At 47.9% G+C, this 142,549-nt stretch overlaps 4 protein-coding genes across 15 annotated transcripts in view; 2 read left to right on the plus strand and 2 right to left on the minus strand.

The window, feature by feature from the left end:
- Positions 1–10,482: 10,482 nt before the first annotated feature.
- NLRP12 (NLR family pyrin domain containing 12) lies at positions 10,483–52,226 on the plus strand. 7 transcript variants are annotated; one of them, XM_060652282.3, is made up of 11 exons: positions 10,503–10,672; positions 17,179–17,570; positions 22,200–22,280; positions 25,768–27,469; positions 32,709–32,879; positions 33,788–33,958; positions 36,181–36,351; positions 38,796–38,966; positions 43,727–43,894; positions 45,575–45,745; positions 46,191–52,226. In XM_060652282.3, exons 1-11 carry the CDS (start codon positions 10,596–10,598, stop codon positions 46,276–46,278), a joined length of 3,363 nt encoding a protein of 1,120 aa, XP_060508265.2. In that variant the 5' UTR covers positions 10,503–10,595; the 3' UTR covers positions 46,279–52,226. The 7 variants fall into 7 exon arrangements, with proteins under 7 accessions (XP_060508270.2, XP_060508269.2, XP_060508268.2 ...); XM_060652281.3 differs by having other exon boundaries at positions 10,522–10,672; positions 43,727–43,897; positions 46,191–52,225; XM_060652286.3 differs by lacking the exon at positions 46,191–52,226 and having other exon boundaries at positions 10,487–10,672; positions 45,435–45,639.
- Positions 52,227–86,878: 34,652 nt separating this feature from the next.
- LOC132689969 (arginine-fifty homeobox-like) lies at positions 86,879–89,994 on the plus strand. The gene is made up of 3 exons (XM_078439237.1): positions 86,879–86,897; positions 88,430–88,602; positions 89,638–89,994. The coding sequence occupies exons 1-3, from the start codon at positions 86,879–86,881 to the stop codon at positions 89,992–89,994; spliced, it is 549 nt and encodes a 182-aa protein (XP_078295363.1).
- An 18,796-nt stretch (positions 89,995–108,790) lies between these two features.
- Positions 108,791–110,528, minus strand: DPRX (divergent-paired related homeobox). Its single transcript, XM_060652715.1, has 2 exons — positions 110,380–110,528; positions 108,791–109,273 (listed from the first exon to the last, which is right to left on the minus strand). Exons 1-2 carry the CDS (start codon positions 110,497–110,499, stop codon positions 108,884–108,886), a joined length of 510 nt encoding a protein of 169 aa, XP_060508698.1. The 5' UTR covers positions 110,500–110,528; the 3' UTR covers positions 108,791–108,883.
- Positions 110,529–136,903: 26,375 nt separating this feature from the next.
- The window catches only part of ZNF331 (zinc finger protein 331), a 14,312-nt gene continuing 8,666 nt past the window's right edge, over positions 136,904–142,549 (minus strand). For 5 of the 6 annotated variants that reach the window (XM_078439370.2, XM_078439369.2, XM_081791466.1 and 2 more), the window contains 2 exons: positions 141,586–141,712; positions 136,904–138,746 (listed from right to left, as the gene is read on the minus strand). In XM_078439370.2, the coding sequence (XP_078295496.1) occupies positions 137,410–138,746; positions 141,586–141,712 (1,464 nt within the window). In that variant the 3' untranslated portion in view covers positions 136,904–137,409. The remainder of the gene's footprint in view (positions 138,747–141,585; positions 141,713–142,549) is intronic. The other variant, XM_078439371.2, reaches the window with a different exon arrangement.

Genomic DNA, 142,549 nt, shown 5'->3' on the forward strand with positions numbered 1-142,549 from the left:
GAGGAGGAAGAAGGGCTCCTGTGGGGATATTCTGGGAAGGAAATGAATGCATCCAGGGGATCTGGGCTACGGTTTTCTGGGAAACAGATGAATCCCCTTGGGAGTCTGCCCTCCCACACTTGGAAGACTTGCTCATCCAGTGGTCATAGCTGATAGGATGATGATAAGAATGGTTTTACACACACACACACACACACACACACACACACACACCCTAAGATCTACATTCAGCAAACTGGAGACCCAGGAGACCTGATGGTGTACATCTGGTCTGAAGCCTGACAGATTCAGGGTCCAGAAAAGGACAAAGGCAGGAAAAAGAAATGAATTTCCCAGCTCAAAGGCAGTCAGCCAAAAAAGAATTTTTTGTTTTAGTCAAGTCTTCAACTGATTAGACGCGGCCCACCCACATCATACAAGGTGATCTGCTTGACCCAAATGTTAATCTCATCCAGAAACACCCTCACAGACACTCCTGCAATAACGTTTGACCAAATATCTGGATGCCTCCCTCTCTCTGACCCTTCCTTCGATTGCACTCTATCCCATGCATGCTGTCTCTCTTTCTCTCTCTCTCTCTCTCTCAAAAATACAAAATAAACATTAAAAAAAAGTGGTTGACACCAGTGAGTGAGTTGATTTAACTGGATTAGTCATTAACCTTTGTGTAAGTGGCTTACAAAAAAAGTTAGCAAACAGCTACAGTCCAAGGTCTTTAACATTAAAGTCAAAAGCATTTACTTGCCATCAGAAAAGACAATACTTTAAGAGCACCTATAGATTTTTAAAAATCGTTCCAAAGACTATCGACTTGAAACCTTGAAACCGTGGCTGTTAGGAATAGACAGTTATGTTTGTTGTGAAACATTCTGAGGGTCCAAGTTTACAAAAGGAAATGAGTTTGCTGAACAGACCTGTGATAATTACGGACGGCAATGGCACATGTGTGATCAGCACAGCATCGCGTATAAACTTGCAGAATCACTGTCTTGTGTGCCTGAAACCGGTGTGATATTGTGTGCAATTATACTGCTATTTTACTTTTTTTTAGTGTTTATTTTTGAGAGAAAGAGAGACAGAGCAGGAGCAGGAGAGGGGCAGAGAGAGAGGGAGACACAGAATCCCGAGCAGGCTCCAGGCTCTGAGCTGTCAGCAGAGAACCTGATGCAGGGCTTGAACCCATGAACTGTGAGATCATGACCTGAGCCGAAGTTGGATGCTCAGCCGACTGAGCCACCCAGGGGCCCTGACCTGCAACTTTTATAATAAACTAGTTCTCAAGCAAAGCACCTTCCAGAGTTCTATGAACCATTCTGGCAAATTCTCAACCCCGAGGAGGGGGTGGTGGGAACCTCTCTGGTTTACAGCCATTCGGTCAGAAACAAGGTGGCAAATTGGGACTTGCACCTGGCATCTGAAGTGGGGGGCAGTTTCGTGAGACTGAGCCTTAACTCACAGCGTCCGACACTATCTCCAGGTAGATGGTGCCAGGACCAACCTGAATCATGGGACAGTGTCCAGGAAGGTGGAGAACTGGTTGGGGGTTTGGGGATGCCCCATGCATTTGGGGTCCCAAGTGTCAGCAGTAGAAACAGCACAGCTACATTCCCACATCCCAAAAGGAGGGGGCAGGCCATGCTGTGGGGGCGGGGGAGGCGCACCAGGGTGAGGCAAGAGGCAGAGGGAGGGAAAAACGGGGGCGGAGCCTGATTGTGGGTGTCTGTGGGAAGGAACAGGTGAGGCCAAATGAAGAGATTTGTGTTGGGCTCTTGGCCATTAGGGGATGTCCCTGGTTGTCCGGTACCTGGCCCTGGCGATTAGGGCAGAGAATAGTGGCCCGGAGTGTGATAAAGGGGTGGTCGGAGGGGGGCCCTGGCTGGCTCACTCAAAGGAGCGGGAGGCTCTTGATCTCGGGGTTGTGAGTTCAAGCCCCACGCCGGGTGGAGAGACTACTTAAAAATAAAAACAGTCTAGGGGTGCCTGGGTGGCTCAGTCGGTTGAGCGTCCGACTTCGGCTCAGGTCACGATCTCGCGGTCCGTGGGTTCGAGCCCCGCGTCAGGCTCTGGACTGACAGCTCAGAGCCTGGAGCCTGCTTCCGATTCTGTGTCTCCCTCTCTCTCTGCCCCTCCGCAGCTTACACTCTGTCTCTCCCTCTCTCAAAAATAAATAAACGTTAATAAATAAATAAATAAACAAACAAATAAATAAATAAGTCTTAAAAAAAATAAAATAAGGGACTCCCGGGTGGCTCGGTCGGTTAAGCCTTCAAGTCTTGCTTTTGGTTCAGGTCACGATCTCGTGGTTTGTGAGATTGAGCCCCACGTGGGCCCTGTGCCAACAGCTCAGATCCTGCTTGGGATTCTCTCTCTGGCTGTCTCTCCACTGCTCCCCTACTGATGCTGTCTCTCCTCTCTCTCCCCAAATTAACCAACTTAAGAAAATAACAAATAGGGGTGCCTGGGTGGCTCAGTTGGTTAAACGTCCGACTTGAGCTCAGGTCATGATCTCACAGCTCGTGAGTTCGAGTCCCACGTCGGGCGCTGGGCTGACAGCTCGGAGCCTGGAGCCTGTTTCAGATTCTGTGTCTCCCTCTCTCTCTGCCCCTCCCCTCCCCATACTGTGTCTCCCTCTGTCTCAAAAATAAGTAAAACATTAATAATAAAATAAAATAATAAAATAAAAATAAAGGGGTGATCTGCATAGGAAGAGGCACACTCAAAGGCCAGCTGTTTGATGTTTCTAGGAATCAGCGAGCCCCGACCAGGGCTGCCCCTCCAGAGTCAGCCAGACCCCAACATGTCAGAGCATCAGCAACAGTCAGAGGAGATGACTAAGACACGCCTCCCCACCCGCCCCAGCGGCTTCGACGTCTGGAGACAGTTTGGGGCCCAGTTGCTGCACGTGCGCAGAACAGCTCCCTCCCCGCAACCCGCTGAAGAATGAGTCAGCTCCAAACTCCAGTTCTGCTGAGGCGGAGAAACCGTGCTTCAGGACGCAAGGAAAACCGTGACTGACTCCGCAGACCTCCCCCGAGGTCCCCTGTGCCCTGGACCTCGTGCTGGCGCATGGGGACAGGTCCGGCGGGTCCTGCCTTGGCGAGAGCCCTAACCCGCTATCACCCACCGCCTCAAAGACCCGGAGGTGCGGAAGGCCCTCGACGGAAGCCCGAGGAAGAGCGGAACGGAGAGTTCTCTGTGGCAACTGTTCATACTCCTCTTCCTGAGTGTTGGGTTTGAGGAAGAGACATGAGTAATTGTGTTGTTCTGCAATGCGGAGTGACATCTGGTACGTGTGGAGAGCTCCCTCCTGCGTCTAGGCTTCCGATTCGTGGCTGTCCCTGGAATCGTAGGTGTGCACCTGCGGACAGCTGGGAACGGTGGGTGTAGGAGTACTCTGGATGGGTGGCGGAAGGAGTGAATGAATGCACGGGAGCCACGGAACGATGAATACACGTAGAGAGAGGCAAGGAGGATCTGGCTTTCCATCTCGCGGATTCCTTCGTGAACAACAAACGGAACGCAACACCAGGAGAACAGGCGCAGCAGAGAAAAATACCCACGGGCAACATCCTCAGTAAAACTAGGCGGGCGAGGCTCCCGATGAAGTCTACGATGCAAGCAGATGGGCTCAACCCGATACAGACTTCTTGTTCTGAATCACAACATCCCGGCACAGAGACAATAGCAGTTATGTCGAGAGGCTCTGTAAACTCAGGAAATCTCAGAAAGGAGTTGGGGGCCGGGACGCTCGGAAAGAGGCAGTGACAAGGTCCAGGAAGGGACCAGGCATGAACAGGCCCACAGAAAACGTGGTGGGCCAAAGTGAGGAACAGAACAAAACAACCCAGATATAAATGAAGAGGTTAGAAACCGTTCACGAGAAAGTGGGAGGAAAAAGGAGAGACAAGGAAACAGCTAAAGAGGAAAACAAGGAAGGGAAACCAGAAATAAAAGCCAGGAACTAAAAAAAAAAAAAAAACAAAACAAAACCTGTCCCAAAATACGAGATTTGGGCCTTCAAATTGAAGGGCGCAGGATGAAACTAGGAAAACCGACCACAGGCCTCAGCATGAGGCATTCTAGAAAAAGTACCACTTGGTTTTATAATTTTAATTTTTTTCAAATTTATTTATTTATTTTGAGAGAGAGAGTGATTATGGGGAAGAGGCAGAGAGAGAGAGAGAGAGAGAGAGAGAGAGGGAGGGAGGAAATCCCAAGCAGACTCTAAGCTGTCACAGATCCCGGGGTGGGGCTCAAACTTACAAACTAAGAGGTTACACAACCTGAGCCGAAATCAAGAATCAGATACACAACAGACGGAGGCACCCAGGCGCCTCCATGTTTTTTTAAGAGGAAACCAATTATTTAGACAATTGAGCAATAGTTCAAATTAACTTAGAAGGGAAAGAAAATTGAATTAGCATCAAATTTTTTGACCACAGTGCTGTGTTCCAGGACAGACTGGTACCCAGCAGCATGTTAAAAAAACAAAAGCAAAAAACCATTTTGACTGAGTGGGGTTTCTTCTGGGGATGCAAGGATGGCCCAAATCAGGAAATCATTAATTTATCACCTTAACAGAGATAAGTAGAAAAAAAATCCTATGATCATCTCCAGATATGCGGAAGGGGCATTTGACAACATTTAATATCTATTCATGTTAACACACAGTTAAATAGAATGTGATGGTTCTTTAAAATATTAGCTAGAGGGGCGCCTGGGTGGCTCGGTCGGTTAAGCGTCTGACTTCGACTCGGGTCATGATCTCGAAGTTCATGGGTTCGAGACCCGCGTCCAGCTCTGTGCTGACAGCTCGGAGCCCGGAGCCTGCTTTGGATTCTGTGTCTCCCTCTCTGTCAGCCCCTTCCCCACTCACGCTCTGTCTCTCTCTCAAAAATAAATAACCCTTAAAAAAGATAAACAAATATATTAGGTATCTTAGCCTAAAGTTCGGGATCTCAGTGAGTAAATATTATAGGCTGTAATAAAAAATACCACCCGATGCTAACCCTAAGTCAGGGACAAGACGACAGCGCCCATCCCACTGTCTCCGTGACTATTGAATAGTGAAGAACATATCTTCCCTGGAGTCCTGGCAAGGACTTCCTTATCTGCCTGTCAGCATTTGGGAAAATCCATGGAGATCCCAGTGATGTGCTTCAGGTTTGCCTATGCTTCATGGAACCGACAGGTGAGAGGAATCCAGTTACAAATGACCCAGCAGGACCAGTTGCCAAACATTCTATGCCCTCCTGCACTTGTCAGGCACTCGGCTAGGGTGAGCCCGGACAGATCGGGACCCTGGGGGTCCTGGTGACAGTCGGCCACACGTTTTATCTTGGTTCCTTGAGGGGTTTTATCAGCACGCACAGCTGCTACTTTCTTCCCGAGGGACTCCAGATGGGATTGTGTGTATCTGGGAAAGCCGTCCAGGGGACTGCCCCCACTAACTCCTGGTGATTCGTCTCAGGGTGGCATTGTGTGCTGTTTGGGACTGCCCCCAACTAGTGGACAGAAGGGACACTTGCTTAGCTGGTGTTTTCTTCCTCTCTCTTTCTCCTTCCCTCCTTTGGTCTGTTCTGTCTCCCTCCCTCCCCCCCGCCTTGCTTTTTTTTTTTTTTTTGAAAGTTTTTCTTAATGTTTATTTTTATTTTTAAGAGAGAGGGAGACTGGATTTGAAGCAGGCTCTGTGTTACAGAGCCCAACACAGACCCAAACTCATGAACATGAGATCACAACCTGAGCTGAAGTCAGAGGCTTTAGGGGTTGGAGCCACCCAGGTGGCCCTCCCTTGCTTGCTTTTAAGGAAGTTAATTGCTTGTCCTGCCTTTAAATAACCATGTTGTCAGGACATCTGGGTGGCTCAGTCGGTTAAGCGTCTGAGGCTTAGGTGAGGATCTCACAGATCGTGGGTTCGAGCCCCAGGTCAGGCTCTTCGCTGACAGCTCAGAGCCTGGAGCCTGCTTCAGATTCTGTGTCTCCTTCTCTCTCTGCAACCCCCCCGCACCTCTCCCAGCCTCCCCCCTCCCCCCCCCCCGCCTCTCTTTTTCTTTCTCAAAAATAAATAAACATTTAAAAACTTAAATTAAAAAAAAAAAACAAAAACACAGTTACCTTACCCAGAGTTGAATCACTGAAAGCAATCACTTCTACAAATGGTTTCCTGAAGAAAGGTGTCTCTTCACCGCCCAAGATCCTTAGACATGTGACCACCCAGATTTTTTCCAACGAGAACAATGGCATCTTTCAACGCATTCCTTACGGTTTTATCCTGTTACGGGAACTTTGCCGCCTGGAGCACCGAGATCACTTCCCGGAGCGCTGCCTTAGGTTAGAGGCGGGGAGTCACTAGCAAGTGCACGGGCCGGCTCACCTGGCTGGCGCTCCTTCAGCGAGCCTGGCCGGGCTGGCACCTGCTGGGTCGGAGCGCCCTCTGCTGGCAGCGCGGGCCCTCTGCAGCCGCGGGCGGCCCCCAGGCCGAGGTCAGAGGTCAGCCTGCAAAACTGAGCAGGGGCGTGCTTCCTCGTCCCTTTAGGGAAATAATCCCCAATTTGATGGCCACTATCCTCCGGAGCTCCGGGTTTTTTGTTTGTTTGTTTGTTTTTTAACATTTATTTATTTTTGAGACAGAGACAGAGCATGAAGGGGGAGGGTCAGAGAGAGAGAGGGAGACACAGAATCTGAAACAGGCTCCAGGCTCCGAGCTGTCAGCACAGAGCCCGATGCGGGGCTTGAAGTCATGAACCCCGAGATCATGACCTGAGCCGAAGTCAGATGCTTAACCGACTGAGCCACCCAGGCGCCCTCCGGTTTTGTTTTTTTATAAGTGTGGTTTTTTTTCACGTATATTTATTTTTGAGAGACAGAGACAGAGACAGAGAGACAGAGCGAGAGCAGGGGAGGGAGAGAGAGGGAGGGAGACAGAATCCGAAGCGGGCTCCCGGCTGCAAGCTGTCAGCACAGAGCCCGACATGGGGCTAGAACTCACAAACCACGAGATCATGACCTGAGCATTAGTCAATTGACTGAGCCACCAAGGTGCCCAGCTGGTTTTTGGAGTTTTTTTTAACTTTTTTGGGGGGCGGGGATCCAGATTGATTGCTGGGCAATTTGTCTTAAGATAACATTATGTCTGAGGCTCCTGGGTGGCTCAGTCCAAAGGGCATGTGATTCTCCAACTCAGGGTCATGAGTTCCAGCCCCACCTGGGCCTAGCGATCACATGAATGAATGAATGAATGAATGGATGGATGGGTAAATAAGTAAATAAAATATGTGACGTTGTTTATGATTTTCAGTAACCATTAACTATGTAACTCGTGCCTTCTGTGCTCATCTGTAAGGAATGACTCCCACCTGCCCTGGGTTGTGTCCGCTGATTTCCTTGAATGCCTTCAGATTCGCGTGGCCCGGGACGGCTATCAGTACAAGTCAGCACGGGTCCTAATAGTTTTCCATACTAACTTTGACCAGGACAATTGCTCCTACAACTCTCTGGATCTATCCAGCGTTCATTCTGGGTAGAGTTAATTCTGTGGAAACGGGATCTCCAATCGGCCTGTCAAATGAGTGTGCTTTGTATCCGGGGCCTGAGTCAAGAGCACACTACATTTTGGATAAGATCATTTGATGCTTTTTAAAAGGCCTGGCATAGGGGCACCTGAGAGGCTCAGGTGGTTCAGCATCCAACTCTTGATTTTGCTCAGGCCATGATCTCACGGTTCATGAGATCAAGCCCCTAGTGGGGTTCTGCACTGAAAGTGTAGAGCCTGCTTGGGATTCTCTCTTTACCTCTGTCTCTCTGCCCCTCCCCTGCGTGCTCTCTCTCCCTCTCTCTCCTAAAATAAACAGACTTAAAAAAACAAATAAAAGGTCTGAAATATACATTTGTAGAATCAACTAATTTTTTTCCTATCCGTTGGGCTCCACTGATAGGGACCTTCATGTTTTTGTTGTTAAGCCACTTTGAGGGAGTTAGTGTGTGCCTTTTTTTCTTTTTTTTTAATTAATTAATTTATTTATTTTAGGGCACCTGGGTGGCTCAGTTGGTCAAGTGTCCGACTTCGGCTCAGGTCATGATCTCGCGGTTCGTGAGTTCCAGTGACTGGGCTCTGTGCTGACAGCTCAGAGCCTGGAGCCTGCTTCACATTCTGTGTCTCCCTCTCTCTCTGCCCCTCCCCTGCTCGTGCTCTGTCTCTCTCTCTCAAAAATAAAATAAACATGAAAAAAATAAAAATAAATAAATTTGTTTATTTATTTTGAGAGAGAGACAGCACCAGTGGGTGAGGGGCAGACAGAGGGGGAGATGCAGAATCCCAAGCAGGCTCCACACTGTCAGCACAGGGCCCAACATGGGGCTCAAACCCACGAACCGTGAGATCATGACCTGAGCCGAAATCAAGAGTTGGACACCTAACCGACTGAGCCACCCAGGTGCTCCTGAGTGTCAGCTCTTTCTTATAAATCACAATATCACAGACTTCTTGATTCACTGCTTCCCCAGACGCTGAGCCATCAATATTTGTTTACCTGCACATCCTCACCCTGCTAAGAAGGGCCGTATCACAGCGGTTATGTCCTCTGAGCAACCCTGAGAACAAAGGTACCTTTCTTTCAAGGCTTCTCATCAGGCTGGAGCCCTTCCTGGTGGTTTGTACATCCTTGTCAGGTGCACCAGGTGGCCGTGGCCAGCCTGTCCTCCAGCGGCGTCCTGAGTACTGTCCTGCACCTGCCTTCATCAGGGGGCCACTGGAAGTCCTCCTAGGCCCACCTCTCCCACACCCAGCGGTCTCCCTCAGCTACCGGAGCTGTCTCATTGCCTACCTGAACCCCACGCAGACCAGGAGGCTGGACCTCAACAGCGGGGCCGCCTTCTCCAACACCCCAATGTCACCCCCGTGAGCCCCTTTGGTCTGCTGCCTTAGCACTGAGCTGGTGCAGAGATTTGCTGATCAAGAAAGTTTTCTTCTAAGAAGCTCGGGGCATCAGCTTTGCAGATGACTGCTTGTTACTTGCTTTGCGTTTGTTTGGGGTTTTTTTTTTTTTGTTGTTTCCAGCGAAGGCAATTTTTTTTCCCCACATGAGTAGGGAGGAAAAAAAAATTGCTAGTTCAAGAGCTGACTGTGGTTATAGTCGTGCATTCCAGGGGAATGGAAGATGGAAAAAAATTGCTTGCTTGCCTTATTTATTTATTTATTTATTTAGAAAAACACGGGGCGCCTGGGTGGCTCAGTCGGTTAAGCAGCCGACTTCGGCTCAGGTCATGATCTCGCAGTCCGTGAGTTGGAGCCCCATGTCGGGCTCTGTGCTGACAGCTCAGAGCCTGGAGCCTGTTTCAGATTCTGTGTCTCCCTCTCTCTCTGACCCTCCCCCGTTCATGCTCTGTCTCTCTCTGTCTCAAAAATAAATAAATGTTATTTAAAAAAAATGAAAATTAGAATAAAATGAAGGAAAACCCCAAATTAAAAAAAAAAAAAAACAAAAAACCACAATCTTCTGGTGGTAATGCTGGAGGCTGTTCATCATCCGGCTTCCCCAATCTCTAGTTGGGTAATGGAACCCTTTGAAGTTTATCTGGGCACAGGATGGCCCAGTTTGGGGAGGCTTAGGGTAGACGGCGGATGAGCTGTGTAATTTATGGATCGTGGTTTCCTCAGAAAAGTGCTTGCTCTCCTTTTTTTTTTTTTTTTTCTCCCCCTCCCATCTTCCTGCTGCCTGGGTAGGGTGACAACAGCCGCGGAGGTGTGGAAGCAATCTGTTGAGTAGAGTGGAGGCATCCATCCACCAGCCTGGTCCCCAATGAGTCTGGAACAGACCCACCTGCTGGCCGTGCACCAACCTCATACTCCTCCCTCATGAGAACTAAAGGCCCGTCTTACGGAGCCATATGCCTTCTGGGATTCTCTGTTACATCAGCTTGGCGTGGCTTTCTCCTACTCCTTCGGCCACAAAAGAATGGGAAAGTCCAGGGGCAGGACTGCTGTACGTTGTGAAGTCAAAATGTGTCCACTGCAGAGTGGAGAGGGTGTTCTGGAGATTGTCACTGTTTGGGGATCCAGGACCGTGGGGAGAGGAGACAGGAGGTATCCGTTCTCCATTTCCAGAGTTCGAGCCCCACCCCAGTTCTTCTGGAGCAAACCTGCTTTGGTCAGCCCACCGGTTGGCTCCTGGTGGTCATAGGCTAACTACGCGAGGACGGCGTCTAACTCCAAACCATGCTAAGTTCCGTGGAGGACATGTCTGGCGTTCTAAGGGAGCTCGTAACGGCAAGACATGACCTGGTTTGAGATGTTGGGAGCATAGCAGATTTCTTTAGGTGCCTCGTGCTATGAAGTTTCCGTGTCATGAGCAAGTGGCCCTCTCTTCCTGGTCGCTCAGGGCAGGAACGGTGGGGTCCTGGAGGGCGAGGCTCGAGGTGACTGTCCCCAGCCCCGTGGGGGAGGGGCCGGCTGGGCTGGGCGCTTCCTGCCAGGGTCTGCGGTCAGAGACAGTGAGGACACAGCTCTGCAGGAAGTTTCACAACCCCTGTGCTTGGCCCCAACGAAGCTGTGACTGGGCAGTGGGGGCAGTGACCAGCTGAAGTTGACAGCTTCGGGGATGCTAAATGATGGTCTGCAGGGGACTTCACTTCTCTGGGCGTCAGTATCCCCCAAATTGGAGGAGTCGCCTGGTGGGTAAGTGTCAGTAAGGGTGTAAAAGCTGGAACTTGGAGCCAGACAGGTCTGAGTTTGGAACGCATGTCCCTCACTGTCTAGCTCTGCAATGGAGGTGCACGCTCCTCCGGGCCCCGGTTTCCCCATCTGCAGGCTGGAAGGGTGATTTGCGTCTTATGGCCAGTTGTCTGTGAGCTGGTGATGCTGGGGGTGCCAACAGCAGCCGTGGCACTCGACGTCCTCTCTCTCTCTGACAAGAGTAAATGTAAACCTCTGCTGTGACACCCCCCACCCCGGGGCAGCTCCTGGTCTTGTCCAGTGCTACCTAAGGACTCAGCACTTTGTCACATCTCTTGCAAAAGCAAATCCATTTCTGTCTCTCTCTCAAAAATTAATAAACATTAAAACATATATATATATATATATAAATAGAACTACCCTATGGCCCAGCAATGGCACTACTAGGTATTTATCCAAGGAATACAGGGGTGCTGTTTCGAAGGGACACATGCACCCCAATGTTTACAGCAGCACTACCAACAATAGCCAAAGTATGGAAAGAGCCCAAATGTCCATTGATGGATGAATGGATAAGGAAGATGTGGTATATATATATATACAATGGATTATTACTCGGCAATCAAAAAGAATGAAATCTTGCCATTTGCAACTACGTGGATGGAACTGGAAGCTATTATGCTAAGCGAAATTAGTCAGCAGAGGAAGAGAAACATCATATGACTTCACTCATAAGTGAGATTTAAGAAACAAAACAGATGAACATAAGGGAAGGGAAGCAAAAGTATAAAAACAGAGAGGGAGACAAACCATAAGAGTCTCTCTCTTTTTTTTAACATTTATTTATTTTTGAAAGAGAGGTGGGGAGAGGCAGAAAGAGAGGGAGACACAGAATCCCAAGCAGGCTCCAGACTCTGAGGGGTCAGCACAGAGCTGGATGTGGGGCTCGAACTCAGGAACCATGAGATCATGACCTGAACTGAAGTTGGATGCTTAACTGACTGAGCCACCCAGGTGCCCCCCGGAGACTCTTAAATACAGAAAACAAACTAAGGGTTGATGGAGGGAGGTGGGTGGGGGGGGATGGGCTAGATGTGTGATGAGTATTAAGGAGGGCATTTGTTGGGATGAGCACTGGGTATTATATGTAAATGACGAATTACTCAATTCTATTCCTGAAATCATTATTAACTATATGTTAACTAACTTGGATTTAAATTAAAATAAACAAATAAATAAATAAACAAACTAAAAATAAATAAAATACAGAATAATAATTTTTTTTTTTTTTTTTTTTTGAGAGAGAGGGAGAGGGACACACAGAATCCAAAGCAGGCTCCAGGCTCTGAGCTGTCAACACAGAACCTGAAGTGGGGCTCAAACTCAGGAGCTGTGAAATCATGACCTGAGCCAAAGTCAGACACTTAACCCACTGAGCCACACAGGCGCCCCAAAAGGGGACAATTTAATATACATATTATGTTCACATATTTATAAGTTATGATTTGTATGTAATTACAATTTCGTATATAGATATGAAATATTCACATTATGTATATTTGAAAACTTTGTGTGTGTGCATATATATATATATATATACACACACACATACGCATATATCTTATATATAATTTTTAAAAGTTCTCTGGGAGATCACAATGTTCACCACCAGCTGAGAACCAAGGTGGGGACTATCACCCCAGCTTTGAATGGGTTTAGACTTGATTCTGCCTTTTACTCTATTGGTCATGTGACATTGATCAAGTTACCTCTATGGATTTATTGTCTCCTACGTACTATGGGTAGGACAGTCCCTGCTTAAGGGTGGTGCAGATTCAGTGAGATAACAGTAATGCACTCCATGGTTGGAACAAACTCATTCATTCATTCACTTCCTCATCTATTTACGTAATTCATTTATTCAAACATTAAGAACATCTCTTTTTTTTAGTATTTATTTATTTATTTATTTATTATTTTCAGAGAGAGAGAGCATGCAAATGGGGGAGGGACAGAGGAAGAGAGAGAGAGAAATTTTTAAAAAAAATTTTTTTAAATGTTTATTTATTTTTGAGACAGAGAAAGACAGAGCACAAGCAGGGGAGGGTCAGAGAGAGAAGGAGACACAGAATCCAAAGCAGGCTCCAGGCTCGAAGCTGTCAGCACAGAGCCCGACACGGGGCTCGAACCCACAAACTGTGAGAACATTACCTGAGCCAAAGTTGGATGCTTAGCTGACTGAGCCACCCAGGTGCCCCTGTTTCTTTCCACTTATTAACACACTAGAATCTTGTATATTAAAGACATGACATTTTTGTAATCAGAGCAATCACATTTTCTTGGTGGGGGGGAAAAAAAGTCTGAGGAAACGTTTTCAGTGTCTCCTAAACTAACCGTCATAAAAAATCGTCTTTCCTTGTCTTTAGACCCTGAGGCCCTTGGACTCAGAGGCTGGGATGGATTCATTCCTGTGTTTGTAAAAATAGTGCTGAGCTACCCAAGTCCCCAGATATTGCCAATTGTCTTCCTTCCCATGAGAAGAAAGGACTTATTTGAAAGGAGATGTACGAAGTAGTTATAGACTCAGCTTTCCTCCGCCCTCCCCTCTGCATTCTTAGAAATCTTTTTCCTCCTGCGACAGTGGTGGGGAAGGAGGTCAGAGAGTGAGTCATTCAGGGAAGCTCATATGTAACTCATAAAGAACCCAGGTTAGGGGTGCCTGGGTGGCTCAGTTGGTTAAGCATCTGACTTTGGCTCAGGTCATGACCTCATAGTTTATGAGTTCAAGCCCCTGTGACGGGTGAACCTTCAAACATTTTACTAAGTGAAATAAGCCTGACATAGAAGGTCACATATTATATGGTTTCATTTTTTTTAGTTTATTTTTTTATTAAAAATTTTTTTAATGTTTTTATTTATTTTTGAGACAGAGACAGTCAGACAGAGTGCAAGCAGGGGAGGCGGAGAGAGAGGGAGACACAGAATCTGAAGCAGGCTCCAGTCTTCGAGCTGTCAGCACAGAGCCTGATGTGGGGCTTGAACCCATGAACCGTGAGATCATGACCTGAGTGGAAGTCAGATGCTTAACTGACTGAGGCACCTAGGTGCCCCTAAAAGAATTTTTTTTTAGGTTATTATTTATTTTTGAGAAAGAGAGAGAGACAGAGCATGAGCAGGGGAGGGGCAGAGAGAGAGGGAGACACAGAATCTGAAGCAGGCTCCAGGCTCTGAGCTGTCAGCACAGAGCCCGACACGAGGCTCGAACTCATGATTCAAGAGATCATGACCTGAGCCAAAGTCGGACGCTGAACCAACTGAGCCACCCAGGTGCCCCTGAACTGTACGTTTTAAAATAGGTAAAGTGGTAAATGTTATGCAGTGTGTATTTTTACCTCAATAATAAAAAAAAAAAAAATGCTCCATGGCTCCCTATTGCCCTCGGGATTGAGTCTAAGCATCACTCAAGGTGTTTCTGACGTGTCTTGGTACTCTCACCTACTTCATCTCCTGATGTTGTCCTGCTCTCCCTCTACCTGCCAGACCCCCCCGGCCCCTCAGCGTCCCCCCCCCCCCGCAACCTGCCCAGCTGTGGTTCCCTCCCCTGCTGAACCCTGCCCACCCTTCAAGACTCACTTCGCACACCATGTCCTGCAGAAGGCTTCCTGAACTCTCCAGTCTGCATTTTGTCCCCTTCATACCATCTTTCACACTCTGAAATCCACACGCTTGTGTATTTGTTTGTGTTCCTTTATTTTGTCTCCATTAGACAGGAAGTCCCACAGAGGCAGAGAATTTGCTCGTCTATCAGGGAGACTTCTGGCGGCCGCAGTACTTAGTGAAAGTAGGAAGATGGAAGTAGGTCATGTTTGAGGGTCAGAGCCCAATACCTCACCTCTGAGATTCCCATTTTACAAAAGTTATGTAAGGACTTGTCCTGCGACCTATTTCTCCATCCTTTGCTGGGCCTTCAGAGGTTTGGAGTCAAGGTAAGGTGACTCTCCCAGGGTCACTCTGCTGGTGCGGTGGAGAGGTGCGGGGCCCGGGAGAGGGGCCCCTGTGGGATCTCCATGTGGCACCACCGACCCTGGAAAGTCCGCAAGAACTCTCCCCAGCGTGCAAGTCAGGTGGTCGCTGGCTTGCACAGAAACACTTACGGACTCTCTGCTCCCTGTGGGGGCCGCTCATCTTTCTGAGTCCTGGCGGAATAACGTTCCTGACTCCCTGTCTCCTGCCTCATGTCAACTGTCTTATCCTCCTGATAAATCCAGACCAGTAATAATAATTTAAAAATTCCTGCACAACATTCCATGAAATTCCCCACCCTTCATCAAGCACTTCACCATTTCCATGTGAAAGTGAGGCAAGGGGGGCACCCTGGTGACTTCGGCTCAGGTCATGATCTCACGGTCCGTGAACTCGAGCCCCGCGTCGGGCCCCGCGTTGACAGCTCAGAGCCTGGAGCTGCTTCAGATTCTGTGTCTCCCTCTCTCTCTGCCCCTGCCCCACTCGCATTCCGTGTCTTTCTCTCTCAAAAATAAATTAACATTAAAAAGATTAAAGTCTTACTTTCCATTCCAGGTAGTTTAACAAAATATATTTATTTATCTATTTTCTCCAAACTGTGCCCTCCCTTAGATAATGTCTCCATCTTGGGTCACATAAAATGCTATATGCATGTGTAATTCATTCATTATACGGCTCATCAAATATAAGAGGGGCATTTACTGTATTCCAGGTGCTGTTCTAGCTGCTGGGAAGAAAACGGTGATCAGAATAGTTTGGACTATGGGGCAGCTAGTCAGTTAAGTCATGATCACACGGTTTATGGGTTCAAGCCCTACATCAGAGTCTCAGCTGTCAGCAGAGCCATGTAGGATTCTCTGTCTCCTCTCTCTCTGCCCCTTCCTCATTCGTGCTCTCTCTCAAAAATAAATACAATATTCAAAAAACAACAACAACAAAACCCTATTTGGGGCTCAGTTGAACCCCATTCCCAGGGTAACCGATATCTTTTTTTTTTTTTTTTTAAGGTTTATTCAGTTTTCAGAAACAGAGAGAGACAGAGCACGAGCAGGGGAGGGGCAGAGAGAGAGGGAGACACAGAATCTGAAGCAGCTCCAGGCTCCGAGCTGTCAGCACAGAGCCTGACGTGGGGCTCGAACTCGCAAACCATGAAGTCATGATCTGAGCCAAAGTTGGATGCTTAACGGATTGAGCCACCCACGTGCCCCTAGAACACACTTTTTAATATCTGGCTTCCCTTCCTTAACAGTATGCCCACAGGCTTTATCCATATTATTTCTTGCAGCTGTGGTTTGTTTCTCCTCCTTGTTTAAGGCATTGGAATTGGGAATCCTAGTTCCAGCCCACGGCATCCTAAGTGAAATAATGCTGCTTTGACTGTCTCCTAAAGTAATTATGTCCCTCTGCCAGTCAGTCTGGGCTAAGGTACTGACAGTAACCAATGAGCCCTCCACCTTCCTGACTTATGGCAACGTTGTTCACCTGCAAGGTCCCTATAGCAACATTGTTCACATACACAGGACCCATAGCAACATTGTTCACATACATGGTCCCCGGGAGCCTGTTAGCTGTGGCTTCATCTGTATCCTTTTCATTCGTCGCCCAAGGCAGAAAAAAGAGTCTGTATCAGTCCCTTGTGCTGCTATAACAAATCACATGTCCACTCTACATGTGGACTATTTTACAGTTTGGGAGGTCAGAAGTTTGAAACAGGGCTAAAATCGGGGTGTCAGCAGGCTGTTCTGTCGGAGGCTCTGGGTGAGAATGCGTTTCGTCTCCTTTTCCAGCCATCATCACATCACTCCTCCTTCTGCTCCCATCGCCCTTACCCTCTGACCCTGGTCCTCCTTGTGACTTTCCTGAGCCCATCTGAACCATCCAGGGTAATGTCCCCATCTCATGAGCCTGGCATTTAATCGCATCTGCAAAGTCTTTTTTGCTCTGTAAGGTAGCACATCACAGGCTCCGGGGATTGGGACACAGACACCTTTGGGGGACCATTGCTCTGCCTACTTACCACACAGTCCCCCTCTGGGATATGGCAGTCTTGTGGCTGAGAAAAGAGAAAATAGCAGACCCCTGCAGTCAGGTTTGTAACATTTCCACCTAGAAGAGAGGTTTGCCCACACGGGTTGACGTTTCACACTCACGCTTGCTCACGGACCATCTGCTCATGCAGGTGGCCTGTCCAAGCCTGATACCAGCAGAATGGGGGGGGGGGGGTCTAACCACAAGGAGGGCAGTGACTAGCTTGAGGATACTGCAAAGGCCCACAGGCAGGGAGAGGTAGGAAGGAGTGTGGGGAGCCGGGAAGAGGGAGCAGAAGTGAAATTCTTTCTCATGGTGGACAACTCCTGGGATTTCCTAATCTGCCCAGCTTCCTCTTCTTAGACGGGAACACCCGCCAGTGCGTGGGGCCCAGGCGGCACCTGCAGGGTGAGGAAGCTCTATTTCATCACAAGGACTGTCCTCTCTCGCTCCTCCAGTCTCGCCTGCGGCGGATCAGACGGTGGGCATGTTGGAATCGCACACCTCGTGTGGACACACTCCAGGCTCCGGCTGCTGTCCCTTGGGGTTCACGACGCCCCCATGCCCCGAGCCCCGCTTAGCGACAGCCTCTGTCGCCTCTCGGCCTACCTGGAAGAGCTGGAGGCCGTGGAGCTGAAGAAGTTCAAGCTGTACCTGGGCGCGATGCCAGAGGCTGAGGGGGTCAGGATCCCCTGGGGGAAGCTGGAGCCAGCGGGGCCCCTGGACACTGCACAGCTGCTGGTGGCTCACTGTGGGCCGGCCGAGGCCTGGCCACTGGCGCTGGGCCTTTTCCAGCGCATCAACCGGCGGGACCTGTGGGAGAGAGGACAGAGAGAGGACCCGGTGAGGGGTAAGGAGGCGCTGGGCGGTCAAGCCGCACCCTGACAGCTCCCTTCCTTGGCTTATCGCCTCTGCCCTTGGCCTTGCTGGGGCTGTGTTGGGTGCACAATGCCCAGGCTCCAAGGTCTTTGCCGGGAAAATTCCTACTTATCCGTAGAGCCCTGGAGGCAGTACCCTCTTTGTGAGTTCTTTCCTCTGCCCTGTCCCACCCCTCGTCCTTGAGGGGCGTGTCTTCTGTCCTAAGAGATAGTTGGGCTGCTGATCAGACGCTTCTGATTTCCTCCTATAACATGGCATGCATGTTGCGTAATGATACGTGCTGTGTTGTAAATGTTGTGTGATAGATATGATTATTATTACACCTATCATAGAGGTGGGAAAACTGAGGCTCAGACAACCACCAGTTGCCTCCAGATAAGAGCTGCCAAGATAAAACATACAATGCTTTTTTTTTTTTTTAATTAATGTTTATTCATTTTTAAGACAAAAAGAGAGGGGCACCTGGGTGGCTTAGTCGGTTGAGCGTCCGACTTTGGCTCAGGTCATGATCTCATGCCCTGTGAGTTCGAGCCCCGCATCGGGCTCTGTGCTGACAGCTCAGAGCCTGGAGCCTGTTTTGGATTCTGTGTCTCCCTCTCTCTGACCCTCCCCTGTTCATGCTCTGTCTCAAAAATAAATAAACGTTAAAAAAAATTAAAAAAAAAAAAAAGACAGAAAGAGAGAGGGAGAGAGCATGAGTGGAGGGAGGGCAGAGAGAGAGGGAGACACAGAATCTGAAGCAGGCTCCAGGCTCTGAGCGGTCAGCACAGAGCCCGACGCGGGGCTCGAACTCACGGACCGCGAGATCATGACCTGAGCTGAAGTCGGACGCTTAACCGACTGAGCCACCCAGGCGCCCCAAAAATAAACATTGAAAAAAAATTAAAGTAATCCCTAGAGATGACCAATGTTGGGCTCAAGTTCATCACCCTGAGATCAGGAGTCACATACTCTACGGACTGAGCCAGCCCGGTGCCTCCTTTGTTTCTAGCTTTTTTGTTTTGTTTTTTTTTTTATGTTCATTTGTTTATTTTGAGAGAGAGAGAGAGAAAGTGAGTACATGCAAATTGGGGAGGGGCACACAGAGACAGAAACCCAGGCAAGCTCCACACTGTCAGCCCAGAACCCGATGTGGGGCTCAAACCCATGAACCGTGAGATCATGACCTGGGCCGAAACCAAAAGTCAGACGCTTAACCGACTGAGCCACCCAGGCGCCCCTGTTTTGCTTCTTTAAAGTAGCCATCCGAGTAAGTCCAAAGTCTGATTCCTATCACTTTTGATTGGTTTTACTGGGGCATCATATCGGAGTCCTTGTTTCCCCAAACCTCACACATCCAGGCTTTGTAAATCCCAGCACTTACAGCTCTAAGCATTTCCCCCCACTTCTGCTGCCCAGCGCCCAGCGGGTGACCCACCTTGCACGTGGCTGACTGCCACCTGCTATGCTTGACCCTCACCCCTCACCTCTCCGTACAGGCTTTCCCCACTCAGCAGGCACAATAATCTTTACAACCATGGATTAAATCACCCCCTCCCTTGCTTTCAAGCCTCCAGTAGCCTCCTGTTGTGAGTAGATTGTAATCCAAATTGCTCAAGGTGTTCCTACAAGGCCCGCTGAGCCAGTCTTTCCAAACCCACCCAGCACTTACCCCGAAGCTCATTGCTGTTGTGTCATTGTGTTCTTCCCCAGGACCTTTACACTTGCTGCCTCAGGTTGTTTTGTTTTGGTTTTGTTTTGTTTTGTTTTTCTGCTTAGAATGGCCCTGCTCACATATCTGGCCCTTTGCCATTCAGATCTCAGATTAAGTACCTTATCCTCTGTTCTGATCACCCCCTATTCACCCCACTGGTGAAGGAGACATATCCCACCCTAAGTGGTTTCAGATGGCTGAACACAGACACCAAACACAGGACGGATGAGACTAACATTTGTCGCATACACTCACAGCTCAGAAGAGGAGACCCCATGCACCATGGGAGTCTCACTGGGTTGATTTCAGGAAGGTAGTGAACCTCAAGGGGCTGTAGGAGGCAGCCTTTGTAGACAGAGGAGTGTGGGGGCTTTGGGATTGTTGGAAGAGGACAATGTTGGCTTGTCTGGATAATTTCACGGGCCAGCAGAGAACTGGAACTCGGGAGAATGAGGACCAGTGAGGTGCAGTCGGTCTAGGAGGTGGGGATGAGGCAGCTGGTCCAATTCTAGTAGGAACACTAGCCAAGGGGGCAGGCTGTGTCACTAGGTGGGGACACACCTGGCCAGAGCACGGGAACTCACACTGAGGCTTACACTCCGGGGTCCTGTGAGATCAAAGATGTCCAGGAAGCACTTGGAATATTTGATCTTACAATACACCCACAGAAAAGCCATTCTTGTCCACCCAAACTAAAATACTACTCTTAATTACTCTGTCATGTACTCTTATTTCATTGTAAAGACAATTTCCATCATTATCTGAAGTTTTGTGAAGTGTTTACTTTTTTTTTCTTTTGAAAGAGAGAAAGAGAGAGGGAGAGAAGAATCTTAAGCAGGCTCCACACTCAGCACAGAGCCCGATGCACGGCTCAATCCCAGGATCCTGGGATCACAACCTGAGCCAAAATTAACAGATGCTCAACTAACTGAGCGACCCAGGCTCTCCTGAAAAGTTTGTTTTTTATGTGCTCAACTCTCCACACCATAGAGAGTAAGGTCCACGGGGTAGAGACCTTGTGTCTTGTTTATTGCTGTGTATCCAATGCTAGGAAAATGCATGGATAACACTGGTGCCCAAAATAGGTATATTTTTTGGGTGGCTGGATGAATGGATGGATGGGGTAGGTGGGTGGGTGGATGGATGGAATGGGAGAATGGGTGGGTGAATGGATGGGTGGGTGGGTGGATGGAGGGAGGGATGGGTGGAAGGATGGATGGATAGATGGATGGGTGGGTGGGTGGATGGAGGGAGGGATGGGTGGAAGGATGGATGGATGGATGGATGGGTGGGTGGGTGGATGGAGGGATGGGTGGATGGGTGGGTGGGTGGATGGAGGGATGGGTGGATGGGTGGGTGGGTGGATGGAGGGATGGGTGGATGGGTGGGTGGATGGATGGGTGGATGGATTGGTGGATGGATGGAGGGGTGGATGGATGGATGGGATGGGTGTATGGGTGGATTGATGGATGGATGGATGGATGGATGGGTGGACAGATGGGTGGATGGATGGATGGATGGATGGATGGATGAATGGAGGGATGGGTAGAGGGATGGAGGGGTGGATGGATGGGTGGATAGGTGGGTGGATGGATGGGTGGATAGGTGGGTGGATGGATGGATGGAGGGAGGGAGGGAAGGATGGAGGGAGGGATGAGTGTATGCATTGGATGGATGGATAGATGGGTCGCTGGATGGATGGAGATGGATGGATGGATGGATGGATGGATGGGTGATGGGTGGATGGATGGGTAGATGGGTGGATGGATGGATGGATGGATGGGTGGATGGATGTGTAGATGGATGGATGGAGATGGATGGATGAGTGGATGAATGGATAGATGGATGGGTGGGTGGATGGATGGGTGGATCGATGGATGGATGGGTGGGTGGGTGGATGGATGGCTGGATGGATGGGTGGATGGGTGGGTGGATGGATGGATGGATGGATGGGTGGATGGGTAGATGGATGGGTGGATGAATGGATGGAATGGTGGGTGGGTGGGTGGGTGGATGGATGGATGGATGGATGGGTGGGTGGATGGGTAGATGGATGGGTGGATGGATGGGTGGATGGGTAGATGGATGGGTGGATGGATGGATGGGTGGATGGGTAGATGGATGGGTGGATGAATGGATGGAATGGTGGGTGGGTGGGTGGGTGGATGGATGGATGGATGGATGGGTGGGTGGATGGGTAGATGGATGGGTGGATGGATGGGTGGATGGGTAGATGGATGGGTGGATGGATGGATGGGTGGATGGGTAGATGGATGGGTGGATGAATGGATGGAATGGTGGGTGGGTGGGTGGGTGGATGGATGGATGGATGGATGGGTGGGTGGATGGGTAGATGGATGGGTGGATTGGTGGATGGATGGGTGGGTGGGTGGATGGGTGGGTGGTGGATGGAGGGATGGAGGGATGGAGGAATGGATGGGTGGATGGGTAGATGTATGGGTAGATGGAGGATGGAGATGGATGGATGAATGGATGGATGGATGGATGGATGAATGGATGGATGGATGGATGGATGAATGGATGGATAGATGGATGAGGTGTGGGCAAGGACTGAAGGAGAGGGAGGAAATCCAAGCTGACTCATGACTTCCTGCCTGAAAGGATTTGTTGGATCGATGGAAGTGCTGATCCCCACAATGTGTACCCAGGAGGGAGAGTGGGTTATGGAGAGCAAGTGTTTTCAACAGTAATGCATGTGAGGTGAATGCCAAACATTCTGGGGTGTGGGTGGACAGAGAATTATCATGTAGACAGTCTGATGTAATAGTAACTAGTATTTTTTTAATTGACATATAAATTATATTAGCTTCAGGTGTTAAAAGTAGCTAATATTATTGAGAGCTAGCCAGATATATGCTAGCTGATCTTCCAAAATTTCTCTTCCAGATACTCCACCTGATGGCTCATCCTCACTGGAGAGCCAGTCAGTATGTTGTCTGGAAGTCTTTCCTGGAACTCCAAGGAAAGGTGAGTCATGAGCCATGTATCTGGTAGAATACACGAGGCTACACGTATCAGACTGTCCAATGGACTAGATCAAGCAAAAAAAAAAAAAAATTTAATGTTTGCATTAAAGAAAAGCATAACAAGAAATCTTGACATGGGTGGTTTCTGCACATAAACTCTACCTTATGTGGCCGGTTAGCAACACCATCAAATCCCCAACTTCCTGTTGTTACACTTGTCCTAAGATTTGTCACCTCATGGTTGCAAGATGGCAACCAAACCATTTCATGCAAGTGAATTCCAAGCAGGGAAAAAAAAGAGAGACAAAAGATTTTCCTCTTCATGAGAGTATCATTTTTTAAAATTTATTTTATTGAGAGAGAGAGAGAGAGAGAGAAAGAGACAGACAGACAGACAGACAGCAGGGGAGGGGCAGAGAGAAAAGGAAGGAGTGAGAATCTCAAGCAGGCTCCACACTGTCAGCACAGAGCCCAATGCAGGGCTCGAACTCATGAACTGTGAGATCGTGACCTGAGCCAAGATCAAGAGTCAGTTGCTCAACTGACTGAGCCACCCATCCACCCATCCATCCACCCATAAAATCTTTTCAACAAGCTTCCCCCTTCCCGGTGGTCATCCCTTCGTACCTCATTGGTCGGAACTGGGGCACATTCCCAGACCAGCCACTGCCAACAGGGAATGAGATTGTTCATGACTGGTTTAGCCAAACTGTGATTCATCCTCTGGGGCTTGTGAAGGGACAGCATATGGCTGGTATCAGGCATCAGCTCCCGGGGCATCTGGCTGGCTCAGTAGTGGAGCATGTGACTCTTGATCTCTGGGTTGTGAGTTAGAGCCCCACTTTCAGTGTAGAGATTACTTTAAAATAAAATATAAAAAGGGGCTCCTGGGTGGCTCAGTCGGTTAAGCGGCTGACTTCAGCTCAGGTCATGATCTTACAGTTTGTGAGTTCGAGCCCCGCGTCGGGCTCTGTGCTGACAGCTCAGAGCCTGGAGCCTGCTTCAGATTCTGTGTCTCTGTCTCTCTCTGTTCCTCCCCCACTCACACTATGTCTCTCTCTCTCAAAAATAAATAGAGATTAAAACATTTTTTTTTAAATCTAAAAAAGAAAAAAAGGAACAGCATCCATCACCTTAATAAAATTGGGACTGTTGGTGAAGAAGAAATGAGTATGGGCTGCTGGACAGAGAGTATCATTGTCAACAAGAACACAAATGATTCTGGACACCTTTCAAGGGTATCTTTATGCACTGGGCATAGCACATGGCCAATATGTGGTAACTCCATTTTCATTCTCATCATTATTTTAAACTTTTCTATTTTCCTAATATTCCCCATGTCTGAAAATAAGAGCCCTTTCTCTACAGGAAAAGATTAAGACTTCTACAAAATCCAAGCATTACTGTCACAATTATCTTTGTTCAATTAAAAAAAAAAAAATGTAGGGGTGCCTGGGTGGCTTAGTCGGTTAGGGGTCCGACTTCAGCTCAGGTCATGATCTCACGGTTCGTGGGTTCGAGCCCCACATCGTGCTCTATGCTGATGGCTCAGAGCCTGGAGCCTGCTTCAGATTCTGTGTCTCCCTCTCTCTCTGTCTCTCCCCACTAGTGCTCTCTCTCTCTCTCTCAAAAATAAAATATTAAAAAAAAATACAATAAATTAAAAAAAAACCTTTCTACACGAAATAGAATCACCATTGATGAAAGAGAAGTGCAACTGGTATATTTATAAACTCAGAAGTATTGATATTTATCAATACACATTAAGGGAGGAATAAGATAACTTTATCAGAGGATGAATGGATCAACAAAATATGGTATATATACATACAATGGAATATTATTCAGACTTAAAATGGAATGAAATTTTGATACTTGCTACAGCATAGATGTACTTCAAAAACATTATGCTAAGTCAGGGGCGCCTGGGTGGCTCAGCTGGTTAAGCTTCCATCCATCCACCCATAAAATCTTTTCAATAAGCTTCCCCCTTCCTGGTGGTCTCTTGGTCTCAGCTTGAGACTCTCCCCCTTGAGACTCTTGGTCTCAGCTCAGGTCTTGATCTCAGGGTTCAAGACCTGCATTGGATTGTAAGAAAAAAGAAAACATTTTGTTAAGTCAAATGAGCCAACACAATAGGACAAATATCGTGTGATTCCACTTATATGAGGTACTTAAGTAAGTCACACTGGAGACAGAGAGTGGACCGGGGGCTGGGGGTGGGGGAGGAATGGGGAGTTAGTGTTTAATAGGCACAGAGTTTCTGTTGAGGACGAACGAAAATTTCTGGAAATGGACCGTGCTGATGATTGCACAACGTTGTGAATGCGCTTAATATCATTGAGTCAGTCTTACCCTTAAAAACGGTTAAAATGCTACATTTTATGTTATGTGTATTTTCCTAGAATTCAAAATAAAAGAGTACATGCATTCCTTTTGAGAGAGTCCCAGGATCAAATTTAGATTTCTTTTTTAACCTTCCTTTAGGCAGGAACCATTCCTTTAGGTCCAATATTATGGACCTCTGGGGACATTCAAATGCAAAAGGATGCTTGCTTTTTTTTTTTTTTTTTTTTTTTGAGAGGGAGAGATAGCAGGGGAGGGGCAGAGAGAGAGAATCCCAAACAGGTTCTGCACTGTCAGTGCAGAGCCCAATGTGGGGCTCAAACTCACAAACTGTGAGTGAGACACGACCTGAGCCGAAATCAAGAGTCAGATGCTTAACTGACTTAGCCACCCAGCCACCCTGGCCTCCACCCACAGGATGGTCGTAGCTGGTGCCCCACCCCTCAGTTGCTAGGGCCCAAAATATCTCCAGACCTTGCTAGAAACCCCCTAGGGGAGGACGCAGTCATCCTGGTGAGCACCACTGTTCTAGATTGTGCATTCACATCTATACCAAGTAGATTTCCCCAAAGAGACATTTAGCAAGGGGCTTATAGAGCGGACAAGTTCTCCAGTGCCCACGCACAGCGGCCGTTTTTCAAAGGCAGAAACCTTGGGAGCGCTGCCTTCTCAAACTTCAGCGTGCAGGCAACTCAGACAGCAGTCCTGGTACGGATGCAGTTGGTGGTTCTGCAGCTGGGGAGTGGGGCTCACTTTCCCATTTGCGACCAGCTCCTTGTGGGCCCATGTGGGATTTCAGTGTCTTCCCCGGGAGGACCCGAGTGAACCCGTGGCTGAGGCTGACAGCCTCCTCTAGGGGCCCTTGCTGTGTTCCATCAGCAGGTGCTGGAGGTGCTCTAGGGTGTGGACACCCCGTTTGAGTCGCCAGGATAGACTCCTGTGCCCGAGGACAGTTTCCCTGTTAGTGCCTTTGCTTCCCATGAGAACAGTACCAAGCCCCCCAGGCTCCACCCAGAAAAGCATCCCAAGGATATCGCAGAACAAACAGGCACCAAGAGACCGTGGTTTGCTCTCACCCGCCGATCCACGAACAGTGGCTGATGAGTCTCCCATGGACCCCCCTCCTCACTCCCCTCCCTTAGATCCCCGGGAAACCTACAAGGACTACGTCCGCAGGAAGTTTCGGCTGATGCAAGACCGAAATGCGCGCCTCGGGGAATGCGTCAACCTCAGCCGCAGGTACACCCGCCTCCTCCTGGTGAAGGAGCACTCAACTCCCATGTGGGCCCAGCAGAAGCTTTTGGACACAGGCTGGGGACAGGCAAGAGCCGTGGGGCACCAGGCCAGCCTCATCCAGATGGAGACCCTCTTTGAGCCGGACGAGGAGCGCCCCGAGCCCCCGCGCACTGTGGTCCTGCAGGGAGCGGCCGGGATGGGCAAGTCCATGCTGGCCCACAAGGTGATGCTCGACTGGGCCGACGGGAAGCTCTTCCAAGGCAGGTTTGATTATCTCTTCTACATCAACTGCAGGGAGATGAACCAGAGCACCTCGGAGCAGAGCGCCCGGGACCTCATCTCCAGCTGCTGGCCGGAGCCCAGCGTGCCCCTCCAGGAGCTTGTCCGAGTCCCCGAGCGCCTCCTGTTCATCATTGATGGCTTCGACGAGCTAAAACCCTCTTTCCACCACCCTCAGGGCCCCTGGTGCCTCTGCTGGGAGGAGAAACGGCCCACGGAGCTTCTCCTCGGCAGCCTGCTTGGGAAGAAGCTGCTGCCTGAGCTGTCCATGATCATCACCACCAGGCCCACGGCTCTGGACAAGCTCCAGCGCTTGCTGGAGCATCCCAGGCACGTGGAGATCCTGGGCTTCTCGGAGGCCGAGAGGCGGGAGTACTGCTACAAGTATTTCCACAATGCAGAGCAGGCCGCTCAAGTCTTCAGCTTCATGAGGGACAACGAGCCCCTGTTCACTCTGTGCTTTGTCCCCATGGTGTGCTGGGTCGTGTGCACCTGCCTCAAGCAGCAGCTGGAGGACGGGGGGCTCCTACGACAGACGTCCAGGACCACCACGGCCGTGTACCTGCTCTACCTCCTGAGTCTGATGCAGCCCAAGCCGGGGAGCCCCACGCTGCACCCCCCGGCCAACCAGAGGGCGCTGTGCTCTCTGGCGGCGGACGGCGTCTGGAACCAGAAGATCCTCTTCGAGGAGCAGGACCTCCGGAAGCATGGCCTCGATGGGGCAGATGTCTCCTCCTTCCTCAACATGAACATCTTCCAGAAGGACATCAACTGTGAAAAGTTCTACAGCTTCATCCACCTCAGCTTCCAGGAATTCTTTGCCGCCATGTACTACATCCTGGGCGCCGGGGAGACCGGGTCCAGCCCAGAGCAGAGCGTGACGAGGCTGTTGGCGGAGTACGGGTTTTCGGGAAGGAGCTTCTTGGGGCTCACCGTGCGCTTCCTGTTTGGCCTCCTGAACGAGGAGACGAGGAGCTACCTGGAGAAGAGTCTCTGCTGGGAGGTCTCGCCTCACGTCAAGCTGGAGCTGCTGGCCTGGATCCAAAGCAAAGCTCGGAGCGAGGGCTCCACCCTCCAGCAGGGCTCCCTGGAGCTCTTCAGCTGCCTGTACGAGATCCAGGAGGAGGAGTTTATCCAGCAAGCCCTGAGCCACTTTCGAGTGCTCGTCGTCGGCAACATCACCACCAAGATGGAGCACGTGATTGCCTCCCTGTGCGTGAAAAACTGCAGGAACGTCCTGACCGTGCGCCTGCAGGGGGCTGCCTACAGCCCGGAAGAGCACGATGGCGGGAAATGGACTTCCGGGCCCCAGGCGCTACCCGCACCGTCGTAAGTACCCGGTGGGGCTCGCTCTCCGAGTTCATGATCTCGGCTGGGGATGATTTTTGCCCCCACCCCAGGAGACACTTGGCAATATCCGGAGAAGGGTTGGGTGGTCACCACTAGAGGAGGTGGGGGGAGGGGAGGTTGCTATGGTATCTGGAAGGAAGAGGCCAGGGATGCTACAAAGATATCCCACCGGGGGCTCCTGGGTGGCTCAGTTGGTTAAACGTCTGACTTTGGCTCAGGTCATGATCTCGCGGTTTGTGGGTTGGAGCCCCATGTAGGGCTCTGTGCTGACAGCTCGGAGCCTGGAGCCAGCTTCACATTCTGTGTCTCCCTCTCTCTCTGCCCCTCCCCCGTTCATGCTCTCTGTCTCTGTCTCTCAAAAATAAATAAACATTAAAAAAAAAAAAAAAAAAAAAAAAAAAAGACATCCCACCGTGCCCAGGACGGGCCCCCACAACACAGGATGGTCTGGTCCTCACGTTGTCAACAGTGTCCAGGTTAGTGTCCTGCTCCTAAACAGGACTCTGTTAGGACTAAATTGGGGCCCCTGTCAAGGACAGTGTTTCCAGCCAACAAATGTTATCACGGGCACTTTCCTACAGAGTCCAGACAGCGGTGAACACGCCAGTGGTGCCCCCTGCCAGGACTAACATCCTCATGGGAAGGGAGAGAGCCAAGGGCAGTAAATAAGTCAACAGGCAAACGAGCAAACAAGACTTGATCATTAGGGTAGTTTCAGATAGAGAGAACTGCTATGTGGAAAATAAAACAGGGCGGGGTGATAGGCGGCGACAGGGAGGGCTGGGCGATGTGAAGGGGGTGGATGAAGGAAGGAAGATCTCAGGAAGTGACTCTTTGAGCTTTTTGGCTAAGATTTTTTTTTTTTAATTAAGAAATTTTTTAATTTTTTTTTTTACTTAAAAATTTTTTTAATGTGACTTGTCAGCACAGAGCCTGATGCAGGGCTTGAACCCACGGACCGTGAGATTGTGACCTGAGCCGAAGTCAGATGCTTAACGAAGTGAGTCAGATGCTTAACGAAGTGAGCTTAACGAAGTGAGCCCCACTAAGACTTTGTTTTGGTTTGGGTTCCCCAAGGAGTAACCCTTAGACAAAAGGATTTGAATGTAAGTAGAATAAGAGAGGAAAGTCATCCTTTTTCCTTCCTTCCACCCTCTTAGGTGCAGAACAGAGGCCTGTAAATTAAACTCACAAAAGACAGATTCACAGAGAAAAACAAAGAGAAGTTCATTAGGTGTCTACTAATTCCGGGGCACCTGGCTAGCTCAGTTGGTAGAACATGTGACTTCTGATCTTGGGGTCATGAGTTCAAGCCCCAGGTTGGGCACACACACACAAAAAAGGTTTATTAGTTCATCTGCACTTATATGGGGGAGTACCCAGAGATTAGTAACTCAAAGGGCTGGCTAGAACCTGGGCTTTTATAGCATCCTAACACAAGAACAATACATTTTTAGAGATATGGCAAGACAAAGGAAAAGGACAATGAGCTTCTCTGGAGGTTAACTGTGGGAAGGCAAAAATACGGGGGAAACAGATGGGGTAAGGTGTATTTGTACAGGTCCATCTTAGAGCTCTAGGAGGGGAAAATTCTCCTTCTCCCTCTTTGGGTCTCTGGCTGGGCCTGAGAATTAAACTGACATATGACAGATTCACAGGAGGAAAGCAGACACGTTTTAATGAATTTTTACATGTGCTTGAAAGCCTGCATCAGTGCCGGAAGCTCTCATACATTCAGATAAAAAAAACAATCAACTTGCAAAGAATTGACAAGCCATCTGAGGACATGTCAAGCTGAATTTTGAATCAGCTTTATAAATGTCATTACATAGAGAGAGCTACCTTAAAAGATCTCTGGGGGAGCCTGGGTGGCTCAGTCGGTTAAGCATCTAACTTTGGCTCAGGTCTTGATCTTGCGGTTCGTGAGTTCAAGCCCCACTTCAGGCTCTGTGCTGACAGCACTCCGGATCCTCTGTCTCCTTATCTCTCTGCCCCTCCCCTACTCACGCTCTCTGTGTGTCTCAAAATAAGTCAATAAAAACTTCAACAAAAAAAAAATCTGTGAAATTAGGGGCGCCCAGCTGGCTCAGTCAGTGGAGTATGTGACTGTTGATCTTGGGGTTGTGAGTTCGAGCCCCACATTGGGCGTAGAGTTTACTTAAAAAAAAAAAAAAAGAATTGATAAGACAAAGCACTCTGGGCTGGGGGCAGTCAATAGTGAAGAAGTAATAAGGTTTGTTTATTTAGGCTTCTTGGTCCTGAATTCACTCTCTGGTGATCAGGATCCCTCCCTTCATTCTGGTGGAGGGAGGAGATTCTTCACACGGGAGACTGATCTGCTCTCAGAGAAGAGCCAGATGGTGGTGGGGTAGGGCATCAGGGACCCTTCTCAGACTCCTTCAGCTCGAGGTTTTTCCATCTTCGTGGCCATAAAACTTCCCCAGGAGAGGGGCCCTATGGGAGTCGTCACTTTCACAAGTGGTCGGAATGGGAAGATTTCTTTCTGCATCTCGTTTGCCTCAAACTCAAAATAATCCTTATGCCAAAGTGGCATATTTGGGGGTGGCATATTCTGGTCCCCTAGAGGACTTTCTTTGGGAAGTGGTCCCAGTAAGTCGAGAAGACAAGGAAGGGAGGCAGCCAACAAAGGGAACCCCATCCAGCTCGTCACCAATGGGATTCAGACGTACCTCCCACCCCTCCTCGAGGCAGGGGGGCAGGGGTCTTGAGCTGTGCATGAATCACGTGTAAGTGGGTGGGGGCCGGCTCACAGGGTCTCCCAGTCGGCTTGACAGACATCTGCTTCTGACTTAAGCCGTGTGACAATCCAGGAAGGAGAGGTGTCTAGGACCAGGGGATACAGATAATAGGGTCGATGTGCTGACGTCTCCCTCCGACTGGAGGCTTACTTCCAGTGACCGTGCTGCCTGGCTCTTCACAAATCTTCATCCCATGTGGAATCACAGTTCTGCGAACCAGCTTCCGCACTGACCTAGATGCCATAAATGCACACTAAATGCTTTTCTGTGGGGCCATGTGCCCAGGACTTTACGTTATTGTGCTCAGGGACGCAAGAAGGTCATGGTGGCCAATAGCCCGGGGTCTGGAGTCACGCGCACGTGGCTTAGAATCCCAGCTCCACTGCTCCCTAGCTGTGCGGCTTTGCGCAAGTCACTTCTGCTTGTCAAGCCTCGGTCTTTCTATGCGGGAAATGGGATTTCAATGCCTGCCTTTTTGGGTTCGTGTAAAGGCTCAACAGTGGGTGGGTTGCGTACAGGGTCAGAAATCAACAGGTGCTGATGTCACTTTTACACCGTGATGTTTTCGTAACAGTGTGGACACTCTGTGTGCAATGATTTGTTAAACCCACCGGTACATATAACTCTGTCATAGTTAAGGCCTCTAGGGTTTTGGGGGGTCACACAATTTTACATATTTATTTATATTATATATTTACATTATATATGTATTTATATATATTTACATAAAATATATAAATATATATATAATTGCATATATGAGTATAACCTTATATGTAATAATTATAAATATGTTATAAACATACTTTAAAAAAAATTTTTTTTTAACATTTATTTATTTTTGAGAGACAGAGAGAGACAGAGCATGAACGAGGGAGGGTCAGAGAGAGGGAGACCCAGAATCCGAAGCTGGCTCCAGGCTCTGAGCCATCAGCACAGAGCCCGATGCAGGGCTCGAAGTCACGAGCTGTGAGATCGTGACCTGAGCCGAAGTCGGACGCTTAACCGACTGGGCCACCCAGGCGCCCCTAAACATAGGTTTTAAGACAGACTATACAACCAGAAGTAAATCAGGAGACCTTATTGGCTGCATGTTTTACCTTGTACCATGTGAGTCAGGCCATTCTTTTTTTTTTTTTTTTTAATGTTTTTGTTTATTTTTGAGAGAGAGAGAGTGTGAGTGGGGAAGGGACAGAGGATCCAAAGCAGGCTCTGGGCTGACAGCAGAGAGCCCAATGCCGGGGCTTGAACTCACGAACCATGAGATCATGACCTGAGCCAAAGTTGGCCACTCAACCGACTGAACCACCCAGGGGCCCCTATAGTGGAATATTAAAAAAAATTTTTTTTAATGTTTATTTATTTTTGAGAGAGAGAAGGACAAAGCATGACGGGGGAGGGGCAGAGAGAGAGGGAGACCCAGAACCTGAAACAGGCTCCAGGCTCTGAGCTGTCAGCACAGACCCCAGCGTGGGGCTCGAACTCGCAGACTGTGAGATCATGACCTGAGCTGAAGACACGTAGCCTGCTGAGCCACCCAGGTGCCCCTAGAGCGGAATATTTTAAATGCAAATGTAGGGGGCGCCTGGCTGACTCAGTCGAAGGGGGCGAGACTAATGATCTCAGGGTTGGAAGTTCAAAAGCCACGTTGGGCGCAGAGCGTACCTTTAAAAAGTAAAACATAAAGAGGGGTGCCTGGGTGGGTCAGTCAGTTAAGCGTCTGACTTTGGCTCAGGTCATGATCTCACGGTTCATGAGTTTGAGCCCCATGTGGGGCTCTGTGCTGGCAACTCAGAGCCTGGAGCCTGCTTTGGATTCTGTGTCTCCGTCTCTCTCTGCCCCTTTCTCGCTTGCTCTCTTTCTCTCTCTCTCAAAAATAAACACTAAAGGGGCACCTGGGTGGCTCAGTCAGTTAAGCGTCCAACTTCGGCTCAGGTCACATCTCACGGCTCATTGAGTTCAAGCCCCGAGTCGGGCTCTGTGCTGACAGTTCAGAGCCTGGAGCCTGCTTCAGATTCTGTCTCCCTCTCTCTCTTTCTGTCCTTCCTCCACTTGCCCTCTGTCTCTTTCTCTCAAATATAAATAAACATTTAAAAATAAATAAATAAACACTAAATTTTTTTTTTTTAACGTTTATTTTTGAGACAGAGAGAGACAGAGCATGAACGGGGGAGGGTCAGAGAGAGAGGGAGACACAGAATCTGAAACAGGCACCAGGCTCTGAGCTATCAGCACAGAGCCCGACGCGGGGCTCGAACTCACGGACCGTGAGATCATGACCTGAGCCGAAGTCGGCCGCTTAACCGAGTGAGCCACCCAGGTGCCCCTAAAAAAAATTTTTTTTAATGTAAAACAGAAAGATGACACTTTGTAAATTGTGAAAGGGACACACGAGTGTGGCATAATCGTTGCACGGAGTCTGGCCCAGCTCCACTCTGTCCTGTCTTTCCTTCACGCAGACCCGAGACGAACGTGTTGCCAGATGCCTACAGCAAGCAGCTCGCTGCGGCTCTGAGCACGAATCCACATCTGCAGGAGCTGCTCTTGGACCGCAACGCCCTGGGCAGCCGGGGCGTGAGGCTGCTGTGTGAAGGGCTCAGACACCCCAGCTGCAAACTTCAGAACCTGAGGTGAGTCCAAGCGGGTCTGCGGGCTCCTGATGGACCCCCACACACACCCCGTCTTCACGGGGCTCACTCAGAAAGAGTACATGGTGGTGTTTGCTTCCGCTGCCCTAGCAAAGCCCCACAGCCTAGGGGACTTAGACAACACGGATCTGGAGGACAGAAGTCCCAGGCCCAGGTGTGGGCACGGTCGGTCTCCTCCGAGGCCTCGCTCCTTGGCTTGCATGTGGCTGTCTTCTCCCCGTGTCCTCACATGTGCGAGTCTGTGTCCAGTTTCCTTTTTTTTCCCCCCTTAAGTTTATTTATTTATTTTGAAAGAGGAGAGATCATGAATGGGGGGAGAGGGAGAGAGAGAGAGAGAGAGAGAGAGAGAGAGAGAGAGAGAGAGAATCCCAAGCAGGCTCCATGCCGTCAGCACAGAGCCTAATGTGGGGCTTGAACTCATGAACTGTGAGATCATGACCTGAGCCAAAATCAAGAGTTGGTTGCTTCACTGACTGAGCCACGCAGGTGCCCCCAGATTCCTCTTTTTATAGGGACACCAGTCACAGTGGGCTAGGATGCACTCTAGTGACCTCATTTTTTTTAAGTTTATTTATTGGGGCTCCTGGGTGGCTCAGTCAGTGAAGCATCCAACTTCAGCTCAGGTTATGATCTCGCTATTTGTGGGTTCGAGCCCCGCGTCGGGCTCTGTGCTGACTGCTCAGAGCCTGGAGCCTGCTTCGGATTCTGTGTCTCCCTCTCTCTCTGCCCCTCCCCCGTTCATGCTCTGTCTCTCTCTCTCTCTCTCAAAAAATAAAAGAAGGGGGAAATAGGTCTAGACCAAAAGAAGGAGGGAGAGAAAGGACGAGGGGCAGAACCCACCCTCTGGCCACAGGAAGTGACCTGGTTCTTGTCCCCTCCCTCGTGCCCAGGCTCAAGAGATGCTGTGTGGCTCCCTCTGCCTGCCGGGACCTCGCGGCCACCCTGATGGCCAATCAGAATCTAAGAAGGATGGACCTGAGCGGCAATGGGCTCGGGCTGCCGGGTGTGAAGCTGCTGTGTCGGGGGCTCCGGCATCCCAGATGCAGGCTGCAGGCGATTCAGTGAGTCTGCACCCCGGACCGGTCCTTGGTCTGTGCCGTAGGGCTGCCCGGAGACCGTAGACTCCTGCCCCGGACCCTTCGAGCTTCAGGGAACCCCGCCCTGGCCTCCTTGGACCCCAGCCACCTCACGTCCACTGTGGGGAGTGCCCAGGCCACTCACCCTCGCAGACCCCACACCTTACTGGTCAGCGACACCCCGAGGGGTCTGCACGCCGAGCTCCTGTGAGCTCGTGACGTTTAGCCGCGCCGTCCCTTCTCACCGCGAGGCCACGGTTGTGGACAAGCCACCTAGCGTCCCCTGGGGGTCTGCCCCACTCCCACAGAGGACACTGCTTCTGATGTTTCTGGTCACCAATGTGTGGGATTTCCCACAGCAAGCAACCCTGCAACACCAGTGGGGTGTCCTATAAATCACTCTGCCTCCGTCTGCCTGGAGGTGCTGTCAGGCCCCACAGGTGAGGACTCCCCCCCCCCCCACCGCCCGAGACTGCCCCCCCAGCCCCCCGCCCACCACATCCCCACCCCAGCCTCAGATGCCAGTTACAAATCCAAGTTGTCACCTGGCTTCTATCCAACCCCCTGCCCCAGGTTTGATTAATTTCCCAGAGTGGCTCATAGAACTCCCGAGAAACACTTAGGTTTCTCAGTTTATTAGGTTGATGATAACTAATGATCCTGTATGATACAGGATACAGTTGAAAGCCAGGGGGAGAGGTGCATGGGAGGAGGTCTGGGAGGGTCCCGAGAGCAGGAGTTTCTGTCCTCACGGGGCTGGGTGCACCGCCCTCCCGGGGAGGATGGGGTGGACGTGTTCACCAGCCTGGCATCTCCCAACCATGTGCTATCGTTTGTTTTTGCTTGTTTGTTTTTTGCGAGACAGACAGAGAGAGAGAGAGCACGAGTGAGTGAGGGGCAGGGAGAGCGAGAGAGAGGGAGAAGTGGGGCTCATCCGAAGCGGGACTCGAACCCACGAACTGTGAGATCATGACCTGAGCTGAAGTCTGTTTGCTTCACCAACTAAGCCACCCAGGTGCCCCGCTCTTGGGGTTTTAGGGAGCCTTCCTCCTGTGGTGAATGGATCATTACTCCATTTCCAGCCCCTCCCTTCTGGAGGAAGGGGGGGCAGGGCTGAACGTGCTAAGCTTCTCATCAGGCCTTGGCCTCTCTGGTGCCCAGGCCCATCTGGGAGCCCACCCATCCCAAGACACAATCCTGGTGTTCTTACCACTTAGGAATTACAGGGATTCAGGAGCTCTGTGCTGGGAACAGGGGCAGAGATCAGTATATATATTTTCTATGATCTCTTACCACGTCCCGTCTTATTCCTCCGAGGGAACTCCTACTTAGCCTTTGAGAACCATCCCAACCCCCCAGAGAGTCTTCCCTAACTGTGACAGGTTGCCAAACCTGAGTTAGGTTTTATTTTATTTTATTTTATTGTATTGTATTGTATTGCATTGTATTGTATTGTATTGTATTGCATTGTATTGTAGTGTGTTGTATTTTATTTTATTGTATTTTATTTTATTGTATTGTATTGTATTTTTAATGTTTATTTATTTATGTTGAGAGAGAGAGAGGAGAAAGAGAGAGGCAGAGAGAATCCCAAGCAGGCTCCACACTATCAGCACAGAGCCTGACTTGAGGCTCGAACTCACGAACCCTTGAGATCATGACCTGAGCTGAAACCAAGAGTCGGACGCTTAACCCACTGAGCCACCCGGGAGCCCCACCATGATGGTTTTAATAGACAGTAGCTCACCGTCCCAGCACCTGTTGTGTGTCAGGCGTGGTTCTACGTCCTGTCCCCTTAGCAAATTTTGTGCTCCTCGCAAGAAACTTAGGAAGCAGGTGCGACCATCATCCTTATATTACAGGCAGTGAACCTAAGGCAGCACGTGAAACAGGAAACAGACTTGCAGACGCTTTGCTTGAGGGTGCAGAGCTAGTGAGTGGCAGAGATAGACGCACCCAGACCTTGAGCTCTGGAGATCCTGCCGTGAGCTGTGGCTCACTCCTGCCTCAATGGCACTGCCTTCCCTGGAGTACAATTGCTTAGCCCTTTGCCTCGTTAGACAGGATGCTCCTGCTGGAGACGATGGCCTCTTGTTCATCTCTGAGCCGTAGTGACACGTGTAGGTTCCTGTTGGGTGACTGGACGGGCCAGGGGAGGAGCCAGGAAAGCAACATGGCAGCCTCTTCAACGTCTCTTCCCTCCCGAGGTTGAGGAAGTGTGAGCTGGAGGCCGGCGCTTGCCAGGAGATCGCCTCTGTGCTCAGCACCAATCAGCATCTAGTGGAGTTGGACCTGGCGGGGAATTCGCTGCAGGATTTGGGTCTGAGGCTGTTGTGCCAAGGCTTGGGGCATCCAGTGTGTGGACTGCGGATCCTGTGGTGAGTTCTTCACGGGGCCAAAAAAAGAAAAGGTTAGATGGTAAATTTGATGTCACTTATACATACATATATATATATATATATATATATTTTTTTTTTTTTTTTTTTTTTTTTTTTTTTTTTTTTTTTGACAGAGAGCACAGAGAGACAGAGAGCATGAATGAGCGGGGAAGGGGCAGAGAAAGAGGGAGACACAGAATCCGAAGCAGGCTCCAGGCTCCAAGCTGTCAGCACAGAGCCCGATGCGGGGCTCGAACTCATGAACCGTGGGATCATGACCTGAGCCGAAGTCGGACGCTTAACCGACTGAGCCACCCAGGCGCCCCCGTGTCACATATATTTTACCACAATAAATCATAAATAAATAAGCATCAAGGCAATACTAACATCAGTGTTAACTGCCACAGAGCTCCCTACAATAAAGGCATCCACCAAAATTCCTGTGATTGTCCGGACAGACACCTCATCTCAGTGTGGCTGGAGACGAGAGTGGGTTTGTTGGTTTCTGTCACCGAGAAGTCCGGAGGGAAAGACTGGTTTCAGGCACAGCTGGGTCCGGGGTCTCACGTGGTAAATTCAGGACTCTGTCTCTGTCTTCTTTTTCTATATATAGGAAGACGCTGTGCTATATGTCAATGGAGGACACCTTTGAGGAGTGGGTTTTGGGGCAATAGTGTTTTCCTGCTCTGTACTTCTGTCAGTTGAGGTGCATCCCAAACACATTGCTGCTAATTTATGGCGAAGCATCAAAGACAGGTTGAGGAATCACACACGATGAGCACAGAAATGCTGTTCTGTATTTGCTGGATTACTTTAGCCAAGAAAATGCATCACACTAAAAAAAGAAAATAAAATACACGTATCATAAAATTTACCATCTTATCATTTTTTAGGTAATTTCAGGGCGCCCGGATGGCTCAGTCGCTTGAACGTCCGTCCGACTCTTGATTTCAGCTCAGGTCACGATCTCACGGTCCGTGGGTTCGAGCCCCACGTCGGGCTCTGCGCTGACACCGCAGAGCCTGCTTGATTCTCTCTCCCCCTCTCACCGCCCCTCCCCCTCTCAAAATAAATAAATAAAAAGTAATCTCTACACTCAACGTGAGGCTCAAACTCACGACCCAGAGATCAAGAGCCGTGTGCTCTACCGGCTGAGCCAGCCAGGCATGCCTTCTATTTTGCCATTCTGAAGCATACAGCTTCACGGTCTTAAGCTATTAAGACTATTCACTATTCACTTTTCACTATTCACTATTCACTTAAAGACTATTAAGCTATTCACACTGTTGTGCAAAGCATCACCACCATCCACCGCCTGAACTTTTTCATCTTGCAAAACTGACACTGTCCGTTAAACACCGCCTCCCCATCCGCCTGCCCCGGCCCCTGATAACCTCCATTCTACTCTCTGTCTTTATGGTATTTGACCACTGTAGGTACCTGATGTAACTAGAATCACGAAATATTTGTGTCCTCTGTGTGTGTGTGTGTGTGTGTGACTGGCTTCTTTTACTTAGTATCTTTTCAACTTTCGTTCACATCGCTGCGTTACAAGTTCCTTCCTTCTTAAGGCGGAATAACATCACATTACGTGGATATACCACAGTTGAATCCATTCAGTTCATCCCTTGGTGGACACTTGGAGTGCTTCTGCCTTTTGGCTATTTTGAAAAATGCTGTACACATTGAGCCACAAATATTATTTGGAGCGCTTACTTTCAATTCTTTGGGCTATGTAACCAGAAGCGGAATGGATGGAGCATAGGGTTGTGTTTAATTTTTTGTGCAGCTGCCATATTGCTTTCCACACTCACTTCACCATTATTCCTTCCTACCAACAGTGCATAAAGTTAATTCCTTCACACCCTTGCCAACATTCGTGGTGTTCAGGGGCCTTTTGAAATTCGTAAAAAACGTTATTATTATTTTTTTACGATAGCTATCCTAATGGATGTGATGTGGTACGTCCTGGTGGTTTTGATTTGCGTTTTCCTAATGATTAGCGATGCTGAGCATCTTTTCGTGTGATGTTGGACCGTTTGTTTATTTTCTGCAAAGAAATGTCTACTCACACTTTTGCCCGTTTTTAAACAATGAGTTGTTCCTTTGAAAATGCATTACTTTTGGGGCGCCTGGGTGGCTCAGTTGGCTAAGCGTCCGACTTCGGCTCAGGTCATGATCTCACGGTTCGTGGGTTCGAGCCCCACATCTGGCTCTGTGCAGACACGCTCGGTGTTGGGAGCCTGCTTTGGATTCTGTGTCTTTCTCTCTCTCTGCCCTCCCCTGCTCGCGCTCTGTCTCTCTCGAAAATAAAATGAAATAAAACATTAAAAAAATATGTTAAAAAAAGAAAATGCATTACTTTTAAGATTGGGGGTAGGTGAGATAAAATTAACGTTGTATAGAAAACACTCATAATACATGTTGGATTGGATTTCCTACAGGTTGAAGATTTGCGACCTTACTGCTGCTGCCTGTGAGGACCTTACGTCCATCCTCAGTGTTAACTGCAGCCTGAGGGAGCTGGACCTAAGCCTGAATGACCTGGGGGACCCCGGGGTGCTGCTGCTGTGTGAGGGCCTCAGGCATCCCCAGTGTAGACTCCAGACCCTCCGGTGAGTCCTGTGTTCCTCACCATCATCTGAGTCTGCTCTTCTATCTGGGCTCACTGGGGTCACTCCCTCTTCTCCTAACCTCTAGCTACATCTGCCTCAAAGATTTTTCTGCCACAGGGCCTTTGCGCAAACAGTTCTTTCTTCCTGGGATGCCCTCCTACTTTGCTATTCCTCCTGTTTGCTGGATAACATCTGTTTTATCTGTTAGGACTCCAAACAAATGCTTCATCCCCATGGATTCCTTCCTTAACCCCTAAATAAGGTCTGGGTTCTCAGTTTGGGGATTTAATTTGAGCTTACGCTCCTCAGCACCACGTATTTTTAAACAATTTTTTAAGTTCATTTATTTTGAGACTGACAGAGAGAGGCAGAGAGAGAATCTCAAGCAGGCTGTGTTGTCAGTACAGAGCCCGACGCAGGGCTTGATCTCATGAACCATGAGATCATGACCTGAGCCAAAATCAAGAGTCAGTGTTTAAATTTTAATTCTAGTAAAGTTAATATATTTTTATTTTTTTAAAGCTTTTATTTATTTTTGAGACAGAGACCAGGCACTAGTTGGGGAGGGGCAGAGAGAGAGGGATACACAGAATCCAAAGCAGGTTCCAGGCTCCAAGCTGTCAGCACAGAACCTGACTCAGGGCTCAAACAGGTGAACCATGAGATCATGACCTGAGCCAAAGTCAGATGCCCATCCGACTGATCCATCCAGGCGCCCCTAGTTAATATATTTTTACAAGAAGGGATGGATGAATAAACCGAGGAACAAAAAGAAAATGCAGAAGGCTGTCAATTTCCAAAAAAAAGTCATTTTTCTCTATAGTCCCAAAGGAGACTCTGTCTGTCCTACAAAAGTCTCATCTATTATCTGATGTCATTCACGTTAGAAGTTTTGTTTTGTTTTTTTCTTTCAAGACATTGTGCACAGCCGGGCTTCTATTCCTTTTGTTACATTTGGACAAATGCCCCATTTCTTCATTCTTTTCTCTACTGCATCCAGTCCACACTATCCCCATGGAAGCACACACACCTCTGTGTGTGTTTTAAATATATATATAATTTTTAAATGTTTATTTTTGAGAGAGAATGCACAGGGTGGGGGGGGGGGAGAGAGAAGGGGGACAGAGGATCCTAAGTGGGCTCTGTGCTGACAGGCCCATGTGGGGCTTGAACTCACAAACTTTGAGATCATGACCTGAGCCAAAGTCACATGTTTAACCAACTGAGCCACCCAGGCGCCCCCCACAGGCCCCTGTTTTAATTTTGTCTCCTTCCTTCGCTCCCCAAAGATTGTCTGTAAGCACTCCTGTCTTTATGTAAATGATACAACTCACCAACCTCTCCCCCTCCCCCACTCATCTTTATAACTGAGGATGTGCTTGGTGCAGACATATCTAAGGCGTCCCTTTGAGCTCACCTGCGTTCAGTTATTTGCACGCACCAGATACTATGGAGCCGTGCTCCCGTCCCCAGCTCTGCTGTGATGTTCATTCTTGTGTGTCCTTTCCTGAATGCCCCCCCCGCCAGCCCCCACCCCCAACCCGGAGTCAAGTCACACACTCAGACTGAATTTGACATCTCCACCTGATCTGAATAGCTCTCTAGAAAGATGAGGTTTACACTTCCGACCGCTATTTAGGAAAAGCTACTTTGCTGGTATCTTGATGGTTATTCAACTTTCTATCTTTAACACCCTGGTGGGTGTAAAATGTTCTTAAACGGCATTTCAGTGTTGAGTATCTCTTCGTGTGCTTATCGGCTTTTTTGGTTTCCCCGTTCTGTGAATTTCCTAATTGCATAATTTATTTGTGTCTTTGGTATGTGTTCTATATTTGCCTTGCTCTGCGAATGTTCCCCGCTTTAGATATTAATCTTCCGTTGAGTGTGTATCTTGGAAACGTCTGCTCGGTAGGCCCTCAACCTGTCAAATTGTCTGTGGATGCTTTCCTCAGGCACAAATCTTTATGTTTTGAGGTCAGATCCGTATGCATTTCTATGATTTATATCCTTGTGAGGTGTCCAAGAATTCCTTTGCCATGTGCCTGGCTGGCTCAGAAGAACGTACTTACAGTTCTGGATCTCGGGGTGAGTTCAAGCCCCACGGTGGGTGTAGAGACTACTAAAAAAATAAACTTAAAAGAAAAAAGAAGAAAGAAAAGAAAATTTTTTGCCAGTACAATGTCAAGGGTGTTCTCAGTTTCTTCTTTGTGTTTACCTGTGTGGTTAGGTGGGGTTCAGTTTTTTTCTTTAATTTTTGCAATGCCATTTAATAAAGTAAGGAAATCCTGTCCTTAGCATTTTCTTTTTCTTTTTATGTTTACTTATTTATTTTTGAGAGAGAGAGAGACTGAGCAGGGGAGGGGCAAGGGTGGGTGGGAGACGGAATCCCAAGCAGGCTCTGCACTGTCAGCACAGAGCCTCATGTGGGGCTTGAACCCACAAACCACGAGATCATGACCTGAGCCTAAACCAAGAGTCGGACGCTTAAACGACTCAGCCACCCTGGCGCCCCTTTTGTGTTTTCTTCTTGCAAATTTTCAGCTATTCATACACATTTATTCTGCCATTACATTTTAGAATGCATAAAAAGGTTGGGGCGCCTGGGTGGCTCAGTCGGTTAAGCGGCCGACTTCGGCTCAGGTCACGATCTCGCGGTCCGTGAGTTCGAGCCCCGCGTCGGGCTCTGTGCTGACAACTCAGAGCCTGGAGCCTGTTTCAGATTCTGTGTCTCCCTCTCTCTCTGACCCTCCCCCGTTCATGCTCTGTCTCTCCCTGTCTCAAAAATAAATAAACGTTAAAAAAAAAAAAAACTTAAAAAAAAAAAGGTGTTTTTTTTTTTTTTTTTTTTTAGTTTATTTATTTTTTACTCCTGTCTTTTCCCAATGTGGGGCTCAAACTCCCCACCCCGAGATCAAGAGTCGCACGCTCTTCTGACTGAGCCGGCCAGGTGTCCCTATAAAAAAATGTTCTAGAAGGCATTTCTCCACTTACCCCAATGTGGCTCTTATTGGCTGAGGCTGGGTTCTTTCCCTTGTCCAGACACAGCAGGTCAACCAGATGTTTATATGTTTATAGATCTACATGTCGCCTGAGGGAAACACGGACACCCTCAAAGGAAAGGAGAGTTCAGGTTTTCGCCCTATGGGAGCCATATCTAAGGACAGGCAGGAATGTCTGAAAATCTGGAAAAAAAAAATACTATACAGTGAAATAGCACTTTTTAAAAATGTTGATTTACTTTTGAGAGAGAGAATGCATGCATGCATGAGAGGGGAGGGGCACAGAGAGAGGGAGGGAGAGAGAGAGAGAGAGAGCGCAAGTGAGGGAGGGGCAGAGAGAGGAGACACAGAATCTGAAGCAGGTTCCAGGTTCTGAGCTGTCAGCACAGAGCCCGACGCGGAGCTTGAACTCACAAACCTTGAGATCATGACCTGAGCTGAAGTTGGACCCTTAACTGACTGAGCCATGCAGGTGCCTCTGAAATAGCATTTTTGACTCTCTTAAGTCCCCCCAAATAGTCTTTCGATTGCAACAGTATGCAAGGACAGTGGCTAAGTGAACCCCAGCTCCGTGACCTTGAGCACGTGTCCTAACAACAGATGGTAATAGCATTCTCCTCCCAGTGGCTATCATGAGAAACAGACGAAGTTGTGCTTAAATTACTTGCTGTTGGGGCACCTGGCTGGCTCAGTCAGAAGAGCATGTGACTTTTGATCTCAGGGTCGTGAGTTTGAGCATCACGTTGGGTGTAAGAAAATGTATATTTTAATTTACTTAAACTAAATAAAATTAAAAAAAAGAAAGACCCTTATAAACCACTTACTGCTATGGGCTCATCTGTATAAAAAAATTCCCATGTTGGGGCACCTGGGGGGCTCAGTGGGTTGAGCGTCCGACTTTGACTCAGGTCATGATGTCATGTTTCGTGGGTTCGAGCCCTGCGTGGGGCTCAGAGCCTGCTTCAGATTCTGTGTCTCCCTCTCTCTCTGCCCCTCCCTTGCTTGTGCTCTGTTTGTGTCTCTCTCTCAAAAAACAAAACATTAAAAAAAATTAAAAATCAATTAAAAAAGAAAAAGAAAGAAACTGGGTAAGGATATAGCTCCGCCCCCCCCCCCCCCCCATTCCAGGGTCTTTGCAGATAAAATTAGTTCAGATGAGTGCCAGAGCAGGGAGGGCCCCTAATGAGGTGTCCTCATGAAGAAGGGAAATTTGGACACAGACACCTGTGGAGGAAGACGCAGTGTGAACATGGAGGCAGAGACGGGGTGATGTTGGCGCAGGACAGGTGTACCCCAAAGATGGCTGGTGAACACCAGAAGCCTGGGGAGAGGCTGGACCAGGTCCTCAGCTGCCAGGGGCGGGTGGGGCGGGGCCAGGCTTCCCTCTAGAGCCGTGAGACAGTCAGTGTCTGTCTTGTGAGCCTCCGGTGTGGAAACTTGTTACAGCAGCTGGAGGAACCTGATACACGAGCACTCATCGGATGGATACCCAACCCATACTGAGTATCATCCTTCCTCTGGACCATCTCCCTGTGTTCCTTCCTTCCTCTTTCCCTCTTTCTTTGTTATTTCTCTCTGCCTCCCGTCTTCCCACCCACCTGCCCCTTGCTTCTCCCTTTTTCTGCCTCGGGTGGTGGTTGGTCGGGAGTGGGGGGGATGGTGTCTGATCACCTCTCTGCATGGGCACCTGGACAGAAAGAAACCCTCCCCGGGGACGCCTTTGGGGTTATTCAGCTCGCCTCTGTGCGTCCTGTCTTCCAGGTTGGGCATTTGCAGGCTGGGCTCGGCCGCCTGTGAGGGTCTCGGTGCTGTGCTCCAGGTCAACCCCCACCTACGGGAGCTGGATCTGAGTTTCAATGACCTGGGCGACAGGGGCATGTGGCCGCTGTGCGAGGGGCTGGGACACCCCACCTGCAGACTCCAGAAACTGTGGTGAGCCCTGGGCGTCGGGACTGGTGGCCTGGCGGGGGCGGTCTCCGGCTGGGGACGCATCTCTGCCCAGTGTTTCTATCGGAGGGACATTCCTCCCCCGCTCTGGAAGAGGGCCAGCGGGAGCCCCGAGGTGGAGAGAAAACCCGCAGAGAGCTCAGGCGGTAATTTATTCTCTGCAGGAGGCAAACATAAAATGCCTCACTTTACCTTCCATCATTGCCTGTAAACATTTTCTGTAAACTTTCCTCTTCTCTGCTGACATTTACTTGGGCAGATTCTTGGCTTCTCAGTGACCTTTATATAATAAAAAGTCAATCTGTTCCAGTGTGAATTTCAGTCAAATGTGAGTTATCACTCCTCCTCCTTCTTTGTCCCCAAAACCCGCCTGGCTCCCACCCCGAGGGACTGTTTCTATTGTCATTTCTGAGGCTCTGGCTTATGTGCTGGTCTGGGTAGGTGGGCATCAGGATGGGGGCGGGGGGATGGGGCTCAGGGACAGCACTTTCCCCACCCCCCATCTGGCAGGCACCTCTCCCGGGGATCATATGCGCGTTCTTACAGGGACCCTCCACACCCACCCCGGGGAGGCGCCTGCCCAGGGGGACCTCCTTGCACACCCCGTCTACAGGTTGCACCCTCATCTTCCTCTCCTGACCCCCCTGCACCTGTGACGTGGGTGGTTCTTCGTCAGCAAGCTGGTTTTTTCTCTTCCTCTGCGAGTCCCGAGCTGTTGTCTTGTGCCTCGTTTTGGGAGCTGGCATCTCTTGCCTCACAGCCTCAGCCAAACTAAGATTAAAATATTTCCACTTAACATCCCTGCTGTGATACTACTTCTTTCAAAAGTTGCTGTGAGGAACAAATGAAGTAAACGCAAAGCCCTTAGCAAGGTGCTCGGCACACAGTTGTTCCTCAGTAGGTGCTACCTATTCTTGTTGTTACCGGAAAGGCAGAGAATGCAGGAAAGAAACACAGTGGGAGGCAGATTGGAAATTAGAGAGAATCAGATGGCATATTGTTTGGGCAGGTGGCAGCCCAATTCATACTGGCTCCTAAAAGAGAGAGAGAGATTGACTTATGTAACTGAAAATTGGCTTCAGGTATGGCTTGATCTAGGCATTTGGATTCTTGATCTCCATTATCTTCCCCACTCGTTGCTGTATTGGCTCCTTTATCAAATAAGCTTTGCCTTGATCCTGCTTGTTGACAAAACACAACTTCTTACCAGGTCTAAGTTCTGAAAGAAAAAGCTCGGGAAATCAAGTATGGGTCTGATGCACTGGTTTGGGGTGGGTCCTGTGTCCAACTGAAACCATTCATGGTGACTTGGAGACATGGGAACCAATCGACTTAGGCCTGGATCCTGAGCTCAAGGACAGCATGAACCCAAGATGGACTGAGACTGGGGTTTCACTGACAGACGGGGATCGAATTACCATAAAGGGGAATGGATAGGACTGCAAAATCAGTGGGTTAACCTATGGAGATGAAGTTGTGAATTGAGAAGCATCCTTAAATGCTTCCCTTAAATGTTTTCCAGCACATTGGCCTTAACCTGGACTGGCTGGGCACCACTCTGCTTTCTCTGAAACCGGTCTCCTAAAACCATCACCCTGAATCCCCTTGAAGACACTGCCCCAAAGTAGCTCCTTATATTGCTTCAACCACTGTCTTCCACAGGCTGGATAGCTGTGGCCTCACAGCCAAAGCTTGTGAGCATCTTGCTTCCGCCCTGGGCGTCAGCCAGACCCTGACGGAGCTTTATCTGACCAACAACGCCCTGGGGGATATGGGGGTCAGGCTGCTGTGCAAAGGGCTGAGTCATCCTGGCTGCAAACTTCGAGTGCTCTGGTGAGATGGGTTTCTGGTTCTGAAGGAGGCGGGACCTGGGGCTTGGAGTTGGGAGTGAGGGTCAACAATCGAGATGCCCATCGGAGATGGGCAAGTAGGCCAGAAGATTCGGAAACGTCTCCTTCATGCACTAACGTATGCAAGCAGTGTGGGATGGGGAGGCCTTCCGGCCTCTTCGCTCCTCAATATCCCCATCTATAAAAGGGGGGAAACCTGGCTGCTTCTTCTTAAAGATGGCCACAAATTAAACCAGTCAAGAGGTTAGAGACTTGGGACAGTGTGGTAGCTCAGAGGCCAGCCTACCTCCCCATGGGACTCGGTTTGCAACCAAGGACCGGATGATGGGATTATGTTAACAAGGCAGGACGTGTGAGAGATTTGAGGTTACCTTGGAACGCCGCCGCAGCCTGGGCCTGGGATAACCTTTCCCGCTGTGTGTCCTCAGGTTATTTGGGATGGACCTGAACAAAATGACGCACAGAAGGCTGGATGTGCTTCGGGGAACAAGACCTCACCTGGACATTGGCTGCTGAATGGCTCTAGCTCTCCTCTTGAAGGCAGGGCAGAGGAAGAGCATCCCAGGACCCCGCTGGTCAACGGTGAGGAGCAGGCTCTCCTGTGCACTCCCATTGCAGGATGGACCCTTTCTGCTTGGGGACTGGGTCAAGGCATCGTGGAGCCTGGAGCGTGGAGCTTTAGTCTGGGGGATGCTACGGTCATGGACAGGACCTGAGGATTCTTGAGCAGGGGCTCTAAGCTGAGGGCAATTTTTGCACCCCTCCCTGGGACACCTGGCAATGTCAGTATTCTCCAAATGCTAACCATCGTGTAACACACAAGACAGCCCCCTACAGCCAGGCCTGCAGCCGAAATGGCATCTGTGGCAAAGTTGAGGACTAGCAGTGCTATGAGGGTGCTAGACAGTCTCGAAGGGCGGGGCCGGGTGCCAGAGAATACTGGTCAGGCCAGCAGCCCCGCCACCCACTCCCTTGCAGCCCTGCTTTGCACACGGTCCTGCCCGCTGGCTGGATACCTCACCGGGATTAGCCCACTGGAGGCTGGCCTGTGGCCTGTCCCATGCTACGGAGGACACGGGCGAAACCAGACTTTCCCTGTTGGGGACTGGAGATAGGGAGACTCAGTCCAAGCCAGTGATTGATCCCAGGAACGCCCAAGGACACCATGAGTGTGCTGAAATGAAGCCATTCGTCTAAGACTGGAATTTAGTAGGAAGCACCTGGAGCTTATGGAGGAAAGTGACCCTGGAGCCCGTGAAAGCCTGGAAAAAGGAAGCTAACTCAGACTCTGCAGACATTCCTGTGGACATCAGGGTCTCATTAACACTTGACTCTTGAAACCAAGGCCTTTCCTTCCTGAGAGCCCTTGATTTGTCTGTCCTCCAGCCCCTTACAACCCCATAAACCATGCCCCAGACCCTTTGCCGAAGCTGAACAAGGAGAAACCTGGCCCACTCACCACCCAGGCCCTTAGGTGGCCTCCAGGAAGATCTATGCACATGTCTGGGGAGTAGGAATATGTAACATGCCTTGGAAGAGGAAGGGTGCGAGGGGATCCTGGTCTGACAAGGTCTAGAATGCTGGGGCAAGACTGCTCCTTGATGTGAGCCAATTTCAGGCACAGCCCTCTAGGAGGCAAGTGTTGAAATGGAAGCCGCCCTGACACCAAGATCTTAGGAGCAACCAAGCTAGTGTTGGTTTGGTACCATTAACCCACTCACTTTAGAACCCGCAATTAGGCTTGTATCTCTAAGATACACCCCCTTTCCTTGTGATTCTTTCCCAATGTGCAATCAATTTTGGCTTTGCCTGTAGCCAATCTGAATGGAGGACACATCACCCATGTCCCTATACTATGGTGGGGAAGTCCAGGACTTTTCAGGGCTCCAATTTGTTTCTAATGTTCTACAAAACCTGTTTTAAGGTCAAAGATTTCCTTTACTGAAGGTGGGGGGAGCAGAGATGATCTAGCCCTTCCCTCCCACATTGCTGAAAAGCCAAGGGCCCATTTTTAAACAAAGCCACAAACCCACACAAAATCATGGTTATTTTATTGAAGCGTTTCACCATTTGGAGATGTTAAGGCTAAAATAGGACCGGGAGCGCCTGGGTGGCTGAGTCGGTTCCAGCTCAGGTCCTAATCCTCACGTTGCCTTGCATTGGGCTGAGCTGCCAGAGCAGACCACGCTTGGGATTCTCTGCCCCTCTGCTCGTTCTCAAAGAACCCGAACTAGGACTCAATGTAGAATAAAGGGGGTTAAGGCATTCAGAGGGAAAACCGGTCCTTGGCTTCTTACTACCCGTGGGCTAAAGGTTGTACACAACACTCCATTAGAACAAATGGCTGTGGGGGGAGCCAGCCTGCTGGAGGGATGGGGGGGCTGGGAGCCGCAGCTGGGGTCCAGGACAGGTTGGGAAGTTAAGCCTTCCAAGCTCTAGGACGTTGAGGATTTCCTCAGACAAGGACACACAAAAATGGGAGCACTTTCCAGACAGAGAACGGGAAGTGCCCCCATTTTGTGTATCCCAGTCTGAGCACTGCAAAGGATTGGTCTCCTAGCTGGAGGCACCACCGGGACATCTAGGTACAGAAAAAGTCAGGTTATGAACGCATTAGGGGCGCACTGAATGGCCAGGTCATGGGTGTTGACCTCGCAAAACCAAAGGTAGGTCTCCAGCCCATTCCCTGTGCCCCCAAACCCCACTTGCCTTGGAGAGCTCAGCAGCTGATACATAAGCTGTGACAGTCTTGACGAGAGCAAGATGGACTCCGCTGATGGTGCCCACCAGTGACACCCAAATACAGTAGCACTTTTCACTGATTTGTCTGAAGAGTGCTTCCACATTTGAGTACCACGGGAGAGCAGAGCATTGCCCAGAGGGAGCCCGGACTGGGCTCAGAAGAACCCGACGGGTCTTAAAGGACCCATCCCACGGTTCTGTGTAGATCTTCCCAATCGGTGACACTCAAAAAATGGCGGCACTTTCCTACTTAGAACAGAAAGTGCCCCCACAGTTTGAGTACCACAGACTGTGCTTAAGGAACGCCAACCATCCCACCAGGCAAAAATCGCTTGCAGGATTGGATTAAACCCACCTTGACCCTAGGTCTGGGAAGCGGTACACTAAAGATTTATTAGAAGTCAAAGTTCGCGCAAACCGCCAGATTAGCACAGAAATAGCTCAGCTAAGGAGAACACTGTGCCCATGTATGTATCCGTCACCCCAGGCCCAAAGAACTTAACTACGGTGCTGGGGAACTTAGGAACTAACTTGGGGGTGGCTGTAGTTAGGCCTTCACGTGGATTGGAACAGCCTTACTACCCTGAAGGCCACTCCTACCCTAAACACCCTTGAAAAATGAACCCCAGTCACACCCACAGGGCACCTGTAGGCAAGAACCCCAGAAAGATGGCCAACACACCTCATGGGGAGAGTCCTTGAGAAAGCTTGGGAGCTGGGGAAACAGGGACCAAGGGGCAGGGGAAAAGCCGTCAGTGCACGATCAGAATGCAGGAAGTAAGGGAAACATCTCCAAGATGGGAGATGGGGGAAGGTAGGAAAAAGGAGACAGCTGATACTCACAAAGAAGAAAGCAGGAAGGCCGCGACCCGTCTCAGGCAGGGAGGTCTGGGCTGCTGGGCTCTTATATAAACCGAAAGCTCACTCCCTTCTCTCCTTCTCCGCCCAGACCCACCCTAGCCCCTCTGATTGGAGCTGGTCTGGGTCAGACACACCCTCACCTGTTTTCTTAAACTACTTTTTTGTTTGGTCCGTCACCAGGACTAGGGAAATGCCAAATCCTCAAAGGAAAGTAATTTCACCTCCTGGGAATTCCTGGGAATCAGTCATTCCTTCAGCAAATATTTAAGCCTAATATGTTTATTGAACTTCTGGGACGTACCTGGCATTTTGCTAGGTCCAAGGGTAAAAGGGATACGTAAAGAAGACCCTGGGTTTTTAATCGCCTAGAACAGTGGTTTCCAATCAGGGGTGTTTTTTTTTTTTTTTCCCCCTCCCCAGGGGATAATTGGTGAGGTCTGGAGACATTTCTGGGGTCGGGAGGGGTTGGGCAGGGTGTTCTCAGCATTTAGTGCTTGGGGGCCAGGTGAGTCTCCTCTCCAGGAAGAATGGTCCCTGGCCCAAAACCTAACACCTATAGCAATAGAGTGATCAATCGGCAGGAAAAAAAAAAAAAAAAGCCTTCCTCCCCAAAATGAGCAAACAATTACTGTTCCTATTACGTCATCTCAATATTGCTGCACATTCCTATAAACGTGGATGTTGGGAGCTTCCATGTTTTTTAAATTCAATACAAAGTTTTTAAAAAGTATTTTAAGGACGCCTGGCGGGCTCAGTCGGTGGAGCCTTGATCTCGGGGTTGTGAGTTCGAGCCCCACGTTCGGTATGAAGATTGCTTACAAATAAAAAAAAATTTTAATTAAAAAAAAAAAGCTCTGTTTTAACCACAAATGTTAGAGCACGACTTCTCAACATGTTCTGATACCTTTTAAAAGTGTGCACCGTTTTGACTTAATTCATGCATCTGCCTGAGCTCTGAGGCCTTCTTGGAATTCTCCCCTTGGCAAATCTTGGAGGTGTGCCTGAGGCCCCTGAGGTTTGCAAAGAGAGATTGGGGCATTAAAATACATAAATAGTGGAAAAATCGATAAAATGTGCTTTAATGGCTGAAGGGCAATACAGAGTATGCGTTTATCATAATTTCATTCGTGAACCCCCTACTGTTAGACATTTTCAATTTTTCAAATTTTGGGATTTTTTTTTTTTTAAGTAGCCTCCATACCCAATGCGGGGCTTGAACTCACAACCCCCAGATCAAAAGTCGCACACTCTACCGACTGAGCCAGCCAGGCGCCCCCAAAACTTAGGATAATTTCTTAAATGACCCTAGACATTCATGACAGCAGCTCTAACAAGAGCCCAGCCATTTCTAAAATCTTCTGCGAATCGCTGTTAACCCCTCAAGAGCTGTGGGCACTTAGCAGGCAAGGCCAATAAAGGTGCAGCGACGGGCACAGGAACACAGGGTCAGAAAGAAGGAAAAGTGCCACGGAGCCCGAGTTTAGAAGTCCAGGCTCCAAAGTCTTGCTTTGGTCCTTGTCAGCTTGCTGGAGGGCAGTGCATGGGACCAGGCACGTGCTCCAGATCAGATCTAAACCGGGATCCCCTCCTCTGCCACCACACCTGGGCGCCTGGACCTTCAGGTGTCTCCCCAAATTCACCCGGCTCCTCCCCATCGCCTCACCTTGTCTTGGCAATTTTCTGGGCTTTCTCCTCCCGCCCTGGACCCCCCCACCGCCCCATGCAGCACATTTATCCTTGACCCCATACTAAAACCCTCTTCTCTAGGGGGCTCCCCCAGTGCTATGTGATAGCACCCTACATCCCTTTACTGACTTCACACTCCAAGTGCCTACATTTCTGATGATGTCTCGAATAACAGGCTTACCCCTTCTCAGGTATTTGTCACAGTTTTTTATTTGCCTCTGGTGCTTAGGTCCTGGGGAACAGCGGCAATTCTGTCTTATTCACCTGTGCCCCCCCCTCCCCAGCCCCACCTCCACAATCCCAAAATCAGTCCTGGACTTGTCACAAAGATGCAGTGAGCACTCCCCCTCCCCCCACCCAGGGTGATAAACGTTGTTAATGCAACTGAATTTAAGGAACATTAAACAAAGACTACATTGCAAAGATGATTTTCAGTCAACTGATGGTAAAAGGCCCATTTTTGATATTTTTCCCAGTGATTTGGTGACACTTGTGGTGAGACAGTGCTGGACAAGGAGCTCCTAATACCTCCCTCCGATTTGCAAATTCCATGCTGGGTCTAACCTTGGCTGTTTTCACCACTTACCATGCCTGCTTAAAGTCTTATCAAGTTTACATCATTGTTAGCTATTTTCTCCCCCAATGTATTGCTTTCTTTTTTTTCCCTCCAGCTTTATTGACTTAAAGTCTCAAATTAATATTTTAAAGGGTTGTTTTTTTTTTTTTTTTTTTTTTTGGATTCCTGATGGAAAGAAATTCCAAAGATTTCAGACAGGAGATCTGATGGCCCGAGGTGGTTGGGGGAGGTGGGGAATCAGTGGAAGGGATTTTTGCCTAATCAGGAACTCTTCCGGCAGAATCTCAAGATCTTCATTTGCAAATCACTAACCTTGTTCTCATTACAATGGTGCCCTGGCCGCTCTACACTCCCCACCCAGTCCTTGGCATAATTGGGCTGGTTTCCATACCAATGAGAAAAGATTCTTTTGTGAAGATCCCAACAGTGTTGGAAATCCTTTTACGTAGTTATTGTTTCCTCTAATCCCATATTCTATCAGTCCACGGTTACCTGCAGCCTGGGGGTGGAGAAGGTTGATAATCCTCTTTATGACATTAAAAGAATCCAGCCATTTATCTAAATTTGCTGCTTTGGGGCTGGGTTTGGGAGAAAACCTTGTGGGGAAGGATTCTTACCTGACTAGCTGAGATGCTTCTCAAGGGCACACTAAGGGTGTCTCTGGCGTCTGTTCTGTTCACCCGAGCGCCTGCTACTTCCAAGGCTCCGCACACATCACTTAATATGTACCGAGACTTTAAGGTGGGCTGGCGATAAAATGGTAAGTAAGAAACACAAAAAAGAAAGGCCTGAGCCGCCCGGAGTTTACATTCTTGCTGAGAAGAGTGTTGGCAGGAAAGCATCTTAAACCAGCTAAGCCCGCAGTTATGTTGGGGCGTCTCACGCTATGAAAAGAAATCGAGAGGTCTGCAACGATGCATTCACAAACACGTAAGGGTCTGTGTGTCTGGACTTTTCTAAATGGCTTGACCTCCCTGGCTTCACGCGAGGCTGTGGATCGAATCGTGCCTCCTTCTGGAAGCTTCTGCGGGTCGGCTTTTCTAGAACCACATTTCCTGACTCTCCACCCTGCGTCTATAATACGTATCATTATCACACTGGCATCATGAAACCCAATTGTTCCTTTGTTGTCTGTCTGCACAACTGGGACGCAGGCCTGTTGAGGGTGTAATGTTCTGTTTTTCTCGGGGCTGTATTCCCCAGTGCCTAGATGCTCAAAAATACTTCCTGAATAAATGAATCTGTCAACTGAAAAAGAAAAAAAAAAAAAAAAAATCAGGTCCGGGAAAACACTTTAGAAACCCAAGGTATCCTGGTGAACGTGTTGTCTGTGTTAGGATAATTTTGTATTAGGAGAATACAAAAGCAAACTCTCCTTTTAGGAACACCAACCGAGCACCTATAGCAGAGGTCTTTAGGAGATAGCTATTGATCAGGGTTTAGGGTGTAGCTGGCATTGAGCCAAACAGCCCCAGTTTGGAATATTTATTTTTTAATTTACACCCAAGTTAGCATATACTGCAACGATGATTTCAGGAGTAGATTCCTTAGTGCCTCTTACCCATTTAGCCCATCCCGCCTCCCACAACCCCTCCAGTGACCCTCAGTTTGTTCTCCATATTTAAGAGTCTCTTCTGTTTTGTCCCCCTCCCTGTTTTTATTTTATTTTTTTGCTTCCCCTCTCTTATGTTCATCTGTTTCGTCTCTTAAAGTCCTCATAGGATATTTGTCTTTCTCTAATTTTGCTTAGCATGGAGTATTTTCTGAGCCATCTTTTTTGTTAGTTTTTTAAGTAGGCTCTGTGCCCAACAACGTGGTGCGGGGGTGGGGGGGTTCTTGAACTCATGACGCCAAGATCAAGAGTCACATACTCCACCGGCTGAGCCAGCCAGGTGCCCCTCTGCGGCATCTTTGTGAGTTCTGTGCTGGTTTTCACCTGGATATGTTGTATTTCCTTCAGGAAATCCAGGAAGGAGGGTGGGTTTCTGTCTCTCCCAGATGTGCTCAAGTACACTCAGCACGTGTAGAGTTCAGCCTGCGTGATGTGCACCTCGAGACCCCAATGTCGCTATCAAAGACTAAAAGACACCCGAGGTGAAGAAGGGACAGAATCCCCCCAACTTAGTAAGTCTGTTGCGTTCCCAGTTGGGTGCAGATATGCCCACAAAGAGTTTACTCGGTAGGAAATCAGGGTTTCTGGTATTAGACTGGGGAATGGCAGGGGAGGGGGGGTGGTTCCTGGCCGTCCTGCCCTCTGGATTGAATGAGTTGGGTAAAGTGAATCCCCTTTGGTCATTGGCCAAAAGTCTTCAGTTTGGGGTCCATCTTCCAAGGTCACTCAAGGTCCCTGGACCTCTCAGATTGATCAGAGGAAGCTGGTAACAACACTCTGCATGTGGTTTGGGGTCTCCTAGGCAGTGCCTGCCGCAGGGCCCCTCGGTTCCCTCACTGGGCTGCAGCATCCCGTATCCTTCAGATGCCCCCCCCTGAAATATCCCTTTGTTAGATCCTAGCCTGCCACCCCCCACCCCATCGCCTCACACTGCTTTATTGCTCCTAAATTCCCTCGGGATGGTCCGACACACTGGGTTTCTGGTTTTATCTGCCCGTGTTGGGCTTTACCAGTGTCCTAAAAGCACAGATGGATGGTTCCCTTTGGTTCCCAGGAAAAGGCTTCCTGTAAACAACCACCCTTCTCCATATGCCCAGGGGACTCCCCTGTCCTATGACAAGGCCAGACACAGACCCCCGACCCCCATAATCGTGGCCTCCACAATTTTAGCTGAAAGACGACCCCGGTACTGAAGACAACAATGTTTCCTGCTCAGTTGGCCGAGGCCTCCAGCAAGGATGACAAAAGCCATCCCCACAGGTAGTCACTCTGTCTTGTCCATTTCTCCCTGAAATCTTCCACGGCAAAGCCACTCTGCCCAGATGCTCCATCAGTGCTTAGACCTGGGGTGTGCTCCCAGTCGACTAAGACCAGTTTCCTTATGTTTGGCTTTTGTCTTTGACCACTCCTTGGTTGCCTTTCTTTCCAACCAACAACCAACACTGGCTCTTCCGTTTGCCCTGCGTCCTCAGCACCTAGAAAATAGTAGGTATTTAGTTTGTGAGATTCAGATTGTGAGATCAAGAATGTGACTCTTGGGGTGCCTGGGTGGCTCAGTCGGTTGGGCAGCCAACTTCGGCTCAGGTCATGATCTCGCGGTCTGTGAGTTCGAGCCCCGTGTCGGGCTCTGTGCTGACAGCTCGGAGCCTGGAGCCTGTTTCAGATTCTGTGTCTCCCTCTCTCTGACCCTCCCCCGTTCATGCTCTGTCTCTCTCTGTCTCAAAAATAAATGAACATTAAAAAAAAAAAAATTAAAAAAAAAAAAAAAGAAGAATGTGACTCTTGATCTCAGGGTTGTGAGTTTGAGCCCCACGTTGGGCGTGGAGGTTACTTGTGCACGCACACACACAACACCCTACCTTTCAGAAGTGCCCATACACTGCAATTTCTGTAACTGTGTTTGTCTGTGACCCTTGTTTCTGAGTGTAAAACTGGAGACTTCTGGCCCCGGGTTGTTATTACAAAACTGTTGGTTCACAGTTGATCAGACAACCCACATATGTTCCACCTTAAGTAAAGATTAAAATCCAATTCCGTTTGGAATGGAGATGAATAGAGTTTCTCTCCCATACAGATTATGCATCTAGGATACGAGAGAGTTCCGTATTTCATTCTTATTTTTCATGTTCGTGATGCCAGTCCTCAAAAATTTTGTTCACGTAGATACACGAGAACAGAAGAATATTGGCACAGTGAAATGTTCCTCAATATTTTTAATTCTTTCTAAATGATGTGATTTAATATACCACATTTAAAATAATAAAAAACCCATAATCCTTACTCAAGCCGTCAACTTGAGTTGTTTTAAAAACACTTTGAAGTTATGTATCAAAAATGACACAATATATCTTCAAAAATTATTATTCTTTGGGCGCCCGGTGGCTCAGTCGGTTAAGGGTCTGACTTCGACTCAGGTCATGATCTCATGGTTCGTGGGTTCGAGCCCCGTGTCGGGCTCTGTGCTGACAGCCCTGAGCCTGGAGCCTGCTTCAGATTCTGTCTCCCTCTCTCTCTCTGACCTTCCCCCATTCATGCTCTGTCTCTCTCTGTCTCAAAAATGAATAAATGTTAAAAAAAATTTAAAAAAAAATATATATATATTTTCTAGGGGCGCCTGGGTGGCTCAGTCAGTTAAGTGTCTGACTTCGGCTCAGGTCATGATCTTGTGGTCTGTGGGTTTGAGCCCCACGTCGGGCTCTGTGCTGACAGCCCTGAGCCTGGAGCCTGCTTCGGATTCTGTGTCTCCCTCTCTCTCTGCCCTTGCCCCGCTCATACTCTGTCTCTCTCTGTCTCTCAATAATAAATAAACGTTAATTTTTTTTTTTAAAGGAAAGAACAGGAAAAACACACTTTCTCCGCTGATTCCCTTCAATTTCCCAGTGTCTGCCAATCCCTAGACATGGGCGGGTTCAGACCCGAGGGTACTCCAAGGGCCCAATTCACACAGGATTTCAAAGACTTAGTAAAAACAAACAAACTAGTGTACAGGGTCTCAATCAGTTCAGTTTGTCATATTGATCTCGATTAGAACAGAAAAAGATCCTGTTTTGGACTTACCGGGCTATAGAAAGTATATTCGTGGGCGCCTGGGTGGCTCAGTCGGTTAAGCGTCTGACTTCAGCTCAGGTCACGATCTCGCGGTCCGTGAGTTCGAGCCCCGCGTCGGGCTCTGTGCTGATGGCTCGGAGCCCGGAGCCTGCTTCGGATTCTGTGTCTCCCTCTCTCCCTGCCCCTCCCCCACTTGCTCTCTCTCTGTCTCAAAATAAACAAACATTTAAAAAAAAAATAGGGGCGCCTGGGTGGCTCAGTCGGTTGAGCGGCCGACTTCGGCTCAGGTCATGATCTCACCGTCCGTGAGTTCGAGTCCCGCATCAGGCTCTGTGCTGACAGCTCAGAGCCTGGAGCCTGTTTCAGATTCTGTGTTGCCCTCTCTCTCCCTCCCCTGTTCATGCTCTGTCTCTCCCTGTCTCAAAAATAAATAAAATGTTAAAAAAAAAAAAAAATTAAAAAAAAAGAAAGTATATTCGTAAAATCAACCTATGATGTTTCTTTTGTTTTAATGTGGCTATGAATATTTTTCACTTTTTAGGGGGCACCTAGCTGGCTCAGTTGGTGGAGTGTGTGACTCTTGATCTCAGGGTTGTGAGTTCGAGGTCCATGTTGGGTATAGAGATTACTTTTTTTTTTTTTTATTTTTTTTTAACCTTTATTTATTTTTGAGACAGAGAGAGACAGAGCATGAATGGGGGAGGGGCAGAGAGAGAGGGAGACACAGAATCAGAAGCAGGCTCCAGGCTCTGAGCCACCAGACCAGAGCCTGACGCGGGGCTCGAACTCACGGACCGCGAGATCGTGACCTGAGCCGAAGTCGGACGCTTAACCGACTGAGCCACCCAGGCGCCCCAAGATTACTTTTAAAAAAATCTTTACTGGGGTGCCTGGGTGGCTCAGTTTGTTAAGCATCCACCTTGGGCTCAGGTCATGATCTCTTGGCTCGCGGGTTTGAGCCCCATGTCGGGCTCTGTGCTGACAGCTCAGAGCCTAGAGCCTGCTCCAGATTCTGTCTTCCTCTCTGCCCCTCCCCCACTCGCACTTTGTCTCTCTCTTTCTCTCTCAAAATAAATAAATATTTAAAAATATTTAAAAAAAATAAAGAACGGGGAGAAATGGGGATTTTCAGCCAATGAGCAGAGTGAGGGGATCCGTGGGTGAAAATTTACTAAGAGGGCCACCACACGGAGAGGGGGATTCTTACTAAAGCAGCTTCACAGGCTCCTTGCCCTGGATGGGGACATCAGAGAGGTGAGATGGGGAACTGGATCGATCAGGTATCGGGAGTCAACAGAGGTCTAGGGTGGTGCTGACAGCAGGATTCTTCATCAAGACTGGCTGGGCAGGCCTGAAGGGTTGGAGACCAAGGTTGAGGTCAGGGGAGCCCAGCTACGGTTCGGTCAGGAACACAGTCTTATGCTCAAAATGTATCAATCACAAGAGAGGAAACGATCCCAGAACCTGGGTTGGAAAGGTTGGAAAGAAAATGGGTGAAAACACCTGTGTGACAAGCCTTAAGCACTGTCCCTGACCGGCCATTTCCTCACCTACAAAGCCCCATCTGTGGGACTCAGGGACAGACCAGACAGGGGCCTTGGCTTGGGGGTGGGGGGTGGGGGGGAGCAGGTGTGGAGGAAGGGGGATCTAAAAGGGACTTGGGACTAAGAGGCAGGAATTTCCTCTTTCCACAGGATTCAGCGAAGATTGTCGGACCCTCATTCCAATGAGATTTGATGAGCTCTTTAGAGAATACTTTGAACACGAGAGAGGGAAAAACAGAATTTGTTTCTGCCAGAGCAGGCTCCAGGCTCTGAACTCTCAGCACAGAACCCGACGTGGGGCTCAAACTCACGAACTGTGAGATCATGACCTGAGCTGAAGTTGGACGCTTAACTGACTGAGCCACCCAGTCACCCCAAGTTTCTGTTAATCTTTTCATCATGAGAGGGAGCGTCAGGGTGTCTCAGCCAGGAACTTAGTAGGGTTCTAGAGAATTATTTTTCCTTCCTTAAAACCCCTAGTCATTTGTCCTGAATAAAGTCTTGCTTAACATTATTGTTTTAAGCAATCTCCGCACCTGGTGTGGGGCTCAAACTCATGACCCTGAGATAAGAGCCACAGGCTCTGCTGACTGAGCCAGCCAGGCACTCCCGGTGTCGGTTTTTAGGACAGCGATGTTCCAGTGGGTGCGAGTCTATCTGAGGTGCCCATTTATGAGGGTCTCTTGCACTAAATCTGGCAGTCCCCCCTCAGACACAGCAGCCACATTTATGTTCGATGGGCACTGGGGGCTCATGCTCCCGAACAGGACAGCGGTGACACAGACTTGGCTCGGCAGGGATGATGAAAGCAGTCTGGTGTGGAGATGTCAAGGGACAGGGCCGACAGGACTGGAGACAGAAGTGGGGGGGGGGGGGGCAGTTGTGGGGACCGGTCTGGAAATGCGACCATTTGCAGCTTGTGGAAAAGAGATTTCAGAAGCTGGTCCGTTCAAGGAATATCTTCTGATGAGTTTGATGCAAAAAGGTGGTTGTTTTTGTTTTGTTTTGTTTTTTAGTGCCATAGATCGGCAATAGCTCCCTTCCCCATGGGGGATTACTGGCAGAATGGGAGGGCTCCGTGAGATGGGGCAGAAATCTCCCGTCTCTTGAGGATTTGTCAGGCGGGGCTGCGTGTAGGTTTCCAGAGCGTGCTCTTACTGGATATTCCTTTTCTTTTTTTGAATTTTATTTAAATCCAAGATAGTTAACATATAGTGTAATAATAATTACAGGAATAGAATTTAGTGATTCATCGCTTACACATAACACCCAGGGCTCATCCCAACAGGTGCCCTCCTTAATGCCCATCAAACATTTAGCCCATCCCCCCACCTCCCCTCCAGCAACCCTCAGTTTATTCTCTATTTAAGAGTCTCTTGGGGCACCTGGGTGGCTCAGTCGGTTATACGTCAGATTTCAGCTCAGGTCATGATCTCAGAGTTTGTGAGTTGAAGCCCTGCATTGGGCTCTGCTTGCTTCAGATTCTGTGTCTCCCTCTCCCTCTCCCTCTCTCTCTCTGCCCCTCCCCCACACGGGTTCGCTCTTTCAAAAATGAGTAAACATTAAAAAAAATTAACACAAAAGAGTCTCGTATGGTTTGCTGGATATTCCTCAAGGTTCTTGTGATGACAAACTTTGTTGTTCAACACATATCCCTTGACATCTACACTTTCCAGGTCCTAATTCAACAGCAACCAAGGGAGATAAAATTTCTTCGTACTTGGAGCCCGTCCTCAAGGGGCTCAGAACTTCAGAACTTGCAAAATCTGGGAACTGAGGCGGGGGCGGGGGGGTGGGGGTGGGCAGTGGTCCAGCCTGGGGGCAACTTCCTTCCGTTTGGGAAGTTACGGAAGGTGTTCCGGAGAAATCGCCCGGAGGAAAAACTTTCCTCTTCCAGCCTGAGTCCTGGGGCTGGGGGCCCGGAAATTAACTGACAATGGTCAGATTAACAGGAGAAAAGACAGGTTTATTTACACGTGCATGAGGGACCTCCCAGTAAAGGGGAGGAAGGGCCTGGAGAAAAGTTTATATATATCAACGTAACAAAAGGAGGGGGTGTGAGGGCTTTTTGATGCTAAGGAAAATGGACCCACTCACTGGGAGGGAGTTAAGTGCGGCTGTTTTCATTTTTCGGGAGGGAAGTTGGACCAAGATTTCTTGCTGCGTCTTGTAGCTCAGCTGTTTTCACTTTGGGATAAAGATAGAATAATCTTCCTGCCAGCTCTGGGGTTCCACGTGGGTCCCCACTTCAAAGCCCTGGAAAGACAAGCCAGCTTCCTCTAGCATTTGCAAGAGCGGGATAAAGGGCTGGTTCTGAAAGACGCAGGGCATCATGCTAAGCAAAATAAGACAGACAAAGACAAATATCGTATGATGTCGCTTATATGTGGAATCTGAAAAAAAAAAAAAAAAAAAAAAAAAAGAACAAAAAACCCCAAACTTGTCAATTCAGAGAACAGACTTGTGGTTGGGGTGCGGGGTCGGGACGGGAGAAGGCGGTTACAAGGTACAAACTCCCAGCGATGGGATGGGCCAGTCCTGGGGATGTGGTTTACAGCACGGAGACGACAGTTAACGGTGTTCTGTTGTGTATTTGGAAGTTGCTAAGAGAGGAGACCTTACAAGTTTTCATCACTATTACAGCGATGGGTGGTGAAGGATGCTGATTATCCCGGAGACCTTCCTGAGGCTGAGGCTGAAGTGGGGGTCGGGAGGAGGGCTGTCCGAGCCCCGCGTCGGGGGCGCGTCGGGCTCTGTGCTGACAGCTCAGAGCCTGGAGCCTGCTTCGGATTCTGTTGTCTCCCTCTTTCTCTCTCTAATAAATATTAAAAAATTTTAAAGAAATAAATAAGAACCTGATCTCCTATAGAGAAGCTCCCTGAGAGCAGAGCCACTGTATCTGTGATCAATATTTGATGAGTCACTTGGGAGCATTATCCTAAGGGTTAATTATTTATTTTTTTTATTGAATCATGAGTCCATTGAAATTCAATAAATGATTTTCCTGTCTACAGTGTCTTTCTGGTAGTAATGACTTTGCAGATGGGCACAAGGAGATCCCGGCAGGGAGGCTGTGAGGTCCCAGCCGTCAGCTGAGCTAACGCACAGGGGAGCCTCTCTGGGTGCACAGGGGGGAGGGGAGAGGGCCGCGAAGACTAGAAATAACCCGAGAGGGAGACACACACCTGCAAGGATCCTTCCGTTTTGTAGTGAGACCTCTGACTCCCCATCCACTGCCTGGGCTGTGGCTGCCTTCCACTCAGACTGAGAGCTTCTCGGGGCAAAGTGTGACTCAGACCCATCCCTGGGGTCATTTAGCTTAGGCGCTGGCCTGCAGAAAGCTGGACGCACGGAGAGAAGGGCCAGTGAGTCAAGGGGCTGGGATACAGCTGGTGCAGGGGAGAAGCCATGGGCCACAAGGACACTGCCAGGTAGAGGTGCCTGAGGCACATTCTTTCCTGTGTTCCTCACGAGCTCGGTGGGATATTTGAGAACCCAGAGAAGTCAAGCCATGTGCTCAAGGTCGTGGCGGACGGAGGCCCTCCTACAATTCTTGGTCAAGGAACCGCACACTTTGTATCTTAGAGTGTAGTGCAAGAAACCTAGGAAAACCTCTGTTCTTGCTAAGCTCAGAGTCTGCAGAGAGCTGTGGATTCTCCTTCAGCCGGAGAAGGCAGGCAGGGCAGAGGTCGTCCTTGAAGATCCATGAGCCTGGAAGTCAGAAAATGCTAGTAACACTTATCATTCTAAATGATAATCAAGGCACTGGTGATAATAGTAATCTATGTTTACTACAAAAATAGCAACACTTACAAGAAATAACAATCATCCTTATTTTAAGTGCTAACAGGAACAGTGACAATGGTAATACTTATTACTATAATAATAGTAACACTTACAGTGATAATATAGTAATATTATATCATCTCCCAAAGAGAACTTATTACAAGTAACACAAGATGCCCACCACGCCACACAGAGATGCGTTCCTCACTTTGTACATCTCCTAAATGGGGATCCTAAAAATTTTGAATTTCATGGTGTTACGGTGGCAGTGAGCATGTGTGGAATAAAACAAGGAGACGTCAGCCTTTAAAAAATCTTTTTTAAATGTTTTTATTTATTTTTTAGACAGAGAGAGAGCATGAGCAGGGGCAGAGAGAGAGGGAGACACAGAATCCGAAGCAGGCTACAGGCTCCCAGCTGTCAGCACAGAGCCCAAAGCAGGGCTTGAACCCACAAACTGTGAGATCATGACCTGAGCCAAAGTCAGGTGCTTAACCAGCTGAGCCACCCAGGTGCCCTGAGATGTCAGCCTTTTGAATCGGTGTCCTGTGAACAGAGATGACGTCACCCCAAAACAGATGGCTAAATATTTGGAAATCTGCGTTCCCAGTGGGCCAAGGATATGAACAAACAGTTCATGAACATAAACCCATTCTGGAATTGGAAAACCAGCGGAGAAACAGAACTGTTCAGACAGACTTTGTATAGCGCAACATGGCAAGACTCTGTGGTGGCCAGTTGGCAATTAAAATTAGAAAGACATTTGCCCTTTTACCATTTCTTGCTCATTACCCAGCAGGTGTAACAGCACATGTACAGAACTGAGTACAAAGTTGCTAACTGCAGCATCGTGGGAGGCAGCAAAACAGAAGAACAACCTGTTGGGGCGCCTGGCTGGCTCAGTTGGTGAAGCATGAAAATTCTTGATCTTAGAGTTGTGTATGAGCCCCACATTGGGTATAGAGATTTTTTTTTAATGTTTATTTATTTTGGGAGAGAGACAGAGACAGAGACAGAGACAGAGAGAGAGAGAGAGAGAGTGAGTCCAAGCAGGGGAGGGGCAGAGAGAGAGCGGGAGACACAGAATCTAAAGCAGGCCCCAGGTTCTGAGTCAGCACTGAGCCTGCTGTGGGGTTCGAACTCAGGAACCGTGAGATCATGACCTGACCCGAAGTCGGACCCCCAACTGACTGAGCCACCCAGGTACCGCAGGTGTAGAGATTTCCTGAACAAAAAAAGTCTTAGAAACAATCTGTCACTAAGGGACGAAATTAAAAAATTCTGATCCATACACACTCGTTGCAATGGTAGGGAGGTGCTTTGCAAAGAAGCGAGGAATCTCTTTTTGCTTGGGGCAGACAAGCAGGACATACTGCTGAATTAAAAAGAAAACAACAAACAGTAATGTAAAAGGTGTAGGCTAACACATATAGTAATGGGAGAAAACCATGCCCCAGATCCCAGCGCCAGGAGACACATTAAGTGGCATCTGCAGGGCTGACATTTGTAGAGGAGGGCGGGGCCTGGCTGGGAGCAAAGAGATGAATGGGTGGGAGAGACCCCTGTCAATTTTCATCTATTACAAACCATTTTATTTTTAATTTATTTTTAATTTGAGAGAGAGAGAGAGTATGCAAGGAGCAGAGAGGGGGAGAGAGAGAGAGAGAGAGAGAGAGAGAGAAAGAGAAAGAGAATCCCAAGCAGGTTCTGCACTTAGCATGGAGCCTGATGTGGGGTCTCAATCCCACGACCTTGGGATCATGATCTGAGCCAAAATCAAGAGTCGGACATTCAACCAACTGAGCCACCCAGCCACCCCTACAAACCATGTAAAAAAACGTGGAACTATGCAAATGTAATCAAAGATATACTCTTATTAAAACATAGAGAACAACGGGGCATCTGGGTGGCTAAGTTTGTTAAGTGTCTGGCCCTTGATTTCGGCTCAGGTGACGATCTCACGGTTTGTGAGTTCGAGCCCCATAGCACTCTGTGCTGTTGTGCTCTGAGCCTGCTTGGGATTCTCTCTCTTTCTCTGGTCCTTCCCCATGCACACTCTCTGGCTCTGGCTCTGGCTCTCTCAAAATAAAAAAATAAACTTTAAAAAACAACCAAACCAACCAAACCAAAAAAAAAAAAAAAAAAAAAAAAAAAAAAAAAACCCACAACAAACCCAAAAAAAAAAAACCAAAAAAAAAAAAAAAACCCAAAAAAAACAAACAAACCAAAACGTAGAGAACAAGAAAACAGATTGGGTAAATGCTAGAACATACATTCTCCCTTTTGGAAAGTCCCAGCTACAGGAGCTGAGGACAAAGAACAAAACAAATGAAACCGGAGCACCTGTTCGTTTCCCAAATTATTTGCAGGAATCCTTTGGGTTGTGTCTTCCTCGCCGGGGCCACTGTGCATCCTAAGAACATCAGTCTGGGGACAGGAGGTCATGTGGTTGCCTGGGGACCATGCCAGGGGCCAGGGGGCTAACATGTATCCATCACTTAACAGTGTTTGATTGATCGGTTTTATAAAAGGAGAAAATGAAGCCCAGAGGTAGACATTAGAGGCGCTCAGTGGCTGGCCTGGGATGCAGGGAGTTTTGAACCCAGGACCCTGCGGTAAAGGCGCGCCTGCGCAGCCTGGAGATGCTGGTCTGGCTCGTGCTCTCCCCCTGCTGGCCGGAGAAGGAAGTGCTCGAGGACACGGCGCCTCCGCGTTGCCTGATGGCCTGGAGCGGCGCGCCCCCCGGTGGTCGCATTGGGAAAACGCATCCGGCTCTTGGTGTTCTCAGCAATTTGCATTTAGGGCAAGTTCGGTTTTACTGATCTGCAACCGTAACGTCTCCTGTACACGCTCCCCCTGCTGTAGAGCGCCCCCCTCTCCCCTACCGTCCCGGGCGCGGGACGAAATTACAGGCACAGTGCCTGTGAACCCACCTCCCCTGACGCCCACCTTGTACACCCCTCCCCATGCCCCTCTGGGTCTCACTTTGGTGACCAATCAGCACGCTGCACTCGCCCTACATCCGCGCAGGCCTCCCTGGGACGCGTGCCCGAGCTGGACCAGAATGTTCTTCTCCAACCGCGAATAATTATCCTGGCCTGAAACCAGCCAAAAGGACCTCACTGGTCCCCAGTGTCCTTGGAAAACCAAATTCTTACCAGCGCTCGCAGGGACCTAAATAACCTTGTCCCTGTTAGTTTCTTCTAAGTAATTTCTATCTCTGTCCCCTCCTCATGACAGGTCAGCCACGCTGGCTGGCCTTCCTTTCTTTTCTGACCCAGGGCAGTCAGCATAGAATTTTATCCTCGCTACCCCCTGGCCACACCAGCCTCTGTGCATGTTCTTAAACCGAAATGCAATTTCCTTAGAAAAACTGCTCCTGACACAACCAAATCCCCTATTCGTCTCTTTTGCAAAACAGATCACTGTTTTTTTTGTTGTTTTAATTCTCATAAGCCTCTATCATAGCTCTGCTTTCTTTTTAAAATCATTTTCATTATATTTTTAAAAACATTTTTTAATGCTTATTTACTTTTGAGAGACAGAGACAGAACGTGAGTGGGGGAGGGGCAGAGAGAGAAGGAGACACAGAATCCCAAGCAGGCTCCAGGCTCCTATCAGCACAGAGCCCCACGTGGGGCTTGATCTCACAAACCGGGAGATTATGACCTGAGCCGAAGTCGGACGTCTAACCATCTGAGCTACCCAGGCGCCCCGAATCATCTTTATTTTATTTTTTTTAATGTTTATTTATTTTTGAGACAGAGAGAGACAGAGCATGAATGGGGGAGGGGCAGAGAGTGAGGGAGACAACAGAATCGGAAGCAGGCTCCAGGCTCTGAGCTGTCAGCCCAGAGCCCGACGCGGGGCTCGAACTCACGGACCGCGAGATCATGACCTGAGCCGAAGTCGGATGCTTAACTGACCAAGCCACCCAGGCGCCCCATTATTTTATCTTTTTTAACGTTTATTTATTTTTGAGACAGAGACAGAGCATGAACAGGGGAGGGGCAGAGAGAGAGGGAGACACAGAATCGGAAGCAGGCTCCAGGCTCTGAGCCGTCAGCCCAGAGCCTGACACGGGGCTCGAACTCACAGACGGCGAGATCGTGACCTGAGCTGAAGTCAGATGCTTAACCGACTGAGCTACCCAGGCGCCCCGAATCATCTTTATTTTAGATAAACTGGTACAAAATGAACAAGAACATCCTGGATTACTGGGTTTCCTGATTTTGCTGTCAATTGGCAGGAAATAGAGAAAACACAGAGCACAGTGGACCGCACCAAGGATGTGCGGCCAGAAAGACCCCGGGAGACTCACGGTGCGATGGCAGGTTCCGCCAGGTGGACAATAATAACAAAGGGAATCTGAGATTCAGAAGGGGCTGGCTGGCTCAGAGGTGTCAGATAAGAAGGGAATAGTATTCCTGTTGGAACGGGATGTTGTGGTGCTCCGTGTCTCTATTTGAATCATGTGTTTCTACATCCTGCTGGGGCCGTAGGATCCTTGAGGACAGATGTTACTTTCTGAGTCCCCCATCCAGACAGTGGGGACAGTGTTTGTTATGGAGTGTTGCTCAAAAACACTTCTCTCAATCAGTTTGCTAGAGAATGGATGATGAGTCTTCTGTGTGAGTCTCAGTGCCATCTGGCCACATCAACAAAGGCAGACAGACAGTTCAGCCACCCACAGGCCCCTGGGCAGCAAAATGGGGGCCCCCTAAAATGCAAGACGCTCAGTTACATCTGGATTTGGAATGATCAAGAAATCTTTTATTATTTTGAAATGTGTATTTATTTATTTTGAGAGAGAGCGCAAGCAGGGGAGGAGCAGAGAGAGAGAGAGAGAGGGACAGAGGATCCGAAGCAGGTGCAGAGCCCCATGTGGGGCTTGAACGAACTGTGAGATCATGACCTGAGCTGCAGTCGGATGCTCAATGGACAGAACCACCCAGGCGCCCCTAGGGAATCATCTTTCTTTCAGTCAAAGAAACATGTCTTGTGTATTGCAAACTCAGGCAACCAAAAATTTCCACAGCTCGACGAAAAATCATGTTTCCTGTGTGTCCCATGTATGCAATACAAATGGGACATATTTATGCTATGACATTGTTTATCTCAATTTCAGATTTTACCAGGCATCCTGTAACTTCTTGCTCCAGCCGACAGCCCGTCCTGGAGAGCTCCCCTTGGGAGATCAGTGAGGTGTCTCTCACATGGTCTGCACCTTGAGCAGGAACTAGGGATGCAAGGTCTCAGCTAAGGGACTGGACCCAGAGGGTCTCCATCACTCTTCAGAACCCCTGCCAGATCTGTAGATTCTCCATGAGAGTGGGAATCAGAGCAGGAGGGATGGCTGGGCTGGGGGGACGGAGAAAGGGGTTAGTCTTGGCTGAGAGGCTCGGTCATCACATTTTGCAGCCATGGAGAGAGAGGCCCAGAACCACAAACTGGGGACCCAAGTGGCTTGCTCTCCCAGGATACACACCCCAAACTGCCTCCTGATGGACATCCTGCAGCCCTCTCCCTCTCCCCACCCCCGCACTGTGCACTGGGGCAATGCCCTCATCATCTAAGCCTGGGGCTATCTGCCACCTTCCACTGAACCCCCACCCCCTGGTGTTTGGGGGAGGTACTTCACTGATCCCCGTGGCCAGAATGGGGTTCCCACCCTCAGGACCATGCCAGGTCTGGCTTCCCCATCATCAGGGTCTGCCTACACCCCATCAATCCCCTGGGCGGAGGGAGGTTATTCCACCCCAGATTGTCCCAGCCCCATGTTTCAGGGTTAACTCCCCAATTATGAGAGTCCCATCATTAGACAAACCAAAATCTAATGAAACCACATTAGGCCAAGTGAAAGAAGCCAGACACGGGGCTCCTGGGTGGCTCAGTCGGTTGAGCGTCCGACTTCAGCTCAGGTCATGAACTCATGCCTTGTGAGTTTGAGCCCCGCATTGGGCTCTGTGCTGGCAGCTCGGAGCCTGGAGCCTGCTTTGGATTCTGTGTCTCCCTGTCTCTCTGCCCCTCCCCTGCTCGCACTCTCTCCCTTCTCTTGAAAATAAATAAACATTAAAAAAAATTTTTTTTTTAAATAATAATGCTGGGGCACCTAGGTGGCTCAGTTGGCTAAGCGTCTCACTTTGTCTCAGGTCATGATCTCCCAGTTTGTGAGTTCGAGCCCCGCGTTGGGCTCTGTGTTAACAGCTCAGAGCCTGGAGCCTGTTTCAGATTCTGTGTCTCCCTCTCTCTGCCCCTTCCCTGCTCATGCTCTGTCTCTCTCTGTCTCTCAAAAATGAATAAACATTAAAAAAAAAAAAAAAAAAAAGAAGCCAGACACAAAATACCACAATCCGTGGTATGGGTTTCACGTCTATGCAGTGTCCAGAAGAGGCAAATCCATACAGAACATAAGCAGACGAGGGGTTGTCCAGGGCTGGGGGGAGAGGGGAATGGGCAGTGGCAGCTGATGGGCCTGGGTTTCTTTCTGGGGGTTTGATCAAAGTGTCCCAGAATTAGGTAGTGGTGGTATCACACAACCCCGTGAATATGCCAGTAACACCCATGGAATTGCACACTATAGAATCGTGAACTACAAGGTACACTCTACCTTTTATACAGAAGGGTGAACGTTAGAGTGAATATTTTCCCCACAAAGACTATGAGAAAGAAACAGAATGGAAAAGAACAGAGGGAAGACCAGATCTGTGCCTTCCTTCCCCCTCCACTTCTCTTTCTGAAACATCACGGAGTCTTTAGTCTCCACCAGGGCTCAGGTGGGGAGGTTAGGGTCCCAGTGAGCCGAGGTCTCAGAGACCCCAGCTCTCCATGGACTCTCCATCGCCATTGACTCAGGGGATCAGGAGCCACGTGGGAGCCACAGCGATGTGGAGATGATGCTGTGGAGAAATCTTTACCCCAGTCAGCTCAAAAACACGGTGAGCGCTTGGGTGGTAAGGAGGCTGTGCTGTGCGGGCTGGGAGTGGGGAGACCCATCTGCCCCAAGACAGGGGGCCTGGAGCTCCAATTCTGGCTCTGGCGCCCTTCCTGAGTGACTGCTGGCAAATTCCTTTCACTGCTTGGGAGTCAGTTCACACTTTCTGTTGGGGACTAAGGACCCCGTCTCTCCAAGCCCCAGCTCTGCCACCAGTTTGTAGCCTAAAGATGCACAGCTGGATGTCACTCTGAGGTCAACTGAGTCACTTATGCTCAGAGAAGTTCAGCCTTGTCACCTGACCCTCTCCGGCTGGTTTTATTTTCCTGTCTTGACTGTTCCATCTACAGGCCTGGGTGGTGATCAGTCATGGAGCACTCTCTGTTCCTGTAGGGGTGGAAACATTTCTCCCCCTCCCTTCTAGGTTCTTTGGTCTAAAATCAGCATAAGACAGGGGCACCTGGTGGCTCAGTCGGTTAAGCATCCAACTCTTGGTTTTGGCTCAGGTCCTGATCTCATGGTTCTTTTTTTTTTTTTTTTTTTTTTTTTAAAGAGAGGGATACAGTGTGAGTGGGGGAGGGGAAGAGAGAGAGGGAGACACGGCATCTGAAGCAGGCTCCAGGCTCTCAGCACAGAGCCCAAGGTGGGGCTTGAACTCACGAACCACGAGATCATGACCTGAGTCAAAGCCAGACGCTTAACCGACTGAGCCACCCAGGTGCCCCAATTTATTTATTTTTGAGAGAGGGAGGGAGAGAGAAAGTGCGCACAAGTGGGGGAGGGGCAGAGAGAGAGGGAGAGGAGCTGAAGTTGGACACTTAACCCACTAAGCCATCCAGGTGCCCCTTTACCTTTTTAAAAGTGGGGATGATGTTGAAATCTCAGGAAACTGAACAAAACCCAACAGCTGTTCATGGTTCCCAGGCTTTCAAGATGAAGGCAAGATTATTTAATAATCAAAGTCAGGTCCCAGGCAGCCCCCTGGTCTCTCCAGGCATTGCAAGTGCTGGTCTCTGAGCCGAGAAGGCTCCCATTCCCCCATCCCTGCTTCTCTTTTATTTATTTATTGGTTTATTAAAAAATTTGTTTAATGTTTATTCTTTTTTGAGAGAGAGAGACAGAGTGCAAGCAGGGGAGGGGCAGAGAGAGAGGGAGACACAGAATTGGAAGCAGGCTCCAGGCTCTGAGCTGTCAGCACAGAGCCTGCTTGGGATTCTCTCTCTGCCTCTCTCTCTCTCTGCTCCTCTCCTGCTCATGCTCACACTCTGTCTTTCAACATAAATAAATAAATTTAAAAATGTTAATATGGCAAACTCCTACCTACCTTTCCGATCTCAGCCTAAAAGCCCCTTGTTTGGGGAATTCGTCCCAGACCTTATCATCTGATCTGGTCCCTTTCCCCACCAACACCATCACATTATTCATCCCTAAGCCTGGTCCCCCTTTAAGACTTAGTCCATTTTACACAACCAGGGGGACAGAAAACAGATCAGCATTTGCTAAGGAGTGCAGGTGGGTGAGGGCACAGACCACAAAGGGGCACATGGAACTTTTCAGAGCGAAGGAAATGTCCTTCATACGGGTTTCTCCAGCTTTGCTGAGATACAACTGACAGATAATATTGTGTAAGTTTAAGGTGGAAGTCAACGATATGATGCACGTATGTATTAAGAAATTATTACCACAGTAAGGCTAGTGAACACATCCTTCACCTCACAGAGTTATCTTTTTTTTTTTTTTTTTTTTGGTGATGAGAGGATTTAAGATCCACCCTCTCAGAAACTTTCCAGTATAGAATGCAGTGTTGTTAACTATAATCAGCACGTTGTACAGAGTGCCCAGGGAAGTCCTTCCTGAAGAAGCGATATTTGAGCTGAGATGTGGTTGAGGAAAAAAGAACAAGCCATAGCAACACTGGAGGAAAGAGCTCTTTAGGTGGAGGGAACGATAGGTAAGTGCAAAGGTCTTGAGGCAGGAATCACCTTTCCTAGTAAAATGTGTCTGTTAGATGTTCACAATCTCTGGAGATGGGTAATATTTAAAAAAAAAACAATTTTTTAAAATGGTTATTTATTTTTTTGAGACAGAGAGACACAGAGTGTGAGCGGCGGAGGGGAAGAGAGAGAGGGAGACACAGAATCTGAAGCAGGCTCCAGGCTCTGAGCCATCAGCCCGGAGCCTGACGCGGGGCTCGAACTCACGAACTTTGAGATCATGACCTGAGCCAAAGTTGGATTCTCTTAACTGACTGAGCCACCCAGGCGCCCCAGGAGATGGGTATTATTATTTACCATATGTATCACACACGTAAGAACAGGGCTATGTCTAGTGTCTTTGTAAATATACCAAGAGACAGTGGCCAGACCATACTACAGAACAGAACTCTGGCCCACGATCTGTGATCTGCAGCGACCAGACCAGAAAACCATCCCATTATTTACAGTAACCAAGCCCAGGAAGCCAGCCTGGTGTCTGCAACTCAGACCACTATGTCCAGGAACCAGCCAAACCGTTACCCCTCTAGCAGTCAGCCAAAAATGACCAGGAATTAATGAATAACTGATACTTTCCCTAATATTTGTTCCTGCTTCCAATTTCGGTTCACCGAGAGAAAGCCAAATGGGATCTCCAGTAAATTACACAGGATGTCTGATTTCTGGTTAGCCTGCCTCAGCCTCTCTGTGCCAACAGCCTCAGGCTTCCTTCCTTCCTTTTTTCTTTTTTTCTTTCTCTTTCTTTCTTTCTTTCTTTCTTTCTTTCTTTCTTTCTTTCTCTTTTCTTCCTCTTTCTTTTTCTTTCTTTCCTTTCTTTCTCTTTTCTTTCTTTCTCTCTCTCTTTTCTTCCTCTTTCTTTCCTTTCTCTTTTCTTTCTTTCTTTCTCTTTCTTTCTCTATTTTCTTCCTTTCTTTTTCTTTCTTCTTTCTTTCTTTCTTTCTTTCTTTTCTCTTTTCTTCCTTCCTCTTTCTTTTTCTTTCTTTCCTTTCTTTCTTCTTTCTTTCTTTCTCTTTTCTTTCTCTTTTCTTCCTTCCTCTTTCTTTTTCTTTCTTTCCTTTCTTTCTCTTTTCTTTCTTTCTTTCCTCTTTCTTTTTCTTCCTTCCTTCCTTCCTATTTCTTTCTCTTTCTTTCTCTTTTCTTCCTTCCTCTTTTTCTTTCTTCTCTTTCTTTCCTTTCTCTTTCTTTCTTTCTTTCATTTCTTTCCTTTCTTTTTCTTTCTTCCTTCCTTCTTTCTTTCCTTTCTTTTTCTCTTTCCTTTCTTTCTTTCTCTCCCTTTTCTTCCTTTCTTTTTCTTTCTTTTCCTTTTCTTTCTTTCTTTCCCTCTTTTTCCCCCACAACAAAGCTTTGCCCCTCCTCTGCCTGTCCTTGAGTCCCCACCAAGACACAAGTGAGGGTGACCAGTTCCTTTATCATAGCAACCACCTTGGGCTGTCCTTATATGGGTGGTCTTTGTTTATTTACCCAGCTCAGAGACTCAAGGTAATCCATTCAAGTTCACACAGCTTTTTGGTGGGATTGTGAATCCAGTCTGAGTCCAGAAATCCTGAGAAGAGTCCCAAGATGAGGTCCCCACACCTCTTTCCCCCTTCGTTGGATCTCTGACCTCTCTCTCTTTTCTGGAGCTCAAACATGTGTCTGTGTGTTTTCAAACCTACCTTCTGCTCAAAGAGAAATAAGTTTACTTTTATTTCCTGGAAAGGGGAGAGGGAGGCCTCAGAAACTGAGGCTCTGGGGTGGGGGAAGACTTGCCACAAGCTGCCTCCAGGTGTTAAGGGAGTAGCTTTTCCTGGAGCTCTGGGCCAAATGCTTCGTGTTCAAATAAAAGCATCTAACGTAGAAGGAAACAGGATGGAGTATCATTCAGCTTTAAAAAAGAAGGACATCCTGCCATTGGCCACAGCATGGACGAACCCGGAAAGGACGTTGTGCTAAGTGAGATGACCCAGACATAGAAGGACTGAGTGAGGCCCACGGGATCCTTCAGTCAGGAATCTCATGAGGAATCTTAAATAGACTCATGGAAGCAGAGAATCGAATGGGGGTTGCTGGGAGAGGGTGGCCCGAGAGTATGACCTTTCACTTATGCATGACCCACAAGTTCTAGAGCCCAGGGCATGCTGAATAGTTAGCAGTTGGGTGTTGTGTGCACTGAAAAACTTGCTCCCAGAGTAAATCTTACGCACAGTGTTGGTGGATCTGTTTATGGCACAGATTCCTTCCAAACTCATCAACTTGCATACCTCAAATACATACAGCTTTCTGTATGCCGGCTGCACCTCAAGATAGTGGTTCAAGAATAACTCAAGGTCTGCCGAAACCATTTCAGAAATAAAAACAAAAGTATCTACTGTGTATTGAGAGGCTATGTGCCCTATGGGGGGTAGGTCCTGTCATTCCTATTTTATAGACAAGGACGTTGATGCTCTTAGACATTAAGAAACTTGTAGAGGACATGTGTACAAAGGACTGATAAACATAAGATACAAACCCCAGAGCTCACACATTTGCCAGGTAAGATATGATGTTGAGGAGGAACTCAAGGACACTCAGCCTCTCAGTCTGTTGTGGGTACTCGTTTCCTTGCATCAATACCAAGAGTGTGACTTTCTAACATTTGAAACAAACTTTTGGCCAAAATATTAGGTAAAAAAAGTGTCATACTTAAAGTTTAATTAAAAAAAATTTTTTTTTAATGTTTGAGAAAGAGAGACAGAGCACGAGCAGGGGAGGGGCACACAGGGAGACCCAGAATCTGAAGCAGACTCCAGGCTCTGAGCTGTCAGCACAGAGCCCGATGTGGGGCTTGAACTCATGGATGGCGAGATTATGACCTGAGCTGAACTTGGACGCTTAACTGACTGAGCCACCCAGGCGCCCCTAGTTTTATTTTCTTAAGCTTATTTTTATTTATTTTGAGAGGGAGAGAGAGAGAGACAGAGAGCGCGAGAGAGAGAGCAAGCAGGGCAGGGACAGAGAGAGAGGGGAGCGGAGAAAGAGAACTCCAAGCAGGCTCCACACTGTCAGTGCAGAGCCCAACACAGGGCTTCAACTCATGGATGGCGAGATCACGACCTGAGCCGAAGTCAGACGCTTAACCGACTGAGATACCCAGGCGCCCCTTTAAACTTCAATTTGTATTTCTCTTACAGAGGATTTTCCTTTTCTCTTTTAACGGCTGTATGAAGGAACAGCTGACATGCCCCCAAATTCTTTCATCCTAAGTGTGCATTTCAGATTTTTACTAAATTCACAGAGTTGTGCCACCATCGCCATGAGGCACGTTTGAAGCTTCCATAACCTCCAGTTCATTTTCGGTTGGGGCCCCCTGCTGCCATTCTCCACCACCGGTAACCACCCACCTCCTCCTGCATCTTCACTCATGCCTTTTCTGGACATTTCACAGAAATGGAATCATGATGTCTGCAGTCTTTTCTGCCTGGCTTCTCTCGCTTTGGGCAATGCTTCTGAGGCCTGTCCTTGCTGCAGCAGGTTTCGCTACGCACACACTTTGCTTGGACCTAGCTTCACTTCAGGTTCACGTGCTAGTGGATGTTCAACTGGGCAGTGCCATCCGATAAGCCACCAAGCTCGCGTCCACTTCAGGGTTTTGTTATACTGGTCCCTCTGCTTGACCCAGAATGGTGCCTAGGTTTTTGGCATGGCTCAGATGCCCTTGAGATCTGCCCTGCCCACCCAGAACCCCCAGATCCTCAACTTCCATCTTGGCATTAAGTGTACAGCCATCCAGAACCTTCCACCCAGAACCCCCAGATCCTTGACTTCCACCTTGGCATTAAGTTTACAGCCATCCAGAACCTTCCACCCAGAACCCCCAGATCCTCGACTTCCACCTTGGCATTCAGTTTACAGCCATCCAGAACCTTCCACCCAGAACCCCCAGATCCTCGACTTCCACCTTGGCATTCGGTTTACAGCCATCCAGAACCTTCCACCCAGAACCCCCAGATCCTCGACTTCCACCTTGGCATTCGGTTTACAGCCATCCAGAACCTTCCACCCAGAACCCCCAGATCCTCGACGTCCATCTTGGCATTCGGTTTACAGCCATCCAGAACCTTCCACCCAGAACCCCCAGATCCTCGACTTCCACCTTGGCATTCGGTTTACAGCCATCCAGAACCTTCCACCCAGAACCCCCAGATCCTCGACTTCCACCTTGGCATTCGGTTTACAGCCATCCAGAACCTTCCACCCAGAACCCCCAGATCCTCGACTTCCATCTTGGCATTCGGTTTACAGCCATCTAGAACCTTCCACCCAGAACCCCCAGATCCTCGACTTCCATCTTGGCATTCGGTTTACAGCCATCCAGAACCTTCCACCCAGAACCCCCAGATCCTCGACTTCCATCTTGGCATTCGGTTTACAGCCATCCAGAACCTTCCACCCAGAACCCCCAGATCCTTGACTTCCACCTTGGCATTCAGTTTACAGCCATCCAGAACCTTCCACCCAGAACCCCCAGATCCTTGACTTCCACCTTGGCATTCAGTTTACAGCCATCCAGAACCTTCCACCCAGAACCCCCAGATCCTCCTCTTCTATCTCAACGTTCAGTTTACAGCCATCCAGAACCTTCCACCCAGAACCCCCAGATCCTCCTCTTCTATCTCAACGTTCAGTTTACAGCCATCCAGAACCTTCCACCCAGAACCCCCAGATCCTCCTCTTCTATCTCAACGTTCAGTTTACAGCCTTCCAGAACCATCCACCCAAAATCCACAGATCCTCTTCTTACATTTCGACATTCAGTTTACACCCACCCAGAATCTTCCACCCTGAACCCCCAGATCCTCCTCTTCCATCTCAGCAGTTTCCAATCTTAAAAAAAAAAAAAAAAAAAGTGTTTTACAATTTCTCTCTCTTGTGTGTTTGTGTGTGTTTTTGTTTTGTTTTTACAATAAGAGGATTTGCTGAGGGAAGGGTCAGAGATCTGGTTGGAAGACAGAGAAGGAGGATAAAGGGTGTGTCTTGTCCTTAAAGAGATGCTGAAATAGCAGTGGGGGCAGGCACACTGGAGAGCTGAAGCTGAGGAGTCTCCTGGGTAAGGTGTCTTGACATGTTGGGGGCCCTGTGGTCTCACCTGGGTGTGAGACTGGGAGACTGTTGGTTCTTGGGGCTTTGCCAGACCTCCTATTGGTCACCTGGCCAGGAGTATCTTAATGACTAGCACTTGGGGCATTGCTTGCCTTGGCCAGAAGAATCCCCAAGCAATGTATGTGGGTTAATTAGTTGAGCTGGGTATGTAACAGGACTTGAAGCCTGGATGTGTTTCTTCGGGGACTTTTTGACTCTAAGTCTAGGAAGATGGAGTGAATCCAGAAGTTCTCAACCAGGGTTCATCCTTGCCTTGGGGGACAGTGAATAGGACAGCTGCCCTGTAACAAGGATTTATTCAGCCCCAACACCACAGGTACACTTAGAAACCCTGGATAAAATGCACAAGCATCTGGGCTGAGATAAGGTGGGGGGTGGGGAGGGTGGGGGGAGGGCAAGAAGGTTTAGGAAAAGGGTTTGCTTGTAGGGGCACCTTGGTGGCTTAGTTGGTTGAGTGCTGACTTCGGCTCAGGTCATGATCTCACAGTTCATGAGTCAGAGCCTGGCATTGGGCTCTGTGCTGATAGCTCAGAGTCTGGAGCCTGCTTTGGGTCTGTGTCTCCCTCTTTCTCTGCCCTTCCCCCACTCGTACTTGGACTCTCTCTCTCAAAAATAAAATAAAAAACCTTAAAAAAAAAAAAAAAGGAAAAGGGCTTGCTTTCCAAGGGATGGACCAAATTTTAGAGGAAGAAAAGGGTTCGCTTTGCCATGAATGATAAACAGGAATTGGAAGAATATGTCCACACTGGGGGACAAAGGAAACCCAATTCCCTTTTGTTAACATATGAATACAAAATAAAAAGATATACAGCAAAATCTGTGATTTTTTTTTTTTCTAAGCCAGTCCAGGCTTTTCCTGCATCATTACATCTTATGAACTTAGAGTTAGTCGTCTGCTGATGTGCATGGAAATGCTTGTATTTTTAAGTTTTTTGATTACTAAGGCCTAAATTACATATAGTAAAAATAACTTTTTAGTGATTTTACATTTTTATGCTTTATAGGTTTATAAGTTCAGACAGTCATGTGTCCCCCCGCTAAAGATACAGAATGGTGTTATTCCAATTCCCTTGGGAACTGCCCATATGCTTTGTCCCTAGAGTTCAGGCTTTTTCCTACTGATGTCCCATAATAGAATCATATAGTCTGTAGACTTTGGAGTCTGGCTTCTCTCACTCAGCAAAGGGCATTCATCCATGTTGGTTCCTTTTTCTTGCAGAGTCATAGTTATCATGTGGATGTACAAAGGTTTTTAAAGTCCTTTTAGCTGTTGAGGGGAATTTTGGTTGTTTTTAGTTTTTGTCCATTTTAAATGAAGCTTCTGTAAGCATTCTATATAAGGTTTTGTGGGAACATTATGTGTTCATGTGGTCAGATATGTGGGGATGGAATGGATGGGTCAGAGATGTGTATGACTAGCTTTCAAAGGAACAGAGGAACTTTTGGGACGCCTGGGTGGCTCAGTCGGTTAAGCATCTGACTTCCACTCTGGTCATGATCTCAGGGCTCATGAATTTGAGCCCTGCATTGAGCTCTATGCTGACAGTTCAGAGTCTGGAGCCTGCTTCAGATTCTGTATCTCTCTCCTCTCTCTCTGCTCCTCCCCTGGTAGCACTCTATCTCTCTCTCAAAAATAAATAAAAACTTTAAAAATACTTAAAATGAGGAATGGAGGAACTTTTTACCAAGGTAGCTGGTAGATTTTACATATCTAACAGCAAGGTAGGAGAACTCCCGTTCCTCAACACTGGGTATTGTCTGCCTTTTAAGCCATTCTAAAAGCGTAAGTGATATCTTATTATGGTTTTAATTTACTTTTCTCTAAGAGCATGGCATGGCGTCTTTTTGAGCATCTTGTCATAGGCTTATATCTCCGTAGTGTCTGCTCATGGGTTATTTGCTTTTCTATTACTGAGTTATGGGAATTCTTTTTGTATTCTGTATTTAAGTCATCAGAAATGTGATTTGCAAACATTGCTATCCGGCTGTGTGGGTTGTCTTTTTTGTTCTCTTAAGAGTATCTTGGGGGCACCTGGGTGGCTCAGTTGGTTAAGTGTCCAACTCTTGCTTTCGACACAGGTCATGATCTCATGGTCACAAGATGGAGTCCGCGCTCAGCCTGGAGCTTAAGATTTTCCCTCCCTCCTCTCTGCCCCTCCCCCACTCGTGCTCATGCTCTCTCTCAAAAATAAATTTACAAAGTACATATTCTGAAGCTAAGTCATTTTTAATTTAATTAGAAAAATTTTTTTTAATGTTTATTTATTTTTGAGACACAGAGAGACAGAGCATGAATGGGGGAGGGTCAGAGAGAGAGGGAGACACAGAATCTGAAACAGGCTCCAGGCTCTGAGCTGTCAGCACAGAGCCTGATGCAGGGCTTGAACTCACAGACCACAAGATCATGACCTGAGCCGAAGCCTGACACTCAACCGACTGAGCCACCCAGGCGCCCCTCATTTTTAATTTTAATGAAGTCCAAATAAAAAAAAAAATTGTCTTATCTTAGAGGACCTGGCTGGCTCTGTCAGGAGGAGCCCCACACTGGGTGTGGACATTACTTGAAAATAAAATCTTAAAAAAAAAAACAACCCCTATCTCAAAATCCTTTAATATTGAGGATGTTATATGTCATATACATATATATATAATATGTATTTTATATACATATACATTTATATATATATAAAATATGTAATACCGAGGCTACCTGGAGATTGTGTAGGCTGGTACTTTGGAAGCAGAATAAATAAGATTTTCATTTTTAAGTAGATTTAGCTACCTGCCTACTCTATAGAGCCTTTCTCATGGCTCAGGGCAATAAACCCTTACTCTTGTATACAAGGCATTGAATATTTTTGTCTTTGCTTATCTCTTCATCTTCATCCCTTTAAAATGTAGCTGGTTCTTATCTTTTCACCCAGCAACCATAACACCCATTGCTTACCCATAACACCCACTGCTTACATAGTCCTCCAAATGCACTGGGCACTATTCTTACTCTATCAATGCATTTAATCCACACAAGAACCCTGTGAGGCAGGAACAATTATTTCCATTTTGCTGATGAGTCAAGGAGAAACTAAAATCAGTTTGACCTTCATGTCCTGTTCCATTCCAGAAATGCAACTTCAACCCTCATGGTCAAGGTCTAGGGTCTGTTTTTTTTTTTTTTTTTTAATGTAGTGAAAAAACACATAACTTTAATTTTTTTATTTTAATTATTTTAACTTTTTTAATGTTTACTTATTTTTTGAGAGAGACAGTGTGAGCAGGGAGGGTCAGACAGAGATGGAGAAACAGAATCTGAAGCAGGCTCCAGGCTCTGAGCTGTTAGCACAGAGCCTGACACGGGGCTCGAACTCATGAACTGTGAGGTCATGACCTGAGCCAAAGTCAGACACTTAACTGAAGGAGCCACCCAGGCACCCCAAAACACGTAACTTTAAATTTGCCACCATAACCATTTTTTAAGTGTAGACTTTGTTAGTGTTAGGTTCATTCACATGGTTGTGTAGCAAATCTCCAGAACTTTTTCTTAATCTCCTAAAACTGACTCTATACCCACGCCACAGGAACACCTCCCCTCCCCCTGGCCCTTGGCAACCACTTTTGGACTTTGTTTCTAGGATTTTGACTGCTTTAGATGCTTCATGGGTGGATTCATACCATATTTTCCTTCTGTGGTTGGCTTATTTCGCTTAGCCTAATGTCCTCAAGTTTCATCCATGTTTTCCCATAGGACAAGATTTTTTTTTAATTTCTGAGGAAACTCCATACTGTTGTCCATAATGGGTGCACCATGCAACAGTGTGCAAGAAGTCTTTTTTGGGAGGGGAGGTGCAGGTCTTTATTTTTAATCCCCAAATGATTCTTAGCAATCTACCTTTGAAGAATGCATCCTTATATTTACAAAGAGGTACACAAAATTCACTTCATGCCAGGATTCATGTGAGCAAAAAGCATGGAAACAATATAAATGTCCATGTGCAGAGTTCTGGTAACCTATATCACGGTACGTTTCTACTTTGGAGTTTCTGTGGCTCTTAAAAGTCTGGGCATAGACCAATGTTCCAGACTTATTTTTAAGCAGGAGATTAGTTGCTAAACAAGATATAGAACATGATAAAATTTATACTTAAAGTTTGCTCCATTTAAACACATCTTTGGGGGGCCCCTGGGTGACTGAGTCAGTTAAGTGTCTGACTTCAGCTCAGGTCATGATCTCACGGCTCGTGGGTTTGAGTCCTGCGTTGGGCTCTATACTGACAGCTCAGAGGCTGGAGCCTGTTTTCTGTGTCTCTCTCTTTGCCCCTCCCCCACCTCAAATAAATGAATAAACATTAAAAATATATATTTAGTAGTGTTTAAGAATGGAAAGTTACTTAAACTCAAAATAACTTAAAAAATTTTTTTTTATGTTTTTAAATTTATTTTTGAGACAGAGACAGAGCATGAGCAGGGGAGGGGCAGAGACAGAGAGGGAGACACAGAATTCAAAGCAGGCTACAGGCTCTGAGCTGTCAGCACAGAGCCCAACGTGGGACTCGAACTCACAGACCATGAGATCATGACCTGAGCCGAAGTCGGACGCTTAACCGACTGAGCCACCCAGGCGCCCCAAAATTACTTCTTGAAACTCATCTAGACACTTCTTTTAAGGTAAAGCATGGGACAGAGGAATGCCAGATCTTTCTCTGAACATTTACAAATGTCTTTTGTTTTTCTATGTAGAAAGAATATTTGCTGGGGTGCCTGGGTGGCTCAGTCGGTTAGGCATCTGATTCTTGGTTTCGGCTCAGGTCAGGATCTCATGGTTTGTGAGTTTGAGCCCTACATCGGGCTCTGTGCTGATAGTGTGGAGTCTGCTTGGGTTTCTCTCTCTACACCTGTCTCTCTCTCTCAAAATAAATAAATAAATAAATAAAATAAAAGAATTTTTTTTAATACAAATAAAAGAAAAAATATTTGCTGTTGATTTGAATTTTTTTTTTTTTTGCCAGATAATCCAGTCAAGCTTTCTTCATTCTTCAGCAGTCTAGAAGACCTTAGAATGGATGTACCTTATTTTAGAAACACTTATGTTAGAGGTAAGCACTTAAAGTCGTTCCTACTTGGTTTTTTTTTTAAAGTAAGCCTTAACCTCAACATGGAGCTTGAACCCATAACCTGGAGATCAAGAGTTGCACGCTCCACTGACTGAGCCACCCAGGCACCTGCACATTTTAATTTTTTTAATGTTTATTCATTTTTGAAAGGCAGAGAGAGACAGAGCACAAGCAGGGGTGGAGCAGAGAGAGGGGGACACAGAATCCGAAGCAGGCTACAGGCTCCGAGCCGTCAACACAGAGCCTGATGCGGGGCTCGAACCCACGAACCATGAGATCATGACCTGAGCCGAAGTTGGATGCTTAACCCACTGAGCCACCCAGGCACCCCTACGTATGCAAACTCAAATGACTGCTGATGAACTTGGCACACTATGATTGTTTTCGCTTTGGGAGCATTACGTCATCACTTTCTCTGAAGTTAATCATCCTTTTGGTCATTTGCTTAGATTTCTATGTTTCTGTCACTAATTCATGGCATCTTTCCCCCAGTGATCTAGATCTTGCCTGCCTGCCTGCCTGCCTGCCTTCCTTCCTTCCTTCCTTCCTTCCTTCCTTCTTTATCTCTACACTCAATGTCAGGCTCAAACTCTGAGATCAAGAGTCACATGCTTTTCCAACTGAAACAGTCAGGCGCCCCCTGGCCTTAGTGCATTGAAACACATCAGGCTTTCTGTCAATTTTATGTCCTTGACCTGGCTCCAGGGGGAACTTGGTTCTTTATGCTGGATGAGCACATGTTATTTGGCATCTCCTTCACCATATTCCTAGGAACTTTCCCGCTTCTGGAAATCCAAGATACAACCATCCCAACAACCCCCTGGCCTCCAGTGAATGTCCTACCTACCTGCTACGAAGGGAATGGTTTTCACCAGAGAAGCGGAGCCCCAGAAGGCCAGCCTCCAAGATGGGAGGCTGTCTTTGCCAAGGAGCAGCACCATGTACCTCTGCATTTGGCTGTAGCTCATTTTTCAGAGAAGAAAGTGAGGGCTCCAGATGGGTCAAGAGGGCACCTCCTGGAACACAGACAATCTTTCAACATATTTCCAGGGGAAATCAAGGTATTGCTTCTCTCTAGGAAACCAATTTCCCAATGCAAACAAAAACTATATTTTAACATTGAAACTATAATCAGTAGTCTTTTCTTCTTTTAAAAAAATTTTTAAAATATTTATTTTTGAGAGGGAGAGACAGAGTGAGCAGGAGAGGGGCAGAGAGAGAGGGAGACACAGAATCTGTGCAGGCTCCAGACTCTGAGCTGTCAGCACAGAGCCAGATGCAAGGCTTGAACCCACGAACCGTGAGATCATGACCTGAGCCAAAGTTGGATACTTAACTGACTGAGCCACCCAGGTGCCCCAATAGTCTTAATGGGAAGGGGACTTCAAACATGAAGAAAATCAAACATTTCCCTTGAGACTCCTGTCTAAGCCCCCCCTACCTTTACCCCTTCCCAGCCTCTCTCATTCTGTAGGTGACTGAGTACAATTTGGTTACTCCAGAGGTAACCATTCATTATGGATTACGAACACAGAATTCATAATCTCTTCCCTCATACAGTCAATCTTACTAAAAATAACAGCATACTAAAGAAGCCTCAACACATCACGCAATTGATATCACATGGACCCTATTTTCCAAAGCAATGGATATAACAAAAATGCAATGCAGAATGCCTGTGTGGCTAAGTCAGTTGAGTGTCTGACTCTTGATTTTGGCTCAGGACATGATCCCAGGGTCCTGGGATTGAGCCCTGAGTCGGGTTCTGCTTAACATTCTCTCCCTCCCTCTCTCTCTCTCCTTCTGCCCTTTATCCCTGTTTGCTTTCTCATGCTCTATTCTTTCTTTTAATGTTTATTTATCTTTGACAGAGAGAGAGAGAAAGAGAGAGAGAGAGAGAGAGAGAGAGAGAGAGAGAGAGAGCACAAGTGGGGGAGGGACAGAGAGAGAGGGAGACACGGAATCCCAAGCAGGCTTCAGGCTCTGAGCTGTCAGCACAGAGCCTGATGGCCCAATGTGGGGCTTGAACTCATGAACGGTGAGATCATGACCTGAGCCAAAGTCCAACACTTAACCAACTGAGCCACCCAGGCACCCCTCTCACGCTGTCTCTAAAAAAAAGCGGGGGGAGGGTAGGAGCCTGGGTGGCTCAGTCGGTTAAGCTTCCAACTCTTGGTTTCAGCTCAAGTCATGATCTCACAGTTGGTGAGTTTGAGCGCCGCATCGGGCTCTGTGCTGACACTGTGGACCTTGCTTGGGATTCATATTCTCTCTCTCTCTCTCTCTCTCTCTCTCTCCCTCCCTCCCTCCCTCCCTCCCTCCCTCCCTCTCCGCCCCTCCCATGCTCTCTCCCAAAATAAATAAATAAACTTAAAATGCAATAGCCAAAAGATAGAAACAATCCACATAGCAATCAATGGCATGAACTTATAAACAAAATGTGATATATAGATACGATAGAATAGACTATTATCCAGCCTCAAAAAGCTAGGAAATCCTGACACATGCGACCATGTGGATGAGCCCCGAAGATGTCCTGTGAAACACTGAGGTGAAGCAAGCTGCTCCCCAAAGTATAAATATTGTGCAATTTCACTTAGACAAAGTACCTAGATTGGCCAAGTTCATACAGACAGAAAGTAGAATGCTAACTGTCAGGGCGTGGGGGTGTGTGGGGGGAAATGTCAAGTTATTGTTTTATTAATGGGGACAGAGTTTGTTTGGGAAGATGAAAAGGTTCTGGTGACGGACGGTGGTGATCATTGTACAAAGGTGTGAACGTATGTGTTGGCACTGACCTGTACACTTAAAAATGGTAAACAACGGTAAGTGCTATGTATATTTTACGACAATAAAAAAAAAAAGTAATGCAATGAAATTAAACAAAAAAAACCCAAACAGGAGTAAACTCAAAGATGGCATCCCCCATCCACCTGGAAACCAAAAGAAAATGAGAAATGTAGGACCATGGGACAGCAAAGTAATTGTACTTTAGAGTTTTTATAGCCAAAGCCTCAAAAAATTTTTTTAATGGTTATTTATTTTTGAGACAGAGAGAGACAGAGCATGAACAGGGGAGGGGCAGAGAGAGAGGAAGACAGAATCCGAAGCAGGCTCCAGGCTCTGAGCTGTCAGCACAGAGCCCGATGCGGGGCTCGAACTCACGGACCGTGAGATCATGACCTGAGCCGAAGTCGGATGCTTAACCGACTGAGCCACCCAGGCACCCCTAAAGCTTTTATAAACCCAAAGACATAGGAGTGATGACTAAAATGGGAAAGTAGGCAGTGATAAAAGTAAGAACTGAAATTAAAGTAAAAGAGCACAATAGAGAGTTCCTGTTTTCGTGTTGGTCTTTATGGCACCAAGTTTGGGATTTTTGGACGGCACGGAGCCTGCAATAAACGCATGTGCAGAGATCTCTCACAGAGTGCAGCGACTTTGTGGAGATCTGGAGAGCCCGTGGTGGAAATCACCAAGGATTACTCAGGTTAGATCCTAATGAAGCATGTATTTGGATTACCCAAATGGAGCCATGCTCTGACACATGGGATGAAGGACAGAATCACAGATTTTGATGACAGTTATGATCTTTACCGTATACCCTTTCCTTCAGACGGTCATGGCCGTGGGGAACTTCCGGAACAATTCAAACAGAAGCCCCATTCTGACCATTCTCCTCCCTTTCCTTATGTTAAGACAAGGATCGGTGTCACTCAAAAAGAGGAGATCATCTTAATCCAACCAAAGGTGGTACTGAAGATATGCAGAACACACAACAGTAGGTATTTGCAACCCTGCAGGATCCAGCAGACCTCAAAATATTTCAGACGGCACCCTAGGGATCTGTAGGTAATCAGGGGCTGGTGGAAGTTGCCCAGGTGATTCTATCTGAAATAGCTAGTGACCCCTGACTCATCAGACTTCATAATAAACTACGAATCTGCTTTGAAGATTTTACTAAAAGGTATGAGGATGTCTTAAGGAAGACAAAGGGGCGCCTGGCTGGCTCAGTCGGTAGAGCATGCAAGTCTTGATCTTGGGGTTGTGAGTTCAAGCTACACATTGGGTACAGAACTTACATTTAAAAAAAAAAAAAAAGTAAACCAATAGCTTCACTGGGACAGATCAAAAGGGGTATCAAAGGGACCTGGAGAGAAACTGTGGTTTCCTTACAGAGATCTCACAGCCTCTGATAAACAAAAATCTCTCAGTCCTACAAGGTCACCTGCCAAAGAGATTCCTTCGGTCCAATGAGACTTGCAAACATATACTTGCCTCATTCAAACTTATAATACCATTTACAGATTTCATCTTGGAACCAGGTGGTGACACTTATTTTAAAGATGTTATTAAATATGAGAATGCTCACACTAAAAAAAAAAAAAAAAAAAAAGGATGAATAAAATGAGCTCTTTCACGGCTAATAAAATACTGAACAAGAACATAGAAAAAGGCACCAGAAAACATATTAGAAAAAATACATATAAATCAAATTTTTAAAAATTAAAAAAATAGAGATATGTAAAGAGATGTGTTAGAGACTATTAAAAATAAAATATGAAAATTTGAGGCACCTGGGTGGCTCAGTCAGTTAAGTGTCCAACTCTTGATTTTGGCTCAGGTCATGATCTCACAGTTTGTGGGTTTGAGCCCTGTTTCCGGCTCTGTGCTGACAACGGTGGAGCCTGCTTGGGATTCTCTCTCTCTCCTCTCTCTCCCCCTGCCCCTGCTCATGCTCATGCTCTCTCCCCTCAAAATAAATAAACTTAAAATAAAGTATGAAAAGGAATATAAAATTTTTTGGCTAATAAATGCAAAAACAGAAAAATTGGACAGTTTTCTGGAAAAATATTTTAAAAAAAAAGGAAAGAAAAGGAAGAAAAACAATGACCCCATTGACTGACCTATAATGAAGTAGACCAGGGGATCACCAAACTTTTTCTGTAAGGGGGCAGATAGTTAATATTTTCTGTTTTGCAGACCAGACTACAGAATGTAAACAAAGGGCCAACATCAACTTTGGCCAATGGGCTGTGGGTTGTCAATTCTTGAAGTACTTAACTAACTGAATTGAACTCAGACCTTGCACTTCTAAAAATAATTGAGGCCACAATACAGCAAAGGCTCCCCTCAGCTCACCTACCCCTTTCCTAATCCTCACGATAGCTAGATAGCGTCACTGATTGAAAAAGAAAGAAAAATCACACAAAAATTCATGAGCCTGGAGTCACCTGGACGTCAAATTTTAAAAATATTATGAAGAAAAAAAATAAAAAATAATATTATGAAAAAGAAAATTATGGGCAGACACATTTCTTAACACAGATGTGAAATCAATTAAGCAAAATTTTGGTCCAGATCAACGATGATTAACAAAAATAGCAATTTAATATTAACAAATGACCGACGGTAGGCAGGGGGGGATGCGGACCTTAGCAACCCAGGACTGGTTTTGTATTATAAAGTGTATGTGATGATCATCGACGTAGCAGGTTCATTGCTAACAATATGACACAACTTTCAATAGATGCAGAGGTATTGTAGGAAATACTTCAAATTTAAATATTGGCAAAAAGATCTGATTCGATGACGGTTTCACATCCCAGGCACTACTGACATCGGGGACTGGATAATTTTCTGTTGTAGGGGGCTGTTCTGTGCATTGTAGGATGCTTAATAGCATCTCCGGCTTCTACCTTCTAGAAGTCAGTAGTATTTCTCTCCTCCTCCCCACTCAGTTGTGACACCCAAGAATATTTCCAGAATTAGTCCCATAAAAACATTTCATATCATGCCAGTGTCATGATGAAATCCAGCCAAACTGGTCTTTTCTTTATATATGCACTTACTGTTCCCCTACTGTCCTGGGGTCTTACTAATGCGGCCATTGGCTGGGGCCCCATTGCACCCCAGTGTTCTTTACACTGGGCTCTGGAAGCTTTTATTGAGTGGATTGAGTGAGGGAGTGGCCTTTCAGAAGAGGCAGGGTGGGTCTGGAGAAATGTAGGAAAGGCATGGTTAGATTTACACCCCTTCTGTTCCCACTCAGAGAACGTTTGAGAACAGCACACTTGAACAACGACTCCCCAATAGGCAAGCAGAAATGGCGGACCAGAGGGCAGGTAAGCTGGAGGTGGCCATGAGGGGCCCTAATTTGTATTTGCCAACTACCGTGATTTAACTACTTCGAGGGGTGCCTGGGTGGCTCAGTCTGTTGAGCGTCTGACTTTGACTCAGGTCATGATTTCACAGTCCGTGAGTTCGAGCCCCACGTTGGGCTCTGTGCTGACAGCTCAGAGCCTAGAGCCTGCTTTGGATTCTGTGTCTTCCTCTCTCTCTGCCCCTTCTCCGTTCATGCTGTCTCTCCCAAAAATACTTCAAAAGTGGTGGATTTCAAGCTGCCAACGCATTGAGGTTTGCCAGCCAGTATGAGCCGACTCGAGCACACCACTGAAGGTGATGGGTTCCCAACACCAGTTGGGAAGTTATCCCCTTGTTTCACCTGGAATAATTTATTAGATCGTGGAATTATCTTTCCTTAAAAATTAGTAGACTGTACCCATTTTATCCCCCATGTCATATTTTGGGTGGAGCTGTGATTATTTAATTTTCTTTTGAGCTTAATAAAGTCTCAGAGTCTAAACTTTTTGTTGGGCCAAATTTGGTAAAAAAGAGCTCTTGGGGCGCCTGGGCGGGCCAGTCGGTTGAGTGCCCAACTCTTGATTTTGGCTCGGGTCACGATCTCATGGTTCGTGGGATCGAGCTCCGCATCAGGCTCTGCACTGACAACTTGGAGCGTGCAGCATGCTTCCAATTCTGTGTCTCCCTCTCTCTCTGCCCTCCACCCCCCCGCCCCGCCACTGCTTGTACTCAGTCTGTCTCTCAAAAATAAATAAATGTTAAAAAATGTTTTAAAAAATAAACAAACAGGGGACAGTGAGACATCTAGAAGACACTGCTTCCTTGAATCAAAAAGAACAAACTGTGGCCTCTAAAGAAGCAAAAAGGATGCCAATTTCCAGCAGTGGGAGACAGAAAGTAGACAGAGCACTCAAAAACTGGTCTTCTCTCTCGCTTTCTTAAGTTTATTTATTTATTTTGAGAGACAGAGAGAAAGAGAGAGGAGAGAGGAGAGAAATATCCCAAGAAGGCTCCACACTGTCAGCAGCCCCAACATGGGGCTTGAACTCACGAAACCATGAGATCATGACCTGAGCCAAAATCAAGAGTCAGGTGCCTAACTGACTGAACTGCCCGGGGTGGGGGGGTGGGGCCTGGTCTTCTCTTGTTTAGAACAGATTTTCAACGTTTTTTTTTTTTTTTTTTTTTTTTTGGGACAGAGAGAGACAGAGCATGAACGGGGGAGGGGCAGAGAGAGAGGGAGACACAGAATCGGAAACAGGCTCCAGGCTCCGAGCCATCAGCCCAGAGCCTGACGCGGGGCTCGAACTCACGGACCGCGAGATCGTGACCTGGCTGAAGTCGGACGCTTAACCGACTGCGCCATCCAGGCGCCCCTAGAACAGATTTTCAAGGGAGTCAGAGCTGAGAGGAAAAAAAAGTGCCAGGGCAAACAGCTGGGACAGTAAGGGGACAGACTGCATTCTAGAGTCTGTGATCATGGTGCATGGAGAGATAGTAGGTGCGGGCTAACCAAACGTCCCCCTCTCCACAGCCAAACCGAAGAGGAGAAGCCGAGAGCGTACCTCGTTCACCTCTCATCAGAAGGCGGAACTGGAGGCTCTGTTTAGCCTCACCCAGTTCCCAGATTATGTCACCCAGGAGTTGCTGGCCTCAAAGATTCACTTACAATACACCGTGGTGCAGGTCTGACCCTCTGGAGGGGGGCGTGCTCCCCAGATGCTTCTCCTGCATGCCTGCTCCCTCCCTCTCCCTTCTCTCTGCCCCATGACCAAATAATCACGACTAATCTTCCCTTTAGGGAGCACGTGTTAATAACCTGACTCCTGTGCTAGACAAGTTCTGTGTTTTCACCCTCAGAAACAGACCCATTGACACAGGAGACAAACGGAGGCTCAGAATGGCAAGGTAGCTTCCCCAGGTTCAAGCCCGCTAAGTTGTAAAGATGGAACTCTCTCTAAGTGTGGAGCACTTGTCCTAAACTGTGCCTTCCACAAAGCCCCAAAGAGAAGAAGGGCCACTGTTTGCTGAGGCTTGTCCCTGGGGCTTGGTCGGTGAGGGTGCAAATAAGAAACCAGCCAGAGGTCTCCAGCTAGAATCACACCGAGGGCATATCAGATCCCTTCTGGAATGCCTTTTTTTTTTTTTTTTTTTAAGTTTATTTATTTATTTTGAGAGAGAGAGAGAGACAGAGCACACAAGCATGGGAGGGGCTGAGAGAGGGAGGGAGACACAGAATCCAAAGCAGGCTCCAGGCTCTGAGCTGTCAGCACAGAGCCTGACTTGGGGCTTGAATGCACAAACCGTTAAGATCATGACCCGAGCCGAAACTGGATGCTTAACTGCCTGGGCCATCCAAAGGCCCCTGGAATGCTCCTTTTTTTGTGTGGATCCTTCCAAAAGACTACCAAAGACCCTTCTCAAGGACTCTGAGGCCAGACTCCATACTCTATTCTGTCCTCTGAAGTCCTGACCCTTTATCCCACAGAGAGCTCACGGCATACGGCCGCTGCTTCCCCACTCCTGCTCTGGGGTCCAAGCCCTGCCTCGTTCCCTTCTTTCTTCTTCTTTCTCCATCCCCGCCACCCTGGCCACGGGTGAGACACGGCTCCTACCCTGCCTCAGATACAGTGGGCAGAAGCCCCCTCCCCCCAAGAACCTGCTCTCCAAGGAAGATAAAGGATCAATTTCCGGAATCTGTGTCCTCTGTCTTCTCCACAGGTTTGGTTTAAGAACCGCCGGGTTAAATGGAGGAAGAGCATCCAGAAAGAGCAAGAAGCCGGGATCCCAGCCCCCACCCCTGCAGCCCAGAGGAACAGACCCAGGGCACCCAGACGCCTTTCCCACAGGCGGCCTGTTCTCCCCAGAGTTTCTGATGGCTCCGGGCCAGGCACCGGGAACCCAGATGGGGCTTCTCCACAGGGTGATCCTGAGCTGGACAGGCTGGTGGCTACAATCCCCGCCTTGTCCTCCGCCCCTTACGACATAAGCCAGGTCATGGAAGCCTATGGGTGTCTGGAGGAGAGTTCCAACACGTTCAGTTGCCTTTATCAGTATCTCTCCCTGTCTGATGGCTAGCCGAAGCCCCCTGCTAGCTGGTCCTGTACAGAACCACTCAGCCTCCCTGCATCCTGCTAGCTGGTCCCGATGAAGGCTATCCCTATACCACAGGAGCAGGCTGGAGGTTCCCAAAAGCCGTCAGGATGGTTAAGCCCATAGATTTCAACAGTTACCGCTGTAGGTCACACCGAATTCACAGGGGATCCCTCCACCTTCTCTTCTCACCCCCGTTTCCCTTCGGGTGTGCTTCCACACCCAAATGTACGGGTTAGAAACATTCAGTCCTCTGTGTTCTTTTCCCTGGTAGGAAAAAAACCCTGCGGAAACCAGAGCCCTCTGGACCCAATCTGACATGTTAATTTTCCCATAAGAAGAAACTGTCTGCATACTGGGGTGGTCAATTTGCAAATAAAGTTGCGTTTTGCTCCAGATTTTCTGAATCTCCAGTGTTCTTATCTGTAATGTGGGAATATAATAAACCCGGTCATAGAAGGTTGTGGGGAGTGACCCTTTTCCTAGCAGATTTCAGTCTGTTTTTCCTTCTTTTTAAAAAAAAAAAATTTTTTTAATGTTTATTTTTGAGAGAGAGGGGGAGACACAGAATCTGAAGCAGGCTCCAGGCTCGGAGCTGTCAACACAGAGCCCAACCCAGGGCGCAAACCCACGATCCATGAGATCGTGACCTGAGCCGAAGCTGGACACTTAACCGACTCAGCCACCCAGGCGCCCCGGCCATGTAAGGTTTTTAAAAATTTACTTATTTTTAATTGTGGCAAAAGCTACATAAAACCATCGCAGCCATTTTTAAGTGTATAGTTCAATATGTTAGCCCGGTCCCTCACATTATTGTGCAACCAACTTCCAGACCTCTTTTCATCGTGCAATATTAAATCTCTGTCCCCATTAAACAGCAGCCCCCCATTTCCCCTCCCCCCAACCCCTGGTGCCCACCATTCCACCATCGGTCACCAGGAATGTGACAACCCGAGTACCTCATGTACCTCACGTAGAATCATCACGTCCTTGATCTAAAGGCTTATTTCACTGAGCCTTTCCTCCAGCTTCACTCCTGTTACAATATGTGTCACAATTTCCTTTTTTTTTTTCTAAATTTGTTCCAGCATTTATTAATTTTTTGAGAGACAGAGAGAGACAGAGCACAAGCAGGGGAGGGGACAGAGAGAGGGAGACATAGAATCTGAAGCAGGCTCCAGGTTCCTATCAGCACAGAGCCCAATGTGGGGCTCGAACCCACAAACCATGAGATCATGACCTGAGCCCAAGTTGGACACTTAACCAACTGCACCAGCCAGGCGTCCCTCAATTCCCTTCCTTTTTAATGAAGCTTTTATGGCTTGTTGATTTTGAGTCATACTTAGAAAACTTCCTTGGGGCACCTGGGTGGCACAGTCGGTTAAGCAACTGACTTCGGCTCAGGTTAATCTCCCAGTTTGTGGTTTTGAGCTGTGCTGACAGCTCAGAGTCTGGATGGAGCCTGCTTTGGATTCTGTGTCTCCCTCTCTCTCTGCCCCTCCCCTGCTCTCACTCTCTCAAAAATAAACATTAAAAAACATTAAAAAAAAAAAGAGAGAGAGAGAGAGAGAGAGAGAGAGAACGTCAGCCTACCTCCAGTAAATACAGGAATTCACCCATTTTCTTTTGCACATTTGTGGTTTTCTTTTTTTACATTTAGATCCCTGATCTATTTGGAATGTATATCACATGTGTGGTGTGTAAAGTATTGGCCCAATTTTATTCTTTCAAGTGGCTAATCAGACATCCTAGCATCATTTGTTTCAAAGCCCACATTTGGGTGTTGGGGAAACTGGACAGCCACGTGCACGAGAATGAAACTGGTCTCCTATTGTCTACCATATGCAAAAATCAACTCAAAATGGAATAATGCCCTGAAACCATAAAACTCCTAGAGGAAACCAGGGGGTCAGCTCCTTGACATTGTCTTGTCAATGAATTTTTTGGATCTGACACCAAGAGGAAAGGCAATAATGAACAAGTAAAACTACATCAACTGAAAAAGCAGCAGCAAAGGAAACCATCAACAAAATGAGGAGGCAATGGACCAAATGGGGGCAAATATTCCCAAAGTATATATAGAACTCTTATAACTTGGGGCAACCGGGTGGCTCAGTTGGTTAAGCATCCAACTTCGGCTCAGGTCACAATCTCACGGTTCATGAATTCGAGCTCCGCGTGGGGCTCTGTGCTGACAGCTCAGAGCCTGGAGTCTGCTTCAAATTCTGTGTCTCCCTCTCTCTCTACCCCTTCCCTACTCACGCTCTTCTCTGTCTTTCAAAAATAAATACACATTGAAAAAAACAAAACAAAGAACTCCTACAACTCAATAGCAGAAAAAAGAAAGAAAAAAAAAAAAAAAAAAGGAAGAAACAGGACACAGTCTGATTACAAGGACTGAAACAGGTATTTTTCCCGGAAAACATCCAGGTGGCCAACAGACACATGAGAAGATGCTCAACATCACTCATCATCAGGGAAGCGCAAACCAAAACCATGATGAGATACCACCTCACACCTGTCCGAATGCCTAACAGTAACAAGTCAGGCAACAGCAGATGTTGGCAAGGATGCGGAGAAAGGGGAACCCACCCGCGCTGCTTTTGGGAATGCACACTGGTGTAGCCGCTCCAGAAAACAGTATGGTATTTCACCTCGGAAAGTGAAAGATAAAACTACCACACAGTCCAGCAACCCCGCTTCGGGGAATCTATCCGGAACTGTCTCGTAACATGATCTGCAGCCCCGTTTTCGCTACAGCATTACTTAAGTTAGGCAAGACACAGACACGGCCTGCGTGACCATCGATGGACAAACGGATAAAGAAAATGTGGTCTCTACCCATAACGGTATGTTTTTCAGCTATAAACTGTCCATGTGTCCATTTGCAACAACCTAGGCGAACCTGGAGGCACTTAGGCCAAATGAAACAAGTCAAAGATGAATAGCATATGATTTTATGTACAGGTGGCATCTTAAGAAAAACCCTGAACACGTAGATACAGAGAATAGATTTGCAGTTAACAGAAATGGTGGGTGGGGAAAGAACTGGATGGAGACGGTCAAAATGCTGAAACTTCAAAAATAAGTCCTGATGGGGCGCCTGGGTGGCTCAGTCGGTTGGGCGTCCGACTTCGGCTCAGGTCATGATCTCGCGGTCCGTGGGTTCAGGCCCCGCGTCAGGCTCTGTGCTGACAGCTCGGAGCCTGGAGCCTGCTTCGGATTCTGTGTCTCCCTCTCTCTCTGCCCCTCCCCCTCCCATGTTCTCTCTCTCTCTCTCTCTCTCTCTCTCTAAAATAAATAAACATTAAAAAAAAAAATTAAAAAAAAAAACAAAAAACAAAAAACAAACAAAAAAAAAAGTCCTGGGACGTAAGAGATGGCATGGTGACTGTGATGTACGATGCTATGTGGCACATTTGGAAGTTGGGTTATTTAGAAGGCAGACAATGGCCAAACTTCAAAACATAAGCTAAGAAGAAAAAAGAGAATACATCCAAATCTCTAAATGTTCCCTCTGAGCCTGTGCAGTGAGCAAGTCTGGTCCAGGAAAAAATTGCACGGAAGAGATAAAAGGAAAAGTCCACCCTGATTGTGAAAATGCAGGAGGTTCCCCAGCAGACAAGTCCCTTCCCTGTGTTCTGGGTTCTCACCTGTGAACACACATCCGGGTGGTTCCTTCAGGACTCTGCATCCGGGGGAGAAGGAGGGAACAAAGGGCAACCTGACTCCTTGCAGACTAAGTCTGGAAGGGAGAAAAAAGCAGAGGGAAAGCATTAGGGTCCTGAAGAACAAACAGAATTAAACAAAATCCTCAGAGAACACAGAAACCCTTCCCCCAAATCAGAATCTATTGCAGAGACTGTCCTTTGCTGGGCTGACAGAACAGGGGTGAGGGGGGGCGGTGCCAGGGAGCCAGCAGCTCAGAAACTACCCACATCCACAAAACCAGAAGAAAACGAAGTCTTTATAAAATGCATACTTACATAAGGATGATAAAAATTTGACTTCATATTACTTAAGTGTCCAACTCTTTTTTTTCTTTTAATTTTTTTAAGTGTTTATTATTATTATTATTTTTTTTGAGACAGAGAGCACGTGCAGGGAAGAGCAGCGAGAGAGGGAGACACAGAGTCCGAAGCAGGCTCCAGGTTCTGAGCTGTCAGCACAGAGCCCGACGCGGGGCTCGAACTCACAAATCGCGAGATCATGACCTGAGCCGAAGTAGGAGGTCCAACTGACGGAGCCATCCAGGCACCCCTAAATAAATCAACTTAAAAATTTTTTTTGACTTTATAAAATATATATGATAAAACAATAAATTTTAAAACATGCTTATGCGTGAATGGGGCAAAATTAATCCTAGATTAGTCAAAGAAAGTAATGTAGTCACACCTCAGTAGGGGTGCCTGTCTGGCTCAGTCAGTACAGCATGGGACTCTTAATCTCAGGGTAGTGAGTTTGAGCCCCAAGTTGGGTGTAGAGATTACTTAGAAAAAGAGAGAGAGAGAGAGAGAGAGAGAGAGAGAGAGAGAGAGACCTATTCACCAGTAACTAGGGAAAAAAAAAAGGTTTAAGACTCTAAGAACAAATCTGCAAATAATCTTCAAGGTTATTCTGCATAAAATGGTAAACTGTTATGGGGGGGCATTAAATATTTGAATATACAGGGAGATATAACAAAGCCATGAATGGAAAAGTCTAATGAGAAGCAGCTTTTTCCAAATTCATTTGTAAACTCTAAACAATTCTGATCAGAATGCTAACTGGGCTTTCTTAAGGTGGGTCAGGGGGGACTAGCTAAAGTTTTGCCCAACAATCATACAAAAGAATAATAAAGGGGCACTGGTTGGTTCAGACGGTTAAGCATCGACTCTTGATTCCAGCCCAGGTCGTAATTTTGAGTTCTGTGAGTTTGAGCCCCAGGTCAGGTTCTCTGCTGACAGCAAGGAGCCGACTTGGGATTCACATTCTCTCTCTCTCAAAATAAATAAACTTAAAAAAGAGAGAGAGAGAGAGAGAGAGAGAGAGAGAGAGAGAATAATATGCAAGAAATTCTCAACTATTCTAAAATGTATACGGAATAAGGATATTTTGAAAACCACGAAGGATGGGGTGCCTGGGTGACTCAGTTGAGCATCTGACTTCGGCTCAGGTCATGATCTCACAGTTCATGAGGTCAAGTCATGCATTGGGCTCTGTGCTGACGGCTTGGAGCCTGGAGCCTGCTTGGGATTCTGTGTCTTCCTCTCCCTCTGCCCCTTCCCCACTGGCACTCTGCCTCTCTCTCTGAAAAATAAACATTTTTAAAAAATTAAAGAAAAAAATGAACACCATGAAGGAAGGGACCTGTCTGTATGCCCTTCAGAAAGGAAACAATGATCAAAAGCTGGTAAATGGTGTGGATTGGTCAGGGATAGAGGTTATAGACTGGGGTAGTCTGCTGGAGAGCAATTAGAAGGACTTTTTTTTTTTTTAATTTTATTTTTAAGTAACCTCTACACCCCTCATGGGGCTTGAACTCATGACTCCAAGATCAAAGTTGCACACTCTATCGACTGAGCTGGTCAGGCGCCCCTAGAAGGACTTTCTCAAATTAATTACATGTTTGTTTAAAACACAAGGAAGCAACCAGTGTCCTGGAAATGGATAGGGGAAGAAATTTCCATCCTGCTCAATGAGATGAGAGCCGGGGGAGCTCCGTATAAACCCTCCCAGGAAGCAAAGGGACACTCCGTTACAGTTTTATAAACATGGTGTAGGAACAATACACACAATGGGGCCTAAAACACCATTTCAGTTATGCACATTACAAACCTATGCTCCCAGGGCACCTGGGTGGCTTAGTCAGTTAAGCATTTGACTCTTGGTTTCTGCTCAGGTCATGATCTCACCATTCAGGAGATCAAGCCCCAAGTCTGGCTCTGTGCTGACAGCATGGAGCCTCCTTCGTATTCTCTCTCTCTCCCCCCTGCCCTTCACCCCTGCCCCATTCACTCACTCTCTCTCTCTCAAAATTACTAAACTTATGCTCCCGTGATAGCATCTTAGAAAACAAGTACTAAAAATGAGTAAAAGTGCTCATAGGAGTAGTTCTTGGAAACTGGAAGAGTTGTCTGCAGTGAGGAGGAAAATAAGAGAGAGGGTGGGGATTAAAATGCAGAAGAAAATGGGGTGCCTGGGTGGCTCAGTTGGTTGAGCATCTGACTTCAGCTCAGGTCATGATCTCCCGGTTCATGAGTTCGAGCCCCAAGTCGGGACCTGTGGTGACAGCTCAGAGCCTGGAACCTGCTTCAGATTCCGTGTCTCCCTCTTTCTCTGCCCCTCCCTCGCTCACGCTCTGTCTCTTTCAAAAATAAATGAGCATTACAATTTTTTTTTTAAAAAATGCACAAGAAAATAATAAAACAACAGAGATAGAATCAGGACTAGGTGGGCATTTTGGGGAGCAAACAGTATGGGGAGACCCCCGCCTGAGTTCCTGGGTGTCCGGGTACCCAAGCGATGCCCTAGCACACTGTGCAGAACCACACTCTGGGGTCCCAGAGAGGGTCTAGTGGACGGGGTGATTTAGGTGAACTGTTAAACGCGGGCCTTCCTCAGTTACATTTACAGACAACTCAGTTACAGACAACCCAGGGAATAGCCCACCACAGCTCACTGACCTCACTCAACCGACCCTTCTGGGGAGCGAGGCCCTGGAGGCAAGGCCGTGTTGAGTTAGAACAAACGGAAGATGAAGACACGTGGTGGCAGGCAAAAAGAGGGGGAGTAAACAGGAGGGGGTACCTTCTGCCCGGGCTAGTGGTGATTGGAGCTCTGACCCCACTGGTTCCCGAGGTCTAGGGCACCCTAGGGGTTCTGGAATTCGTGGTTGGATGGAGAGCTGCAGGACGCAGAGCTCCGGGGAGGGAGGGGGCGCCGAGGCAGAGGTGCATGGTGACAACCCTCACTTAGCGGGGTTTGGAGAGGCCCGCGAGGGCAGAGCGCAAACCTCCCCTGGGCAGCTGCAGAGCAAAGATACCCCATCCAGATGTACAGACCTAACACGTTAGTGGAAGAAATCGAATTGTGCCAAATCCAATCGCACAGGTTCTGACCTCTCGCCAAGCTCCAGGTTCCGGGGGCCTGAGACGGGCTGCCCTGGAGTTGGTGCATCCGGGGAGTGGGGGCCCGGAGACCCGGGGGCCTGGGGGCGCAGGCCTGGAGCGGAGGAGAAGCAGGGACTTGGCAAGGGGAGCATCGCGGGGCGTCACGGGGGGTGGGGGGGGGGTAGGGGGAACACCATACTACTGCTGAGAATGTTTGCTTCGCCACTGCCACCTGCCACTGGGGTCACAGACAAGATGCCGCCGGGGGCGCTTAGCAGCCCTGCACTGGAAACGTGCGCTCAGCGTGGCTGGCATCCCGGCATCCGGGGCGGGGAGACGCACGGTGGCGTCGGGGGGCGTGGAGACAGACCACACGTCGGGGGTGGGGGTGCGTGTGTAGGGGTGGAGATGGGCGGGACCAGCGTCGGGGATTGGTGCGCCGGGAAATACGTGAGGCGCCCATTCCCAGGATGCGGGCGCGGGTGGCGTGGAGCCGGTTGAAGAGGCTGGCGCTGGGCAGGCGAGCGGACCGTCGAGGAAGCTGGCGTCGGAGGTTGTGGAGAGGCGAAGGGATGCCGGACGGACAGGGGTGTTGAGGGCAGGCGGCCCCACGCACTGCGGACGTCGGGGTGGGGACGCAGAGCCTGCGGAGAGCCCTGCTTTGCAGGTAAGGCACGGGGACCTCAGAGATGTAGGGACAGACATCTGACACCGTGCTAGCATGTCCTTCTGGCCATGATGTGGCAGGCTTTCCTGCCCCGGCTCTTTGGTCCTTACACCAAATTTGGGGAATCAGGGTGAGTGAACATGAAAAGCGTCCTCAGGACAGCGCCTGTTTTTCCCAGGGCAGAAGCTGGTTTCACATAAATCAGAGTTTCCATCTGTTTCTCTGGGTCCAGTTAGGGGCCTCGTTCCTAACTCCTGTTGTTACTCAGGTCCCAGAAGGGAGACATGGGAAGGGGATGGGCCACGGGGAGGTACACAGCCCCGGCTGGGCTCAGGGAGGTCGAGGTGTGGTTGGGGACTTGTTGGAAGTCTGGAGTGCCAGCCACAGCCCTTTCCCTGAGAGGCTGTATGGTTAGGGACATTGTTTGGGCCTGGGCAGAAAGATCCTGACTTGGGGACTAATGGGATGTGATTGATGCAGGAGCCCTGTGGGTTCATGTAGTGGTGTTTCTGGGCACATTAATAGGAATAAAAATCCGGGCTGGCTGAAGAAGCCTCTCCAGCCCATAGATGTGTGATCATGAGTTCTTTAAATAGTGTTCAGCCACAAGGGGCGCCTGGGTGGCTCAGTTGTTTGAGCATCCGACTTCCGCTGAGGTCATGATCTCTCGGTTGGTGAGTTCCAGCCCAGCGTTGGGCTGTGGGCTGTCAGCTCAGAGCCTGGAGCCTGCTTCGGATTCTGTGTCTCCCTCTCTGTCTGCCCCTACCCTGATCGCCCTCGGTCTTTCTCTCTCAAAAATAAACATTAGGGGCGCCTGGGTGGCTCAGTCAATTAAGGGTCCAACTTCAGCTCAGGTCATGATCTCACGGTCAGTGGGTTCAAGCCCCGCGTCAGGCTCTGTGCTGACAGCTCAGAGCCTGGAGCCTGTTTCGGATTCTGTGTCTCCCTCTTTCTCTGACCCTCCCCTGTTCATGCTCTGTCTCTGTCTCAACAATAAATAAATGTTAAAAAAAAATTAAAAAAAAATAAACATTAAAAAAATTGAAAAAATATATTATTCACCCACCAGAAAGATGGAAATCTTGCCATTTGTGAAAACATGGATAAGCCTGGAGGGCATTATGCTAAGATAAATCAGAGAAAGACATACTGTATGATCTTGCTTATATATGTGGAATCTAAAAGTGTCAAGTTTGTGGAACCAGAGACAATGGTGGTTGCCAGGGGTGGGGGTGGGGTGGGAAAAAGGGGCAGATGCTGGTCAAAGGGTACAGACTTATTTGTAGGATGCATAAGTTCTGGGGATCTAATGTACAGCCTGCTGACGATAGTTATTGTATAATTGAGATTTGCAAAGAACAGATCGAAATGGAAACTATGTGAGATGATGGGTGGCTTTTTGTTTGTTTATTTTTGAGAGAGAGCTGCACACACATGCGTGCAGGGGAAGGGCAGAGAGAGGGAGAGAGTCCTAAGCAGGCTCCGTGCTGTCAGCACAGAGCCTGATGTGGGGCTTGATCCCACGAACCACAAGATTGTGACCTGAGCCAAAATCAAGAGTTGGATGCTTCACCCACTGAGCCACCCAGGCGCCCCAGATGGATGGATTAATGAGCTTGGTTGTGGCAATCATTTCACAATGTATACATGTATCAAAGCATCATGTCGTACACCTTAAATATGCACAATTGTAATTTGTCAATTAACCTCTTTAAAGCTGGGGAGAAATATAGACAGTTCCTTAAGTTGGAAATTTGTTAAGTATTGAGTCTTAGGAAGGACAGAAAACAGCCAACCAAGAAACAGCAGCCGTGCCAGACCCTTGGTTGGTCTTCCCTTCCTCCTGGGGTCAGAGACTAGGAGACCCTAGAATGGACACAAATGGGGTGTTTGCCTCAGCTCTAGCCCTTTTCTTTCCTCTGGGTGCCCTGGGGTGGGGTAGACCCTTGCCCAAACCATACACCCTGTTTGCCACCAATTATTCCAACAGGGGAAGAGGCTTACTTACTGCCTAGTGGGCTTGGACTCCTCACCCTATCTAGGTGCCATCCTGCCCCCTTCCCACATCCTGCAGCAAAGTCATAGGCTTGCCACCATTCCTGTTTTTCAGATTAGGAAATTGAGGTAGAGAAGTTACATAACAAGATTATTCCTTCCTGATCTCATTTACACTTTGTTAGCCCGGCCTTCTGGAAGATAAGTGTCTTCAACTCTTCTAGATGGGATAATCAACTCCTCCAGATTTGCTGGGGATGGGGGGGTGCTTCTTGGTTTTAGCCATCTGGAAAACCACTTAGGTGCAAACCAACTGTGGGTCACCCAGTTTCTAGACCATAGGTTGGCATATTCTCTTGGCCTGTTGTGTGGCCAGTGAGTGAAGACTGGTTTTTAAAGCTTGTAAAGGTTTAGAAGAGGAGGAGGGTGAGTAGGGAGGATGAGGGAGGGCAGGGGTGGGGGGTAGAGAGGAGGCTGGAGGGGACAGAAAGTTGAGGGTGGAGTAGGCAAAGAGATTAGGGTAGAGTCTGGGGGAGGGTTAAGGGCAGCAGGGGGAGGGACAGGGTTGGGGGTGGGTAGAGGGTGCTGGAGGGGAGGGTTAGAATGGAGAGGAGGGTGGGGTAGGCATGGAGATTAGGGTAGAGTCTGGGGGAGGGTTAAGGGCAGTGGGGGGAGGGACAGGGGTGGGGGTGGGGGGAGGGTAAAAATAGAGAGGAGGGTGGGGTCGGCATGGAGATCAGGGTAGAGTCTGGGGGAAGGTTAAGGGGAGGCAGAGGAGGGTAGGGGGAGCAGGTGAGGGAGGAGAGATAGCAGGAGGAGGAAGGGGACAAGAATATGGAACAGACATGGCATGTGGAAGAGATAGCTTATTTACTCCCTGGCTCTATGTTACCAACTCATGCTCAACACTTTCAAGGTTAGAGGTTTGAGCCCCACCTGACAGGAGAGGGGAGAACAGTGACCAGGACAGCTCTACTCACTGGAAGGATGCGAGGGCTTTGCTGGTGTTGCCGTGGGATCCACAGAATCCGTGGTGTCAGTGGAGCCCCCACGATGGACATCACGGTGGGGGAAATGTTCTCAAGGACTGGATGACATAAGAATGGCCTGTGGGACAGAGGGGCTGTTAACTTTGTGGCTCCTTTTAAGGGGCAGCGTAGACAGAGCCCAAAGATCAGCACCCCCCAGTTCCGTGTCCATGAATAAACGTTGCTTTCCTGACCTCCAGCTCCCTTCTTAGCGTGGGGATGTTAATAACAGCTTCTCACTGAGACTCCGCATTATCCTTCCAGTGTTGGCCCAAAGAAAGCTGTTCAAAGTCAGTCCTCCCCATGGGGATCCTTATTGCCGTTTATTGGGTGAGAAGTCAGGGAAAGAGGGCTTAAACCCTATTTGTGGGGTGCCGGATACAGACACAGGGACTGTTTGCTGTAAGAATGTACTTGTCTCTTGGGAAGTTCAGGTACCCAGGACTGAGTCTGCCAGCCCCAGGTTCACAGTCCTTGCCTACTTGGTTTGGCTTAACCCTCAGACTTCTGTCCATCCTGAGTCCCCCTCAGTTCCGCTCACCCTGGCAGCTTGGCTCTGGGAATTTCTGCTCTCCACCTGCTCCAACAAGAGCCCCTCTTGGCGGCCTCACCCCTGAGTGCAGTCCTCAGCTCAGGCATGCCCCCTCCTAGCTACTCAGTGCTCCTCCAGGACCCCCGATTCTTTCGTGAAGCACAGCTCTGTGGTTTAGCTTGGAGACGCCCCCAGAAGCCACAGGCTCGCCCTCTGAGCCTGCGGACTCACAGTCTTGCCGGGAGAGACAAATGGCCCAGGGAACAGCTGTGGAAATAATTGCTGGTGGCAGGTGCTGTCCGGGAAGTGAGGGTTAGGTCTGGAAACGGGGAGGCCGTCTACACAGAATGAAGGAAGGTCCCTCAGGAGCCGCTGTTTCTATCAGAGGATGGGAAGGAGGGGACGGTGGGTGAAGGAGAGAATTCGGGGCAATAGGAAAAGACTGGATGGGGCTGTTCAGGCTGGACGGAGCTTTGGTGGAATTGTGAAACTCAGTAAAAACATGTGTGCCTGTTTGGTGTATGTGTTTGGGAAACACCGGATAGAAGGTGGTAGAAAGGGGGACGCCGGGGCGGCTCAGTCGGCTAAGCATCTGGATTTCAGCTCAGGTCATGATCTCACAGTTCATGAGATGGTGGAGCCCCAAGTCACCGGGTGTCGGGCTCTGCTTTGACAGTGTGGAGCCTGGTTGGGATTCTGTCTCTCTCTCTGCCCCTCCCCCCTCTCTCTCTCAATAAATCAATAAATAAATTTTTAAAAATTAAAAAAAAAAAGACGGTGGTAGAAAGGGACGGAGCAGGATTGGATGTAAAAAAAAGGGCTCCATTCTGAGGACACTAGGAAGCCATTCTTGCCTTCCTTCCTTTGCTTTTCTAGAATATTCCTTGAAAGCTTACTTTGTGACAGATTTAATTCCTGTATGAATCCTATTGCCTTGCCAGTTACACTATTCTTTTTTTTTTTTTTTTTTTAACGTTTATTTATTTTTGAGACAGAGCGAGACAGCATGAACGGGGGAGGGTCAGAGAGAGGGAGACACAGAATCTGAAACAGGCTCCAGGCTCTGACCTGTCAGCACAGAGCCCGACGTGGGGCTCGAACTCACGGTCCGCGAGATCATGACCTGAGCCGAAGTCGGCCACTTAACCGACTGAGCCACCCAGGCGCCCCGCCAGTTACACTATTCTATTAGTGATTCACCATTCTATTAGCTTCTTACAAGCAGAAGCTATCTATTCAGTAATTGTGGAAGGAACGATTGAATATGTTTCCATGTGTTTGTAAGCCCTGACACAATAGTACTTGGATGTTGACTTCAACCACAGCTTTAAGAAGGTGCTTTGGGGGGCACCTGGGTGGCTTAGTCGGTTAAGCGGCCGACTTCAGCTCAGGTCATGATTTCGCGCTCTATGAGTTTGAGCCCTGCGTCGGGCTCTGTGCTGACAGCTCAGAGCCTGGAGCCCGTTTCAGATTCTGTGTCTCCCTCTCTCTCTGACCCTCCCCCGTTCATGCTCTGTCTCTCTCAAAAATAAATAAACGTTAAAAAAAAAAAAAAAAAAAGAAGGTGCTTTGGGGGACCATCAGGGAAATTTGAATATTACTTGGTATTAGCTTTATCAAGGGCTCTATTTTATTTTTTAAGGATTTTAATTTAAAAAAACCTTTTTTCCTAATATTTAATTTTGAGACAGAGAGCACGAGCATGGGAGGGGAAGAGACGGGGGAGACACAGAATCCTAAGCAGGCTCCAGGCTCTGAGCTGTCAGCACAGAGCCCATCTTGGGGCTTGAACCCACGAGCCGTGAGATCATGACCTGACCTGAAGTTGGACGCTCAACCAACTGAGCCACCCAGGCGCCCCTTAATTTTTTCTTAAAGTAAACTCTACGTCCAACATGGGGCTCCACCTCAGGACCGTGAGATCCACGAGTCACATGGACTGACTGAGCCAGCCAGGTGCCCCTACCGAAGTCTCTTTTTAAAAGATGTTAAATACTGTGCTCACATGAACATGAATGGATCTCAGCAGTGAAGTCGTGCACGGAAGAAGTCTCACACGCGCGTGCACACACACACACACTCCCATGTTGTGGTTCCGTTTTTGGGGAAGTTCAGCCACAGGCAAACAATGAGTGGAGATGAACGGGGGTTCCAGCTGGGGTGGTGCAGATGCCCTCCGAGCACACACGGTAATAGGGCAAGCAGGTCCCCACAGTGGAGACAGTCTCCCCCATTCACCGGTGGCCAGGGGAGAAGGCAGGATGCAAACCCAGCTTCGGGGTCTCCAAGTATCCCCACCCCTGGGGCTGGGAATGGAACCCCTTCCCCCCTCCCTCCCCCCACCCCCACCCCAGCCCGGAGTTCCCAGTCTGGCACGCACCCGGGTGGGCTCCAGCCCTCGGCCTCCAGCACCCGCTGCCCCAGCCCTCCCCTGCGGCTCACCCTGGGAACTTGCTCTGGGGATTCTCCGACTCTTCTCAAGAGGTGCACCCCTCCGGACCCATTCAGGCTTTAGTGCCTCTCTTGCGCTTTGAGCCTTGTTTAAATACAGTCCTGGGTAGACTTTCTTCGGCTTCTGGGGACCATACGCCCTCCATTCCTACAACCTGGGCTTTGCAAGTTCCCCAGGTGCTTCTAGTCCCGTCGGCAGGTTTGGGCCACGCTGGGCTGGTACGTGGTGGGAGGGGCTTAGATCTAACTGAGGCTTCTTATCCCAAGGCTCTAGAGAGCCGTCGGACGAATCAACCAGTCTCCCTCTCCTCTTGTTTCTTTCATGAACGTTTTGGAAAACTTGGTGAAGGGGTCTGTTCTGCAAAGTGGGATGGGGCACAAGCACAAGGAAGTTCCTGATCATGTAAAACTTGCACTCTGGAGTGACGTCCCAGGCAATCAATGGATGCTCTGCACTCTTAAGGGCATATTAAAAAATCCAGGGGTGCCTGGGTTGCTCAGTGGGTAAAGCGTCCCACTTCGGCTCAGGTCATGATCTCTCAGTTTGTGGGTTCGAGGCCCGTGTCAGGCTCTGTGCTGACAGTTCGGAGGCTGGAGCCTGCTTCAGATTCTGTCTCCGTTTCTCTCCGCCCCTCCCCCACTCCGGCTCTGTGTGTGTCTCTCTCTCAAAAATGAACATTAAAAAGAAGAGGGGAATTAAACTTAATAAAAAATCCATGGTCGGTGGGGCATAGTCGGTTAAGCGACCGACTCTTGGTTTTGGCTCAGGTCATGATCTCATGGTTCGTGAGTTGGAGCCCCACATTGGGCCCTCTGTGCTGAAAGCTCAGAGCCTGCTTGGGATTTCTCTCTCCTTCTCTCTCTGCGCCCCCCCCCCCCCCCCCCCCGCCCCCGGCTTGCTGTCTCTGTCTCTCAAAAAATAAATTGATGGGGCACCTGGGTAGCTCAATCAGTTAAGCGTCTGACTTCGGCTCAGGTCATGATCGAGCCCCACATTGAGCTTTGTGCTGACAGTCTGGAACCTGCTTCAGATTCCGTGTCTCTCTCTCTGCCCCTCCCCCGCTCATGCTCTGTCTCTCTCTCTCTCTCTCTCTCTCTCAAAAATAAACATTACAAAAAATCATAAAAATTAAAAAATCCATGGGAAACTGAAAAAAAATTACCCCCAAAAGAATAAGTAGACTCATTTTTTGTTGTTGTTGGAATAAACAAGGACATAGAGTTCTTTTTTTTTTTAAGTTTATTTAATAGCTACACCCAACTTGGGGCCCGAACTCACGACCTAGAGATGAAGAGTCTCGTGGTCCTCTGACTGAGCCACCCAAGCACCCTTGAGTTCTTTATTCCGACCAAGAAAAGATTGAGTGTACTTCTTCCTCAGCTATCACTATTTTGTTTGTGATAATCGATGACGAAATATTCTTACAAGCAGACCATTATCTCCCTGATAACTGTGGGAGGGGTGGAGGAATTAGGTAACGTCCATCCGTAGCCTCCACTGTGTGGCTGTTGCTGGGATGCTGATTCCAACAACCAGCGTTGACCAGGTATTTTGAGAAATTAAAGACTTTTTTTTAAGTGATCTCTGCACCCAGTGTGGGGGCTTGAACTCACGACCCTGAGAACAAGTATCACATGCTCTACTGACTGAGCCAGCCAGGTGCCCCTGTTTTGAGAAATTTAAATATGGCCTGGGTATCAGGTTTGTAGAAATCAATGAAGATCACTCCCAAATGAGAATGAGTAAATATTCAAATATTTATTCTTTTAATTCTCAGGTTAGTTAACATACAATGTAGTCTTGGCTTCAGTAGTAGAACCCAGAGATTCATCATTTACATACAATACCCAGTGCTCATCCCAACCAGTACCCTCCTTAATGCCCGTCACCCCTTTTCCCCTCCCCCCATCAACCCTCAGTTTGTTCTCTGTATTTAAGAGTCTCTTATGGTTTGCCTCCTTCTCTGTTTTGTTTTTGTTTTTGTTTTTAATTTTTTAACCTTTGGGGCGCCTGAGTGGCTCAGTCGGTTGGGTGTCTGACTTCTGCTCAGGTCGTGATCTCTCAATTCATGGGTTCGAGCCCCACGTCGGGCTCTGTGCTGACAGCTCAGAGTCTGGAGCCTGCTTTGGATTCTGTGTCTCCCTCTCTCTCTGCCCCTCCCTCACTTACACTCTGTCTCTCTCTCTCTCTCTCAAAAAATGAATAAACATTGAAAATTTTTTTAATGTTTATTTATTATTTGAGAGAGAGAGACACAGAGCATGAGCAGGGGAGGGGCAGAGAGAGAGGGCGGGAGACACAGAATCTGAAGCAGGTTCCAGGCTCTGAGCTGTCAGCACAGAGCCTGATGCGGGGCTCGAACTCAGGGACCGTGAGATCATGATCTGAGCTAAAAGTGGTCCCTCAACCAACTGAGCCACCCAGACGCCCCCCCCCCTTTTTTTTTTAATGTTTATTTATTTTTGAGAGAGAGCACGAGCAGGGGAGGGGCAGAGAGAGGGAGACACAGGATCTGAAGCAGGCTCCAGGCTCTGAGCTGTCAGTGCAGAGCCCGATGCGGGGCTTGAACCCACAAACCGTGAGATTATGACCTGAGCCGAAGTCAGAGGTTTAACTGACTGAGCCACCCCGGTGCCCTTGCCTCCCTCTCTGTTTTTATCTCATTTTTCTTCCCTTCCCCATATGTTCATCGGTTAAGTTTCTCAAATTCCATGTATGAGTGAGGTCATGTGATAAGTCTTTCTCTGACTGACTTTTTTTGCTTAGCATAATACCCTCCAGTTCCATCCAGGTTGTTGCAAATGGCAAGATTTCATTCTTTTTGGTTGTCGAGTAATGCTCCATTGTATATATAGACCACATCTTCTTTATCCGTTCATCCATCAATGGACATTTGGGCTCTTTCCATACTTTGGCTATTGTCGATAGCTCTGCTATAACCATTGGGGTGTATGTGTCCTTTCAAATCAGCACTCCTGTATCCTCTGGATAAATACCTAGTAGTGCACTTGCTGGGTCATAGTGTAGTTCTATTTTCAATTTTTTGAGGAACTTCCACACTGTTTTCTAGAGTGGCAAATATTTATTCTTGCTGTAGTGAGACCACCCCTGTCGATAATCGACTGAGTTTATCAAGTGAGGGAGCTGACAGCTTTATAGAAGAAAAAAGTGCCCTGATTGGAGACTGGTTGACACAGGAAGCAGGGACACCCTTTGTGGTTGGGTAGGGGGAGCATGTTTGGCTTTGTCTGGTTGGTCCAAAGGTGAAGGTGAGGGTCCGGGCAAAGATTAGGGGAGCGCTTGGTCATTAAGCTGATCCAGCCCTTCTGGGCTGATGGCTACACCACTTGGGGTTTCATTTCCTGGTTATGGGTCAGAGCTCTCAGATATGTTCTGGCTCCTGTCCAGATTCAGTCTGCCAGGCTGTCCCAGAGCTTCTCAACCTGGCACTATTGTCACTTGGGGCCGGATAACTCTTCCTGGAGGGGTCTGACCCACAAACTGAGCTGCTCAGGATCCACTTGGGTACATGCCAGCGGCACCCTCCTCCCCCCTCCAGCGTCAGCCAAAAGTGTCTCCAGGTGCTGCCAGATGTCACCAGGTGCGCGGCACCTGCCCCTGGTTGAGAACCCCTGTGTTACACCGGGATTTCTTGGGCTCAACAGCGTGCTGTCCACAATGTACATGAATTTCATCAATGGCACTTGAGTGAAGGAAGCCACACAGAAGGGTTCCCGCAGGATGATTCAATCACGTGAATTGTACGATCAGGCGAAAGCCAAAGCAGCCTTCTGGGGTCGGGGGTGTCGTCGATGGCTTAGCAGGGGAGGCTGTGTATCCCCTCGGACCACAGCACATGCTGGAGTGGTTGCCTCTGGCCGGAAGAGAACGAGAGGGAGAGAGACTGCAATCCTCTTAAAGCCCCGCCCCCAGCATGACATCTGTCTGTAAGGTGCTAGTTGGTGAGGAGTGCACACTGGAAAGTGCAGAGCGGTTGGCTTGGCTACTGGCCCGCTCTGAGGCCACCCAGGTTCTGAAGCTCAGGATGGACCAGAGATGCCAGAACCCCAACGCTGTCCCTGCACAACCTGAGGACACCTTTGAGGGACAGGTGCACAGCCTTATGGGCATCTTCCTGCATGGGAGCACCAAGGCCAGGTCTGACGGGTAACAAGTGCATAATCCCACAGGCTCAGAATCTTACGTGTTCCTGACAAAGCACACGGTTAATGGGATCGTCTTTGGCTCATTCACAGATGCTACAAGCACAGGGAGAGAGTGGTTAGGAAGGAAGAAGGCCTGAGAATTTCCTTGGAAGGGCTTGTGGTGTTTCCATTGTCTTAGTAGAGGGAGAAGCAAAAAAGAAAAAAAAAAAAAAAAAGAAAAGAAGAGAAGACAAAAATTGGAGAGGATTGGGGGACTGGAGATATTTGGTTGTTCAGGACATAAAATAATGGCTGGGGAGGTGACCAAAAAAAATAAATAAAAAGGAAAACTAGAAAGAAAAATAACCAACTTCCCACTTACTGACATTGGCTAAATCCTATTAGCGGAACAATGATGAAGAAAAGGCAAAATCACAAAATCAAGACAGAAGAACCAGGAAAAAAGATAACTGTCCTTAGTAGTCCCATTATGTATATATGTATATCTTTATTGAGATACAATTAAAACATTTTTTCCTCCAGCTTTACTGAGATACAATTGATACATAACGTTGTGCAAGTTTAAGGTGTACACGAAGATGTTGATTTGTTACATTTATGTATTGCAAAATGATGACCATCATGGCATTAGCTGATGTCTCCATGCTGTCATGATTGTTTTTTTTTTTTGTGATGTACATAGTATCACACTTCTGTGTCTTCTGATGACTTTATACATCCAGGTAGGCTCCATCCTAATCAAGACATGAAACATCACCATCCCCAGTAAGTTTTACTGCCTCTTTCTGCTTAATTCCACCACACGGGCATTTTTGTGTCTTTTTTTTCTTTTCATGGAGTATCATGGTTTTGAAATGCGTCCAGGTTGTGTAGATCTCATATCTGTCCCTTGTTTGGGCATCGTTGCAAATGACAATATGTAACGTTTTGTGTCTTGCTTCTCTCATAAGGCTCTTTGTGGTGATGTAGAACCAAAGGGATTAACAGTGAAACTTGCAGAAAGAATCTGTGATTCCAAAATGGGACAAAGGGAGTAGATATTAGGATCTTGACAGCAGCCAAAGTGGACTATTTTGTGGCCAGTGGAATGGTCTGGGAGAGCCTTCAAATTGGGGCATATGCGGAGTTGGAAGGAAGGTATTGGATGATCTGTGTAAACCAGGGATGCAGGGTAGGCACCATGAGAGAATCCTGGAGATGTAGCCATGTTTCTCTTGGAAGAGCTGGTCTTGAGGTCCACCCCAGCTGCATGCTCTTGTTCAGGTTTTGGTTTTTGCTGCATGTGCTTGTATTGGGCTTTCTTGAGTTTTGCTCTGTGGTTCTTGAACCAAACCTAAGGAGGAAAAGAGAGGAGCAACCGGTTGGTGAATCCAAAGGAGAGTCCACATGTTTTCATTTTACCTGATACCATGGACAGTGCTAGGTGAGCCCAGCTAGTTGTGCAACTCTGCTTCTCAGATCCTATAGCTGCAAACTCTCCCGACATATGTGAAAGGGAGCAGGAATGAGAGGTGGTGGGGACAGAAAGTGAGGCAAGGGGGGCACCTGGGTGGCTCAGTTGGTTGGGCGTCTGACTTCGGCTCAGGTCACGATCTCACTGCTTGTGGGTTCGAACCCCGTGTCGGGCTCTGTGCTGACAGCTCGGAACCTGGAGCCTGCTTCGGATTCTGTGTCTCCCCCTCTCTCTGCCCCTCCCATGCTCATGCTCATGCTCTGTCTCTCAATAATGAATTAAAAAAAAAAAAAAAAAAGTGAGGCAGGGATCAAAACACCCAGAGCAGGAGAGACTGATGTCAGCACACTGAGGCTCATGGGCCAATTTTTACCTGCAGCCGTGTTTTTGTATGGTGCATAAACTAAGAACAGCGTTGTTTGTGTTGTTGTTTTTTTTTTTTAAGTTTTTATTTATTCATTTAAGTAATCCCTACACCCATCTTAGGGCTTGAACTCACCATCCCTAGATGAAGAGTTGCATGCTCTTCTGACTGAGCCAGCCAGGTGCCCCTAAGAACAGGTGTCACATCTTTAAATGGTTGAGAGAAAGAGAGGGGAAAAAAAAGCACAATAAGAATATTTGTGACCTGTGAAAATTATACAAACTTCCAATGTGTGTCTATAAAATTTTATGGGAATGCAGGCACACCCATTCATTTACTTATTGTTGATGGCTGCTTTCACGCTGTCCCTGCAGAGCTGAATAATTTTGGCAGACGTGACACAGCCCACAGAGTCTAAACTATTTCCTGCCTCGCCCTCTACAGAGAAAAGATTTGCAGATCCTTGCTCTAGGGGTTGGGAGGGAGGGGTTGGGGGTAAGAGTCTGGGTCTTTGGAATCTTGGAGACCAGAGTGGTATTAAGCTTCAGGAATTATCCTAGGGTCTCTGAATGTAGGGTATTCCGGGGAGGTGGCTTCGCAAGGTGAGGCTTTATTCTCCAACCTGGAGTACTGTCGGGGGGATCTCCAGTTTCGAGGCCATCTCCTTCTGCAGGCTGGGTGGGGGGTAAGGGTTCTGACTGAACAAGAATTCCAAGGCTTCCAGTTGGTCCTCAGTGAACATTGTTCGTTTCCTATGTGAATGCTTCTGGTGCTTTCCTGGGAGGGGAGGAGACAAAGGTACAGATGAAGTGTTTCGACAACTCTGAGACACAGGTGTAAGACACTTCCCTTCCTCAAACACCGGAACTCCTCCTCCCTGTGCACAGAGGTCAAGCTTGGCTCTCAGTCAGGTGACTGAGGGTCCCAGATATGTATGCATGGCGTGAATGACTTCCTGGTTCTGTTTCCTAAGCTTCATTTTGTCACAGCTGGTCTTCCATATACTCAGCATAGGAAAGCACTATATATATTTAAAAAGATTTTGTTGTTGTTGTTGTTGTTAACGTTTATTTTTGAGAGACAGAGAGAGAGAGAGAGGAGAGGTGTGAGCAGGGGAGGGGCAGAGAGAGGGAGACACAGAATCCAAAGCAGGCTCCAGGCTCTGAGCTGTCAGCACAGAGCCCGACGCAGGGCTCGAACTCACAAACTGCGAGATCATGACCTGAGCCCAAGTTGGACGCTTCACTGACTAAGCCACCCAGGTGCACCAAGGATTTTGTTTTTAAGTAATCTCTACACCAAATGTGCAGCTTGAAGTTACAACCCTGAGGTCAAGAGTTTCATGCTCTACTGACCGAGCCAGTGAGGTGCCCCTGGAGAGGGTTATTTAAATAAAGATATTGTGGCTCCTGGGTGGCTCAGTCAGTTGAGCATCCGACTCTTGATTTTGGCTCAGGTCATGATCTCAGGGTCCTAGGATTGAACTCAGTGTGGAGACTGCTTGGGATTCTCTCTCTCTCCCTCTGCCCACTCCCCTGTTCACATTTTCTCTCTCTCTAAAATAACAATTAAAAAAAGGATCGCTTGTGTGTCGACTCCTAGATTGTGTGTGTGTGTGGGGGGAGGGGCAGACAGGTATAAGGGCAGTCTCTGTACCTTCTGCTCAATTTTGCTGTGAAACTATACTGCTCCAAAAATAGTCAATTAATAATAATAAAACATGGTTACTTTCATGGATTACATTAGTGAAGACACAGATATACACAAACTAAAAGTGTTAAAATACACAGTACTTTATGTAGTGCTAAGTACTCTATAGAGAAGCAAAATTCAGAACAGGGGATGAGGAATTTGAGTGTGTGTGTGTGGGGGTTAGTTTTAATGACCAGTGAGCGAAGGTCTGTCTGGATGAGGTGAGGGATTGAGCCATGTACTTCCTTGCAGGAAGGGAAATGCAGACAGAGGGAACAGAATCCCTGAGGAGTGATGAAGAGATGAGTATTGCATAGAGAAGATGAGTGGAGAGGTGTTGAGAAATCAGTGTTTCAGGGAACAGGTCATACAGGGTCCTGTCAGGGAGGTGGACAGAGTGTGGGGGTCAGCTGGTTCCTGTAGCATCTAGCGCTTCTGGGTTCCTTGAGCTCAACAGGTTATCAGAAGAATAGACAATCGTAGGGGTCACTGGTTCTCTAGCATCTGGACTGATATTTCCGCGAGACAATAGATTTGGGATGAGGGCATCCAGTGACAGACAATGAGACAGAGTCTCCAGGAGTCCCAGCTTTGAGTCCCAGCATGGCACTGACCTTTACCACGTGTGTTTGCTCCTTCAGGGCTCAGAAGTTTCAAGCGTAGTTGGAGATGACTAAAGTCCCTCTCTCACAAGGCTACTGAGGATTCAATTAGGTCATGTCTGAAATGCAGGACTTAACATATCATGAGGCTTCAAGGAACGCACTGAATCTCTCACACACAGTATATCGATGTCATTCTCCCATGCACAGGGTGCTTTCAACATGGTCCTCACCTCCTGGTGTTAACACCTTTGTGTACTTCCCATCCAACATGGTACCCGACTTGGTCAGCTTACAGAAAATACCATGAGATGTCACTTCTGAGCTTACGAAAGTCTCTGTGCCTTCTGTCTTGGACACTTTCTCTCTTTTGGATCACTTGTTCCAGGGGAAGCCATATGGAACATCCCTACGGCAAGGCCCTCTTGGCAAGGATCTGAGGTCTCCAGAGGAAAGTCAGTGAGGAGCTGAGGCCTTTAGCCAACAGCTTTGTGAACGAGCCCTCTTGGAAGTGGATGAATCCTCCAGGCTCAGTGAAGTCTTAGATGACTGCATTCCTTGTTGACAGCTTGATTACAACCTCACGAGACCCCGGACTGAACTCCACTATGCATTTTTAACAATTTTATTGAGATAGAGTTGACGTATACTAAACTACATATTTAAAGTGTGCAATCTCAGTATATTTTGATATACGTGTACTGACACGCTCATGAAATTATCTCCGCAATCAACACAATGCATATATCTATTTATCCTCCGTTTCCTCGGATCCCTTTCAAAGTCATCCACCTGATGTCCTCAGGTCATTGTGGCCTTGACTCCATACTTGTTAAGCACAATAAGACAAGATAAAGAAATAAAGAACAGAAAAAAGGAAAAGATGAATATAGGCCAAGTTCACTTATGAAAAAGTTTCAAAAGTCCTTAAAATACGTTAACTGAACCCAACATTGCTATTTTAAATAAATACATCAAGAGCAAGTATGTTTTATCTCAAAGGATAGGATATTTATCAGAGCTTACCAGACTGTACAGGTTAAATATGTGAAGTTTATTATATGCCAACTATATCTCAATAAAGCTGTTAAAAGTAAAATCTTAGGAACAACTTGATTATTTATATTTATAGGACTCTACACCCAACAATGGCAGAAATTAAGTATTCTTTCCAGTACATATGGAACATTCATCCGGATAGAGCATATGCTGGGCCCCAAACCAAGTCTGAAAAAATTTTAAATGATTTAAATCATACAAAATATGTTCTCTGAACATAGGAGTTAAGATAGAAATGTGTAACAAAAATAACTGTTAACATCTCTCCTCCAGTGTCTGAGATTAAACACATTTCTGAATCAAACATGGGACAAAGAAGAAATCAAATGGTGTTCGGTCAACTGGATATCCTTACAGGAAAAAAAAATGAACTTCAACCTTTATCGTGAACCATATGCAAAAAATGAGCTACGGGTAGATTTCAGACATAAATATAAAGCCTAACTCTAAAACTTCTGGAAGAAAACATCAGAGAAAATCTGAGACCTTGGGTCAGACAAAGGTGTCAACAGCACAGAGTATAAAAGTAAAAATCGAACTGGGGTTTACAAAGATGAAAAAGTTTGCTCTTCAAAAGACTGCGTTGAGAAAATAGACAATGGGGCACCTGGGTGGCTCGGTTAAGCCTCCGACTTCGGCTCAAGTCACGATCTCATGGTTTGTGAGCCTCAAGTCGGGCTCTGTGCTGACAGCTCAGAGCCTGGAGCCTGCTTTGGATTCTGTGTCTCCTTTTCTGTCTGCCCCTCCCTTGCTCATGCTCTGTCTCTCAACAGTAAATGTTAAAAAGAAGAGGTGAGTACATAATGGAAGAAAATATTCATAATACATGTGTCAAATTCATATCCAGAATATACAAAGAATTCAATGACCTAACAATTCTGTTCCTAGTAAAAACACCACATGAAGGCTTGTATGTGAATGTTCCTACCGGTTTTATTCATAGTAGCCAAAAATTTGGGATAACCCAACAGTATTCATCATACAGCAAGTAATGGATAGCCAAATTGTTTTGTATTCATACAATGGAATAGTACTTCTCCACTAAAACAGAATGATCCACTCATACAACACGAACGTATCCCAAAAACATGCTGGGCAAAGGCAGGGGCACGCACAGAAGAGCACATACTCTGTGTGTTGATTTATAGGCAATACTAGGCAAGCGAAGATAATCTGTAGGGCAAGAAAGCAAGTCACATGGTGCCTGAGGCTAATGGTCCCCGTGTTGTGTGTGGGGACGGGGTTGGGGATGATGACCACAATAGGATGTGAACTGTTTTAAGGTGATGGAGATGTTCTGTGTTTCCACTGGGGTGGCGGTTCATAGGCATGTACACTTGTCAAAACTTACTTTTAAGTGTGCACGTAAAAATGGATAGACTTTAATCATAAATTGCACATCCATAAAGTTGATCTTTGTAACCCCCAAAAAGAAGATCTTGGCAAATCAGGGCGCAAAGCCGTCTTGCCACGCTCTCTGAAAGTTATATATTAAATCCCTCTAGCAAACACTGTACTTAATGGAAAAACATGTGCATTTCTGTGGAGTCGGGAACATGAAAGGGACATCTATAAGCACCGTGACAGTGTAATCTAGTTCCATTATAAGGAAAGAAAAAAAAATATGTAAGATCAGAAGGGAAGAGATAAAACGGATTCTCTGTAGGTAATCTTATTTACTAGAAAAGCCAACAGAATTCCACAGGTAAGGGCTTTTAGAGCTATTGAGAGTTAAGCAGTTTTTCTAGTTAGAAGACCTATAACATTTCTCTGTACCAGCCATGTTCAGCTGGAAACAAAATTGGAAAAGCGAAAGACGACATTCACAAAAGCAGCCCAAAACTCCCAAGATACCTACAAATTACTGAGAGAGGACAGAAGACTGAGGGGCTTCAGTGAGAAAGTCACAGCTTAAAACCATTTGAGGACACTTTCTGAAGACTTATCTTTATGACCTCTGAGCAGGGAAGGATTTCGACATGCGACACATGAGTAAACCATGAAACAAGCAAAGGTACATTTGACTACCTTACAATCAAGAAATGCTATTCAAAGTTTCCTTAACAGAATGAAACAAAGTGGAAGAAGGTAAATGGATAAAGAAGATGGGGGGTGGGGGAGGGTCAGAAACATGAAAGGGATATGACAGAATGGAATATCATTCATTCCCGCCATTTGCAACAACATGGATGGACCTTGAGGGTGTTATGTTAAGTGAAATACATCAGAGAAAAGACAGGTACTGTATGGTACCACGTATATGTGGAATCCATAAAAGATGAACTTGTAGAATCAGCGTACCATGGTGGTTGCCAGGCACGGGGGTGGGCAGTGCAGGTGGTGGTAGTGGTGGGTGGGTTGGGGAGATGTTACAGGTTGCAAACTTGCGACAAGTAGATGAGTAAGGCCTCTGTAGATTGAATACCCAGCACAGTGATTAGAGTCAACAGTACTATATTATACACTTAAAAATGGCTAAGTGACTAGATCTTTTGTTTTGGGAGAGAGAGCGCGAGTGCGAACCTGAGCGGTAGAGGGACAGAGAGAATCTTAAGCACCTGCCCGCCCAGTGCGGAGCCCAACGCAGAGCTCAATCTTATGACCCTGAGATGAAGACTTGAGGTGAAACCAAGAGTCGGACGCTTACCGGACTGAGTCAGGCAGGCGCCCCACTGAGTGACCAGATCTTAAATGTTGTCGCCACAGAAAAGAAAATGATAACTATGGGTTGTGATAGAGGTGTCAGCTAACACTGTGGTGCTAATCGTATTGAAATACATAAACGTATCAACACATTGCACACCTTAAACTCACACGATGTTATGTATATCCATTATTCCTCGAAAACAAACATCCTTAACCCTCGCAGCGTGCCAGACGCTTTTCTGGGTGCTTTGTGAATACCAGCTGACTCGATTCTGACTTTTCCCCACGTGGTTGGTACAGATGGGGAAACTGAGGCACGGGGAGACCAGATGATGGGTTTGAGGCTGTGCTGTGCTCCATTTTTGGAGAACCAGTGGCCAACACGTGTAGTTTATTGAACTGGGCTCCAGCATTCATGAGAGAGGGTTCTAGGGCTCCTGTTTTTGTTCTGGGAGCTTGGAACAAGCATATCATCCCCTGCAACATTAACTTTTTATTTTATTTTTATTTATTTTTAAATGTTTATTTTTGAGAGAGAGACCGAGTGTGAGCAGGGGAGGGGCAGAGAGAGAGGGAGGCAGAATCCGAAGCAGGCTCCAGGCTCTGAGCTGTCAGCACAGAGCCCGACACAGGGTCAAACCCACAAACCGGGAGATCATGACCTGAGCCACCCAGGTGCCCCATCAATGTTATCTTTAAAATGGAGACTTCTAGCTGTTACTACTTTATTATTTTTTAAAGAAGACATCTCTACACCAAACATGGGGCCAGAACTCAAAACCCTGAGATCAAGAGTTGCACACTCTACTGGCTGAGCCAGCCTGGCATGCCAGGTTGTAGTCACTTTAAAAGATTTTAATGTTTGGGGCGCCTAGTGGCTCAGTTGGCTAAGCATCCGACTTCGGCTCGGGTGGTGATCTCGTGGTTTGTGACTTTGAGCCTCGCGTCGGGCTCTGTGCTGACAGCTCACAGCCTGTAGCCTGGTTCAGATTCTGTGTCTCCCCTTCTCTGACCCTCCCCTGTTCATGCTGTCTCTCTCTGTCTCAAAAACATTAAAAAAAAATTTTTTTTAAAGATTTTAATGGTTGATTGTGCCTGAAAGTGGTTTAGCACAAGCCCTGATTTCCAGATTTCTTGGCTAAGCTCCCATTGTGTCACTTAATCATCCCAGTGGGGATCAGAGGCTCTATTTCTGAAGGATGAGAGGCATTATGTCATAGGTGACCAGGGGAAGATTTGGAATTCAAAGGCAGAATTGGGGGGCGGTGGGAAGCCTGGGTGGCTCAATCGGCTGAGCATCCGACTTTGGCTCAGGTCAGATCTCACGATTCGTGGGTTCAAACCCTGTGTTAGGCCCTTTGCTGTCAGGGCAGAGCCAGCTTAGGACCTCTATCCTCTGTGCTCTCTGTCCCCCCCCCCCAACACACAAATAAATAAACATTAAAAAAATAACAGTGAACTGGGTTTCCCTCTGATTAGTTTTGTCCTCTGATAGCCTCACCTCCAGATAGCCTCACCTCCACCATCCTTCTCAGCTGACTCCGTCACACATTATCTTTCAGTTCACATCCCTCTGGCTTACCTTTAGGAGGGACCCCTGGGTCTGACATCCTGAGATCTAGATGGGTTTCCATGCTCTGCTCCTGTGACAAGAGCTGGCAAATGAGGCATCTCGACTTAAATACCTCCCTCGACAGCCACACCCTGGTCCCACCCCTCCACCTTTTAATATCTTTCCCTCTCCATCCATTAATCCGATCCCTGGGTCCTTGAGCCCCCCAGTCCTGTGCCATCTGTCTGATGTGGCATCCACACCCCAGCAGCAGCATCACCTGAGATCTTACTAAGCAGAATCAATACATAGTGGTGCAAGGGTACGAACTTCCAGCTATAAGAGTAACAGGTTCTGGTAATGCACAGCATGGTGACGAGAACTCCTAATAACCGTATTATAGACTTGATGCCGAGGGGGTAGATCTTACGGGTTCGCACCACAAAAGAAATGTAGGTGATGTGATGGGACGGACGTCTTAAATGCCACTCTGGCCGCGGTCGCGTTGAAACTAGTTGTACACTTGAAACATCCACATGCTATGTGTCCGTCACATCTCTGGGGAACTAGAAGAAAATGCAGATTCTGCCAAACTGGAGCCTGAGTCTGCATTTCACAGAGGAACCGGGCTGTGCCGTAGATCAGTGTCTCTGAGGGTCGCCTGGACCATTTGCTACAACAGGGGTTGCTGGGACCAGCACCCAGTGTTTCTGGTTCAACAAGGCTGGACTGGGGCTTGAGGATTATCGTACCTCATGAGTTCCCAGGTGAGGGTACCTCCGTGATGGGGTCTGGGAGGGTGTCTCTGGTTGCTTGGGGAGCACTTATGTGTTCTTTAGCGGTTAGTCTGTGCCTGACATCGTTCTAAGCACCTGCATATCCTAGTTTATTTAATCCACTTGCTCTCATTTTACAGATGAGGAAACAGACAAAAGGCAAGTTTAATAGACTTGGCCAATGTCTGGTAACCAGTAAGTGTCAGAGGCAGTATTTTTACCAGGCGTTCATGCTCCAATGACCCTGCTGTGACCAGCGAGGTGCTATTGCTCCTAAGTCCAGTTGGGGGAGCCAGAGGGCCCGCAAGTGAGCAAAGAAAGCCCCGACTTCATGGGATCATTGCGTAGAAAGAAACAAACATACTGAAATAAAGGGGCTAAATGAAGATACTTTAGAAACAGTACTTCTAGTAAGCCTACATCTTGTAACTAGATTTCTGCCTGCCTTTTTTTTTTTTTTTAATTTTTTTTTTTTAACGTTTTTATTTATTTTTGAGACAGAGAGAGACAAAGCATGAACGGGGGAGGGTCAGAGAGAGAGGGAGACACAGAATCTGAAACAGGCTCCAGGCTCTGAGCAGTCAGCCCAGAGCCCGTCGCGGGGCTCTAACTCGCGGACCACGAGATCGTGACCTGAGCCGAAGTCGGACGCTTAACCGACTGAGCCACCCAGGCGCCCCTGCCTGCCTTTTGTCTTGGGTTTTGTATTCTGGACCGGAAAGCATCCAGCCAACTTTCCTGTCATTTCAGCAGTTAAAAAAAAAAAAAAAAAATCCGCCTAATGAGACATGATGATCGGATAATGAGAAATAATCACATCATCATCATCCGATAATCAGCATCATCTCTGATGAACTGGAGTAACAAATAATGTACCCGAGAGGCAACGAATACATCTTCAGTGGTGAATCCAACACACCAACAATTTAAAAGCCCTAATTTCATCTCGTAGTGTCAGAAACCACTTTGAAAAGGGCCTCCGTTCTGCTTTCTTTTTATGGATTTGCCTATTAGGGACATTTCACACAATGGGATCATCCACTACATGACCTCTTGCCTCTTAGTGTTCACTGAGCAGGTTGTTTTCAGAACCCTTGTATCTGTGGCTGAATTAGACTCCAGTGCATGGATATACCATAATTGGCTTATTCATCTGTTGATGGATGGATGGGCTGGCGGCAGAGAGAATGGAGAGTAAGTGTGTAACGAGCACAGGGATTATCTGGGGGTTAATGAAAGCGTTTCGAAGCTAGATACAGGTGGTGGTTGTACGACATTGTGCGTGTACTAAATACTGCTGAGTTGTTGACTTTAAAATGGTTAATTTTGGGGGTGCTTGGCTGGTCCAGTCAGTGGAGCGTGCAACTCTTGATCTTGGGGTCGTGAGTTTGAGCCCTACGTTGGGGGTACAGATTGCTTTTATTTTTTTATTATTATTATTTTTTAATTTTTTTTAAGATTTTTTTTTTTTTAATCTTTATTTTTGAGAGAGAGACAGACTGTGAGCAGGGGAGGAGCAGAGAGGGAGGGAGACACAGAATCTGAAGCAGGCTCCAGGCCCCAAGCTGTCAGCACAGGGCCTGACGCGGGGCTTGAACTCACGAACCGAACCGTGAGATCATGACCTGAGCCGAAGTCGGATGCTCAACTGACTGAGCCACCCAGGCGCCCCTACAGATTGCTTTTAAAAAAAACCTTAAAAATAAAATAGTTGGGGCACCCGGGTGGCTCAGTCAGTTAAGTGTCTGACTCTTGATTTTGGCTCAGGTCGTGAAATCTTCATCATGGGATTGATGTGTCCCACTTGGCATGAGAACAGAATTTGCTTGGGATTCTCTCTCTTTCCCTCTCTCTCTGCCCTTTTCCGCATGTTCTCTCTCTCTCTCTCTCTAAATAAACTTTAAAAATAAAATAAAATGGTTAATTTTATGTTAAGTGCATTTCACCTCAATACAAAAAAAAAGCCACTAAGAAAGTCACATAAAGTCCACTTGTCAGAGGTACAATGGCATGCATTCCCTCAAGCTGTTACCATCAGTCTAGTCAAAGGGGCTAAAGCCATAGCTTGCTTGTTTCTGTCCTTGGGTACAATTTTTACCCTTTCTTGGGAAAGGGCCAACTGCTATAGGTTGACCTCAGGAGGACCTAAATGCTATAGAAAACTTTTTTTAAAGACATTTTTATTTATTAATGTATTTACTAATTTTTTTTAATGTTTACTTTTGAGAGAGAGAGAGACAGAGTGCAAGTGGGGGAGGGGCAGAGAGGGAGACACAGAATCTGAAACAGGCTCCAGGCTCTGAGCTGGCAGCACAGAGCCCGACGTGGGGCTTGAACTCACAGACCATGAGATCATGACCTGAGCTGAAGTCGGATTATCAAGGAACTGAGCCACACAGGTGCCCCTGTTTTTTTTTGTTTTTTTGTTTTTTTGTTTTTTTTTTTAAGAAAGGGGGCGCCTGCCTGGCTCGGTGGGAAGAGCGTGCAGCTCTTGATCTCGGGGTCATCAGTTTAAGTCCCAAGTTGGGTGTAGAAATTACTTTAAAAAATATTTAAAAAAAAAAAAAAAAGGAAAGATAATCTTTATATTCCAAATCTTTATTGAGGTAGCTCATGCCTTTTTAGAGGTTTCACTACACTTTATGTTTTCTTTATTTTACTTCATATTTTAAATTTTTATTGTATTTTATATTTTATTTTGTTTTTATTTTAAATTTAATTTTATATTTTATATACTCATATATATATATATGTATATATTTTAAGTTTACTTATTTTGAGAGACATACAGAGTATGAGGGAGGGGCAGAGAGAGGGGGGAGAGAGCGAGAATCCCAATCAGGCTCAGCACTATCAGCACGGAGCCCGATGTGGGGCTCGAACTCACGAACTGTGAGATCAGGACCTGAGCTGAAATCAAGAGTCGGACGCTTAGCTGACTGAGCCACCCAGGCGACCCTTGTCTTTTATATTTTTTATTTATTTTTTTAGAGAGACAGAGCACAAGAGGGGGAGGGGCAGAGAGAGGGGGGAGACACAGAATCTGAAGCAGGCTCCAGGCTCTGAGCTGTCAGCACAGAGCCTGATGTAGGGCTTGAACCCATGAGCTGTGAGACCATGACCCAAGCCTAAGTGAGGTGCTTAACCAACTGAGCCACCCAGGTGCCCCTACAATTTTTTTGTTTTACTTTTATACTTTATTCATGTAATTTTGTATCTTATTGTATATTTTATATTTTATTTATTTACTTCGGCTGGGTACAGTGTACTGTATTAACAGCACACGACTGGGTAGCTCTCCCTATGACTCTCCCCTGCTCCAGGGCGTCTGGGATGGACAATATCAAGGAAGGGAGATTCTCTGTGTCGGGTGACTGAATTGGGGCAGCTGAGGGCCTCTCTCTTCCTTTTGAGCTCTTGCTGGGGCTGGAGGTCCAGGGCTTTTGTGACTTGGAGGCCACACTGCAGTCAGATTTACTATCCTCCCAGGAAATGAGCCTAATGTGGTGCCAGAACTGGCAACAGAGGTGGAAGACCAGGTGTCCCTACTAAAGACGCAGGGGACACCCTGCTCTGTGCTGCCCAGGATGCCCCCTAGGGGGCCCTCTGATGCTGACTTCACCACCCTGTTGATGTCACCATACTGAACAGCTTCAGAAGGACCCACGCTGGCTGTGGGGACACAGAAGGTCATGAGCGAGCTTCCCATTCAGCCCAGGGATGAGTCTGCCAACAGCCTTGACAGTCCCTGCAGAAGCAGGGATGTTATTCTGGGCAGCCCCTCCCTCATTATGCCCCAGCTTCCCAGAGGGGCTGTCCATGGTCTTCTGGCTGGCTGCGATGGCAGGGACTGCGGTCGTGAGTCCTTCCACGATGCCACAGTTGTCATGGATGACCTTGGCCTGGAGGGGCCAAGTAGTTGGTGGTAAGGGAGGCCTTGCTGACAACCTTCAGGGAGCTGTCCTCATTCTCATGGTTCACACCCATTACAAAGCATGAGGCGTGTCAGCAAATGGGGCAGAGATAATGACCCTCTTAGTTCCACTCTTCAAGTGAGCCCCAGCCGTCTCCAGGGCAGTGAGGACACTGGCTGACTCCACAACTTATTCAGCATAGGGTTCACCCCATGTGATACTCTTGATCCTGGAAGATGGACATGGGCTTTCCGTTGATGACAAGGCTTGACTGTGCCACTGAGCTTGCCTTGGGTGGGGTCATTGCAACACGTGGACCATGTAGTTGAGGTCAGTGAAGGGGTCATTGATGGTGACAATATCCACCTTACCAGAGTTAAAAGCAGACCTGGTGACCAGACGCCCAATACGCTCAAATCCATTTACTCTGACCTTCACCGTTGTGTGAAAGTCACACATCTCAGAGACGCCACTGGCACCACACAAGATTTGGCTGCCTGTCACCTGGGAGGAGCAGAGGGTCTAAACTTTTAAAATTAAATGGTTTCAGAAATTCCACCTGAGTCTGAAAAAGCATACCTCAGGGATAAGCCTGCAGCTTCAGGGAGAGACAGGAAGACATTAATGAATTTGAGTTAGTAGTGTTTTTCAACCACGGCTGCTGTATATTGTCATCCTAGGCTAGAGTTTTTAAAAATGCCCGGGGCTCCACCCCAGGGTCAGGTCAATCAACTCAAATCTCTGCAGGTGGGGCCTCAGCATAAAGATTTGCATGCAATCCTCAAGTGGTTCCCGAGCACTGGTAGGGTTGGAAATTGTTTAGCTCAGTCTCCACCTGGGAGAGGAGGATTCTACTGCCATCTAGTGGGTGAGAGGCTAAGGATTGATGCTAAACATCTCACATTGCACACAACAACAAAGCCCCCACAACAAAGAATCACCAGTCTCCAAAGGTAAAGGTCAGTAGTAACAAGGTTGAGAAACTCTGCCTTAGACTGTATCAACCACCGTACTTCCTTGGTGAGGCTCTCTTCCCCCATCTTATTACTTCTTTCTATAGACTGAACCCTGTAATTTTCTTCCATCACATAGTCACATGGCTTCTCTCACTTCATCCAAATCTCTGCTAAGATATCACCTCCTCGAAATAAAAATAAGCGGGGCCCCTGGGTGGCTCAGTCAGTTGAGCGTCTGACTTCAGCTCAGGTCATGATCTCGCAGTTCGTGAGTTAGAGCCCTGCATGGGGCTCTGTGCTGACAGCTCGGAGCCTGGAGCCTGCTTTGGATTCTGTGTCTCCCTCTCTCTCTGCCCCTCCCCCGTTCATGCTCTGTCTCTCTCTGTCTCAAAAATAAACATTTAAAAAAAAGAAAAAAGAAAAATAAGCACAACACCCCCTCCATCCCCAAATCAAAACAAGTAAATGCTCTCCCTAAGCATCCTATCTTAAAAAGCACCCATCAGTCTTCATTCCTGTGTACTGTCTTATTTTTCTTTAGCATATTTATTATTTCTTGACACTAAATTTTTAAGTTTTTAAAATGTTTATCTATTTTTGAAAGAGGGAGACAGAGCATGAGCGGGGGAGGGGCAGAGAGAGAGGGAGACACAGAATCCAAAGCAGGCTCCAGGCTCTGAGCTGTCAGCACAGAGCCCTACACAGGGCTCGAACTCACAGACCATGAGATCATGACCTGAGCCGAGGTCAACGCTTAAGGGACTGAGCCACTCAGGTGCCCCTTGACGTTAAATTTTATATCTCTTCATTGCCTGGCTCATTTACTGGACTGTAGTATCTTTGAAATCAGGGTCTTTTTTATTCCTCATTGAATTCACCCATTTATTCAACATATATTAATTGGCTGATTCTACGAGTTACTGCTGTAGACACCAGAGACACAGAACACACATGAGTTTATAGTTTAAGGAGATTGCATCACATTTTATGGGGGAATGCATCTAAAGTACTGGAATGTTCTAAGCTAATTCAAGTAGTCAATTAACTCATCCATGCACTTTTCAGTAATCGATTCAGCTCCTTAGGTCAAGTATCTCGAAGTGCCATCATCCTCATGGAGGCTCCCCTGCCCTGGTGGGGCACTTACTGGTAAGTTAATAAACATGCAGAAATTTGGAGCACCTGGGTGGCTCAGTTGGTTCAGCATCTGACTCTTGATCTCAGCTCAGGTCTTGATTTCAGGGCCTTGAGTTCAAGGCCCATGTTGGGCTCCACGGGAGCCTACTAAAAACAAACATACAGAAATTCATATATTTTTTTTTAAATTTTTTTAACATTTATTTATTTTTGAGACAGAGGGAGACAGAGCATGAACGGGGGAGGGTCAGAGAGAGGGAGACACAGAACCTGAAACAGGCTCCAGGCTCCGAGCTGTCAGCACAGAGCCCGATGCGGGGCTCGAACTCACGGACCGCGAGATCATGACCTGAGCCGAAGTCAGACGCTCAACCGACTGAGCCACCCAGGCACCCCCAGGAATTCATATTTTTAATGTTTATTTTATTTTTGAGAGAGAGAGCGTGAGGGGTGGGGGGTGGGCAGAGAGAGAGAAAGGGAGACACAGAATCCGAAGTAGGCTCCAGGCTCTGAGCTGTTAGCACAGAGCCTGGCGTGGGGCTCAAACTCACGAACCATGGGATCATGATCTGAGCCAAAATCGGGAGTCAGATGCTCAACCAATTGAGCCACCCAGGCACCCTAAGAGAAGGATATATCCTGATGCATGTTCTAGGTTCTAATCTTCCCCAAATAATTGGTACCCAAAAGACCACTTAAGATGACTCTGTTAGGAAAGTCTCGCCCAACTCATTTCTAGGGTGACATAAAGGCTGCTGGTTTTGGGTGGACCCAGAGCAAGACTAGGTCCTGCAATCTGTCCAGGCTGGTGGTACAGGGTCCTTGCTCCTGTTCCAGCGGGTCCAGCCACGTGTAGTGGTATCTGTGGTAGTGACGACACTCCAAGGAATGTTTGGCAAGCATCGGTTACAGAATGTTCACAGAGGGATTCTAGGGTTCTGGAGCATGGCCATCCCTTCTGCAGCAGAATCCCTCACTCCTGGGATGAATCGCGGCTGAACCCTAGTCAATCCTGAATGGCTCTGAACATGAGACATCAAGGGGCCACACAGCCAGAAATGCCCATCATGCTCTGGGTGCGGTTAGACCCTCGGCGGATCAGGTCCCATATTGGATGGGTGTGGCAGCCATTACTTGTACCTTGGAAGAGGCACGTTGAGGAATCGAGCTGAGAAGGTCCAGAACACCCAGGTAAGTTACACAAGAAGAATTGGCCTCAGGTCCCGGTGTTTCAAACCCAGTTACATTGGTGCCTCCTCTTGACCTCACACTATGGTCTCACGGGGTTTCCTATGAGCAGCTGAGAGAGGACGAAACTCCAGCCTGGCTCACAGGTGGGTCACGTGCCCCCATGGATGTCCACTGACACCTCAGTGCTTCTCAGAGGTGGCCCTGTGGTGGTGATAGGGAATTAGCCCAGCGGCCAGAGCTGTGAGAGGTGCCCACGGCTTCCCACTTTGTACGGACAGGGACGTGGCCTGAGATCGGGTTAGATATGCACTTGTGGGAAGTGGAACATGGACCAGCTTACTGGTCAGTGAAGGGAAGAAGGCTGAAAGATGGAAGTCTAAGTGGTCTGTGGACGACGTACGTCAATGACCTATGAAGAGACACACAACACATGTAGAACGTTGTGTCTCGTGTTAATGACCTCCAGGGAGCACTCGTCAGCGAGAAGTCCCTCAACAACCAGGTAGAGAGGATGTTCTACCTAGTGGGTATGTTGGAGTCTCCTTCCTCAGACCTGTGTTTGATAACGAGCCCTGATAACGGGATCTTACAAAACACCACCTCAGACTGGGGGATTCATTTTGTGCTGAAATGGCTCATCAGTATGTGCATGACTATGGAAACCACTGTTGATGTCATATGTTGCATTATATACAGAGCGAGCTGCCACAATGGGATGACGGAATGGCCTGGAAACAGCTCTGCTCAGGTGCCAGCTGAGGGATAACAGCCTGTGGGGGTGGGGTGCTGTCCTGCAACATGCAGTATATGCATTAAACTAACAACAATCAGTATAAGGTGCCGTGTCCCTATCAGAATGCACAAGTCTAGCCATCAAGGGGTGAAAAGAAGAGTCGGCTTTTGTCACTCCCACTTCTAGGGACTCACTTGAAGAATTTGTGCTTCCTGACCCCCCAACCTTTGGACCTGTTGGATGAGGTATCTTCATTTTCAGAAGGGCAACACTTTCATCAGGAATCAGAAACCAGTCCCTGCCTGGTTACTTTGGGCTTTCTGTGCTGATTAACCAGTGGGCAGAGAAATGAGTTAGTTCACAGGCATGGATAGCCCACCATGATGACTACCAGACCAGGGACTAGGGTCACTGCTACATAATGAGGTCACGAACACATGTGTCTGGGACCCAGAGGTGTGCCCTACAGTCATGGGTGAAAGGAACTTGCAACCCAATAAAAGCAAAGTCACTGAGATAACCCTCAGGGATGGTGAAAGACTCATGTGATCAGAGATTTTCAGTACCCACATCAAACTTCATCAATAATTCCAAGGATACAGATAATTGCAAGACACAGGCAAACACGGGGAAAGTCTGAGACAGCCAACACAGCCGCTCAGGCCCTTCCTTGTCACATCAGAATGACACTTGGCCCTGAATTAAGATTCGAAGTCCTTATTTAAATGATGTATATTGGGGCCTCATGTACACAAAGGTGTTTGTTCCTTTGATCAATGAGTTTCTCTCCCCCCCCACACATTCTGAGTAAATAGCAGACATGTTTTCCAATGGCCCCCGCCCTGTAAACCCATAAATCCCAGGTTTGTTTACTATAAGCCAGCTAGAAAGACCAGGTATATCCTATTAAAAGTATTTCATAGATAAGGAGTCTAGTTTGGTTTCCTCTAATACCTCGGGGAGGAGGTCTGATTAGCATGTTCATAAGTCAGGATAGGAAGAGTGGATTACAGACCAGCTGCTAATGCCTTCCTAGCAGCCCACGATTCAGACCTCTTAGAAACGAAGTCCCCAGTTGCCCTACTGGACAAATGACTTAGACAAGATATGGTGCTGGCCCACCACAGGAATCCAGAAGGTGTCGGGCAGAAGGAGAGGTGAATAATAGAAGTGGTCTTGGGTCCGAGGTACAATGGGGACTATGGCTGCTTCCACTGTCATACTGAAGTCAGAATTTTGTAGATGGTGGCAGGATCCTTGAAGCCTCAACCACTGGGTGGACTCCATGTGGAAGTGAGTATATCTGAGAAGGTGCAAGGGTTGTGCCTTGGCAGAAGTCGACCTCCTATCTCTTTGGTGCACCTCTAAAGTCAGTCTGGGCTTCAATGGTCTCGTACAAACACAGATTCCCCTTATTCTGCCATAGTCTTATCTCAGCCATGGGCCACTCATCCTTCTGTATTTGTCCCTAGAGCCTTTTCTGACGCTGTTCACCCCATAGAAAATAATGGCCTATGAAGCTTCTGGCTTCATCAGTTAAACATCTGTCTCTTGATTTCAGCTCAGGTTATGATCTCATAGTTCGTGAATTTGAGCCCTGCACTGGGCTCTGTGCTGACAGTGCTGAGCCTGCTTGGGATTGTCTTTCTTTCCCTGCCCCTCCCCTGCTCATGCTCTCTCTCAAAATAAACTTAAAAAAAGAAAAAAGAAGAAAGAAAATAATGGCTCAGAACTGCATAAAGTCAATTCCTCTGAGGAAAACCCCCAAGTCAGTGAGGGAGAGGGGTTAAATTTAGTACATAAATGCCCCAACCTCCCGTCTTTCTGGCAGGGTATTATATGAGGCATCATATATGCTTTTCAGGAGGGATGAAGGCCCCCCTCATTGCTCACACCATGGATTTCAATAACTTACCCTTATGTTGGGTCCCCTGCCTTCCCCTATCTTACTCTCCCTACTACGTCCCTCTTGTTTTGGGGGATCGTTTTCCAAATAAACATCTTGAACTCACGTCCTTGTACCAGGCTCTGATTTGGGGAATCCAGATTAAGGCAGTATCGTTCTGAAAAACAGGATGAGGAAGAGACGCAAGAAACAGGCAGAAGTGGGAGATCTTCCCCCTAAAAATAAACAAACATTCAAAAAAACCCCAGATCAACAGAACAAAAAATCACCCGTTGCCACACTTTATGGCATAACAAATGGATCTTGACTCTCTCTTTCCTCATCCACAAAAAGCAAATACAAATGATTTACAGACCTAAAATCAGAAGGCACAACAGTAGGGTTTTAGAAGACAACATACAAGGACATATTTTTTGCGATCTAGGAGTAAGCTAAGATTTATTAAAAAGGCCAAAAAATTATTAATAGTGAAGATACACAAATTATATTAAGGACCACTGTTCTTTAAAAAAGCGAAACACCATTGACAAAGGGGAAAGGCAGTCCACAGCGTGGGGAAAGATACAGGCAACGGCATACGAAGAGTTCTTGTAAATCACTACGAAAAGAGATAAATCGGTACAAAAATGAGCAAAAGACGGAGACAAAAGAGGGAGTGACCTCGGCATCACGGCAGCGAAGGAAAAGCCTCCTTTTTACCCCCCTTAACAACGGGTTAGACACCCGTCCAGGAACGGAGGCGCCCCCGTGGGTGCTGCGCGATCCGGAAGGAGGCCTGCGCACCTGCGCATGAGGTGACGGGCACCTGCGGAGCCAGCAAGTGTTGGGGAAGCCAGGAGAGTGCAGACCAGGGCAGAGTCTCGCCAGCAGCGAGAATCTGCACGAGCGCAGGTTTCCGGGGGGGACTCGGCGGCAGCGCCCTCGCGCGCGGGGAAAGGAGAGCGGCACGGGGGGCGCCCGGCCATTCGGAGCGCAGGACGCCGCGGCGCACGGTGGGACCTCCCCTACCAGGGGAGGAGGGATCCTGGGAGAGACGGCAGATACAGATTTCTGGGGCCTTGGAAGGGAGAGACTTTGCGCCAATCCCAAACCTCTCCCAGCTCTGAGCGCCTACGAGCGCGCGGCAGCCGGTCCCGCGGACCCGGAGCGCGCTCGGAGATCCGACCGCGCGTCGGCTGGGAGAGACCGCAGCTGGAGCTACAGCGCCACCTTCCGGAACACGAGAGAACGCTTTCCAGGATACGGCCTGCTGAGTCCTTAAGACATCCATCCCATTAAAGCTTTTGAATTGGGCCGCAGGAGAGAACAAGAGTGGGACAGGTGCACCCATACAAAGTCAGAAGACCCCAGACGGTAAAAGTGCCATCGAATAGAATGCCCCATCCGAAGGTCACTCGCGCATTTTTTTTTTTTTTTAATTTTTGAGAGAGAGAGACAGAGCATGAGCAGAGGAGCGGCAGAGAGAAAGAGAGTGAGACACGGAATCCGAAACAGGCTTCAGGCTCTGAGCTGTCAGCACAGAGCCCAATGCGAGTCTCCAACTCACTAACGGAACCGTGAGATCATGACCTGAGCCAAAGTCAGAGGCTTAACCCACTGAGCCACCCAGACGCCCCTAGGTGAATAGGTTTTTAAGAGAACAAACAGGAGATAAGAAACTTTGTGATAGTGTTTGCCTGTGCAGGCGTGAGCGGTCTTTCCATCGTCAGGGAATTAGAATAGTAAGTTTACTTTCCTTGTGCTTGGGAACAGCTCTTCCCTGAAGAGGGAGTTTGTTGCATCCTTATACTGTAGAATATTCTGCTTTGAGTCACATAAGGGAAGAGCCAAGAAGGCTCCTTTGTGCATCGGTTGGGTCTCAACTGACTTCCCTTTAAAATAATCTTCAGGGAGCCTGGGTGGCTCAGTCGGTTGAGCGTCCGACTTCAGCTCAGGTCACGATCTCACGGTCCTTGAGTTCGAGCCCCATGTCGGGCTCTGGGTTGATGGCTCAGAGCCTGGAGCCTGCTTCGGATTCTGTGTCTCCCTCTCTCTCTGCCCCTGCCCCGTTCATGCTCTGTCTCTCTCTGTCTCAAAAATAAATAAACGTTAAAAAAATTAAAAAATAAAATAAAATAATCTTCATATTCAGGATGCCTGGGTGGCTCCGTTGGTTAAGCGTTGGACTCTTGGTTTCGGCTCTGGTTCGTGAGTTTGAGCAGCGCAGAGCCTGCTTGGGATTCTCTGTCTCCCTCTGTCTTTCCCTTTGCCCCGCTTGGGTTCTCACTCAAAAATACTTATATAAACCTTTAATTAAAAAAAAAAAAAAAAAAAAAAAAAAGCTTTAAGATAATCTTAATGTCAACCCTGGGGGTCTGAGTTGGTTTCCACACAACCAACCAAAAGTCTGCTCAAGAGCTTAAGCCACTTCGCTCCATCTTGGGTGGATGGCTTTTTGAAAGTCAGTGAAAGAGTACTGCATTTCAGTCCCATTGTTGGTGGATTGTACCCGGCGTATCAGCACGTCAGGTGTTTGATGCATGTCGTAACCTGTTCCGTCAGTCCTGCACCAGGCCCCTTCCCTCGCCTGGGACTCTCCCGTGAAGGAACTGTGCTTCTTCTGTCTTGCATCACGTTGCGTCTCGTGGCTGCTTGCTCCGCTGGCCCAGCCAGCTGAGCTCCTTGAAGAACAGGATGAATTCATAGTCATCTGTATCTTCTCCCATCCCCATGTGCTAGGCGGGGCGAGTGCATGATGCTTGCTTGTTAAATGCCATGCCTGTGTGGATTAACAGATATCAGAGCTCCCCTGCTTCTGGTTGGGTCCCAGCTCGGCTTGGGGGTCCCCTGCACCCGACTGTCCCAGGCGTGTGCAGACTGGCAAGTCAAGGAGCCTAAGAAGATGGGGAGAGGAAGGGCTGTGAGTGGGGTCCCATGTTATACGCTCTTACTTCTCTGGGTCCTTGGCGATCAAATGGATTCGAATATTTAAAAATCTGGGGCGCCTGGGTGGTCAGTCGGTTAAGCGTCCGACTTCAGCTCAGGTCATGATCTCACGGTCCGTGAGTTCGAGCCCCGCATCGGGCTCTGGGCTGATGATGGCCCAGGGCCTGGAGCCTGCTTCCGATTCTGTGTCTCCCTCTCTCTCTGACCCTCCCCCGTTCATGCTCTGCCTCTCTCTGTCTCAAAAATAAATAAACGTTAAAAAAATATTAAAAAAAAAAAAATCTTAGAAATAAAGGCACCTGGATGGCTCAGTTGGTTAAGTGTCCGACTCTTGGTTTCAGCTCAGGTCATGGTCTCACAGTTTGTGGGATTGAGCCCTGTGCCCGCCTCTGTGCTGACAGTGTGGAGCCTGCTTGGGATTCTGTCTCTCTCCCTCTGCCCCTGCTCATGTTCTCTCTGCAAATAAATAAACGTTAAAAAAAAAAAATCTTAGAAAGATGTTGAAGGGTTGAGGAAAGGTGCCCCCAGAATAGGCACTGTTGGCTGCAGGTTACTTTAAGTTGAAAGCAGTCAAGACCCTGGAGGCTCAAGAGGAACTTTCGCCCCTCCCTTAATTTTTTTTTTTTTTTAATGTTTATTTATTTTTGAGACAGAGAGAGACAGAGCATGAACGGGGGAGGGGCAGAGAGAGAGGGAGACACAGAATTGGAAGCAGGCTCCAGGCTCTGAGCAGTCAGCACAGAGCCGGACGTGGGGCTCGAACTCACATACTGCAAGATCGTGACCTGAGCCGAAGTCGGACACTTAACCGACTGAGCCACCCAGGCGCCCCTTTCACCCCTCCCTTAATTACATAGAAGAATCTAAATTGGAGAGTGTTTCCAGAGTAAAGATTATTAGCAGAGATAAATTTTATCTGAGTGACCCATCTGTATGATAAAAAAAATTTTTTTTTAATGTTTATTTATTTCCGAGACAGAGACAGAGCATGAGTGGGGGAGGGGCAGAGAGAGAGGGAGACACAGAATCTGAAACAGGCTCCAGGCTCTGAGCTGTCAGCACAGAGCTCAACGTGGGGCTCGAACCCACGAGCTGAGATCATGACCTGAGCTAAAGTTGGATGCTTAACCGACTGAGCCACCCAGGTGCCCAAACCATATTTTATTTGTATGTTGCGTAACTCTTCATCTTGCAAGATGAAACTCTGCCCCCATTAAACACCTCCTCCTCCCCCTCCCTCTATCCCACGGCCAGCCCATTGTACTTTCTGTCTCCATGAATTTGAGGACTCCGGGTACTTCATAGAAGTGGAATCATACATCTGTCTTTGTGATCGGCATATCTCAGTTACCATAATGTCTTCCAGATTCATCTGTGTTGCCGCATGTACCAAAATTCAGTCTTTTAAAGGTTGAATAATATTTCTCTGGGGGGCCCCTGGTTGGCTCAGTCGGTTGAGTGTCTGACTCTTGATTTAGGCTCAGGTCATGATCCAAGGAAGGGTCTTGGGATTGAGCCCCAAGTCAGGCTCCGTGCTGAGAGTGGAGCCTGCTGAAGATTCTCTTTCTCTCTCTCTCTCCCTCTGCCCCTCTCCCCTGTTCTCTCTCCCTAAACATTAAAAAAGAAAATTTTTTTTTTTAAGTAATCTCCACCCAGTGTGAGGCTTCAACCTACAACCCTGTGATCAAGAGTGACAGGCTCTTAGGGGCACCTAGGTGGTTTAGTCGGTTAAGAATCCGATTTTGGTTCAGGTCATGACCTCATGGTTCATGGGTTCGAGCCCCTCCTTTGTGCTCTGTGCTGACAGCTCAGAGCCTGGACCCTGCTTCAGACTCCGCGTCTCCCTGTCTCTCTGTCCCTCCCCTGCTCACCCTCTCTCTCTCTCTCTCAAAATAATAATAATAATAATAATAAATAAATATTAGGGCACAGACTAGAAATAAAAGGAAGGGAAGAGGGGCGCCTGAGCGGCTCAGTTAGTTGAGCATCTGACTTTGGCTCAGCACATGATCTCACGGTTCATGGGTTTGAGCCCCATATCAGACTAGCTACTGTCAGCACAGAGCCCACTTCAGATCCTCTGTCCCTCTCTCTCTCTGCCCCTCCCCTCCTTGTGCTCGCTCTCCCTCTCAAAAATAAACATCAGGCTTGCCTGAGTGGTTCAGTCGGTTAAGTGACTTCGGCTCAGGTCATGATCTCACAGTTCGTGAGTTCGAGCCCCGCGTTGGGCTCTGTGCTGACAGCTCAGAGCCTGAAGCCTGTTTCAGATTCTGTGTCCCCCTCTCTCTGCCCCTCCCCTGTCTGCACTTTGTCTCTCTCTCTCTCTGAGCTAAATAAACATTAAGAAAAAATAAAAACATTAAAAAAAAAAAAAAAAAGGAAGAGAATAGACACATCGTGCAGGTGGTAACAGGAAGCTGGCATAGCTGTTTTAACATCAGGCAACGGAGACTCTAAGAGAGTAGTATCAGGTGAGGTACATCATTTCATAATATCCAAGAGAACTGATCATTTTTATTTTCCCGCCAGCTTTATTGAGGCATAGTTGACTTATCAGCTTGTGTAAGTGATCATTTTTCTTTACGTTTTCGGTCATACTCTTACGTGGTAGGGTTGGTGAGGAAAAGTTGTGAACTGAAGAGAATTGCATTGCCAGAGGCGGGGCGGCATGGGAAGTAATGGTGGATATGTGGGTACATTTGGGTGGAACTGAAAGTCAAGACCGCTGTGCTGAAGGGAATACTTGAAATTGAGATTGTGGATGCTGAAGATGTAGATAAGAGCCAAGTACAGGATTGTCTGTGGGGTAAGCAGTAGAGTGAAGAATATGACCATCGTGAGGATGGAAGTCAAGAAAATGAACAGCGAAGCTAATACGGTGAGTTTTTTAAAAATGTTTTAATGTGGTTTTTTTTGAGAGAGAGAGAGACAGAGCGTAAGTGGGGGAGGGGCAGAGAGAGAGGGAGACACAGAATCCAAAGCAGGCTCCAGGCTCTGAGCTGTCAGCACAGAGCCCGATGCGGGGCCTGAACTCATGAGCCATGAGATCATGACAATAGCCAAAGTCAAGAGTAGGATGCTAAACCAACTGAGCCACTCAGGCGCCCCCAGTTTCCTTTTTGTTTTTTGTGTTTTTAATATTTTTAAATGTTTATTTTGAGAGAGAGAGAGAGAAAGAGAAAGAGAGAGAGAGAGAGTAGGGGACAGGGTGGAGAGAGACTCCCAAACAGACTCCACGCTGTCAGCACAGAGCCCGATGTGGGGCTTGAACCCACGAACTGTGAGATCATGACCTGAGCCGAAGTCGGATGCTTAACCGACTGAACCATCCAGGCACCCCTCTTTTTATGTATATATTTATAAAGATATTTTCTTAATGGTTACCATGGGGATTTTAGCCGACATTCTAAATTTGTAACAATCTAGTTTGAGCTGATGCCAACTTAGATTCAGTAACAGACACTGTGCTCCTATCACTGTCAGTTACAGGTTTACTTTTGTGCCCATTAACACAGACATCATTTCTGATGCATTTATCCTTTAAATCATGCAGGAAATCAGAGGGATTACAAATATTTACCTGTGTAGTTACGGTTTCTTTACATGCCTTCAAATTACTGCCGTGTGCCATTTCATGTCAACCTGAAGGACTGCCTTTAGCATTTTTCAAAAATTTTAATGTTAATTTATTTTTGAGATACAGAATGTGAGTGGGGGAGGGGCAGAGAGAGAGGGAGACACAGAATCCGAAGCAGGCTCCAGGCTCCGAGCTATCAACACAGAGCCCAATGCGGGGCTAGAACCCACGAACCGTGAGATCATGACCTGAACGGAAGTCGGATGCTTGACCGAGTCACCCCAGGCGCTCCTTTGGCATTTCTTGTAGGGCAGGTCTGTTAACAAGCAACTCCTTGGTCTTTTATCTGGGAATGTCCTCACTTCTGTCTAGTTTTTAAAGGACAGTTTTGACGGATAAAGAATTCTTGGTTTGCAGCCTTTTCTTTTAGCACTTTATATCATTCCACCCCCTGCCGAGATCTTGTGAACCCTTGCAACAGCTCTTTAGACATATCCTTAATGATAAAGTGTGTCTTATGCTTATATATTTGAGAAGGGGATCATTGATTAATGTGTTATTGAGGCTCAATAAAATTCAGATGTTCAACAGACATTTCTTGACTGCCTACAACGTACATGGTGCCTACTGTTCAAAAGGGTCAGGATTCAGGGGCACCCGGGTGGCTCAGTTGGTTAAGCGTCCGACTTCGGCTGAGGTCATGATCTCACAGTCCATGGGTTTTGGGCCCTGAGTCAGGCTCTGTGCTGACTGCTCGGAGCCTGGAGCCTGCTTCGGTTTCTGTGTTTCCTTTTTTCTAACTCTCCCCTGCTCGCGCTTTCTCTCTCAAAAATAGACAAACATTAAAAAAATTGTTTTTAAAAAAAGGGTCAGGATTCAGAGGTAAGCAAGCGAAAGGTCACAGGATTCAAGAACTCACACTGTGATGGAGAACACAGACGATAAGTCAGTAAACCTTCAGTAGAGGGGTGCCTGGGTGGCTCAGCCAAGTTAAGTGTATGACTTCGGCTCAGGTCATGATCTTACGGTTCATGTTCAAGCCCCATGTCAGTCTCTGTGCTGACAGCTGAAAGCCTGGAGCCTGCTTTGGATTCTGAGTCTCCCTCTCTCAGCTCCTCCCCTGCTTACACTCTCTAATAAATAAACATTAAAAATTAAAAAAAAAAAAAACCTTCCGTAGAAATTTCAGTTTTGGATATGCACCAGAAGCAAATGAGTAGTGATGTGACAGAGCTGCATCAAGATGCCTTAAACCCTATTCTCCCAAAAACTGAGCCTGAAGCAAGGATTATGCATTGATGCTTTCATGGGCGGCAAGAACGAACTCTGATGCCAGGGTGGCAACCACTGGGAGACCACACTCTTGAAAACAGTCCAAAGCAGAGTTTGAAGATTTCTGAAGTTGAAACTGTGGGGGTGCCTGGGTGGCCTCGCCCTATCCCTGCCCCCACTTCCCTTCATGCAGGACAGCACCCACCCACACCTGCAGTCTGCAGACATCTGTATTCTGTGAATACTACACCCCAACCCGGAGGTAAACCAAACATTAAGCCCTACATTGACCCCAGAATCTGGATCCTCTGTTGCCCTTGTAGGACGCTCCTCTGTGCTCTAACCACACTACCACCCCCCATACCAAGGCCAGACCCACAGGCATTCAAGTCTTCTAGCTCTTGAAGGCTTCAGTCTCCCAGGACCTGTCTGAGCACTAGCCATTCCTCCCCCAGCTTCTCAAACTCACTCCTGTGGGCTCTAGTCCTTTCCACAAGACGACCTCTCCCTTCTCCCTAGGACTCCTGACTCTAACTGCTCCCTTCATTCTCCCAGGACTGGATGGAGGGTCCCAGCGCCTCCCCCCAGGGCAAGTCCACTCGCCACCCCCCTTGAGCACCACCTCCTTGCTCCTGCTGTTGGGACCCCCAAGATCTCACGTGCTGGTCCCATATTCCTTCCGGAACAGGGCACGTGTGACGATCCAACAAAGTGCCAGGCTCACACGTGATTCTAATGGTAGCTATTCTAGTGATCCGGTGAAATCGCAGGTAGTGTTCTTATTTCCTTGGTGAGAAAAGACGTCGAACCCATTTCACTGGCTCACCGGCCATTTGATGATCTCTGTCAAGCACTTATTTAAGTCTCCCTCCCCGCCTTTCCCACCAATTTGTTACTGACTTGGGGGATGTGGTTTTCTGTGTGAGTCCTTTACCAGGTGCATAGACAGGAAGTGCCTTCTTCCTGTTGTTTTTGCTGGCTTCATGGTTTCGCCTGAGGAACAACTTTCAACAAGATCCAACATGTAAACTTTTAATTTCACAATGAGCATCTTTTGTGTACCAAGAAACGCTGTCCACCCCAAGGCCGTGGCAGTAATCTCTAGATTACTGTTATTTTCTTCTAGAAGTCTGAGTCTTTTCTAAACCCGCTGTACCCACAGGGAAGGGGGTCTTCCTGTAAGAATTCACTAAGAGCAACACCCATGGTAATGATGGTAAGAACAACAACAGCTAATATTTATTGAGCTTATGTGATATTCCAGATACACTTTCAAAGAGTTTACAAGTACCAGACGCAGTCACCACAACAGCAGTATTAGGTGTAATTATCCCCATTCCACACATAACGCACAGGGGGTACCAGGTCACTTCCCCAGTGAATCACAGGGAGTAAAGCGGTGGGATGGTGACGATAACGGGGAGGGAGTGTACCATGGCGGGAGGCTCTCCCGCATAGGTTACACTGGCAGAGTTATTCCCCAGAACAAGTCTGAAATGAGACAGACATCGAGTGGTACTAGGAGGCTTCTATCCACTCACTGCACTAACCAATTCAGTAAAAAAAAAAAAAAAAAAAAAAGTCTACACGGGGTATACGGTGATCACTAAGAAAAAGTGATTTCTCCATTCTCCAAATCTGCCTCAAGCGTGACTCCTCTGAGGTCCTGTGAGCAGAAGGGTGTCCGGTGAAGGCTTTCTCGTGTTAAATCGTATCATGGGCTTTCCTTGTGTTGTGGAAGGAAGGAATGTGGGATGGAAGTTTCTGCATGTTCTTTGTGTTCAAGAGGTTTTCCAGCAGTGTGAATTCTCTCATGTTCTCGAAGATGGTTCACGTGGTGACACCCCTTCCCACACTCCTTACCTTCAAAGGGCTTCTCACCCGTGTGAATCTTCTGATGCTGCGTAAGCTGATGGCCGTGACTGAAGGCCTTCCCGCACTCTTTACATTCGTAGGGCTTCTCCCCTGTGTGAATCCTCTCATGTTTCACAAGGCTCGACCCGTAGATGAAGGCCTTCCCGCACTCCCTACATTTGTAAGGCGTCTCGCCCGTGTGGATCCGCTCGTGCTGCGTGAGGTGGTAGCCACAGTTGAAGGCCTTCCCACATTCTGTGCACTTGTAAGGCTTCTCACCCGTGTGAATCCTCTCGTGCTTCACGAGGCTCGAGCCCCAGCGGAAGGCCTTCCCGCACTCCTTGCACTCGTGTGGTTTCTCACCGGTGTGGATCTTCTGATGCTGAGTGAGGTAGTTGACTCGCGTGAAGGCCTTCCCGCACTCCTGGCACTCGTAGGGCTTCTCGCCAGTGTGGATCCTCTTGTGCTGGACGAGGCTCGAGCCGCAGATGAAGGCCTTCCCGCAGTCCTTACACTCGTAGGGCTTCTCGCCGCTGTGAATTCGCTTGTGCTGGATCAGTTTATACACACGGCTGAAGGTCTTCCCGCAGTCTTTGCACTCGTAGTCCTTCTCCCCCGTGTGAAACCTCTGATGCTGGGTGAGCTCGTCACCACGTCTAAAGGCCTTCCCGCAGTCCTTACACTCGTAGGGCTTCTCGCCCGTGTGGATCCTCTTATGAATGACCAGGCTCGAGCCCCAGCGGAAGGCCTTCCCGCAGTCCTTACATTCATAGGGTTTCTCCCCCGTGTGGATTTTCTGGTGTTGTGTGAGTTGATTGCCCCAACGAAAGGCCTTTTTGCATTCTTTACATTCGTAGGGTTTCTCCCCCGTGTGAATCTTCTGATGCTGAGTGAGCTGGTAGCCACGACTGAAGGCCTTCCCACATTCCTTACATTCGTAGGAATTCTCCCTAGCATGAGGTCTCTGGTGTGCTCTACCAGAGGTATTTTCTCTACAAGTGGGCGTTTTCTCATGGTTGGTTATCACTTGATTCAAACAGCCCTGCTGAGGGCCCTGTGACCTTTCAAACTCACCTTCACACATCCAGTTAAGGCCCAGGGATTTACTTTTTCCATTTGAGTTCCATCTGGATAAATTTATTTCGTAAATGCCCTTTTCTGTAGGTAAACTCTTGGTCCCATATGGTGACTCCAAATCTGGGGGAAAAAAAATAAACATATTTTGTTTCCTTCTAAGGAGAATGAAAACACAAAACTAACCACAAACCAAAAACCTTGTCTAAGAGAAATAAAACTTCTCTAGGAGAACAAACATGAATCCCCTAAGGGCTCTTGTTAGAATATAGAGTCCACTTCTGGGACCATAATACTTAATGAGGAAACGCTGGAGACGCACACATTCCTGCTAAAGTCAGACAAGAAAAAGGAGCTGTCTGTTAGACGCCCCACTATTTCCTATGAGCTGAGGCAATTAAGCAGAAAGAAATCGGAGGGGCAGATCTCAAAAATAAAGATGATAAAGAACAAATCTGCAGATAATGTAATGACATACCTGGAAAATGCAGGAAAGTCAAATCCACAACTAATGTAAAAAACAAGAATATACAGTTTGGGTAGCTGGGTATAAAATATTCTGAAATTATGTAGTGTCAGTCATATAATGAAAAGTAGTTCTGGACATAAAGACCCAACATCGAAGGCAATAAAAGAGACAATGTGTAGGATTCACTGTAAGAAACCTGGTAAACGCGTATAAAGGAATGTTCAGGAGGATCTGACCACCCGTACGATGTTAACTCCAAGGGGCTGCAAAATCCTGAACATGTTCAACTTCCTGAGGTCACAATGATGCTACAAAGTGTTAAATGATCAACTGGAAGCATGCTAACAAAGCAGCCCTTTACTGTAGGAACTGGTAATTTTTTCTTTAAAGAACAATCTTTATCAGGTACAAATGGTGTCATTACATAACCAAGTAGTAGATGGAGCAGTTTCTCTTTAAAATAGTGCAGTGAACAAACAAAGAAGTGGTGATAAGAGATCACCATTTTTTAAAATGTATTTTTTATTTTTTATTTAAAAAAAAATTTTTTTTTTAACGTTTATTTATTTTTTGAGACAGGGAGAGACAGAGTATGAACAGGGGAGGGGCAGAGGGAGAGGGAGACACAGAATCCGAAACAGGCTCCAGGCTCTGAGCTGTCAGCACAGAGCCCGACGCGGGGCTCGAACTCACGGACCGTGAGATCATGACCTGAGCCGAAGTCGGACGCTTAACCGACCGAGCCACCCAGGCGCCCCTAAAATGTATTTTTTAAAGCTCATTTTGAGAGAGACAGACAGCGTGAGTGGGGGAGGGGCAGAGAGAGGAGAGAGAGGAGAGAGAGAGAAAGAGAGAGAGAATCCCAAGCAGGCCCCTCACCACCAATGCAAAGCCTGACGTGGGGCTCGAACTCACGAACCGCGAGATCATGACCTGAGCCAAAACCAAGAGTCGGACGCTTAACCGACTGAGCCACGCAGGCGTCCCTAGAAGATCACCATTTTGAATCCCTCTGCAAAAGTGGGTCTAGGCACCGAGTGTCAGTGACAGCTAAAGGCACAAAAAGAGCCATGACCAGACAACGTCTTGTGATGTTAGAACATAACCACACCCGGGAAGAGGTATATTAGTGAAAATTAGACAAAAGGAAAAGGAGAAAAGCCCTCAAAGCTAGGAATCCAGCCAAGTTGCACGAACGACAAAGGGCATGGGATCACGCGGTCTACGCCCCTGCTACTGGAGGCTGGTCCGCAGACCAGCAGCATCCACGACACAAGAAGCGGGGTGAAGTAGAGGAGAGAATGGGTAGAGGGGGATGGGGTGGAGATCAGGTTCCTGGTGGTGACTTCTTCCCCACAGGCCTTGGGCCTTTGCAGCGAGCTTCCCAAATGCCCAGGGGCACACCTGCTCGCTGCCTCGATGGCACGTCCCAGGCGGACCGGCTGTCACTGTCCTCTGCACGCATACCCCCCTCTCAACCCAGGCTCTCTCCCCTGCTCCCAAAAGCAGCAAGTCACATCTGGCTTAGAAATGAAAGGCCCTGCTTCCGAAAAAAGAAATGCACGTGATGCGGGACTTAGGAAACAAATTGGAAGCTCAAAAATGTTTTGATGGAGACTTAGCGAAATTTCTGACAAGCTGCAAGTCAAAGTGGTCAGACTTCAGAAAAGAGAAATGATCAAAGAGCAAACAGGCAGCCAGACAGGAAGATCTTATTTTAAACTCCCAAGGGCCTCACCCCTGGAGGCGAGTACAACAAGGGGGGGTGACAGTGTGGACCCAGGCCACAACTCTAGGGTTCGATTCTTGCTTCTGCCTCCCTGTCTGACCTAGTCACCCTATGCCCAAGTGTTCTCGCCTACAGATCAGATACGGCAATCGTGCCGACACCATAAGCTGGTGGGGACGAGATGTGTTTGTACACACAGTGCTCACAACAACGCCGGGTACACAGTGGGCACAGGATCAGCCACTAACACTACGGCTACTGTTTTCCAACAGAAAAAGAAGACATGTCCTGAGACGTTTACAGGACACGGTCATCCAATGTTTAACTCAGGATTCAGGAATGGTAACTTTCGGCCTCACTGCAGGTAACAACGTGCAGCAAATGGAAAGTGCTCGCTTTGGTTTTACAGGAATGCTGTTCACTCGGTCTGCCTGTATGTCAGACACAGACGCTGGTTTACCAGGAAGACGAGGTTGCTGTGCGGAGCGGTTTTCCCAGGAGGTGGGTCCCCAGAGTAGCACAGTCCATGCACAGTGGTTTGCGCGGTAACATACTACCGTAATGTCAAGATGGCTGTGAAATAAATATTCCAGAATCTAAATTCACTTTGGTCACTAAGGACAGGATGTCCCAAAGGTGGGACGATCGCTGACAGCCCATTTTAGATGCGGCTGAGCTCAGGACACTCCTTGGGAAGGGGAAGAAGGAAGTCGGCTAGGTCCTTGGAAGGCAGTCCCGATGCTCCGGGGGGGCAGGCGGCTCACCCAGGGACACCAGGTTGCTGTAGTTCTCCAGCATCACGTCCCAGTACAGGTCCCTCTGCGAGGAGTCCAGGCACGCCCACTCCTCCTGCGAGAAGTCGATGGCTACATCTGAGAACGTCACCAGACCCTGAGAACACAGACCCACACGTTCCTGATGAGATGAGAGAGCACAGGCTCAAGATGAAAGACGGGCCAGAAAGGGCTCTGTGCTGGGTCGGGCTGGACACAGACAGGACGCGGTGGGGGCTGTGACCGCAGCAGGGCCGGGCGGCTGAAGAGAAAACCCCACGGCCTGTGGGATGCCTCCTTACTCCAATCCTGTCAATCCTGGGGCTCCTCCTGAGTGCCTGCCCCATAACACCTCGGCAAGTGTGGATTCCTGGGGCACCCTTTCCATCCTCCAAGGGAAGGAAAATGCCTAGAGTTTTGTTTCCGAAATGTGAGCTCTTTTACCTTCGAAACTAGGGCTCATGTGTCTGAATGTTCTCCAGCCTCATGCTCGTCATTTGCCAAGACTTTAAGCAGTCTTCCTACGTAATGAGCAGCATTTTCTTATTCCCTCGTGGGAACAGATTAAATTTACTGCAGCTGTACACCTAGGTACAACCAGACATCCGGGGTTTTCCCCAATTCTGGGAGTAGATGATCATCCGGGACTTCTGTACTGGGTGACCTTCTTACCCGTCGCCACCCACCACCCCCGCCTTTTCCCCGTTCCTGACTTAGGATACTGGTGCAGAATCACGTGGATGGGAGTGTGGGTCTGGCAGGTCTCCATGACAACACAATGCATCTCGTGGGTCCCCTGGTAACACCAGGGGCCCCTCAGGCCCTAAGCACAGCCCTATCCGCCCCCCAAAAGCCTCCTGGAGCTCGAGCTCTCACCGCACACTGACACTGACCAGACAACGTGAACGTTCCCTTTTCTCGGCCTGAAAAAAGACCAGTGGAGAATGGGGAGAAT

The sequence above is a fragment of the Panthera onca genome, chromosome E2 (assembly GCF_046562875.1).
Source record: "Panthera onca isolate mPanOnc1 chromosome E2, mPanOnc1 haplotype 2, whole genome shotgun sequence".
Classification (NCBI taxonomy): domain Eukaryota; kingdom Metazoa; phylum Chordata; class Mammalia; order Carnivora; family Felidae; genus Panthera; species Panthera onca.

Bases quoted from the DNA above. Each gene is read 5' to 3' on its own strand.
- LOC132689969 (XM_078439237.1), top strand. The intron at 88,603-89,637 runs GTCTGACCCTCT...TCTTCTCCACAG, and splicing joins TACAATACACCGTGGTGCAG to GTTTGGTTTAAGAACCGCCG.
- NLRP12 (XM_060652281.3), top strand. From the start codon at position 10,596: ATGCTAAATGATGGTCTGCAGGGGACTTCACTTCTCTGGGCGTCAGTA. The intron at 38,967-43,726 runs GTGAGTCCTGTG...CCTGTCTTCCAG, and splicing joins TGTAGACTCCAGACCCTCCG to GTTGGGCATTTGCAGGCTGG. The intron at 45,746-46,190 runs GTGAGATGGGTT...GTGTGTCCTCAG, and splicing joins TGCAAACTTCGAGTGCTCTG to GTTATTTGGGATGGACCTGA.
- DPRX (XM_060652715.1), bottom strand. From the start codon at position 110,499: ATGTTCACTGAGGACCAACTGGAAGCCTTGGAATTCTTGTTCAGTCAG. The intron at 109,274-110,379 runs GTTGGAGAATAA...TTTCCTCCTTAG, and splicing joins TCCCCCCGACAGTACTCCAG to GTTTGGTTCAAGAACCACAG.